The sequence below is a fragment of the Phaenicophaeus curvirostris genome, chromosome Z, assembly GCF_032191515.1.
Source record: "Phaenicophaeus curvirostris isolate KB17595 chromosome Z, BPBGC_Pcur_1.0, whole genome shotgun sequence".
NCBI classification, from domain to species: domain Eukaryota; kingdom Metazoa; phylum Chordata; class Aves; order Cuculiformes; family Cuculidae; genus Phaenicophaeus; species Phaenicophaeus curvirostris.
This window is the reverse complement of record NC_091431.1, coordinates 52,040,178-52,184,356: the sequence shown is the minus strand read 5'-3', so window position 1 is coordinate 52,184,356 and position 144,179 is coordinate 52,040,178. Positions and strand designations below refer to the sequence as shown.

The window sequence follows — 144,179 nt, the reverse complement described above, 5'->3', positions numbered from 1 at the left end:
TAATTGATAGTAAGATGGCAGAATCTGACCTCCTGAGGAATTCCTGCATCTTCTTATTAATAGAGTCTCTTGACTACTCCAACACTTTCTCAATTTTAGTACAAAAGTTTTTATAGCATAATTTAAGTACAAAGAAGTTCCTTTTCCCTTATCTTTCTGATATATTCTGCAGATATAACAAATATGAAATGCTGAAAATTTCCTGTTTCTCAGTCCTTCCACTTCCCCTTAAAAATCCATTCAAACTACCTCAATGAAAATTTAGACCAGTTGCTGTAGAAGACAAAACCCCATATATCTTTCAGGCCTAGAATAACTTCCTCCTTCTCTATTTGCCTAGATGTATCTTTTTTCCAATACTTTCTCATCCTCTTTCTCTGATGGCTTATAAATCCAGGCCATTGATTTCTCCTACATTCATAACTTCTGTGTGGTATAGAGATAGCTAAGACCCTAGCATATTACATTTTCAAGGTGTATTGCCAGATGAGATGCAATATGGTAAGAAGCAAAGGGCAAAGGAGCTAATTCCAAGCAGCAACTGGTTAGTGGGTGAGGGAAAATAATATTGCTGTGGGGAACAAACTAATAGATGGCACAGAGTTTAAGCTTGCTGTAACATTCTTAAAGAGAAAGACTTGGTCAAAATGCTCTCAAACAGTGGAATAAAAAAGGTTGAAATCTAGACTGAATACACTTGTGTCTGTCCTAAATGGACAACAAATACAAGATGCTGATCTTGACACTTCTAGGTGTGCTCAACTCTCATACAAATTCTAGATAGTGTGAGTCTGGTCTGGTGACCTTTCCATAGTACAAAGGTTTGCAGGAACTTCTAGTTTTCAGGCTCATATTTTCCCCTTCTTGTGCTCAAGAAACAGCTTCCCAGCAGACCACGATACCTGCTGGTCACGACAGAGAGGAGATGAGGAGAAGAGCAGGTCACCATTTTGAACATTTTGGCTCCATTAGCCTGGTGCCAGAAGCAAGAGATAATCCAGCCAGATACTTATTGCTGATGTTTGAAAACGGGAATGGAAATCCTCCTTTCTTCTTAGTTGAAAATTATGGCCAAGGTATTTTCCTATCTTGGATGGTGAACTGGAGTTAAAACCCCCACAACAACCCCTTAGATCAAGCAGATGGGTAGGAGCTAAAAGCTGGTTTGGCAGAAAATGTCTGCATGATCCCATTCCTTTATTCTCTCTTTTGCATGGCATAGGTGGATGTGACAGAGTAAGGGCAAACCACATCAGGATCCAGAGCAGAAGGGGGTTTGCAGCAGGAAAGAATCTTTCTCGGCACAAATCAGAGCCAAGAAAAGACAAAATAATAATAATAAAAAAATAAGTAGAGCTCTTAAAGGGATGCACTTTTTCAGAAGTAGGAAAGAGATGTGAGAAAGCTCCTTGTACTCCATGTGTGCAAAGTGAGGTTCATACTCAGAGAAGCCCTGTTGCTTACAAACCTCTACGTGAACACAGAGGCAAAAAGATGAGCCATTCTAGGATTTAGCAAGGATATTGAGACAGTCCAATACAACAACAATACAAAGAGTGAATTAAAACAGAGTACTCATGAGCTAATCAGACCAGGCACTTTGGGCTAAGCATGCTTACTATAGCATTCTCTCACTTCCTCACTGACCCCCCATCAGGCAGTTTCTCCTTGTTCATTTCCTGCAGCGTCTCCAATGTGTCTTCCCATGTGATCACACTGAGACATATTGGTTCTGGGCTCAGCTCTACATTGCTTGGCATGGGATTCAGAAGCATTGATATATTGCAACTGATTTCCAAAAGCAAGAGCAAGAGCTTTTGGAAATACACATTGTGCTGTCATGTATATGTAAATGCTTATCTAGTCATATCAAATACAGTTTAGCCATCCAGGTTATTTATGTCTAGATTTCAAAGACTGCTCTACTGGGCAGGGGATATCCAGTGGTCTCTAAAACTAGATTTAAGTGTTTTCTTTTGATTATTCTCATTTGTCTACTTTAAAACTACAATCTCTCTTGAGAGAGCGGTTTGAGGCTGCTACATCCCCATGCTGCTATAGAGGATCAGCCTTCCCAGCATGAATTCCTAGCCTCTAGTGACTTGTACATTATGAAGGTCAGTCATTTGGGAACACATGCAAAGAGGAAATTCTTTGTAGCTTTCTGCAGGCCTGTGAGCGTTACCAGACTATGAACATCAGATTTCTCCCCTAATGTACAGACCTCCAGGCTGATGGCTCATGGGAAGCCTCAGGTGTTACTTTGGCAAGTACTGGCTTCCAAGAAAAAAAATCGGAGATCTTTTCTGCAATGGCTCAATAATGAAGAACATAAGAAAATACTTGGTAAACACATTATTCATGTGGAGGAAAGAGCTCTTATGCAGTTCTGGGAAAAGAAATTATTTAGTCTAATTTTGATATTGGAGTCTGCAGACAATCACTCTAACAGAGTTCCTTTTATCATCATAATAACATGTTTTCCTTTCCTAGTGCTTATTTTTCTCCCTGGTAGATATGACGTATTATGCTCTTGGGTTTCTTTAAGAGTTCTTTTTTTCTCTCTCAGTACTGGTTTCTAAAACCATTCATTTTTATCCTGTCCTCACTCTACCGCTTAAGCATTTGTAATGTTTTAGCATTCCATCTATTTTAATTGAAAGCTTAGCCAATCCAATAAAGGCTGTTTTCTCCCTGTTTAGACTGATGATGTGGCAGGATTAGAATCTGATCCAGGCTGCTATGGGGTAGCTGGCTTATCTTTGTGGGAGAGCTGGAACTCAGTGTTAAAACACTGCAAGAATAAATTGTTCCAAAGCCGCACAGATTCCTCAGAATGCTTTCTACTCCAAACATCCTCACTCCCACTGGAAAGGAAAACAACCCACAAAGGTGGCAGTGCTCATAAGTTTTGCAGCTAGGACAGGTTATTCTCAGAGGAGCAATCTCTGAGTGGCCTCTGGCTCCACTGACTGGCCTATGATACCCTCAATAAAAGTGAAGATATGAGTGGACCCAGGCTGACATGGGATGAGAACCTTCTCCCTCGATCAAATGTAACTGGTATAAAATCTCCAGTTTAGTGACTCAGCAGTCATAACAGGTGCCCTATGCACACAAGATGAGCTTTTCTGACTTTTTGGGTGTTGAGGCAAGCTGGACAGCTAGCATCTGAGGAACAGAGAGCAAGAATCCCTAAGACCTGCAGCACAGTCAGGAATGGGAGATGAACAAAAGCCACAGGTGGCTGGTGTTCTCATTCAGCCCTACCCAACTAAGCAGTATTCTTTGCTAGAAATAGCACCAATGTCAAGGGTCTGCCCTTGGTTAGTAAGTGCCCAGCCTGGGCAATATTCATGTAAAAAAACTCATCTTAGTGTGATTTAAACTGGAGAACAATAAATAAACAAATAAGTACAACAGAAAGCAAGAAAAGTATTCCTCTAGAACAGCAACTTTGTGAAAAAGATCTTTTCTTAAAGAACTTGTGTTGAAAGGGAGGAGCAGTTAGCTCCTTTACTGTGTTACCACTTGAGTTAGTGCCCCTAGGAAGATGGATATATCAGCAATTTAATTGAAATGCTGTGTGGCCAGATGGGATCCACCTAAGAGTACTGAGGGAGCTGGTGGGTGTGCTTTCCAAACCCCTTTCCATGATCTCCCAGCAGTCCTGGCTGACTGGGGAAGTTCCACTGGACTGGAGGCTGGCTGATGTTGTGCCCGTCTACAAGAAGGGTCACAGGGAGGACCCAGGGAACTACAGGCCTGTCAGTCTGACCTCAGTGCTGAGAAAACGGCATGGAGCAGGTGATCTTGAGTGCTATCATGAAGCACATGCAAGAGAACCGGGTGATCAGGCCCAGTCAACACGGGTTCATGAAAGGCAGGTCTTGCCAAACTAACCTGATCGCCTTCTATAACAAAGTGACTCGACTACTGGACAAGGGAAAGGCTGTGGATGTATCTTCCTGGGTTCAGTAAAGCCTTTGACACAGTTTCTCACAGCATTCTGCTTAGGAAACTGTCAGCCTCTGGCTTGGACAGGCGAAAGCTCTCTGGTGTGGAAAACAGGTTGGATGGCCGGGCTGAGAGAGTGGTGGTAAATGGAGTTAACTCCAGCTGGAGGCCAGTTACAAGTGGTGTCCCCAGTGCTCAGTGCTGGATCCAGCCCTGTTCAATGTCTTTATCAATGACCTGGATGAAGGCATCGAGTGCACCCTTAGCAAGTTTGTGGATGACACTAAGCTGGGTGGAAGTGTTGATCTGCTGGAGTGCAGGGAGGCTCCAAAGGGATCTGAACAGGCTGGACCGCTGGGCTGAATCCAATGGCATGAGGTTTAACAAGGCCAAATGCCGGGTCCTGCACTTGGGGCGCAACAACCCTGTGCAGTGCTACAGACTAGGAGAAGTCTGTCTAGAAAGCTGCCTGGAAGAGAGGGACCTGGGGGTGTTGGTTGACAGTGACTGAACATGAGCCAGCAGTGTGCCCTGGTGACCCAAGGAGGCCAATGGCATCTTGGCTTGTATTCAGAAACAGCATGACCAGCAGGTCCAGGGAGGTTATTCTCCCTCTGTACTTGGCACTGGTGAGACTGCACCTCGAGTACTGTGTTCCGTTCTGGGCCCCTCACCAAAAGAAGGATGTTGAGGCTCTGGAGCGAGTCCAGAGAAGGGGAATGAAGCTGGTGAAGGGGCTGGAGAACAAGTCTTACAAAGAGTGGCTGAGAGAGCTGGGGCTGTTTAGCCTTGAAGTGGCTGAGAGAAGATCTTATTGCTCTTTACAACTACCTGAAAGGAGGTTGTAGAGAGGAGGGAGCTGGTCTCTTCTCCCAAGTGAGAGGTCATAGGACAAGGGGAAATGGCCTCAAGCTCCACCAAGGCAGGTTCAGGCTGGACATCAGGAAGAAAAATTTCATGGAAAGGGTCATTGGGCACTGGCAGAGGCTGCCCAAGGAGGTGGCTGAGTCGGGTTGATGAGGTGCTCAGGGACATGTTTTAGTGGCAGATAGGAATGGTTAGACTCAATCCAAGAGTTCTTTTCCAACCTAGTGATTCTATAATTCTATGATTAAGCACAACAGCTTGGGGAGATCTCAGCATTTGGAAAAGGAAGGTTATTCAAATGCTGATGCGTTCTAGCTGCAGATGCAATCCCTGTCTGAGACTGTAGTGTGAAGATATTCAGACAGGAACTGTACTGAGGTTTTTCAAATGTCATGATGCTCTAGCAAGGTTCTGATCCCAAAAGCACCCACTGTTCCCACTTGGAGGCTTAGCTCAGATCTCTGTTATTGTTTATTCTGCTCTTTTGAATTGCCTAATATCCCAAGACTTTAACCCAGTGAATAAAATGAAAGAAAATATTTCTTCTTCAAGTATTCGCATATAATTGTAGCTTAAGTCCAGTGAGGTAATGGGTAACTGCAGTACCCAGCCTCAGATATCCTGCATACTGATGTAGTAAAGAGTATCTCTTTTCTCCAATTGAGTTCCCAGGTGATCAAATATCCTGCACATTGTGGACTTGAATTCCTTGAAGCCAATCTTCTGTTTTAAAGAGGGATATGAATCATTATCTTAGGTCTTAAGACACACTCCTTGCATAATGAGCTTTATCCTGCAGAACAGAGTTAAAACATATGTCAAGCCAGATACTCATGGACAACAGGTTTGCACTTCGCCTCTTCCAGATGAAGGCTGCTAAGGAGAGACAAGGCATTAATTCAATACATTACTTCGTTAACTTGATTGTACCTTAGATTCTTATGTCACTCTTTCCTTTTTTTTTCCCCCGCTAAGGAGTGCCTTTTTTCTGCTCAATCTTTTTTAGGATCTTTACTTGTCTTCATGTTGAGGTGCAACTTTCTTAAATTATTCTGGGTACCTGCACTCCCCCAAGTCTTGAGATGTCCCATCTTGAACAGAAAATCAATGCTTTCAGCAAAGAAAATCTTTTTGCCTTCTGGGCAAAATAAAAAAATACCAGCATTTTATTATTCCTTCTTAATATTTTTTTCAAAAGAAAACCCCAGTAAGGTTCCAGGTCCACATCTGTCAAGCATATACACAGACCAAAACTGTGCCATTGAAGAGTGAGCTGTTGAAAAAACTTGCTTTTGAAATTTTCTTCATGCGGTAAGGCATTAGTAATTAATTACACCCTCAGTAAAAACGAACATAGTTTCTAGTCAAACATAATGAGTTAAGGCAAGTCCCCTAATTTCTGCTTAATAAATTGTTTTGCAAGTATACTGTTTCTGTCTTAAATCCTATCAGTGCAAACCAAGCAGAAACCCATTAGCAATTTATTAGTGTGTTAAGGTGTTAGTAATTCTCATTATATAATGAACAATATTTCTGCTTTAGCCTTCGGTCACTGAATAAGCAACACACTTAAACACAGTCTTAACTCCAATTATGGGAACAGTCCTCTGAGTTCAGTCATGTATTCAAGCGTGTAAATTATAAGGCAAGCCATACATGTAACACTTATAAAACCAAAAGCACTCTGAAGAAAGGAGAAGTTCAAGTTGACATGTCTCGTGCTGTTGGAACTTTTCAGAAGGTACGGATACTTCCATTTGTGTTTCTGTTTCCACTACCTTGTTATGACTTAATGGTAAGTCAATCCAGAATTGCCTTGTGGGGAGAGCAGAAAGATGAGGTTGTTAGGTAGCAGTGCAAAGCACACAGTGTAGCAGTGGGACAAGAGACATGCTGAGGCCTCACATCTACTTGGATCCCCTTGCATTACCATGGTGGCTCTGTGTCATCTATGTATCTGAGTAAGCTGATCAAGGAGTTTCCTAAGCCTATAGTATGGAAAGGCATGAAGTGCATACTCTGCAGAGGGCTCTGTCTGAATTCAGACATGAGCAGTATATACTTCTCACTGGTGTTTCAGGGCTACAGCCCATGACGAAGACAAGCAGTTCCTGCAGAGCAATTATGACTCTGGTCAATGCCAGGCTAAGCCAGGTACTTTCAAGCTGACCTAGTGGAGTTCAACACCATCTACAGCAGGGTCTGCAGTCTGCTCAGTCCTGACACAGGCAGCATGATTGCCTGCAGGGTTTCTGCATTATCACGCTAGCAGCCTGCTGGTATTCCTCCCTGCAAAGCTGGGATGCAGGCAGCAACTGGCCTTTGAGAACAACAGTACTACCTTGCATATGTCTTTTACTAGTGAAAAATGGCTGAAGCCGGCAAGGGTTAAATTTTTTTTTTCTTTTTTATTTTCTTTTTTGCCAGAAAAAGAGAACCAAAAGATTTCATCTTCTCCCTGAAGTGATTCATCCCGGCAAGTTTCATCCTAAATAGCAGACATTTAAAGATAGGTAACATTTGCTGTATCAGAGAGTTTTATTGCCTGTTTTATAGCACTGCCATTCCTTGCGGCTGTCCTTTATTGTACCAATCAGTGACCTTCTAAATGAAGTACAGTAAATTCAATGCTTCAAAAGCCCTGAACTTGACAGAAATCCTCATGTGAGAAGAATAATGCATTTTGAATCAAATAACTCATTTTAAACATGTTTTTCTTATGTCAGTGAAAGGTGTACCTGATAGAGAAAAAAAAAGTACAACTCTTATCCAGTTCTTCCTCTTCTCCATGTCTGTGTTGTTGGCTGTATTTCCTCACTTTGGTACTTTTTGTGTGGGACAATTTAACTCCACTACTGCAGCCAGGGGAGAATTTGTGACCTAAAAAATGTTCTTACCAAGCGGTAAACATGGGATGGCTGACATCAAAAGTGATGTCCTCTGTGTTACTGTTGAAAGCACCCTTCATTGTCTCACACGTTTTCAGAAGACGAAGGAGAGAAAGAAAGCTTCCTTGTCCCTGTAAATATGTGGACAGTGTTTTATCCACTTAACCAGCAAAACACAATATAGAAGACCACTGAATTAATCATGTGTTACCCCCTCACTGAACTGTGAATCTCCTGAAGGCGCTCAAACACAATGCTGCTATCCATGGAGACTAACCAGTTGAAGCATGCAGATGTTTGTGCCCCTCAGACCCCTAGAGTCTGGCCCTTTGCCATGCTTTTGATGTTTCTGCGCTTCTTCCACTTGGGTTATGTGAGGGGAAGCGCAATGCCTGCAGTGCCACTGTGTATTGGTGGCACAGGAAAACCTGTCACTTTCTTTCCTCATTACCAGACTAAAGTTATCAGAGTTATCTGGTATGTAGATTCTTTCCAGACGATTGTTTTTCTTTCACAGGCTCAAATCAATTTCTTCTTTGACAAAGTTGAGAGGCATTGCCATTTTGGGGTCCTGCAGCATAGTCTTTTACTCTGTGGCTGTAGTCACCTCATGATACTCTTTCCCAGTCAGCAGTCAGAATATCATCTCCAGAGGCCTACTTTGGTGCCTTGGGGATAAAATAACTTCCTCCATTTTATGAGATATGATTTTCTCAGGAACTGGTCTGAGACCTGGAAGTTGGTCTTCAGCCATGCCAGGATCTAGGGAGCGTCTCAAAACTCAATGGTATTTACTCAAAATGTGAAGTGTTTTATAAGGTTTACCCTCTCTGATGTGAATACACAGCAAAACCAAAGCAAAACAACTCCCTCTGAACAAGCCTCAAGAGCTCACCAGACCATAAACCACAACCACAAAGTCTCACCCTTCGGGAGAGAGAGTGATATTATGAAGAGTATACCAGAACTGTTGATTTTATTTTTAATCAGGTCTCTGAAGTGTTTGTGTGTCAGAGAAGTACACAGAAGCTTGGGTACAATGTTAAGTCAATTTCAGCTTCCTGGAGGAATGAGGTGGAATTAATTTTTATGCAAACATTTACATCGTAGTTCCTTGTAACTTGTTTTCGCATACAAGTAATCCATGTAGTCTTGGAGGAACTTGCAGAGCCTCATTTGAATATTTATCTTAGTGCCTGAATTGGGGATGCGGGCTTGGGCTCATACCCTCCTATCTTTAACCAACTGGTTGAGGTGATAAAGTTGAGAATATAACTGGTTTTTGATTCACTAAAGGGACTGGGGAGAACCTGCAGAGGACAAGATGGCCTGGCTGAAAGCTGAACCATTTTCTCTGCTGCCTCTCTCTACTCGGCTGCTGGATGAGGGAAAGGCTGTGGATGTATCTTTCTGGACTTCAGTAAAGCCTTTGACACAGTTTCTCACAGCATTCTGCTAGGAAACTGTCAGCCTCTGGCCTGGACAGGCGAACACTCTCCTGGGTGGAAAACTGGTTGGCTGGCCGGGCCCAGAGAGTGGTGGGAAATGGAGTTAAATCCAGCTGGAGGCCAGTGACAAGTGGGGTTCCCCAGGGCTCAGTGCTGGGTCCAGCCCTGTTCAATGTCTTTATCAATGACCTGGATGAAGGCATCGAGTGCACCCTTAGCAAGTTTGCGGATGACACTAAGCTGGGTGGAAGTGTTGATCTGCTGGAGGGTCGGGAGGCTCTGCAAAGGGATCTGAACAGGCTGGACTGTTGGGCTGAATCCAATGGCATGAGGTTTAACAAGGCCAAATGCCGGGTCCTGCACATGGGGCACAACAACCCTGTGCAGTGCTACAGACTAGGAGAAGTCTGTCTAGAAAGCTGCCTGGAGGAGAGAGACCTGGGGGTGTTGGTTGACAGCGACTGAACATGAGCCAGCAGTGTGCCCAGGGGGCCAAGGAGGCCAATGGCATCTTGGCTTGTATCAGAAACAGTGTGACCAGCAGGTCCAGGGAGGTTATCCTCCCTCTGTACTCGGCACTGGTGAGACCGCTCCTCGAATCCTGTGTTCAGTTTTGGGCCCCTCACCACAAGAAGGATGTTGAGGCTCTGGAGTGAGTCCAGAGAAGAGCAACAAAGCTGGTGAAGGGGCTGGAGAACAAGTCTTACAAGGAGCAGCTGAGAGAGCTGGGGTTGTTTAGCCTGGAGAAGAGGAGGCTGAGGGGAGACCTCATTGCTCTCTACAACTACCTGAAAGGAGGTGGTGAAGAGGAGGGTGCTGGCCTCTTCTCCCAAGTGACGGGGGACAGGACAAGAGGGAATGGCCTCAAGCTCCTCCAGGGGAGGTTTAGGCTGGACATTAGGAAAAAATTCTTCACAGAAAGGGTCATTGGGCACTGGAACAGGCTGCCCAGGGAGGTGGTTGAGTCACATTCCCTGGAGGTGTTTAAGGCACGGGTGGACGAGGTGCTAAGGGGAATGGTTTAGTGTTTGATAGGAATGGTTGGACTCGATGATCCGGTGGGTCTCTTCCAACCTGGTTATTCTATGATTCTATGATTCTATCCCACACATATGTCCAGACAAACACACTTCTAACTTAGGCATCTGGGTCATGTGGGCCTTGCATCATCCATATAGCTCTGTACAGACAGCAGTGATGCATCCAGGGACATACCTCTAAGTGCTTGCTCTCAAGCTTTGGTAACAATGTCACAAATCGGTGTCTAAATCTTAACCATTACTGTGTATTAAATCTGTCAGATACAAGTCAATATACTATCTTGCTAACGATCTCCTTCTGTCTTGTTGACAAGTCTTCCTTATGGCCTCCTTAAACTAGCACAGGTTAAATATATACAAACTATTTTAAAATAAGATGTTTTAGAGAAGAAGGAAATTAGAGCCTATATTACTGTGGCAGAAGGAATATTCAGTAATGCTGAATGCAAGCAGATAGTTCACTGCTGTGGGTGGCACAGCACCACAGCAGCTACTTGCCTTTTGTATAAACAAAGTGCAAGGAGGGAAGATTTCTGCACAAGACTTGAGACAAGACATTCTTCAGCATGCCAAGTCTCTGCCCTGCGCTCAAGTATGCCCAGTAGCTGTGGCACCGAACCTGAGATTGAGGAGAACAGCAGCATGAGGACTGAGGAGGCTTAGGGCACTTTTTTTAAGTGGTAGAGTGACTAAAGCTTGCAGAAATGTCCCACAGGTTGATTCTGAACATCCAGATACAGGACAACAAACTCAAAGGAGAAGCCTGGCTTACATTTGGTGGATGTGCTTCCCAACATATTCACTATGTCTGGAGTGCTCATTTCTCCCATTTCTCATACAAACATTATTCTTTTTTTGTATCTCATGTTCTTTGCTCTGTAAAGGGTAGAAAGACCTTGACTGTAGGGCCCCACTTCAGCTATTTCTTCCGTGTGGATATGTATGGTATGATATCTGTAGCTTGAAACTTTTATGTATATGCTTGCGTGGATGGGAAGTCAGTGCTAGGCTGGGAAACACCTGGAAGCATGCCCCTACATTGAGAGCATTTTCTGCCTACACCCCTTTTCCTTTTTGGCTCTCCCGTAATGTTTTAATTCCAATACTGTTTGGGGGTTTTAATGTCTTTTCTCCTCTTCCATCCACTTCTTGCCTTTCATTCACCTCCATTTCTTTTCTAAGCTACCTGAACACCTTCGTTTCCTACACAGATGTGGCAGCATAGGGGTTGCTTGTCTATTTTAATTTCCCTTTTGATCCCCCCCCCGCCCACCTCCAGTATGTGTTTTTCTTCTTTTAGTTCCCCCTTCTGAATCACTTTTCTGTTTTGGTCTTTGCAGAACCATTACCCTCTGAATCGTCTTTGCTCTTGACTATTCAACACCCTCTGGGCTGACTCAGCCCAGGCTGTGTGGGAACTGATTGGGAGTGAATCAGCAGCTCAGTGCTCAGAAGGGAATTAACAATCTATTTACTCTCAAATGATTCCTGTCTCTCCACCTCCATCTCCAGTAACCATTTTCCAAATAAAACTATTTATAACCCCCAGATATGTGAACAGGCAGAGTGCTAGAGAGGGGCTGGAAAAGTTGTGTTAAGGCAGTAGGTGGCTGAAACCATTAAAAGTTTCAAGAGGTAATACCTAAAATTAGCCCAAGTGGAGAGAAGATTATTAGCTAGGAGACTTCAAGGGTCCTACGCAGCAGGTGGTCTGTTTCCAGAAGTCAAAGTGTTCTAAAAAACAGCAAATATGTTTCACATTCAAGTGTTATTTTTATTCAACTCTAGTCACAAAAATGGTCTTTCCTCATGCAGAAGTATCACAAAGCGGTAACATATGTATACAGGATGGGATCTTTTGTAGTATACAGAAACTTTTTGTGATAATGTTTTGAAGTGCCATTTCTGAACACTTACTTTCCAGCACAAAGTCCCTTTTAAGATATGTACTTGGAGGTGCTAAAGGATGAAAACCGCAGAACATGCAGAAGCTATTCTTCAATAAAACCAGATACCTCTACTTCTGTCTCTGGGGAAATGCTCTTGTTAATATGATGTTTACTCATTCTTATTCATAGTTTAATATTATTGTACTACCTCCTGTTCTCACTACATTGGATGAATGAACATGTAAGAACATACTGTCTACTGTTGACAAGGGGATGAACCAGGAGCTACTCTATTAAACTCAAGGTCTTAGAATAGTATAAGGGGGATAAAGGTGATAAGAACATTGATTCTGCAGAGGAGGGGGAACAGTTTCTGAATGGCTATTTCTGTAATGGCTGCAGCCTAAATTTGACAAATGCCCCTCTAGGTGAAACTGTGAGTTCTTCTCTTGTTTGTAATGAGATTGGAATGCGCTTGTTTTCTTCCCCTCTAAAAATGACTGTGATCAGTGGCTCAGAAACAATTAGAAAAAGCAGAGCCATTTTATTTCCCTGAGTTTTCAGGCTTACAGAACAGGATGATCATCCATGAAAAGTACTTCTTGAAAATTCAACAAGACTCTTGTGCTCCACTTTTTGTGCTCTGCCTTAGTCAAACCCATGTCCATGGCTGGCCTGTAGTTAGAGTAGTGCCAAATGAAACAAATTGAAAGGATAGTACAAAACATAACACCAAGGCTGGAACAGAAAACATTGAGGAAGCTCCCTTTCATTTGCAAGATGGAGGGTCCAAACTGTTATTTAGGAGGAAATGCCTCAAAAATATTCTCCCTTTGGCATCTGGTAAATATTAAGTTTTTAACCAGTTCAGTCTGAAACAGACTTTGAACATCAGTTCTTAGAACGACCTCTCCACTGTCATAGTCCTGCCATCGAAGAGACTGAGGCAGCATAATTCACCAGTAACCTGATTACTTGTAGTAAAAATGTACCACTGGAAAACCACTTGCTTGCCTTCCACTTTAAAAGTGATTCTCAGGTGCTTGGAAAGATCCTAAAAAGAGCTGTCAATACAGCATTAAAATAAGACAAGATGGTTTGTGGTTTTGACAAATTTTGTGATGCCCACCAAGGCAGGTAACACACTGACTTCAAGAAAAGTTTTGCAGAGAGCTGAAGAAATTACTGGTCCTTCAACTACCACTTGTGAATCATTAGAGGGGAAGAAAGAGACATATTAGTTTTTTGAAGCAGATAAATAATTTCTTACAGGTCAAACCTATTTCAATGAGTTTTACATTCCTGAGGCTAAGGTTTTAGTTAACAACATATGAGCTTTACAGAGCAATTTCTGGAGAAGAACAATTCAGCTGTTCAGAAGCACACTGGCCTGGCTAAGCAAATGTCTGGAGGGCTGGAAATAGAATATATTCTAGGGTCAAGAAAAGACAAAAACTTACTATTTGCCTTTTCTTCTTCACTACATTACTCAAGGAACAAAACATAATTACAAAAAAATGTCTAGCTTTTGTACCAATAGATTATTAATGAAAATGTATTATAACAAGGACAGCTAAGGTTTCCAACTGACAATGTGTTTCAGTGCCACATAATGTGAGTTTTATTGCACACTGGTTACTCAGAAAAAAATGAAAGGAAGGAACTCTGAATTGAAAAAAGAGCTGTTTTCTCTTCAGACAGAACCACTAGGGGATGGACATTTCCATTCAACAGAATAATCAACTGCATTAGCCTTTCAGCTGCTCATAGTTCCAGTGCAGTGGGAGCACAGTGCAGACTCATTCTAGGCTCCTTCCTTCTGCCTGAATTTTTTTTTGGAGGACCATCTGTTCTTATCAAGTTCATATGAGAAAAATCTTTTCAATTTTAGAATTTTAAATCACTTTATCTCCCTCTTCTGTTTTCTTAGTCTTTTTGCTAATTCTAAATTTAAAGATATATTTTATATTAAAAATCAGGGAGTGTGTTTAAGTGAGGAGTTGTGTGGCCAGTTAGGGAGACTGCATACACTTGAGAGTTTAAGGATATACCTTTGCACATGATCCTTTATCGACCATTCTGTTTTGGCTTGCTTCAGACATACCAGAGGCAGTGTGATGGCAGCAGTTCACAAAACCCCACACAGAGCCCAGCTTGTTTTTTCTGAGGCGTGTAACAAGTGGCATAAGAGAAAAGTCCAATGGAGAAACAAACCAGATCTCCACTGGTAGTGGCTGCTGCTGCCTGGAAAGGAAGAGGAACAGAAAAGAAAAAGAGGTTTAGGCTGAGCAGGGGGGAAGGAACACCACCACGGAGACCTGCAGCATTGGGGTATAAAAGACTCAACTGCTGGATAACCTATCCTAAGCCTCAAAAGATATGCCATGGCCCACACTAAGATCCCTAGCCCTGTGGATTGGCAGAGTGATTGTGAGGTCACTTTACTCTCCAGCTATTTTTCACTAAAGGAATGGATTTTTTTTCCCAAAGAGATGATCAGTAGTGACTCAGGCTGCCTGGTATTTGAATGATATTGGGAAACAGGCTTCTGTAGAAGCTAACGACTTTAGTCATTAGCATAGTGAAGGTACTTTTTCTGCTGTTCCTGGCATGCATTCAGAAACATTACCATGCCACCAAAATGCTTAAATAGTACAATTTGCTCAAAGTGGACTTTCAAATGACAGCAGCTGGAACCAACCAAAAGCTATTAGAGCCTTGCTTAACAGGTGCAATTCCTGGCCTCCAGTCACAGTCACTGCCCAGAGCTAAGTGGATCTGGATACTGACTTATTCCTCAGATACTTCTGTCTGCCTAACAAAAGACAGTGAGACTGCTGGTGTCTACTCTGCATGCTTTTCCTTCTGGATTGATCACACAATGTCTTTTCTTGCATATCACATACAAGATGCTTTTCAGAACAAGGAATGATCTCTGCTGCCATGTGAGAGGGAACGATGTAAATGAATTTTGCAAGTGCACATAGGACACACAGGACCACACCACCGCTTTGGCACCACGAAAAAAAGATAAGCCATGTCTAGTACAGGCACACAGCCTGGCTGCTGCATACAGAGGAGTACGATAGGCAGTGCACTGCTTTGTCCCGTTCCAAGGCTGCGGCACAGGTAAAGGAAATAGATATGGCTGGCGCATCATCTTCTGGCTCGTCCTAGTTACTGGGTATTGATGGCACCTGGCTGCAAGGCTTTTTTCTCTATTTTACGTGAAAGATCAGGCTGGTCCAAGAATGGCAAAGTCACATATGAGCTGGAAAATTATCTTTCTCTCTCCAAGTTCCATACAGAACACTGTTATGAAAGCATAAAGGTGGGTGAGCCACAAGTGAGCTGGTCTAGATTTCCCTTTAAGTACTACTAAGAGGTTCTTATTAATTTCTTTTTTTCCAAAATTGTATCATTCCACCTGAACAATATTTTTGTAGTGTTCTTGATATGGCATACCAGAAAGGAAAAAATGTTGCCTTGTTTTCCTATGTATTTTTTTTCAGCATCTAGAAGAATGCCAGAGAACAATACAGCACAACTATCCTAATCAAAGGCCCTATTTGTGCAAAATTAAATGAGCTTCTCAACAGCCATCAGACATAATACTGCTTTTGAAAACAATAACACCTTAGGGTTGGGATCTTTCATATTCCTTCTGAGATGAAGAAAATCAGATACCCCAATGGGAAAAGCAAAGACACACCTAATCTTGGGTCCTGATGGCATTTTCTGTGCAGTTCAACAGTTCTGTTCCTCTTGCCGTATATTGCCCCCTTATGGACAATAGGTGACCAGAAACAGCAATAAAAGATATTCTCGAGAAAACTCTATTATTCATAAATTATTTATTGGAAAATATATCTTTCTTATCACCAAAATACCCAGATGGAATAAGGATTACTGTAAGAGGTAAAAAGTGGAGAGCAGGAGAGTTGTTTTGAGTCCACTGCTATTCCACAGCAACTTCAATCGTTTTAGTTGTTGGAACAGGAGCTTATGCAAGAGTCTGATGACAGTCACAGTGACACAAGGCTAGAAGACAGAAGCAGAGCCCCAAATGACCATGAAAAAAGGAAGGGGTGAAAATTCTGAAGAATAAGAACAAACAGTATTTTAGGAATGGCTCTGTAGGTTTCACAGGATCATAAGCTGAATAGCATTGTGCTATTGGAAAAAAAGGCAAATATTTTATAGGAGTACATGAAATAAGTAAGATGTAAGGAAAAAACTCTTCTTAACTCAGTACTAGATGGCCTCAATTTCTTATTGTATGTAGTAGATGTCAAGAAAAAAAAAACAACACAAAAAAGAGCAGGCCAGTTGGAGAGGAGAAGGAAAAGTCACTGTTCAGAGATGTGGAAAAGAGAAATTCTGAGAAAACAGAAAAAAAATTGGATTTAAGCGAAGAAAAGACTGAGCAGAGACACAATAATGTAAAAAAAAGTATCTGCATACCGGAAGAAAATAGATCTTTCTTCATGTCACTTCTGAGAAAGGTCACTGCTTATGTCATAGCAAGGAACATTTACATTTGGCACAAGGAAAAATTCTGGAGCCACAAGGAACATCAAGTACCAGATTGCTTGTTGGAGAGGTTATAGAATTTAAAATCTTGTTGGACAGGAGAACCTCCTGGAGCAAAGCGATGATGAATTCTGCACACCAGCCTTCAAGACAGTGGCCCTAAAAATAGCTCTGAAATGTTGCCACAGAGACTGTATAAGATGCTGGTTAAAACAGCCTTAATATTTATAGTAGGAATGCTAAGGCAATTTCTTAATATTTACAGGAAGGACCCTAAGAAGTGGCAGAGCAATGCAGATCACACATCAGAGTGGACCTATTAAAGCACAATGAAAATGACAGAAAGACTGAGAAGTGTGAGGTAAGTTAACTCGGATGCTATCAGAGATTTTAGTGTCAGTTTTCAACATGGAGGACAGTTGAAACAGCTGAGAAGCACATTTTTCCTTTTGTCTCCTCTTTGTATGCAGTGCCTTTTTTTTCATGGCAGGGAAAGATGCAATAAGAGGGAAAGAGAAAGAGCAGAAGAGGTGCAAAGTATCAGTGGGAGTCCAAGTTCAGACGATACTGATAACCCAGGATAAACACCTCTTTGACAGGGATCCTGTAGCTGGAGCGTGCTCTGAATGGACTGAGCCAGACATCTCTGAACATGCTTATTACTCACTAAAAAATAACCGTGCTCCCCGTCTGGCTCAGGAATTGCTCCTTTCCTTCATTTTTCTGTCTGGAAGGCCAGTTCTAGAGCTCTGGAAGAAGATCAGTAGATACTGCATTTCATGAAGCTAGTCTCCAGTGGTAATTTTACAAGTGAATGGACAGATCCCAGATACACCAAACAAGCCCTAAGCCTCATCTGGTCCCAGCTTTCCACTAGGTGCATAAGCAATGTTTCTCAAGGCTGGGCTAATGCCACCTGGACTGAGAAAATGAATAAACTTCATTGAAGTGTATGAAAGAGGATGGACTTTCAGAACAGCCTGGACTCTGGGGAAGTCTGCAAAGCTCTGCTGGCTCTGAGCTGTGCTTAGTTCAGATAGTGACAGATATTGTGGTGTGAGGAAAAAAAAGCCATTGGTATCTTCTTGGAGATGAACGTGCTGAAAGCCATTCACTTTGCAGTTTCTGCTCTCCTCCTCCTTCCTGGATGGAAGTCACAGCAACTAGCTCCCAAGCTGCAAAGGATTTGCTGTTTCCTGAAGAAGCTCTTCGTTGCTAAGCAGTAACTATGTGGGCATTAGGCCTCCACAAAATCTTGGGGATCTGCCTCACTAGAATGTCATGGTGAAGCTCAAACATCCCACTGAGGTGTGATTACATGCAAAGTTTCCATTATATAGTGCTAATTTTACTGCAGCAGCTTAAAATGTTTTTTTGAAAGGGGTTAGACAAGAGGCTTTTATTGAGAACTTGAGCAGGTGGATTCAGCATGGTGATCAACAATACGAAGTCTTGTTGGAAGCTGGTAACTAACAGTGTAACCGAAGCCTCAATAATGGGTTCAATACTGTTCAGCATTTTTGTTAAGGAATTGGAAGACGAAGCTGTGTGTACCTTCAGCAAGCCTGCTGATGACACAAAGCTGTGAGGAGTGACTGATATACTAGAGGTCGGGTTGCCATCTAGAAGGACCTTGATGAACTGGAGAAATGGAGTGAAAGAGACATCATCAACTTCTAGAAGAGGAATTGCAAAGTCCTGCTTCTGGTGAGGAAAAAGCACCATTACATGCTGGGGGCTAACTGACTGGAAAGTAGCTGTACAGAAAAGGACCTGCTGCAGATCACGCACAGCAGCTGTGCAATGGCTGTGGGCAGCACTGAAGACTCCTAGCCACTTCCTCCTCCTTCCCTGACTGCCATCTTCAGATACCCAGTGCTAGCTACAGTCATGCTGTTTGTCCCTGGCAGGGACCTGAGGGGGACTAGCAGGTGTGATGTTGTGGGTCAGACCTTTGGGCTGGCAGTCCCATGGGGCTAAACCTAACTAACCTAGTGTTAGTAAACCTAACACTACCAAGCCGACCACTAAACCATACCCCTAAGCACTGCTTCTACAGATCTTTTAAGTACCTGCAGGATAGTGACTCCACCACTTCCCTGGGCAGCCTGGTCCAGTACTTGACAACCCTTTTGGTATACAATTATTTTCATGATCTCCAATCCAAATCTCCCCTAGTGCAACTTGAGGCCATTTCCCTTTATCCTATCACTTGTTACCTGGGAGAAGAAAACAACACTCATCTTGTGACAACCTCCTTTCAGACAGTTGGAGAGAGTGTCAAGGTCTCCCCTTGACCTCCTCTTCTCCAGATTAAACAACCTCAGCTCCCTCAACCACTCCTCATAAGGCTTCTGCTCCAGACCCTTCATCAGCTTTGTTGCCCTTCTCTGGACATGCTCAGCACCAAAAAGGCTTTCTTTAGCGTGGGGCCCAAAACAGTATTTGAGGTGTGGCCTCACCAGTACTGAGTAAAGGGGGACAATCTCTTCCCTAGTTCTGCTGGCCACACTACTTCTGATACAGGCCAGAATGCTGTTGGCCATCTTAGCCACCTGCAGGTTCATGCTCAGCCAGCTGTTGACCAACATCCCAGGTCCTTTTCCTCTGGGCTGCTTTCCAGCCACTCTTCCCCAAGCCTATAGAATTGCATGGGGTTGTTGTGATCCAAGTGCAGGACCCAACACCCAGTCTTGTTGAAGCCCAAACAACTGGCCTGAGCCCATCCAGCCCATTGATCCAGCCTGTTCAGATTCCTCTTAGAGTCTTCCTGCTCTCAAGCATAACAGCCCTCCTGCACAACCTAATGTCATCTGAAAACTTACTCATCCCACCCCCCTCAAGTTAATTGATAAAGATATTAAACAGAACTGGCCCCAACACTGAACCCTGGGCACTACCACCTGTGACTGGTCACCAACTATGTTTAACTCCACTCACCACAACTCTTCAGGCCTGGCCATCCAGCCAATTTTTTACCCAGCAAATAGTGTACCTGTTCAAGCCATGAGCAACCAGCTTCCATAGAAGAATGCTATGGGAAAGGGTGTCAAACACTTTACTAGAGTCTAGGTAGACACCCACACTCTTTCCCCCATCCACTAAATGGGTCACCTTGTCATATAAACAGATTAGGTTAGTCAAGCAACATATGCCTTTCCTACATTGATGCTGGCTGACCCTGATCACCTGTTGTTCTGTACCTGCTGCATGATAGCACTCAAGATGATCTGCTATTTCACCTTCCCCAGCACCAAGGCCAGAGTGACAGGCCTGTTGTTCCCCAGATCCTCCTTCTGGCTATTCTTGTAGATGTGCATCACATTTGCTAACCTCCAGTCAACTAGGCCCCCCACAGTTAGCCAGGACTGAAGATAAATGATGGAAAGTGGCTTGATGAGCACTTCTGCCAGTACCATTCCTAGTTCCGGGAAAGATCTGAAGGTCCCCCTGCTCTCTTTGCAGGACATGGTGTTGGCTGATGAGGATGCTCTCGAGCAGAGTGGCTCTGCCATGATGGCCACCACCAGCCAGCTGCAGTAGGCACGGTGATGGGAGGCAGCAGCAGACAACTTGTGTTTCATCTGCCTGAGTGAGATTGACAATGCAGCCTGTGTTGATGGATGCTTCCACTCCTGCTTCAGCTGCATCCAGTAGTGGGCTGTCTCTAGAGCTGTGTGTCCGGTCTGCAGGTGGCCTTCTGACTGTGTCCTGCACATGGTGAGGATGGACAATGACTACAAGGAGCATGTGGTCATCTCGTCTGCCCACCAGCAGAGGACCACAGCCAGGGAGCGGGTGTGCAGCATACCCTCACAGCAGCTCGACAACTTACACCCATGGCCAACCAACAATGAGCCTACATCTGGGAGAAGGGGACGTACAGGAAGGCGCCCAGAAGCACAGGGTGACACATCTCCAGAGCACTCCAACGCCTCTGCCTCGCAGGCTGCACAGCAGCGCCAGGCCAGGCTGATGGATGGAACCACTCTCCACTAAAACCTGCTGGTGTTGCAGCCATGGCAGGCTGTTTTCATGGAAATCCAATAAAGATCCAGAAGCTTTTGAGTGTGTTTCTTTCAAAACTCAAAGCACAAAACATTGCAGGGAATGTTTTTCAACCTCCCCAACTCCTGCTTCCACCCACTGGAGCAGAACTGTCTAAGCCCCTTGAGCATCTGCTAGGCCACCTTTCCTGAAGACCTGTAAAGGCCAGGTGCCAGGGACAGAGGCCTTGCTGACAGTCCTGTCCCTGTTGGGGCCTCCTGCCAGCTCCTCCGCACCAAAATGACCCATCATGCTCCAGCGGCAGCCCTCTGAGCCTTTCTCTGACACTTCTCCACAATAGCAGCCCAATTTCTCCACTGCCAAAATTGGTGGCTGTGACTGAGAGGCAGGAAACATCAGGAAACACTTTTTCACCTTGAGGGTGTTGGAGAAATGGCACAGGTTGCTCAGAGAACTGATGGAGTCTCCATCCTTGGAGATACTCAAAAGTCACCTGGACATTGTCCTAGGCAACCAGCTGTTGGTGGCTCTGCTTGAGAAGTGGGGTTGGCCAAGATGACCTCCAGAAGTCCTTTCCAAGTTCAACCATTCTATGGTTCTGTGATTCAGGTGATGGAGCTTTTAGATTGGTAGATCTTTGGGATTCAAGAAGAAATGGTGCTGTTTTCCAAAACAGATATATAGTGAAAGATATTCTCGTATTTCAACTTGTTCAAATAACTGAGTAGCCTGGAGTTGTGTGGCTCAAAAATGTCACCTTGTCTTCTTCTGTTCTTCCTGGAAGCTGCACACAGCTAATTTTTCTGAAAATGAAATATTCAATGTCAGTTACAAGAACTGTTGTTCTGGCATAAAATTGCCCAAATAATCACAGGGGCCATGAGGGTCATTCCAGGAGTGAGAGCAGGGAAAATAGTGTTTTAGAAATCTGTCAGTCCTTCTTGTGAAAGCGTTCTTGCAAGATGCACTCCCACACATGCATACTTTGACTCTGTAGACTAAGCAGGAGAAAGTGAGAGTGCTTCTCACACTGCTGCAGTCACTGAATTAGACATTTGGGAAAATAGAAATCAGTGCTGTCACTACAGGCTGCAGGAGAAATGAAAGAGAAAAATATGATGCTATCATGTTTACTTTGCTTACTTGTAGATGTTAGTTTTGGTGGGTGCAAGGACACTGTAAGAACAATACAAATATGTTAAAATTAAAAAGCAATCATGTACTGGCTAATCCATGAAAGACAGGCAGGATTGAACAAGCTATTGAGTGATTTTTAGCATGCTTACCAAACTGTTGAGCCAATCAAAGTCTTTGCTAGACATCCAGGCATCATTCAGGAGTGATGATATACTGGATACTACGATGCCATACCAGAGCTGGCCTGTATTCATGGTACAAGCACCTTCCCTGCCTTGGAGAAAATGGGGAAGCTTATTGATGAGATTACAGAGTGCTAGTTGCGCACAGCAAGTCAAGAATTCCTTCATGAAGAAGTATTTAATTCTTAAAACGATGCCTATTTATCAAAGCTGCACTGTGCAAATTTCAGTAAGACTTGCAGAACAGTAATTGCATACTTTCAAAATTCCAGGAAGAGACACATAGCTATGAAATTGCTGTAAGTTGAGTGCATGTCACACTTTGCTAGCATTTTCAGCTGCGGGTAGGAGCTGCTTTCTGTAGACTAGGTTCTTGGCATGTCAGCACATTCTGTACTCTTTCTGCCACCTGATTTGAAAGTTGCTATTCTGTCATTCTTGCTGTTTTGTTCCCCTAAGTTGTTCCCCTAAGTTGTTCCTCTGCTGCACCTCTGCAGGGCTAAGAAAGTGCAAATGCCCTCCAGCATCACTGTGCTTTTCAACGTCCAGCTTGGTTCCAGTCCTGAGGAAGCTGGCCTTGTTCGAAGCATCTATCTTTCTTTTCACTGTTAGTGTCTTTGCAGTAGTTTTATTCTCCTTTTTCTACAAACCACACTGAAAGCCTCTGCTGAACCTGGCCATGAATTGAGGATGGCTGTTCCACAGCTCTCAGCTATGAGGGGTATCCAAGGAACCAGACTACGTCAAGCTGTAGTGTGGGTGCTGTCACTCTGGATTGATTTCAGTGCCATGAGTCTGACATAATGTTTGCTTTTCCAACACATATGTATGCAATTCATCACGTCCATATACCATGTGATTAACTGTACATTAAAAAGTGAAGTGAAATGTCCTGTTACATGCCTGTTACAGGTTGACAAAGATAAGCTCCTGGTCCTAACATCCAGCATATCCCTCTTGCCTGTTTGCTCCTTTCTTTGTGCAGTGAAGGTCAGCATTCACATATTTGCTGAGATACAGCTCTGTAACATCTCCAAGTTTTGCTTCCTCTATGCTAGCATCCTGCTGGCTACACATGGGTGGTGCCAGTCATGGATTTGCTGTTTTGTTAGCATTCTCTTGAGGGTTATAGTCAACATCTTTTCCCTTAACCCATTAATTCAATGTTCATCATAAGCACTATACTGCAGGTAATAGAGCTGCCTTGCAGTTTCAAGATGGTATTTGAGCAGCGCGTGTATACTACCTAAAACCACAGAAAACTATCTGTAAAAAGCAGATAATTATTTTAGGTTTGGAAAGTTAAAGCCAACCTGTTTATCTCAAGATTAAAACTATACTAATTAAGGGAAGAGTTTCACTAGAGTGAAAATCTTGAATTATCTCTAGTCTTGTTTGAAAAACAACAGTGTAAAAATGACAACAAAGACAGAGCTCTGGATAACTACTTGCAGTTTCTTTTTTTTTTTCCCCCTAGAAATGAAGAATACACTATGATGCAGTTGGAAAGCAACCTTTCAGTAGCAGAACAACAAATGCTTCCTCATGGTGGACTGGGGAAGAGGTCTTCCTCCCCCAGTAAATTGAGTGTGACCTACTTATCTTTATCCTATTAACTCAAATAGAAGATGTGCCTCAGGCACATGATCAAGGCCCAAAGTAAGCCCTTCCAACATCAATGTTTCTTGCAGCAGAAGTACTGTTCAGGTGCAGTGTAACTGCTGTGTTCCTTCTGTGGGGATTTCCAGGGTAGAAGACATGGAAGAATAACTGGAAGAAAAGCTGATGGCATTGATAGGCAGGTATCCCAGGAATCCCACACTTCAATGAGTATTCTAATTTATTGCTCTTTAATTACATGTGATCAGCAAGGCCAACCTAATTAGGTTCTAATGAACTTATGAAATGTCTGCAAAAGTAAATACAATGCCATGCAGCAAAGCTGAGTCTCCTTGCTTTGCAGTCACAGAATGTAGTATCCATTTCTGCTGGAGAAGCATATAATAGAAATATATGGCCTTCAGCGAAACAATCCAATTTTTAGATTGGGCTCAGTGATGCAAAAGGATTTTTTTGTTTTGGGTTGGGTTTTGGTTTTTTGTTTTGTTTGTTTGTTTGTTTGTTTGTTTTTAACCACAAAGAAACACCCTGGTTTAATTTTCAAAATCTCTTTTTATACTCTAGAGAGTGATGCCTTTTCTGTACCTGAGCAGGCTATTAGTATGTGTTGTGTGTTTCTGCTGTGACTGAACCACAGAAAACTCTTTACTTATCTCAACATTCTTTGCTTTGAGAGGAAAGCACTGACATGGTATAATAAATACTGATGCAGATTACTTCCTAAGCAGTAACAGCCACTTAATAGTTATTTACACTGCTAGTTGCAGTGCAAATGCCCTATAATATATTTTTTTAATGTGTGTTTCAAACAAAAAAAACACCTAACCCTTCAAGGATAAAAAGAAAGATACTGATAAACAGTGTAGGACACCAAACCCAATGGATGTGTTAGAGTGGCATGTGAAGCTCCCTCCTTTATTACAATATATTCAGGTTTCATTTGTATTTGTGGACAATATGAAAATAAGAGCTGTGGGACAACATGTGCTCCATGCCTTCTGAGCAGGGCTAATCAAGCAATGCAAGAAAGATGTTTACAACCTCAGAAGGCTGGGAGGTATTGAGACATGCTCAGATAAAAGTGTCATTTTGCCAGCCACGGCATTAGAAACCACACTGGCTTCTTGCCTGCTCAGTAGAATCTAGTTCTTTTCTCTTCCTGTTGTGGCTGGGGTCCAGCTCTCCATTCCTCACTCTTCAGTAGTATGGTAACAGTCTGGCAGGCTGAAGTTCAGTTAACCACTGCATTAATGGTATATGACAAGCTATGGGTGGCTTCCAATTCTGCTTGCAGCACGGTTTCTTCAGGGTTGAGGAGAGTAGGGTTTAATAATGTAGTGTCTCTATAATACAAGTCCTGAAAAGAATGATGTCATTTCTGTGCAAAATTTTTCCAGAGTGGAACTGCATTTGGAATGGTGTGCTTTCTAACATGACAAATTATTGTGACTCTGGGGTGGACATTTGTTCCATTTTGTTTCAGGTTATATTCATGTAGGAACTGCACTGTGGAATGATCTCTGGTTAGCAAATGTTACTTTCCACTGTGGTAGAAAACTGAACCAATTTAACATGAAAAATGAAGGTACTTTTCTAGTTTAATTTCCCTTCCACAGCATATGGCTAGAAGCGGAAGAGATGCTCTGAATTCTTTTCTGGTTGTGCAATTGTCTGAGCATTATGAGCTTCTTTACAGTTAGTATATCCATCAGCAAAAAAACCAGTAAATGCAATCACAATTCTACCACCGAACATAATTTTTCAAATCCAGTTTAAATCTCAACTTGGCAGGGGTCTTATTTATTATTCTGAAATAAAGGTGATTCAAAAAGATCAGAATTTCATGCTATTTTAAACCCATCTTTGTGTACCTATTTAAAACGTGCAGTGCTAATAGGAATCATATTTTATATGTCTGTCACAGACAAGATCACAGTACTGTTGGTTTAGCAACAGTTTACTGCTAATGTGCCGTACTGAGTTCTATGTCTTACAGCAGGCTCAGTGACCACATGTAGTTAAGTTCTACAAGAGTAGTGGAGAGGTGTTTAATATACTATTTCTAAAATTTAGTGTCACCGAACCAGTTTCAGTCAAATTTCAGCGCCATTTCCCCTTTTAAAAAAGAGCTAAGGCAAGAGCACAGCTGTGCCAGCATGCATGAGCTGCAGTTTGCAGATGCATTGCCAAGTTCCTCCTCTTGACGTCGCATGGAAACGTTAAACTCATTCTGGTGGAGGAAGACCTAGGTGAGGTGTTTGGATCAATTCTACTGACACTGGCAATATTCCAGTTCAGCACTATTTAGACAGTAGAAATTAATGCTTCTCTTCTTACAATCAGGCCCATATTGTCACCTCAATGCTCAAGTGTTTACAAGCCTAATCTAAAACCTGCTGAAGTGAAAAAAAAAATCGTTCCTTTTAATGCAGAATCACAGAATCACTAAGTTAGAAAAGACCCACAGGATCATTGAGTCCAATCATTCCTACCAACCACAAATCCATGTCCCTGAGCACCTCATCCACTCATCTCTTAAACACCTCCAGGGATGACAACACAATCACCTCCCTGGGCAGCTTGTTCCAGTGCCCAATGACCCTTTCCATGAAAAACCTTTTCCTGATGTCCAGCCAGAACCTCCCTTGGTGGAGCCTGAGGCCATTTCCCCTTGTCCTATGACCTCTCACTTGGGAGAAGAGGCCAGCACCCTCCTCTCTACAACCTCTACAAGTAGTTGTAGAGAGCAATAAAGTCACTCCTCAGCCTCCTCTTCTCTAGGTTAAACAACCCCAGTTCCCTCAGCTGCCCCTCGTAAGACTTGTTCTCCAGCCCCTTCACCAGCTTTGTTGCTCTTCTCTGGACTCGCTCCAGAGCCTCAACATCCTTCTTTTGGTGAGGGGCCCAAAACTGAACACAGGATTCGAGGAGCGGTCTCACCAGTGCTGAGTACAGAGGGAGAATAACCTCCCTGGACCTGCTGGTCACACTGTTTCTGATCCAAGCCAAGATGCCATTGGCCTTCCTGGCCACCTGGGCACACTGCTGGCTTATGTTCAGTCGCTGTCAACCAACACCCCCAGGTCCCTCTCCTCCAGGCAGCTTTCTAGACAGACTTCTCCTAGTCTGTAGCACTGCATAGGGTTGTTGCGCCCCAAGTGCAGGACCCGGCATTTGGCCTTGTTAAACCTCATGCCATTGGATTCAGCCCAGCGGTCCAGCCTGTTCAGATCCCTTTGGAGCCTCCCTGCACTCCAGCAGATCAACACTTCCACCCAGCTTAGTGTCATCCACAAACTTGCTAAGGGTGCACTCGATGCCTTCATCCAGGTCATTGATAAAGACATTGAACAGGACTGGATCCAGCACTGAGCACTGGGGACACCACTTGTAACTGGCCTCCAGCTGGAGTTAACTCCATTTACCACCACTCTCTCAGCCCGGCCATCCAACCTGTTTTCCACACCAGAGAGCTTTCGCCTGTCCAAGCCAGAGGCTGACAGTTTCCTAAGCAGAATGCTGTGAGAAACTGTGTCAAAGGCTTTACTGAACCCAGGAAGATACATCCACAGCCTTTCCCTTGTCCAGTAGTCGAGTCACTTTGTCGTAGAAGGCAATCAGGTTAGTTTGGCAAGACCTGCCTTTCATGAACCCGTGTTGACTGGGCCTGATCACCCGGTTCTCTTGCATGTGCTTCATGATAGCACTCAAGATCACCTGCTCCATGCCGTTTTCTCAGCACTGAGGTCAGACTGACAGGCCTGTAGTTCCCTGGGTCCTCCCTGCAACCCTTCTTGTAGACGGGCACAACATCAGCCAGCCTCCAGTCCAGTGGAACTTCCCCAGTCAGCCAGGACTGCTGGGAGATCATGGAAAGGGGTTTGGAAAGCACACCCACCAGCTCCCTCAGTACTCTTAGGTGGATCCCATCTGGCCACACAGCATTTCAATTAAATTGCTGATATATCCATCTTCCTAGGGGCACTAACTCAAGTGGTAACACAGTAAAGGAGCTAACTGCTCCTCCCTTTCAACACAAGTTCTTTAAGAAAAGATCTTTTTCACAAAGTTGCTGTTCTAGAGGAATACTTTTCTTGCTTTCTGTTGTACTTATTTGTTTATTTATTGTTCTCCAGTTTAAATCACACTAAGATGAGTTTTTTTACATGAATATTGCCCAGGCTGGGCACTTACTAACCAAGGGCAGACCCTTGACATTGGTGCTATTTCTTGTTATAGAAGGTGATCAGGTTAATTTGGCAAGACTTGCCTTTCATGAACGCATGTCAACTAGGCCTGATCATCCAGTTCTCTTGCATGTACTGTTTGATAGCGCTCAAGATGACCTGCTCCATGACCTTCCCCTGTACTGAGGTCAGACTGACAGGTCTGTAGTTCCCTGGGTCCTCCCTGCGACCCTTCTTGTAGATGGGCACAACATCAGCCAGCCTCCAGTCCAGTGGAACTTCCCCAGTCAGCCAGGACTGTTAGAAGATGATGGAAAGGGGTTTGGCCAGCACATCTGCCAGCTCCCTCAGTACTCATGGGTGGATCCCATCTGGCTCCATAGACTTGTGGGTGTCTAGCTGGGCAAGCAAGTCTCTAACCACCTCCTCTTGGGTCATGGGAGCTTTGTTTTGCTCCTCTAACTCCTGGGTGCGTACACACAGGGAACAACTTCCCTTACTATTAAAGACTGAGGCAAACAAGGCATTAAGTATCTCAGCCTTGTCCTCATCCTTTGTCACAGTTGTTCCATTTGTATCCAATAGGGACTGAATATTCTCCCTGCTCCTCCTTTTATTGTTATGTATTTTACATATTCATAGAAAGGTTTTTCATTATCTTTCACAGACTTGGCCATTCTGAGGTCTAGTTGGGCTTTAGCCCTCCTGATTTTTCCTCTGCACAATCTCACTTCCTCCTTGTAGTCCACCCAAGACGCCTGTCCCTTCTTCGAAAGTTCACAGACATTCCTCTTCTTTTTGATGTCCCCCCATATCTCCCTGTTCAACCAAGCTGTTTTTTTCCCCACCAGCTCATTTTCCTGCACATGGGAATGGCTTGCTCCTGAGCTGCTAGGATTTCCTTTTTGCAGAGCACCCAGCCCTCATGGGCTCCCTTGCCCTTAAGGACTGTCTCCCATGGGATTTTATCAACCAGCCTTCTGAACAGTCCAAAGTCTGCCCTCTGGAAGTTTAATTTGGTTGTTCTGCTAACTCACCTCCTCATCTCACCTAGAACTGAAAATTCTACCATCTCATGCTCACTTTGCCCCAGGCGTCCTCTAACCATCACATTCCCCACAAGGCCTTCTCTGTTCACAAACAGCAGGTCCAGGAGGGCGCCTCCCCTTGTCAATTCGCTCAGCAGTTGTGTGAGGGAGTTGTCTTCCACGTGCTCCAGGAACCTCCTAGACTGCTTCCTTTCTGCTGTATTGTACTTCCAGCTGACATCCGGAAGACTGAAGTCTCCCACAAGGACAAGAGCTGGTGACCTTGAGACTACTCCCAGTTGTTTATATGTTCTAATGCAATGTGTTACGGATCAGTCCAAATATTTAGTAGCAAAACCTAGAGTGCTAGGCATCAGGTTTTGTACTTTTAGGATGAAAATAAGCCCCAAGTACACTTACAGTGTACTGTAAGTCCAAGCTGCTTAATTGAGAATTTCAGTACCTGCTTTCCTCACTGGTATGAATTTTCTATCTATACTGAATCTGAACTCTTGTATATTGTTTTTTGTGTACCATGCACTTTGTTACACGTCTCTGAAATGCTTCTCTAGGCATTTCCTCATCTGACGTATGTTAATGCAGACCAGTTTTAGGTATTCAAATTCGTACTGTTTAGGCTCCTTGAGTAACAGTTTCAATTTAATATAATTTATTCATCTTTCACATAAACAGTAAATACGCTTTTTGATAATATGCAGTGTAGAAGCTGAATCTTATAAAAAAATTAGCAAGAAAATGGAGTTAGGAAGTTTTTCAAAATGAATCATATATTTTTAAGAATGAGGTGCCACTAATAAAAACATTTTGACAAGCTCAAATATTGCAGTAGTACCTGAGTAACAATGTGTGGCAACAGATAAGGCTTACGCTTCACATATTGAAACTGGTATTTACTAATATGTAGTTGCCTTTGACAAGGCAATTGCTTCTTGACTTCATTGAAAAGCAAGCTAAATAATTTCATGTCATTTTGCTCTCCTTCTTGTTGGCTCTACCCTTGCCCATACATCACACTGGTATCCACAAAGCAATCCTACATTTGGGCTGACAGCAACCATGGTGAAGAGAATGCAGGTAAAATTACCCCAGTGCTGGGATTTTTCAGGTTTAGTTCTAAGCACCACATTATGCTCTGGAGACAGCCAAACCTCCAGCGAGCTCACTGGCTGCAGGAACCTGAGATATGCACCCTTCCGACACCACTGACCTCCCTCTTAGTTTATCACCATCTGCTCTATGTGAATTTCCAGCATGCCTTCAGGCTCCTCATCCTCAACCTTCATGATAACACTAACTCAAACACTCTCCCTGTCTTTCTTTCCTAGTTAATCCTGGACCTTTTTCTCACTTTCATCCAGATCTCTCTAAAACACTCACTTGACCCAACAGGGCACTGCCCTGCTTTTTCATCTCCCTCTTTTCCTGGCAGGAACTCGGAACTAGTGCTGTAATTGAAATGACTAAAAGAGCTCTGGCTTAAAATAAATGCTCATAGGATCTTATTTGTCTTCCCTCAACCATCTCACCTGAGTCTGCTATGACATTGTGGAGTGTGGCTCCCCTGGGACACCAATCATCCAGCAGGTTTAAGCAGGAAGTGCATGTCTTGCTGATGTTAAATCATAAATAAAACAGCAGCAGCAGGCACCTCCTCTGAGCATAAAATGCAGAAGCTTCCCTGTAACTCATTTAAGACCTTCCTTCAGAGGCAAACACTCTGTGCTAGATTCCTGAAATCTGCTTTACTTCAGGGAGTACAGCTCTTCAGCTGAGCTAAGAAATTAGTCCGGCACCACAGTCACCTTTGGCAGAAATCCCAAGAGCAGGCACAGCATGAAAAACATTGCCTGCCTGCCTAATGATTTATTTTTCCTCAGCATTCACTGGAGTTTGGCACTACTAGCATTTGTGTATTCAGCCCCTGGGGCAGGTGAGAAGACAGTTGTACCACTGCTGTGTGAAGAATTTGGAAAAATTATTCGAAAAAGCCAAGGCGGAAAATTAGCATCCTACTTCTCTGCTGACATCAACCATTTTTAACTTACCTGTTTTGATGACCCTGAAAAAACAGCACCTCACTGCTGTGATGCTGGTGCTTATTGTAGATGACAGGAGAGAGAAAAGCAAATGTAGGAAAATGTCCACAAGCCTGAAATTAGGATCATCAAATCTGTAAGTGCAAAGGTAAAAAGTGGCAAAGGAATAAGGGTGATTTGCAAGAAGGTCGCTGGCAATTTCGGTGTTCTCCAAGGTCCCAGGTAGCAACATTCCTTCCACCTTCAAAATGAGGGTGAAAAACATAGGGGAAGACTCTTGCCACTACTGTCAAAGTTCCTTATACATGTGTTTTGTGAGCAGCTATTCACAGGCATAGATATTCATTGACGCAGTCAGGTAGTTGTCTGTTAGCCTGCTGTGAGCAGGTTAGTTAAGTGTTGCCTACTTAAATGTTATGTGGCTGGTATGAAGACTAGTCTGGGACTCACTCATTTTGCAAATGCACAGAATTCTAGATTTCCAGGTTTTCTTAATTTGTGTATTTAAAGAGTTGGCAAAAAATAACACAAGATACATTAACCAGCAGAATGTTGCTGTTGTTGAAATTCTTGCACATTTTTCAAATATATCATCTTGGATTCAGGCTTTGACTGTCCTGGCTAATGATGAAAAGATGACTTACACTTTTTGCAGTGAGAAATGCATTTATTTCATACACAGGCTCATCCTCATCTTTAAAAAGACAGCTAGCACTATCATTATTTTCACAGGGAAAGTACAATTCCACTCCCTCCCTGTTAATGCTCATATCTAACAAAAATTTTATCCCCTTGAAAGTACTCCTGTGCATATCATTAGGTGCATGATCTCTGAAGGAGATGGTTTTCTCTCCAGGCTCAGGGTGATTCCGTGTTTGAGCAGTGACTACAATTACTGATATGTAGGGGAGAGCTGTGTGTGTAGCATTCATCAGTGAAGACTAGACATCCCTCCCTGGCACCCTTCTTCCCCTCTCTGTCTCCTGATGCTGTAATTGTTTTCCTGAGAGTGTGAAGCAGGGCATTAGCTGTGCTTCACGAACTCTGGCAGCTCCATTCCCATGTGCAGGGTAAGCACTCCGGCCATCTCCAGGGCAAAGGCTGGGTGAGCAGCATCAGTGAATTTGTGCCTGATGGTGAACAGCACCAGTCCTCTCTCTGCATTGAAGAACAGCAGTCTGCCGCCACTGTAATCCAAAAGGATGCCAATTCTGGTTGGGAGTTCTGTCACATGGACATCGCTCATCACACCGGTGTGAAGAAATCTGTAAAGGAAGCTGCGGGAAAAAGGAAACCAGAATACAATGAGTCTCCTCATGGTGATCTACCAGAAATAACATATGGCTTAATTCCCACCTGTGAACAGGTGGCTGCATACAGAAAGATATCAGGTGGCAACACCATTTTGGTCAGTTTGTAAGGAAAATTAATGTTGCATCACTTCAAAGCCCTGCTTGGCATGCTGATGACCCATTTCACTTGGCATCTTTGGTTTCTCAGGATAAAAGCAGACTTGCTGTATCCGTATTCATCTACATCTTTCTTATTGTATGTCTTTGTGGGGATTTAAGCGTGAGCTTTGCTTTGAGAAAATCCTTCACATCTCAGATGTTTCATTTAGCTAGTTATAGTCATACATCTATATGATTTCACACTAAAACACTTGTTTGGATCAAGAGCACCTTTACACAGGGTTATGCCTTGCAAACACTGACCTGCTGCAGACAGTGCCCTGCAGTCCTGCCATGAGGGCAGGTCAATGCCTATCACTGTGAAGGACAAGGCAGGGGAAGGCATTCCCTATAGAGGTTTGAGATCTGCAGATGGAAACAGATTCTAAAAAGACTACATTTACAGAAATAAATAGTGGGATTTTGTGAAGCAGTTCAGGATATAAGCCTGGAATAACAAAGCCGTGGTAAATTAGTTTTTAAAGTTTTATTCACTGGCTGGCTGAAGGGTGATAAACTGGTCTGACATTAGTTACATTTTTTAAGGTGATTTATAAGATTTTTTAAAATAAGATCAGGTCTAAAGCTCCTTTGTAGTTGTGTTTTCCTTATTACTCAAATTTGCAGAAAGAAAGCCACAAGAATCTTGTGATTCTTGAAGCTGGCTAGCTTCATTTACTTGAAGGACAAGGAACCTCCCAAGCAACAAGACTAACTCATATTCACCTGGTTTGTGTAGGACAACACCGCATGCACCAGGAGGTATCACTCAGCCCCAGGACACTACTCTGTGATATTGCCTCGTAGCAAATCCCAATCCTGTAACTTCTGCAGGCAGAGACAACAATTTCCCAGTAATGATGTCCCCGAGCAGGCAGCAGCTCACCCAGGACTGAAGGAGACCTGTTTGTGGAAGAGGCATATAGTAAAGTGAATGTGGTGCTGGACCAACCATATTGTGATATTTCTTACAGTCATGTCATGCAGCAACATCTATAATTACTAATGGATAGCACTCTATTCTTCTAGCTGCAGGGTTTTCTATAAGACTTGAATATTGTCATTGAGAGTTATTTCATCTTTGCACTGAGATAGACACACATTAAGGAGTGAAAACCATGCAACTTTACCCAAAATTATATTAAGCTAGCAAAAGCAGGAAAAAGTGACCTTGTAGGCAAAAAACAGACCTCAAATTTAGAAGTCTTGTTCAAACTAGAAAGTATAGCTAATTTAAGTAGACATACTGACAAATATCTTGCGTGCATTCAGCTGCAACAGTGCTTAATTCAACATTAAAGTGCTTAAACCAGCAATACCTCATTACCCCTCAAGAAGCCATATCAGTATGGCAGAAATTAATCAAGTGGACCTGTGCTTCTGATGTGACTGATATCAGTATGTCAAGAAAGAGAAAAACATTTTTAATGGATGGAGCTAGCGTGGTACAACCATTCTAAACATATTCCAGGAGCACCACTTCCTCCAAAGCCACAGATGCTTTGGAAAACATTACAAATAATGCCCTTGGTAGACTAGTAAAGTATGTAAAATAGATTACATTTAGCCACAATATATTAAAAAATCAGCCTACAAATCTGGACTTTTTGAGGCAGCAACAAATGAGCTTGAGACTGAAGTGTTTTGAAAGGTTAATAGTGACCATGGACTAATGTAAACCCAGCAGTCCCAGTAGGTACCACTGCCTAACACTTTGTGGTGGTTCCTCGATGTGACACTCAACTCCTCACTGCTGCTACTGGCTTTATTGAGATAGCACAGTGCTTGAAATGTGGGGGTCTATCACGCAAAGTCCAGGGGCCGCATGAGTCAAATGATCTAGTTCCACAAGATTAGCTAGGACAATATGAAAGCTACCTTTGGCAAAAACAAAAGTGAGGGCCGCAGGGTTATGCTGCTACTCACCCAGTGAATTTGGTTTTCTCAGGAAGGCAGATCACTGTTGCATTGGAGGAGATTTGCAAAGCAGGATGGGCTGTGTCACTCAGCAGGCGAAATCGAGTTCCTGGTACAATTCATGATAGAGAAACAACAGTTCTGAGAGACTGGCAATGTTACACAAGAAGAATCATAAAATGTTAATGAACAATTACTGCCATTGTAGCTGGACAGAGTTGTGTCTGCTGGCAGATCAGGGAGACATAAAATAGGGTGTGAATGCACAAGCTCTGCCTGATTGGGGTGGCAGTCTAACATTCAGAAATGTAGCTAAGTGATAAAGAAATCTTCACTATTTAAGAAAGTTGAATAATTTTCAATTAGTTATTTTTTCAAAATAGCAAATCTGCATTTTGAAGCTAGTTTGAAAGAACCATACGTGGTTTAACACTACTTATCTGGAAAACTTAAAATTTAAAATCATTCATTTTAAAACTGCTCTGTATGTTTCCTCATCCCTGAAACATAGAGTCCGTAATGTTTCAATGGTGAGGGAGTTTTTTGGTGTCACGGCATCTTTTATCAGAATGTGCTTTGCTGCACCAAAGCAAACTGAGATCCCTGAAGAATACTTAATTGTTTCATATCCCTGACAGAATTGAATGCTTTTGCTTCTCAAGTCACATCTGTTTTACATTGACATAAATACACAAACTTCAAGTGAAGTCCTTGATTGTGCCAATTTTAAGCAGGTAAAATCAGGTCCCTTTTATTTCAACAACTTGCTCATTCCCAGATTGGAAAGTTCAGTTATGATTTCCAGAGGAAAATGCCATCTTTGTCTGCTTTGCACCTCTATCCCATTGTTTTGACATCAGAAAACAGGGATTTACCTTTAGTTGAGATGAGAGTTGCTTCACTTTGTTCACTTGTCCCAAATGAGTTGACAGCCCGCAAGTAGAAGAAATAGTTCACATTGGGCTCCAGGGATACTTCTAGTTCAGGTCTCCTTATACCAGCAAAAGATCTGCAAATTTTGAAGATTTTTGTACATTAGAATTCATGCAGATATTCAAACCAGGTAAGTCTAATTTACACAAACAGCTAAGCCACCCAACAGTATTGTTGACTACTGAAACAACAGGCACCATAGAGAAATTCCAAATCAGAAGGCCCAACATTGTTTTCACAAAAAGCTGGGTTAGGCAGGGGCTTCAGCATTTCACTTGAAAGATCTTTCTTCCTTTGTCTGATAAATTTTTGAGCCTTTGCTTCTGTACCACCCTCTCACTCAGGGGAGTCATTTGGTGCAATACTCTCCTTATTTTCATTCTGCAGCATAAATCATCACAGAAAATGCTAGCAACACAGAATCAAATTGTCATCTGCCTCCTGCGAAAGGTCTGCTTTACAAAATGAACAACCTTCTGAAGAAAAAAATCCTTTCTATTCATCTTCATGACAGTGAATGCACTTGTTACATTTGTACTGTCTGGACACATGCTCCAGATCCAAAAGAACGGATACCCTTATCTGAGACTGCATGTAACGCATGCACTTTGTATTACAAGCTCCTTGCTCACGAATTCTTCATCAGCAAAGTCTTGGCTCTGTCTCCGTCACCATGATGTGCACTCTAACGGGCTGATTTTGCAGGGAATTGCCTTTGCATAGTGCCTTGCTTTGAGTAAGTCTCCCCTTTGTGGTACCTCAAAAGCTCCAGCCCCCACATCCTCAACAGCTGATATCTTGACACACTGCCAGAAAGTGAGAGTCAGCACCCACTCAATGTATTTCACAAGCACTTTGAAGTGCCAGCAAAACTACTTTGGATGGCTAGAAAGATGCCAATTTTATTTTCTCTATTGTCAGGAGTATGAAAGTTTGGCTTTATAAATTCTCATGCACTGGGTCCTTATATTCCTCATTTTTGCCTTATATGATAAGGGCAAACTCAGTATATACACACTGTATTGTATGCCTGTTGGTAAATATTTATCTGTACAGAGTAGATAATATCCTCCCAGAAATGCTTATAGGAATCTTCAAGTCAAGTATTTAAATTCAGGAACAGCAGACATACCTTTGGGGAGTGCAAGGCACTTTCCCTTCCACCTCAGTTTTGATAGTGGAGACTAGGATGGTCTCTTTCCTGCAGGTACTATCTCCATGGGAAGTTTGATTAAACAAATTACGTTTTCCAGCACTAACTACTGTGATCCCAGAGGAAGTAAGGCAGGCAAGTCAGCAGTCAGGTCATTTTGTTGCTATACATTTGTAGTGACTGTTTTTCCACAAAGAGCCCACCAGAGAGCAGTACAATCTGAAGAATAATCAATGCTCTTCCATCAGGATTTTTCACGTGCCTGTCTCTGCCGCATTCATTCCGTTAAGATAAAATCCCACAGCCCTGCACACATCAAATTCCTGCTAACATCACATAAAGGTCTGTGTCTAGGGCGGTGGCATCCTAGGGGAGTATTTGTCCATCATTCTTATTAGTCTGTAACAGGTATTTTGTACTGAGAGCTGTCAATAAAAGTGATTGAAAGCATTAAGAAAAAGCACTAGGTGCTCCTGTTATCTGTTTTCTCAGTCTGAAAGAATTTCAGAGCATTTGGGGCTCTTGTGTGATCAATGAAGGACTCTGTTGCCCTTGGGGGTATGTTACATTCATACTGGAACTGATGAAATGGCAGTAAGTGGTTTGCCCAAACATGTTAGCAATTGTATAGTTTGCTTCACCCCCTTGACTAACCGAAGCCCCAACCACGAGAAAACTTCGGGAGAGCAGTGGGAATTTGGCAAGCTGGTGGGTTCTTACTGAAAGGTTCAGGGAAGATATGCATCCTGATGAATTCTGTGACAAGAACCTGAGCTCTTTAGGCTTGAAAGAGAAAAAAGTGTTACCTGAGTACAGGGGACAAGAGAAAAAGGAAGGATGAATCGGATTAAAAAAAAACAAAACAAGGTAGGATCTGAGCAAGGAGACAAATCCAGATGAAGTGAGAGGAAAGAAAACTGGGATGGAAGTAGAGGCAGGGGGAAAGTGGGCACCTAAGCTTTGGAGAAATTTGTCCGTGCTTCCTAGATAAGTCTCACCCAATCTGTTCCTTAAAAGCACTATCCTGACATCTTTGACATGCATCTGAAGCACAGACCAACAGAAAGGAGTTTTGAGCAAGTATTTACAGGTGATATGAAGGGAAGATACACTAAGCTATTTGTCATAAGCTGTTTGTGGCAACATGTAGATCAACATGTTTTAAGCACAGTGGTGCCTCCTTTGTATGGTTACTTATGTCTTCTGGAAAATGCCATGTAGGTGAGAATCCTTCCAAAGAAATTAGTAGATCTTCTTTTTCACTATGTGCCACTTAACCAATGATTCATTAATAAAACACAAAATCTTTTCTAAATCCAAGTAGACAGGAACATTCTGGTAATGAGCAGACCTGGGGTATTAATATTTTGGAGTCTGGATGCCAGACCCTGAGTATTCAGAGAAGATTTTTGGGTCCAGCTGATTGCAGAACAGGGTCAGCCACCAAAGTTCAGACTTGAGTCTCTTTCAAACTTGAAATTCTCCAGACCAGAATTTGCTTGCATGTTTAAGTCTGAGACTGATAGCATGTTGTAATAATGAGACAGAAAAGTCTGGACTTTAAGCAGATCTGGTCAGTAAAACAGTGATTGGATTTTTGAATAGCATTGTCTGCTTGGTAATCTGTTTTAGCCAGCTTTAACCCATCTAAGAATAAAAGCCCATCAATTTTAGCTACAATTGAGGCTTAAAGAACAGTTCTGCTGATGCCAACTAATGAAATAGGATATGCCAACAAGAAAGAATCTCATTTGCAACACCCTGAACCAGGTCCAAGCTCACAAGAGGCAGCGTGCAAAGAAGAAATAGGTCTTGTTACATATATCTCTTCTTCTGCTCAGAGAATCAGGTGAAGGAGGAAAGTGAATACTGAGGGCTCCCTAGAAATCAGTCTAGCTTGTCATGGTTCAGGTTGACCCCACAATCAGTGACAAAAAAGCACTTATGAAGAGAAGGTATGATGACTGCTTACCTTGCAGCCTGCAGGTCATGTGTAGGGAGGGATAAAGGAAGGGAAAATGCGTATGGACTGTGTTGGGGGAAGCTTATTTCATATCTGAGTTCTTGTAACAAGCATTGCAGCTAGGTCTTCCTCGAGCTCAGCTTAAGTACTGGATGTGAAAGAAAGAGAAATCCACCTACAACAATTTTAATGTCAGCTATTTCTTATATTAAGTACAACTGCCCACTTTATAGATGACTTGAAACATAATGTTATTATCAAAGCATGAGGCATCCTGACCTGTGCCTAAATATTATTATATTTGCACTGTCTCCACAATGTCTGGGTATCATGATACAAAAATCGCTTCAGCCTGCGTCAGGGGAAGTTTAGATTGGACATCAAGAAACATTTCTTCACAGGAAAGGTAATCAAGTGCTGGAACAGGCTGCCCAGGGAGGTAGTTGAGTCACCATCCCTGGAGGCGTTTAAAAGGCAGGTAGATGAGCTGCTCAAGCACATGATTTAGTAGTAGACAGGTACGGTTGTAGTTGATGGTCTCTAAGGTCTTTTCCAACCTAATGACTCTATGATTCTATGAAAATTCGGTGCATAGAAATTCAAGAAACATTTGAAGTTAAATATTTTAAGCATCATCTCCCTGTCTTTATAAGAGAAATTTTAAAGTTTCAAAATCCAGTCTCTAAATTTTATGTAGGTGCTACTCAAAGAACAGGAAGGAGTTACATGTTTCTTCACATTTAAATTGCCAAGGAATATTATAGTAGCAGTCCTCTGTTGAATTTGTGACTTCCCTGGCTTTAGAGAAATCTGATGTTTCTCTCATCAGCATCTTCATTTATTTCAAGGAAACAAAATCTAGAGGATTTTTTTAACATTACAAAAGATATGCCTCACAGTGATTCAGAATGTCCTCTGTCTTGTCACTGTCATTTCCATCTCCAGTGGAACAGTACCTCCAGGCCTGTGCTGGTACCACTGGTGTGGAATTAGATCTGAAAGTAGGTGAACTTCACAAGATATGTGTAGAAGCACAGAGAAGGTGTGTGGCATGAGAAGAAAAATCTCTCAAAGCTAAAAATAAAGAACAAATAGCTCTGAGTTTATTCCCATCCAAGCCACATGATTTGTTTCTTCTCTGTCCCAGCTCTGGCTGTTCTGGGATTAGATCACCAAAGCACCACCTACAATGGTCCGCACTGCTATCTGAGATGGCCAGCCCAGAACAGTCAGAGAGCAGGAAGAGTTGCTATTTTCCATACTTTTTTTGCTAAGCTGGAAGAACAGTTATGTAGGCAACACAACAGGAGGGAAGCTTCCTCTCCTCTTTCCAGCATTTGACTTTCTTAATAAGTAGACAGAAAATTTCGGTCACTAGCAGTGTTGGTCTCGCATTGGTGGAGAGGATGGCACTCAGTCACTTCCACTTTTATGAACTCACTTCATACTATACTAATTTCTGCCTCCCTGGGTCTTACAGATTTCTTATGATGTGATACAAGGCTTCCATCTGAACAGCCCACACACTTAATCCATGGACTACATCTCTCACAGTTTTCCATTTTCCACCCACAGCTCCATTGACTTCTCAACACAAAGAGGCTGAACGGCGAGAAAATAACAGAGCTTTGGAAACTGAAAGAAACATTTTAAAGCCTCACAAAGATCCTGGAAAAAGAATCAACAATGGAAGGAGCTTTGAAAACCACAGCAGTAGGCCAGGGACTCATTGCTGCAGAAGATTTAAGATGGTTTTATATGAAACTGTGTCCCTCAGGTGGCAAGCTGAGAGACAACCCAGGTGGGAAAACAGATTTTTTTTTAATCATATTTAGAAGGAAACCGTTAATGAGCAGTTATTTCCATATGTGCTTCAAATTCTGTCCTTGGGGAGCTAGGAGTGCTTCAGGACAGCTCCAAAACCTCCGGAGAGATATTCAAGAGTTGCTTAGGCAACTGGCTCTAGGTGGCCCTGCTTGAACAGCAGTGTTGGACAACCAGACAACCTCCAAAGATCCCTTCCAACTTCAACCACCCTGTGATTCTGTGACATGCCAGAGGCTACGAGGGGCTGGCCCAGACTAGGGGCTTCACACTAGTCTCTGGCTTCCGATGTGGGCATTTCTCCCTGCCTGCTCCCTTGGTAGTATCTCTTGCCTTGGGTTCCCAGAATGCCATCTGTGAAAGCAGGGATGTGGGATGGGACCATGGTGCCCTCTCCAGCATTTCTCTTGGGCATCCTTCCCCAGCCTCTGCTTTCATGATCTGCCCCCACCAGCAGCTGTATGAACTTTCTAAGGTTGCTGAGAAGTGTGTGTGAACTCACACCTAGCAACTGGGAAATAACTCAGCTACAAGACTGCCGCAAGCATGAGAGGTACAAGTTCTCTGTCAAAGAGATTTTGTCAATGTCAAAGAGACATTTGGCTGGTCCCCAAGATTAATATTGCTCAGGAAATGTGTAAAGGACAAACTTTTGAGGAAAGCAACCAGACGAAACTACAGCATTTCCAGGCCCAAGGGCTAAGTGTGCATGAAGACACAGTTTTATTCTGCCTGGTATAGGTACTTGACACAGGAATTCTTGCCTCTATATCACCTAAACAAGAAATTGTTTTCTAGTTGTAACTTGCATCTTGAAGTTCTTGGATGGGTGCAATACAAGCAGTATGCTTCATTTACCAGAGGGTCTTTTTTTCCTTTGGCTTTATGCAAAAAATTACATAGAAAATGTAAAATAAAAAAACCTCTTCATCATTGGATGTGCCATTGCTGTAGTTTTCCAGGTTAATCTCAGGGAGTTGCTTTTGGGAAAGGAAAGAGAGACATCGACTTGAGGGAAAATTAGTGGTAAAAGATGGTCTTTGACACTGTAAAAGGAGGTCAGAGCTATTCTATAAATACAGAAATTTTAACCACAGAAATTCTGAGAAAATTTGTGATTTTGTCCTGTGGGAGTTTTTCACACTTGTCACAGTAAAAGGTCAGCTTCTGCCTACAGGGAGGCCAAAAAGTCAAATGTGACTCAGCAGAATTATAAACACATCAGATTTTGCACAAGGTCACTTGAGAAAGGGAATGGGCCATTTCTGGCAGCTTTTTGCTACAATTATAAGCACTCAACCAAACTGCTTGGTATTATTGATACCTCATTCATGGATTGCAGAAACTGGCACAATTTCTGGTTCAGGTTTGAGAAAAAGAGTCAATTCCACTCAGTAGTGAAGAAACTCAAGGGCAAACACACAGCACAGCTTTTTGGGAACAGCTACATTATCCCTCTGAACAACAGTGACTTTGACAGATGAACAGGGTCTTGGTGGCCTTATGAAATACACATGAAACACAGCAGGCTGTGGCTGCTCTTCAAGAATCAGGAGGCCTGAGCAAGATCTCTCCTTGACTGCATTAAAGCAGCACACTTATAGTGCATGATAAAAAGGTCTCCCAATCCTGCAGAAGTTTTCTATTTCAATTTTTAGCCTTCTTGTGTAAGGAGCAAGGCATGCAAAATTTAACTGTTGTACTTGTCTACAGAAACATGTAAGCCCTTTAGTCCACTTTATTAATTTTGACTGTAGGGGGTGGAGCTCTTTCCTCTCTGCCACATCTCCATGAGGTCCACATGAACTAGCCCCCAGGTGAAGATCCTAAGCAGGCTCCCCAGGAGATGAAGATGACAAAATCAGCTGGTCCATTTAGAGAAGAGAGGAAACTGGGTGAGGTTCCTTCATCTTGCTTTTTCCTGCGGACCTCAGCTGACCTTCCCTTCCCTGCCCTGCCTGCAGCTGTGGGACAGTGACTGCTTTCCCAACCAGCCCAACCCTGCAACTTCTGGTTAATTGCAGATAGCACATCTCCAGAGTTTTGGCCCCAAATGAAAAGCAATGCTCGGTCAAGCAGAATAAAAAGAAATTATTTTTACATCTCAGCCTAATCTCATAGATTAGCATCTGTGCTGTAAACTCCTCAGCACGCAGAAGCAGATTTATTCCTTGCATAGTTGAAGGCAGGATAACCTCTTGCACAATGACCCGTGGTCTGGGGATGCTTATTAGCAACTACCTAGCCCGGCCGAGCAGTGAGCGCAGCACTGACACTGACCTGAGACCCTCTCCTTCTGGTGAGTGCTGTCGGCAGTACTCCAGGGTGAAGGACTCTGTTGATGCTGAGCTGGCACACCAGCGGACAGTTGCCGTGTCCCAACACACTGTGCAGTCCTCAGCCTTGATTGTGGGGATGGCGGGTGCTGTGAACACAGGGACATGTTAGTTGTGCTGCAGGGAGGGCATCAGCCAATGGACGAGGATGCTCACAAAGGAAAGAAAGATTTACCTGCCCAAAAAAAGCAGTTTTACCCATCCCTTTGTAAACTTCTGCTGGTTTGTGTTTCAATGGCAAAGGGCTATGTTATTGGGGAAAAAAACCCAAAACCCAAATGTGCTGGGAAAGTCACTGTGAATATATGTGCATTTCTGCACATCCTTAAAATGCCAGTGTAGATTTTTATGCCTTTCCTCAAGCAACATTTTGTCATATCTGCCAATCTTCAAGAAGCAGAGCACCAAGGCAGCACTGCCCACAACTCTCTCTGCATCATCTCAATCCTGTCCTCAGCAGCCCCTGCATGAATGGCATCAAAAACAAATATGCTGCTGCAGAACCAATGGGGAGATGCTGACTTTCTGCTTATATATGTCCTGTTTATTTCTGCAATGCTAAAATTTGGCTCTGTAATTTCTCTTTTTTAGAGCCTCAGTTTAAGAACTACAGGCTCAACTGCAAGACAGAAAACGGAATGTAAAATAGAGCACTGAATGCAAGTAATCAAAAGCTATTGTGTGAAATTGCATATCTGACATTGTAGGCTGAAAATGGATTAGTTGTATTCACTTACTCTTTCATTTCCAAGGAACAGCAACATAAACGAGCTTCACAACCTGGTTGAAACTAATGTAAACAGTCTGAATACCAATCCTTACAAGAAAGGTTATTAATTAAAAAAAAAAAAAAAAGGTATAGGAAGTTATTTTGCTTTTAAGGAGATCAGGTTCCAAATAGGAGGCCTAAGACAAAAGTAGAAATTTGATGACTTTATGACATGATAATCTTATAGAACTGCAATAAGCATCGATTCTATTTTGTAAGAGGAATAATTTGTCAGAAGTAGGAAAGGAAAGAAAAACACCCACAAGTATATATTGATTTCCTAGTTTAGTGAAAATCAGGAGGTTAGTCAGGTTAAGCTCTACTTGAAGTTTTACTGCAGGAATAGCTAATCTAGATATTCAGCAAAACAATGGATTGGTGGGTTAGATTGTCATTTGGTAATACATCTGTGTAGCTCCCTTAGCAATAATCCTTTAATTATCTTCTGACATATTTGATTATTGTCTGTTTTTAAATGCATCTGTTCCTGAAGAATGAAAAATTAATAGCTGAATCTTCTGATACCTGCATTCAGCGACTGACACACATGAATGTATGTGCAAACAGTATGTCAATAGACATCAGGCTTTTTTTTTTCTTATTTGAGATTATCTGTCTAAAAAGTAGATGGAGTGAGCATACCAAAAGTAATGTTGTTACTGTGCTTCTGAGATTTTCTTAAACAAATTGCAGTTAGAATACATTTCTCATTTCCTAGTAATAATGTAGCACTCATATAAGTGATCATATAAGAGGCTAGGAGCCCAAAAGGGTAAGTTCTTACTCTGCCCCTCAGACACAAGGTGAGAATCATATAGATTGAGAACAACAGAAGAAGGTACATTCACTACTTAGTCTTTAGGATTGCAAGAAGCCTTCATCCAGAGATCGGTTTTTGATGAACAGGGAGGAGGGGAGCTAGAGGGATACTGGCTGCTTTCAGCGTCATTCCCTCAGAGAAAAATCTGCTTGGTAACAGTGTGTTCCCCAGGGGAGGGGAAGGCAAGCTGTGAGTTTGGGAGATGGAGGAGCAGGAGATGGCAGGTGCAGAGGGGGCACCGCAGCAGCACCCACATGAGTTCTGCGCAACTCCCCAGGCCCACTACCACCTCTACAAGTGCAATCCCAAAACAGGAACCTCGTGGAGCTTCCCAGCACCTGGAACAGGCACAGCTTTGATCCACTATTAATACACATGTTCCTATAACTGCATACACCAGCTAATTATGTTATTGTACATGGCAACTTTTAATCTGAATTACTAAAACTAAACCTTAAATTCTTGTTTCTAAGTTCATTGGGCTACTTGAAGGAAGTAGCTTTATAACAAAATAGCCAGGCTCACACTGAATAACTCTTTTCTATTATCTGTGCTCATCTTTCCTGCTTTGGTGTTAAGGGCATGCAGTGGTTTTGCATCACTGTCCCCACAAGTCCATCTGGAGCTCAGTGCACTCTAGAGGGTATTCACCTCAGCTTGAGGAAAGGTCTTTAATGAGCCCTCATTTGATCTAGTTTGTTTGTTTTCTTAAAGAAATAAGCCAAAGGAGGGCATCAAAGACTTGAATAAAGTCTTTTGGGAAAAGTCAGTTTGGGAAAAAGAATGGTGAGTCTGACACCAAAAGACAAAGACTGTTCTTGAAAATAACTGCTTCAGAGTGGTGAGAGTCCCCTTTTAATAGATTATTTCTTAGTAAGAACTCATTATCATTCGACCATTTGGAAGGAATTCTGCACCATACTCACAATTACATTATTAAGGTTATAAAATTTGAATTTCTACGTTGTAGTCTCTAGAAAATAATCTTTGATAAAAATATGAGTGCAAATTGAATATCAAGGAGAACTATCCACAAATTTGAAGTCTGGTGGTTTAAGCAAAAGGCTTGAAGCTGTGATTGCTGCCAAGTGTTTTCAATAATACATCAGTGTTGTACAGAGTTATTTCATTATGGAACTGTCAAATACCCTTGTCTCTATTTTGTGACTGTAAGAACAGAATGATTGCTTTTATCCCGTAGCACTAAAAAAATTATCTGGCAAGAGGACCTTAGACACAAAATACTTCACCTTGTTCATAATTCAAGAAGTGATAGTGTTGTCAATACAAATTATTAAAGAAATTAAGGCTCAGAAAAATTAATCAGTCAAATGAAGCTCATAAACAATACTCATCTAATTACTCTTCTTAATTTATACCACTTAAACAGCAGCAGAGCTTCTCAGCAACATGTGAAATTTGTGTCCCACTGAGCTAGACACAGCATGTAACCTCAGTTAAGCAGGCCTTTGCTTGAGAAGAACATAATTTAAATCAGTGCAATGTAGATGTATTCGGGAGGATGGCAGAGAGGCAAAAAAATGCGGCTGTCACCTCCATTTTCCACAGAAGAAGCAACAGCAGCAAGAAACAGCTGGGTGGCTTTTCCAGAGCTTCCCTGGAGCATTGCAGTGTGCCTATAAGAGAAATTAATCATGTGCTGCCCCAATGCCCTAGTCATGAGGCCCGAGACTGGGAGCATCTTTGAATCTGAATATCTTTAATTTTCCTCCCAGGAACAATTATTCTGCTATCTCTGTAAAAAGGGAAACAGCTGTGAGTTACCTGCTATCTGCCAGACAGACTAAATGAAGCATTTTCTTCTGTTTCAGTAATGCTATGGACTAGAATGTTTCTAAGGACCTGAAGCCTATAATAATCAAATGCCCAAATAATAATAAAATGCCAAAGCATATACATACCTGTCTTAAAAATGACTTTTTCACTGGGTAAGCTACAGCCTGTGCCATTGACAGCCATGACCCACACACTGTAGCAGCGATCTGGCTCCAGGTCCTCCAAAATACAGTGGCTCTCCTTCACTGTCACTCTGTATTCTTCCACCAAAGCTAGGAGGAACACATACATGCACAGGATGTCACATTCACATGTCGCACTGGTAGGGCCTATGATCACAGCTTTCAAATAATACATAAAATCCAGTCAATTGAAAAAAAATCCAGGAAGCATTACTATCAAAGATCTCCATATTTTACTCCAACTCAGTTTGGACAGAAAGTTTCTGATGTCCGCTGGAGTTGAGTACACTCATACTTCATTGATGGCAAGGGGAGATTATGGCCCTCATTCCTAATGAGGACTAGACTGCAATTTTGGACATAAAATCAGCAGTTATCAACCCTGATTTCACCATTCCACAACACTTAGTTATAATTTAGCTATTATAAAAATCCCCTAGCATACTTGAGCATGCATACACATACACACAGGGATTTCTGCAGAGCCCAGTTGCTTAAAGCGACTTTATGATCAGCCCAAGCTTTTTAATGAACAAGCAATTCAATCCTCTTTTCTCAATTTCATATTTAAAATTTGACGTATTTTAGTTTCATTTTCTAAAAAAACCCTTTTCTACATATGGAAATACTGTGGAAATACCGATTATCTTTTCCTGCCATTTCTTCTTATTAGGAGGTATTTTTCCAAGTGTATTCAGGGGCCTAAAAACCTAACGAAACCCATCCTTCTGGGAGCTCTATCTGCAATCCTCATGAGAACCCATGGAGTGGCGTGGACACATCTCTGTGGTCTAAAGGTCAGGACACTTCATAAAAGGGCACTTCAACAGGGATTTTGCTGCTTCTCTGCAAACAACTGCCCCACGCTTCACAGATCTTGACTTGTCTTGCATTTTGGGTAGTAGAAGGAACAGCATCTACCTCATGCTCTCCTCCACTGCTACCCTTAGTCCTATGCATGATGTCTTCACGGTCCCTCTTCTTTTGGCATCCTAAGCCCTTCCTTGCAGTGTGGTCTCCCCTCTGCAGACCTCAGACCAGAGCAAGAGGGACTCCTGCTGTCATGAAGGTAAGACCTTACACACCCCCTGCATCTTTGCTGGCCTGCAGCTCCTCCATACAGTAGACCTGGAAGCAGTCAATGGCATCCCCATCATTCACGGTCCAGTAGATGGCAATGGAGGTGCTGGTGGCCGAGTTTGGTTCCTGAGGTATGACAGTAGGTGTCTGTGGGACTGAGAAGAAAGTTTCTCATTGTTATTCACATTCCTGTATTTTCAGTCAAATTACTCACCAGTTTGTGAGGCAACCTGGTTGCTTATTTTCACTCAGGTTGCTTATTTCCACAGAAGAAGCAGAGCAATTACATGAAATAGGAAACTGGTGCAGTTTAAGACCAATAGGTCTTCCTAACCAGGAACAGAAAAATTACTTGCTTGTTGTTGGAATCCAGCCATTTCCCCCACAGTGTGCACAAAATAAGATCTAATCCTAGCCCTGGGACCACCTGAACCCAGCACAAGGCATTGTGCCTACACCCTGCCCAGCTCTTGCGATCCTTCCCCATGGGGCAGGACTACCACGTAGGTGAGTTGTGGCACAGCTGTTCATTTCTGACCTACAGCAGGGAGTGTTAGGGCTGTGGCAACCCTGGACAGGCAGAGCTGTCACATAGCTCCAGTGATCCTTCTCCTTTCCCCAAGAAACCTGCTCCTTTCTGTCACAGGGAGAGGTCTCCAGATCTGCGCTCCACTTTGAGGTACATGTGCTAATGAAACCCCAAGGGACACCTGATAACTTCAAGCCGCCTCCTCGGAAAGGCCAGAAAACCCTGCAGGCTCCTTTGGGTGACTAACTTCTGCATTACCTGACCTTGCCTTGCAGCACAGGCACCAGAGGGGAGGACACCCTATGAAGAGGATGCCCTTGAAAGCAGAGACTTCTTTGCAGCAAACAGCACAGCATAGGTCACTGATAGGAAGAGGGAGAAGAAAGCCTCCTCCAGAGGCAGACACATGTAGCTGATCCTCAAAAGTTGGGCAGGGGAAAAGATCTGCCACACCAGGAAGGGATTTATGCAATGTGCCAAATTAACTCACATGGGTAGCAATGAGGATGTGCTTTAGGCAAAGGAAGGCTCCAACCGCAGAGAGGACTACGAGGCCTTTCATCTACTGCTGCCCAGAGGTGGATTCCTACTGCAGGTGCACAACTAGGTGGTCCTACCTGACATGGTTGTTTTACCCACAGACCCAGTGGACAGAGAATCCCGGGTACCCAGGTGAACGCAGCCTCTGCCAAAGCACCTGAACTTCATGGGACAAGCAAGATCAACCCTCACAAAGAGTGCTTCAAAGACCTCCAAGGTTCCCCAGATTTCGTATAAACTTTGCATACTGATTGGCACAGCTCCACCCCTGATGATATATTGTTCCCTCCCTACAATTATGGCTTTAAAGAGAGAGGGGAAAGAAAGAAGCAAAAAAGTCCTGAAAGATGTTCATTGTTAAAGTGATTGCAGGGAATGAAAATACATGATTCTATTTCTTCACCCAGTACATTTCCATATTGCATGAATTCTCTTAGAATCTTAGCAGAAAGCTTTTGCTTCTTTCAGTTATCTTCATAGTAATGAAGATGATACCCCGTGGCATGAATAAGGCAAATGCAGATGCTGGCTGTTTCCTTATGATTTAGACAGAGTTACTACTAGAGCAGGATTACATCTGCTTCCCATTGAAAAAAAATATCCTTCTCACTGCTAAAAACAATCTGCATTTTGTCTTTGGACTACATCTACAGTCGGTCAATTTAAAAATGGATCGCATTTAGGAAAAGAGTTCCGTTCAGTGGATCCAGTGGGGAAACTAGCTTTATTTTTTTTTCTTTTCCCCTGTGAAGTTCCCTAGAAACTGCTATTTATGACCACAGAAACCCCAAAACTGCAAGATGTATTATTACTCTGAATCTGAATTGAAATCATTTTAATGAATGGAACTTCTGAAAAAAAAAGTTACAGATCAAAATTCAGCTTTATAACACTGAGAAACATCTGATTCCTAATTTCCTTTTGCACAATATGAAACAAACTTTTGAAAGGAAGTAATTTCAAAGCAAGAAGTTGAACTGTTCTCTTCAGAAACAGAACATCTATGTGCTGTCAAAGTGCTGGTCCCTTTTGAAATGAGTTTTACTCAAAGAAATGAGATAATTGCAATGTAAGTTTAATTAAACTATATTTTTCAACAGAGAGGTGTGACATTTTCTCATTAGTTCAATTTTCATTGAAGGGCTGCAGTGTAAGGTATTTTTTTCTTCATGCTACCAAAAATCCATATCCCCCAGCAGAAAAAAAATAATAATCCCAAATGTTTTATGGATATTTACTGCTTTCCAAATGTAATGAGATTTAACATTTCCTTGGCTTTGCAAACTTGAAGAAGGAGAGCAGTTACATTCCTCTGTGACTCTAATGGGAGATTATTACAATCATCAAAGGTCTTTGCCTTCTGATATAAAAAGGCAGGACTCACAGCAAGCTTTGGAAAACTCTTTTTTACTTTTTAAATTATTCCCACTCTCCTTGTGACAAAGTCTCAGTTCCAATATGCTCAATGGTATATCAAAAGAGATTTTTAATGCTTATTTGTTAATAGGAGTGGCTTACATGAAAGGAAGAAGAATTTGAGAATTTCATTAGCGGTTATAGAAAATTTGGAAATTGAGGCAGTTTTGAAGTAAAGATGTTTCTGTAGTAGTAGAATAAAGTTCTATGAAATTTATCAGTAAAAGATTATACTTTCTGAAGGAAAAGTATGTGGACTGGAGAAATATGGCAAACTCACATGTATTTCCTCAAAAGGCTTCAGTAAAAAAATAATTCTGAGGGTCTAACATTTGCCTCCAGTATGTGATAAATTATGTACTCAAGATGTTCAATTCCACATAAAGCTTTGTGAGTTTTGTGTAGGGATTTACCTCTGTTTTCTTTCAGGAATGGTGCAATCTTGGAAAAAAAAAGATGTATTTTGTCTATAGCCCACCAAAGTAAAAATCACAATAGCAATAGTTGGTAATGGAAGTTAAGAATGAAAATCAGATATGTTAGAAAGAGAAAGAGATGAAAGTGTAAAGGATGAGGAGATTTGAAGGTCACTTTTTACTGGTCATTCATTTCAATTGGTCAAAGCAAACTGTTCTGGAGTCATTTGGTGTTCAGCAAACAGAGTAGCTAATGCAACCAAACTGGAAAACAGATATCAACAGTTTAGGGGAAAACATGTTGGAGCAACTTGTGGGAAAAGGAAATACAGTATGACAAAGTGGGTCTGTCTCTGTGGATGATCTTGCCAGCAGGTAGTAGTCCAGATGGAAAAAATGATTGCACCCATGGAACTGTAAAAGAGAGGAACTAAGCCAAGATACATAGCATATTTGCACCACTAAGTTAACTGGAGCTGCAAAAGAGAGTAACTACTAAACTAGCTCTGACTGAGTGTGGGTTACAATAAAGGTCTTTTTATCTGGCTTCCTAAAAAGATGACACTGAGATAACACTGCATGCACAAATGCCCGTCCAGCTTCACCTGAGAAGCTTTGAATGCCGCAGGCAAGTCCATAGAAATTTGACAAGGAAGTTAAGGTCTCAGAGTTATTAAATTCCTCTAGGTGCAGTTCCTTTAGTTCTCTAGGTCTATTTCCTCTAGGTCTTCTTCTAGGAAGCAGGGATAGGTAACCTGGAAAGAATATAGGGGCACTGCCTGATTGTGTAGGGATGTGGTCAGCAAGGCCAAGGCACAGCTGGAGCTGAACTTGGCAAAGGGTGCAAAGAGTAATAATAAGGGCTTCTGTAGGTGTGTGAGCCAGAAAACAAAGTCAGAAAGCCAGAAAGCTTGTCCACAATCTGGTGCTGACAAACTCTTCATTGGCTGCTATCCAGATCCAGGTAATTTCTATAAGTGTATGTCCAAGCAGAACAGAAAGCCCAGGCAGGCAGATTTCTTACAAGACATGAAATATCATATAGAAATGAATAAATCCATTTATCATGTGCAATTTTCACTACTGCCCTCTGAAACAAAGGATGTTTCCAGCTACAGCTAATCACTTTTCCTTCACATCCTGTGAAGGTTTTAGGTGCCTCTGTTCACTTGGCACTGACCGATGGATCTCAGCTGTCAGCCAGCCCTGTGTTCTCCTCACACCAGTGATGCTGGGGCTGCCCCGCTCAGGGGAAGAGAGCTCAGGAGACCCTTTGACTGCCTCTTCTGTTTCTGCCTGCAAGTGAACAGCAACTTCTTTATCTCTGGGAGGTTTACTGGTGGAGACCTTCTGCTACTCTGAGAGACAGATATCTGAAATGATGCAAGAATCCCCACCTTTACCACTTTTCCTTCTTTTGCTCATCTTAGTGTCCTACTATAAGCCAAACACTCTTGCACAATTAGACTTCATTTTACATTCAACTCTGATTGCTAATTACATGGTTTATGCTTCTCAAATAGATTCTGGTTTTAGCTTCCTAACATTTTCAAAGCTTTGCCAAAATGGTAGCTTTTGTAAGGACAATATTCAGAGATTCTTACCAGCCACATGTTTTACAGATTGCTCATTGCTTTGTCCTGGGCTGTCTGCGTAGTGCTCGAAGAGTGAGAAAGCACTGGGTACCTTTTCTAAAGAGAGGGTAGTATCCATTGCAGTAAGTAACCTATTTGGGAAAAAGACATAGCTATCTGTATAAATCCCTTGTGACATCTCATAGTTTTCCAAAGGTCAGACACAAAAACCATGTAAACATACACTTCTCTAAATTTTCCCATGAACTTGAGGAAAACGTACAAGGATAAGTTGTTTCCCCGATTGTGAATATTTGGAGAACAGTGCAATTTCAGATCAGGAGCACAGTGAAAGTGCACAGGGACTGTATACACTTGACCCGTGAGAACGTGAGGATTTGAAGTTCACAGCAAGACTCCCAAGAGCACAGCGGTTTGGACTTACTGACACCCTGCCTTTAAAGGTTACAAACCTCAGAGAGAAACTGCAGCAGCTGATGCCATAGACATAATGTAAAGCAGCTGCTTTTGGCAAGCAAGAAAAACATGAGAAGGAAGATAGATTCTACTTAATTAGTCCATATTTGCTGAGTTCATTAAAGTAAAAACCCCAACATATTGTTAATTCTGGGGCAGAAGCAGCTTCAAGGAAATGAAAGATTTTTTTTTTCCAGGCAACTGAATTTTGCACTTCTCCCCTTCTTTCTTTTTAGTCACTGAAGTAGTTAATTACATATAATCTTAACAAAGTCAAACAACAAAAAAAAAGTTTTCTTTAGAAAAACATGCATTATTATAGAGTTTTGTTCTTAAATGTCTTCAGCAAGTCAGATATTATTAGAGCAAAGTAATAAATGAACCCATGCACAAAACAGAAAAAGCTTCCAGTTGAGTGTGTAAGTAAACAAGTTAAGACCAAGAATACAGAAAGTCATGGAAAACTATTTTGTCTGATTACACTGGCTCTATTCTTACACAATAAACTACTTGCAGATATGTGCCCAGAGCCTCACACTTTGACTTACAACAGTGAGTCGAAATTTATAGACCTAATTCAGCAGATTACTAGAAACCATGAAGGGGTGTTTGGCATATTGTTTCTGGCTGCTTTCCTGGGACAGTAATTTGAGCACAAACTGGAATCCTTGTGTTGTTATCACGCCCCAGTCCATACCAGCATGCCTATCCCTGTGATGGCTGAGGCAGCACTGACAAGGGTATATTTGATATGAACTGCATAACTTTGGGGAAAGCCAGCAGTGGTGGTACAGGCAAAGCATGTTTGGGGGCTTGCACAGGAGGAGCCTGCAACCAGACTCTCTGAATATTTGTAGTTCAACTTGCAAAATTTATCAGGGGAATAAAAGCCTATAATTAAACACTTCTCTCATAAAGGATGGGTCTCACAGAAAACAACTCCCTTGAGGAAGCCACACATTGCAGAGAACCATTTGCAATTCTGTGTGCTTACTGGTATGTGCAAGTGGAGCATGATGCAGCTTTGATTATGCACCAGCCCTCTGACACATCCTGAATCAGGCAGTGCCAATGAAGGGTCATGGGAAAATATCAGTCCATAGTCTTCAGTTAAGCCTTTGAAAGCTACTTAATGTCACTTTCTTTTCTGGAGTTGTCTTCAGAAACACGACCCAACAAACCCAGTCATGTGAATTTCACTTTGCATCCTAACCTCACAGAGACCAGGTAATACAGAACAAGACTAGTAAAAAAAAAGAGCATACCAACGATGTCTAAGCGATGGCAGCATGATCAAAATTCTTCTTGTCATATATGGGTGAATAATAATAACTACAAGGTATATCTGTTTCAAAATGTCTGCATAGGGTTTTATGATTGAACTGACACTTTAAAATGCCACTTCTTTAATTGATGTATTACAAAATATGTGCAAAACTTCAAATCCAGTTAGGTACAGCAACAAGTATAAAACCTCTTCTCTTAATTTCATTATTTACAAGGTTTATAAAATACAGCAGACAGCATGCTGGGCCTAATACTCACTTCTGTGCACTTTACACATGCTTCACATACCTTTTATTTAATTCTTTAGATGACTAGAAGAAAAAAAAAAAACAGAAATGTATTAACAGTTTTCAAAATGCTGAAAATGTTGAAGAGCCACTCAGCTAGTGGTATTGCTACTCCCCACAGACATAAAATACATAAGGCAGACATAAAATACATAAGGCTTTATTTTCCTTGATGTTGTCTGGGATTCTGCTCATCCACACTAGCAGAGAATTTAGTTCCTTAAGTATACTCCACTTCAAAGCTCTGGCTTAGCAGCCTATTAGCGTCTAAATCTGTGGTTTAAGCTCCTAAAGGGTGAATATTCAATGTCCAGTTTTAAAAATTGGAGCATAGTCAATTACTTACTTAAACCAAGGTTTTTACAGAAAGAAATCACAGGCAATTTAAGAACATTTAAATCCAAATTCTGGCTCAAATCTCCTTCCTAACTTCTTTTTGCTAGAAGCTGGTGAGATTTGTACTTGTAGAGCAAGTTTCTCCCATGCTATGTGAATCTTCAGCTAATGTTTCCTGGCTCATGGACAGTAAAGTTCCTGTTCTTTATCACTAACAGAAAGGAGTAGGGAATCTAATAGTTTTCACACCTCAAGAAAGAATTTCAGATTAAAAAGTAATCTGTTTGCCAAAACACTGACCCACCTCACAAAGTTTAGGAAAATAAGGCGTATTTTTCACACATCCCAAAACAGTCAATCTACTACAGCAATCACTTCATTACAGGATACTAAGACATTGCATAGCTTGGAGCAGGGAAGAAAGACAACTTGCTCCACCATTTCTTAGCTGCTAGTATGTGGACTGGTAGCTTGTACTTGGAAAGATCTTATTTTGCCTGATCAGTGATTAAACAGTAACTGAACTTTTCATTTCTTGCATCTCAGGATAGTTTCTCTGCAATTTCCAGACCATTCTGTGCTACTCTCCTCCTAAAGGGAGAAGATTAATGTCCCAGAAATCCCATCGCCTTCAAGGGTGTTGATATAGTTCTATAGAGGAGAAAGTGCCACAGCTTATTTACAGACAAAGCTTGCGACACAAGAACAGTCTTGGAGGACCCAATGACTAACTTGAAGACCCTCTGAAGCTAGTTTACAGCTAGGGATTGTGTATGAGCTTGGTAACTCCAGTCATATAGAATCACAAGGGATGGTTTTTACATCCAGAAAGAACTGTTACAGGCGTGCACTTCACATGCACATTCCTAAACCTAGCCCATTGTCATGGCTGGAAACTAAGCAGTACAGAGCCATTCACTATTTTTTTCAGCAGTAAACATTTATCACAGCCTCAGTAATTCAAGTGCATAGCTACTGTCTATGTCTGCTAATTTTAAAAAGATTCAAACACCCATAACCCAGCAACAATCCTGCTTCACATGGTTGATGAGGAGCTCGACATGAGCCAACAATGTGCACTCGCAGCCCAGAAAGCCAACCGTATCCTGGGCTGCACCCAAAGAAGCATGGCCAGCAGGTCGAGGGAGGCAGTTCTGCCCCTCTGTTCCTCTCTTGTGAGACCTCATCTGGAGCACTGTGTGCAGTTTCGAAATCCTCAACGTAAGAAGGATATGGAGCTGTTGGAATGGGTCCAGGGGAGGGCTGCAAAGATGATCCGAGGGCTGGAGCACCTCCCATACAAGGACAGGCTGAGAGAATTGGGCTTGTTCAGACTGGACAGGAGAAGACTCCGAGGAGACCTTCTAGTGACCTTCCAGTACTTGAAAGGGGCTACAAGAAAGCTGGAGAGGGACTGTCCATAAAGGTTTGTAATGATAGGATGAGGGGGAATGGTTATAAACTGGAGAGGGGCAGATTTAAACTGGACATTAGGGAGAATTTCTTCACCATGAGAGCAGTGAGGCCCTGGCACAGGTTGCCCAGGGAAGCTGTGGCTGCCCCATCCCTGGAAGTGTTCAAGGCCAGGTTGGATGGGGCCTTGGGCAGCCTTGTCTAGTGGGATGTCCCTGCCCATGACAGACAGGTTGGAACTGGATGATCTTTAAGGTCCCTTCCAACCCTAATTCTTCTATGATTCTGGGATTCACATAGTTTTCAACTACATTTTCTTGTTTCACCTTTACTTTTCATATAGTAAAGTACTTTCTACTCTGCCATTTCTTACTCTTCAATAGATAATTAATTTTAGACAAACTGTCTCTCAGCCTTCTCTTCAGAAAACAAACCAGAACCATTTTGATGATGTAAGTCACGTTTTCATCCTATGCATCATCTTTGCAATTCCCTCTGAGCATTCACATAAGAAAAGAAAATGATATAGCAGTTTCAGAGTGGAATACCTGAGCTTGCAGGATTTAGCGATTTTGGGAAAAAAAGGAAGGTAAATAACTCATTCTCAGCCTAGGTACCATATAAGTGCTTTCCTAACTAGTATCGTAAAAGCTACAGTACAAAAGTCATTTTTACTTACATTTAGGAAAACAAATCCATCGAGGTCTTCCATTTCTTTTACTGCTGTCTCCAAAGTTTCCTTTGCTGAATCAACAGTTTGCTGGAAGTTAACCATCTGCTCATACAGGTACTCCATTTTCATCTTCTTCACTTCCTCAAAGTTCTCTGATTTCTCATCATATTGTGCTACTGCTTTCTTAAGCATCTCTTCATTCTGCTTTTCCAATAAGCTTGCCTTTCTCTTACAGTTTTCCTGCAAAATAAAAACAGTTGTAAATTGATCTGCAGAATACAACCACAGCATTTAATGTACTCACAGAAATTCTCAAATGCCCATACATGAGACAGCCACCAGACTCCGTCTTGCATCCTGACAATAGGAAAACTTTATTTCTGCAAGCAAGTTCATCAGGGAGAAATAATGCTAGAGAAATACATTCAAAAGAATGGCTGTTTTTTAAAAAAATTTTTTTACTATTAATGTTTAAAATTAGACTTTGATATTTAAGCACTGAGACAGGAAGTCTGACAACAAAATAGCTAAAAAATCCATCCTTTCAACTGAAATTAATACAGTCCTGAAGATTTAAGAACTTGGGCATTAAGAACTTCAGACATTGGGCAACTTATTCAGATGCTGCACACAGGATTCTAAATATAGACATAAATGGTGTAAGCTTTTTATAAGCATAAATAAAATTAAGGGAACTTTTTCTTCCAGTGCTTGACAGTCACATATTCCACTTTGCAATAATGTGGAAAAAAAAAATCTTCTTTTCCTCTGCTAAAGTTAATAGCAGGAAAAGTCAATTTGAGGACTGGAGAAACTACCCATTTTAGTGGAATCAATGACACTACAAAACAAGACAACCATGTCTTAGAGGGAATTTTGTAGAGGGAAAGAGAACTAGTGTGATAAAACATTGGACTTACCTCAACAGAGTTAAATAGTAACTCGATATCACTCACGAACTGTTCAATCTTCATTGACTTTTCTTCCAGTGCTGCTGACAGTTCACTTAAATGATCCTGAAATTGAAAATCTTTCAGTAGCATAAGCTTGTTATTTTATAAAGTTTTTACATGCAACTTAGTTTAGACGAATACATTTGTTTTGCCATGAGCCACCATTGGAACAATTGCTAAATTAAGTTCAAGTATTACCGTGGCTACAAAGACAAGCACAGAAATAGCAACTGGAACAGTCACAAAACTGTTTCCAAAATAAAAAACCAAAGTGAGCTCAGTTAGATAAGATGCTAAGCATCTATAAGCTTGTTGAACCTTTTGAATTCTTGGTAGAGACTGAGAGTACTCAGAGCCTCATGAGGGTCCTTGAGGGATCACAGAAAAAAAGCACACAAAAAGGAAAATAATGCAGGTAATTATGAGTCTAACAGAAACAGGAGGATTTTTTAAAATTAGAATTTTAAAGGTATTTCCTACAAACCAGAATTCATCAAAATCACTATCTGAATTACATGTGGAAGCAAAAGCAGTTCAAGGGACAATAGACACCAGAGATGACTCAGAACTTTTCCTTAGGTCGTCTTGACCTTTTCTGAAAGCAAGATGGCCATCTGCTCAGGTGCAATTTATAACTTATGAACATACTTAGTTTTAATTAGCTGGCATAAACCTAACAGGAAGGTTAACTTCTTTTGGTAACAGCTTCCAATTATGGCAAACTTCTACAGCTATATCTGTTGAAAACTAGCATATGACTTTCCATTAATTATAAATGTCACTTTGGACTGTACAATTGAAAGCACACTTTAAAAACACTTAGGGCCAATCACCAAGATTTGGAGGCAAACTTTTGTTTGTCAAGATAACCTGTAAATTCTGACAGATGCCATCCACACCTCATTTCACTTGCTGTGAAACTGTGTTCCTACAGTTAAAATACACGTGACAAGCATTTTGTTATCTTAATATTTCTCAGTAATTATACAGAAGTAACAAGAAACATATAAACACCATCTCAGAGTAACCTGAGCCCCCAGTGCTAGAAATTATGTGAAGCCAAGCCAATGATATAGACAGATTTAATACTGGCTTCATGTCTGTGCTCCACAGCCAGGGAGTGATATCATGGGATGTTTATTTGTGGCTCAACTTGACGTGTCCCAGTGCAGGTACATTCAAGAGATAGCTGGGATTTGTGACTTTATTATTGACTTACTGGTGGCTAATTATCACTTGTAAGTCAAGCGTGAATAGCCATATTTAAGAAGAAACTGCTGTCATGCATCTGCACACCATGGAGATGGTTTATAAAAACTGATATTTGACACTACCATATCAATATCCTCCTAATTTTTATTTTTTTTTTGCATAGAAGTTAACATAAAGATAAAAGAAAATCAGTAATACTAGCCCTTCTAGAATTTTAGTGAAATTACACAAATTCTGTATTATCATCAACCAAACATGTGCCGTGAAAGAGACTTCACCATTTAGACACTGGGGTGAGATTAAATAGCTGGTAGCCAAGAAAGGAACATCTATATACTTACATATGAAAAATCTGATATAGGAAAAGTAAGATAGCACATGCATGCTGTTTTGAGAGGAAGAACTGCAATTTAAGGAGGAATAGCTTCCACAGAAACAAAAGCATTTTCACCAGCATTGATAGCTCAGGACTAGGGTATAGAAATAGAGGACATTTTTACCTGTCTGTTGGAGTAGCACATATTAAAGATAGTGGGAAGAAGCAGGACATGCTAAACTCTTACCTGGACTACAGTTAAAACTATTTGCACAGATGAACATGAACAGAAAAGGAATATGACATTTCAACAAAACTGTGTAATGTAAACTATGTGACTCTTCTAACATCTCTGAGCAACCAACACACGTAACTGGGACAGGGAACACTTTATCATGATACTAGTCCAAGCATATGGAAGCTTCTGTACCTTGTCAAGTGAAATGAGCTACTGTCACTAAAGTTTCCTTTTAATAGAAACAACAATCTTCCTATTTCTCCCCCTACGCGTACAAACTAGAACAAACTTATATGAATGAAGACGCTAAAAGATGGAAAGTCTGGTAACAGCTACTTATAAACAAGGTCATTCAAACTTCTGAACAAATAAAAATATCAGCTTAGCAAGCCTACAACTCTAGAGAATACCTTAATAAGATAGTGTGCCTTCAAGAATTCTATGAGGTGTTTAAGAATAGCTTTTATTTTGTAGACTTCCCTGACAGCACAGGAGGTCTGGAGAAATTAGCCACAGCAGCTCACCCAGATTAACTCTTACCTTCATCTTTGTTGCAGCATCATCTAGTGTTGTGACCTCATGGTCTTTATGTTCTCCAAAAAGCTTGTCAAAAGCAGATATTGGGCATTTACAGTGGTAACAATATGTGTCTGCTTGCACTTTCTTCAGTTCCCTTTGTGGGCTTTCAACTTGAGGAACGTTTCTTGCTGATTTTTCAGGATACATCACCACAAAGCCTGAATCTTCAATCTCAATGGGTGTTCTTTGCTCAGGGTCATCAATAAATTCATAACTATCACCAGCATGCTCAAAAGAGTCCCTATCTTCAAATAATAGCTCCTCATGTGTTAATTGAGATGATATTTCATCTTGCAAAAGTTCTTCATGTGTGATTACATCATAGTCTATTGACTCAGCAAAATCTTCATAAACATCAGGGTGCTGCTCCTCTCTTTGCGAGTCTGGCTTCTCTGTTTGCTGAATGGTAGGGACACAGGAAAGATTTTCCTGAGTATAATGATCATCTTCATTGTCTTCAGCAGGAGTCCTGGCATATGGGGCATATTTTTCCATTTGAGGAGCTGCTGTTATGTCATGCTGTTCTTCCTGATTATTGCCAGTTTCTTGATATTCAGCTCCTTGATAGTCCACTAGCTGACTGTGTGCTTGATGACTTGATTGCTGTGGCAGCTCCTCAGTTGTTTCTAAAGGTACATTTTCTTCTTCTCTTTGTTCAATGGTATCAGTACTTGCACCTGAAAGAATTACTGTGCTTCCAAAAGGAATGGCATGTATTGGTTTACAAATCGTTGCCTGAATGTCACTGTCAACCTGCATTTTCTCTCTCTCCACAACCCTTTCCGGCAGAACCTCCCTTCTGACACGTTGAACATCACCAGACCACTGCTTGTGTTTGTCCTCTGATCTCTGAACTGAAATACCTCCCCTAAAGGACTCATCCTCTGATATCTGATCCTTTTGAGGCCTTATGGTCTTACTTGGAATTTCATCTTTAAGGATGTATTTTTCAAAATATATTCCTGTTCCATCATCTGTGTCTGAATTTCTACTTGGGAAAGATGCATTAGAATTACCACTTTCCTCATCAGATGGAGTCTCTTCCTTTGTCTTTTCTCCCATTGCTTCTGCATAGAGGTCCTTGTATAAAAATGACAGAGCAGGTGGCTCTTCTAGAAGCTCTGGATTAACTGCAGCAACAGTGGTAGGGAACAACAGAGATCGTTCTAGTACTCCTTCTTCTGAATCAAAGAGTGGGGTCCCTGGCGATTTCCTTTCATCTTCTACATTTGTAACCTTTTTACTGCTAGTATCAGCTGATTTCTGCTGAGGTAAAGGTTTTGGAGCATCTGCATAGGTCTGCATTTTGCTTTCCCCTTTCACAGTACCGTAAAAGACTTCATCCAGATCCTCAAGTAAGGAAAACTCCTCTTCTAAAGTATCTACTTCAGTGCTTTCTTCAAAAGGTGTGGCTTCTTCCACAGGTTCATCAGGCTCTTCTGTCACAGAAAATAATGAACTTGGTCTTTCAAAATTTGGCTTAACTGGAGCTTTGTCATCAATCAGTGTATATTTTTCAAAATAATCCATATCAGCTATACCATTATTAGGATCCAACACTGGATTAGTTTTGTTTTCTGGCAACATGGGATTTTCTTGTTGTCTTTCCCCATTTCCCTCAACATCATAATTTTTGACCAGTTCCTTTAGTTCACGGTTTGCAGGTTTTCCCAAAACTGAGCTTTCTGAAACTTCTGTGGTTGTTCCAGAAGCCAGGGCTCTATGGCCATCATCAGTTAATTTTCTTTTAAATGAAGGATTTGTTTCCAAGTATTCTAGTTTATCTGGCATGTGTTTACTTTCTTCTTGATCAACAGTGGAAATATGTGTAGGAACATGAATATTGAGTATTTCATAACCTTCTGAAATTATATTAAAGAGATCTTTTTGTTCAGCAGTCCCTGGAGAACGTTGACTTCCTTCTACAGCACTAGCATGTTCCTTTTCTTCCTCTGCTTCTCTCAGGTAATGTTCAGGCACTTCAGACGTTTTGTCTACCTCTGCATGTTGCACTGCTTCTATTTTTGTAGGGATTCCAATGTTAGTTTCATGCTTTGGAACTTTGTCTGGGCCTGGATTATCTCCTACCAGTAAGTCATACTTCTGCATTCTGTGACTAGTGTCTGTGGACATTCTGTGTGACATTTCCCTTGACATTGAATCAGAAACACTAAACATATGCCTTTCATTTTTCACAGCACCGGGAACCTTAAGTTCTGTGCAACTTCCAGCTGGGAAGTGTTTTGATCTAAAGTCAGAGGCTTCATTTGGAGAAAGTTGAATTCCTTGCCTGTCTGCTTCTGCAGCCCTTATCATACTAACTGAGTGAGATTTCACCTCCTCTGTCAGCCAGCTAGCTAGCCCAAAGGATGGGATGTCTGGATTCTTCTTTTCATCAGAACTAGAGCCAACAGACTTCATCTCTGCTGAAGATAGGCTGCCCTGTTCACCAGAATTAAGCTGAGTTTTGTGTGCCACAGTTTCATAAACACGATCTGATGAAACAGCTCCAAGATCTTCTAAGTCTGTACACTTTTTACCTGCAAAATATTGCTGGATTTCACATCTATCCTCTCCTTTAGTATAAATGTCTGAAGCTTTGTTAGATTGCTTTCCAAGCATGCCTTCTACATCATATGAAGATGATGGAATATTTTGTTTCTCTTCATCACCAGTGAAAGCCACTGATACTGATACATTCTCAGGTAATGTATGAAAAGGTACAAATAAATTTGATGACACTGCCTGCTCATCTGCTACAGCAGTCACCTTTGACTCTGTGGTCTCCAGCCTCTGCACTGTTTGCACATCAGGTTGCATTTCTTCCTTTTCTGGCTCCGTAGTGAATTTGCGGGGACTTCTTAGCTGTCCTGATGGCAAATATTTTGTGTCCAACAAACGATCTTGAGATTCTTGTTCATCTTGGTCTTGTGTGTGCATTAGAGGCATACTCTCCAACTGCCCTGTCTTCAAGATTGTTGTTACAGTTGACCGGAGCTGATTTTTTTGCAATTCTGTTTGATCATGTGGTGGAATTACATGTTTACCCAATGATTGTGCAGAGTGGGGAATAACTGACTGCATGCTTAGCTTTTCTTGCTCAGCTACGGACCATGTGGGAACTAAACACTCAGAGGCTGGTTTTGAGTAAGGTGGAATGTCTTGCTGACATGTTTCATTAGCTGAATAGAATGGAACTGAAGGTTCAGACTCCATTTTTGAAGGTACAGTTAAATAGCCTTGACTTTCTAAAGCTTCTGCTTTGTCTGCAGGATATGATACGTTTAATAGTTCAGGTTCTAATTCCATAGCTGTGTGCAAGTAATGTAAAGTCTGTTCTCTTGCTGTTCCAGGTAAAGTTACATGTTCATCCTCTGACTGTGTAACCACAGACAAATGTAGATTATTTTTTCTATTCTCTGCTTCTTTTCTTGCAGAGAAGAAACCTGATTCAGGCTGGGCCATTTCTGAATGCTCTGTTTTAGTGTGGGTGTAAGATAAATCTAAGTGCTTGGGGGACAGGCCTCCTTTTGCAGGTGAAGACTTTGGTCTCCCTCTCCCTTCTGGTTTTACTTCAGAAACAGAATGTGCAGCATCTGAAGGTACAAACACTGTTTGTTCAATAAGAGATGAATACGGTTGAACTTTTTGGCTCTCTGATTCCTCAGTGGAAAAGGATAAACCTGGTTGTTCAGTTTCCAGCTGAGCAGTTAGAGATGAAGTAGCTGCAGTGTCTTGCTTCTCTGAATGTCCTGCTCTCGGCGGGGCCATTTCATGCTTTTCTGCTTTGACAGTAGGACTTAATGAATCTGAGTGTTCAAAGTCCATTTGTGCAGTTCCCTGATCCTTGTTCCTATCAAAGTTATATGATACAGAAGGTGCTTCTGGTTGCTCTGTTTCAACAACAGAGTACTGCAAGTTAATGCACTGCAATTCAGGTTGGGCCATTCCCTTTTCCTCTAGTTTACCAAAGGACTTCAAAAGCTCAGGCTGTTGCAGTACTACTTGGATAGGTTGTGAGTCCTCTGATTTGCCAGCGGTACAGGATAAATCAGTTTCTTCAGCCCCTGGTTGTTCAATTTCATGGTGCTCTTGTTGACTAATAGAACATGGCAAATCTGGATAGTTTGATAACTGATGTGTAGCTTCCCCTTCTATTTTTCTAACAGGAGAAGACAGCTGTGCATGTTGCAACTCTGGCAACACCATTTCTTCTCTTTTGCCAGAAGAATACAATGAACCTGTATGTTCCAGTTCACTTTGAACGGTTTGCATTTCATCTCTTTTACCAAGGGCATATGTTAGATCTTGTTGCTCTAAGTCCATTTGTATTTCTTCTTGTGAGAGTGTTTTGCAAATGGAATATGATATGCTGGGAATTTCCCTCTCTGGATGTGCCATTTCCTGTTGCTCTATTTTTCCAATGGGATGGGAGGGTACAGGCTGCTCTGATTTCCATAGAGTAGCTAGTAGATGATCTGCTTTGTCACTGGAATATGACAAATCTGGATGTTCAACCTCTGGTTGTGCTGTTTCTTGATATTCTGGTTTGCAAGTTAAATGAAACAAGTTCTGACTCTCTGCTTCCACTTGAACAGTTTGTCGTTGCTCTGCCTTCCCAGTGCAAGATGATAAACCTGGTTGTCCTAACCCAGGCTGTGTGGCTTCTTGTTGATGTGTTTTGTCAATGGAATGTGATAAATCTGAATGCTCCATCTCTTGTTTCTCCACTTCTTGTTGCACTTTTTTGCCAGAGGAAAACAAAAATTTTGGGAATTCCCCTTCAATTTGGGCTCTATTTGATTGCTCTGCTATGCCACAAGAACTTGAAAACATTGGCTGTTCCAATTTCAGTCGTACAGTTTCCTCTGGGTGTAATGTGTAGCTTCCCCTCTCCTGTTTGACCTCCGGTTGTGCACTTTGCTCTTCATTAACAGAAGAGGACAAACCAGGGTGTGATGCTTTGCCCATGACATCCGTCATGACAGACTCCAGTGGGGCAGCCCGTGATGGCTTTGTTTTGACAAAAGAATGCAACAAATCATGTCCTTCCAACTCTGGTTCTGTTGTTTTATGAGGTTCTGCTGTGCCAGCAGAGAATGACAAATCTCCATATTCTGATTTTGCTTGTGAATTTTGTTTTCCTTCTGTTTTCCCCATAGAGTAGTGCAGCTCAGTGTGTTCTGCCTGCAGTCCTGCAGCTTCCCATTGCTCTTTTTTGCTGAAAGATGATGCAAAATCACCTGGCTGTACCTGCTCTGGTTTAGTCTTCTCTTGTTGCTGCACTGTGCTAGAATACAGTAAATCCGTATCCTCCAAATCCGCTTCAGCAATTTGAGGTTGCTGCATTTCACCAATTGAACACGACAAATCCATTATTTCTGCCTCTGCTTGTATGATTTCATGGTGTTCTAATCTTCCAGCAGATAAATCTGAACGGTTTGTTTTCACATGTGCAGTTTCTTGTTCTGCCTCACTAACAGAATATGATAGCGGTGAATGTCCTAGTTCTGGCTGTGCTTTCTCATCTTGCGCAGCTTTTTTGAAAGAACACGCGAAGCCCAGCTGCTTCTCTTGAGCAGTTTGCGTTTGCTCTGTTTTGCCAGCCCAAGATGATAGATGTGGTTTTCCTAACACCTGATGTGTAGATTCTTCTGTTTGTGTTTTATCAATGGAATATGCTAAATCAGGATGCACTGGCTCTGGTTTGGATATTTGTCTTTGCTCCAATTTTCCACTATGAGATGATGCATCTGGAGCCCCTGGTTTCTCTTTTGTAGCTTGTGGATGTTCTGCTCTGCTGACAGATTGTCCCTCGTCAGGGTGTCCAAAGGCTGTGTGCTCCAATGCACACCGCTCCACTTTATTAGCAGGGGATGCCAAACTTGTTTGGCTAAGCTCCAGTTGGGCAGGTGGGAGTTGCTCTGTTTTGTCACGATTATCCAACACACCTGGCTGTTCCAGCCCCAGTGGGACAGTTTTCTGCACTTTGTCAAGGGAATATGCTAGACTAGGGTGTTTGGTTTTCAGCTGTGCAGTTTGCAGTCCTCCTGCTTCAAAAGCAGAACAAGGCAAGACAGAATGTCTCTGCTCTGGTTCTGCCATTTCTTCTTCTTCTGCTGCTGCTGCTGTACCCACAGAATGGATGAAATGTGGCATTTCCATTTCTGGCTGAACTGTTTTCTGTTCTGCTTTCCCAAAGGGGTAAGTTTGCTCTCTTTCTTGTTGTTCTCTTTGTCGCAGCTCTGCATTGTCCAGAGGATATGTCTCACCAGCATGCTCTGCCTCTGATGGGGCCATTTCAACATCTGGCCTGTCAATGGAAAGTGATAAATCTGGCTGTTCCAAGTTCTCACAGGCATGTTTTAATTGCTCTGTTTTACTAGGAGAATGTGATAACTTTTCTTGCTCTAACTCCTGTTTTGTGGTTTGCTGCTGTTTTTCTCTGCCAACAGAAATTTTTCTGTGTTTCTGATCCAACGGTACTACTTCTTGTTGGTTTGTCTCATCAGTGGAATGTGACAAATCAGGATGCTTGATTTCCCATGTTGCAAATTCTGGCTCGTTTTCTTTGCCAGGGGAATATGTAAAATCTGGATGTTTTGACCCTATTTGTGCAGTTCCTGGAGAAGTTCTTTTTCTGGACATTTTAGGCAATTCTTGACTTTTAGAGTCAGATTCTTGAGTTGCTTGTTCTTTTACTTTACTAGAGGAAAGTGATAAATCTGCATATTTTGAACCCAGAGGTGAAGTTTCTTGTTGGTTTCTGTGGCCATCAGAATATGACAAATTTGGGTATTTAGACTCCAATTCCACACTTTCATCTTGTATTGCTGCACCCAGGATTTCTGGTGATTCCAAATGTTCTGACTGTAGTTGCATTTCTTCTGCGGAGTATGAAAGTTGCGGTTGTCCTGGCTCCTGCTCGATGACATTGTCTGGTTTTACTTCACCACTGTTGTGTGAAAAACCTGGATGTTCCATCACCATTGGTGCAGTTTCTTCTTGCTTCAAACAAAATGGTAAGGTTGGATGTTGCAATTTCTTTTGTTGTTTAGCTTCATGAAAGAAATCTGTATAATCTGAACTCACTTCCATTTCCAGTTGAGCTTCTTTTCCACTGGAAGATGGCAAAAATGTTTGCTCCAGCTCTGGATGTACTGTTTCTTGTTGCTCTGTTTTGCTAGTAAAATGTGAAAGAAATGGTTGCTCTGATTTGTGTTGTGTCATTTCCTCCTGCATTTCTGTACTTACTTTAAGTGTCTGTTCAGCATACGCTGGTTCTGATTCCATTTCTTCTTGCATTTGTTCACTCAAAGAATATGACAAAGATGGATGCACTAACTCTGGATGAGCTGTTTCTTGCTGTGTCAAATTAATTTGGTCTCTGACCTGTGGCTCTTCTTTCCCCCAGGTCTCTGACAAATCTGAACACTCCACTTCCATTTGCAGAGCTTTTTGTGGCATTGTTTCCTGCTGCTCCTGCTCTCTTTGCACTGTATCTTCTTCTTCCATTCTGCCAAAGGAAGATGATATATCTAGCTGGGCCATATCCTGTGGTGTTTCCTGTTGCTGACTACTAGAAGTGGAACAGGAGGGAATCAACTGGTCCTGCTCCATTTGTGCCATTTTCCAGGGCTTTGCTCCTTTAATGGAATATGAGGACCCCAAAGACCCTGTCTCCACTCTTTCTTGCATTACTTCTCCTGTTGTAAATGAGTAATCCTTGTTTTCTGGAGATCGTTGTACACTTTCATGTTGCTCTGCTTTACTGGTGAAACACAGTGGTTCTGGATCTTCTAAATCTCTTCGTGCAGCTTCTTGTGCTGTTTCTCCGTCAGAATATCGTGAATCTGCTTGTTTCAAGTTTGGCTTGAATATTTTCTGTTGTTCTGTTTTGACAGTGGAATGTGGCTGTTCTGCCCTCAGCTGTGAGGTTTTATGTCGCTGTTCTTTTCCAGCAGAATCTGACAAAACTGGATGCTCTGATTGCAGTTGAGTAGTTTCTCCTTGCATTTCCTTGGCATGGGAATGTAGTTTACCACCAGGTTGTGAATCCTGTTGCTCAGGCTGCAGCTCTTCTTTGCCACTAATACATGATGTAAGAGAATTTTCCAAATCTGCTCGCAATAATTCTTGTTGCTTTGTTTTATTAATGGGATATGGTAAATCTGAGCTTGCTCTTTCTAGATACCCGGTTTGCTGTGTCTCAGCTCTTCTGGTGGAATCAAATATTTCTGTATGTACTAATTGGAGTTCTGTAGTGTTTTCTTTCTCTGCTTCTTCCATCAAACATGATAAATCTGAAGGTACCAGTGCAAGCTCTGCTGTTTCTTCTTGCTCTGCTTCTGGCTTGTCTGGTCCAAATAGAACAGATTTTAGTTTTTCTCTTTCTTCCTTAAAAAATAAAATCTCCTGATGTTCCATTGCCAGCTGTGAACTTTGCAATTCTTCGATTTCTCCCCTGGAGAATGAAAAGCCTGGATATTCCATCTCCATCTGGGCACTCTCTGATTCTTCTGTTTGTTCCTTGGAAAAAAATTTTGAATGCTCTTTCTCCAGCTGTGAAGCGTCTGACTCCTCTGTTTCTTTGTTGGAACATGAGTGATCTAGATGTTTTGCCTCCAGCTGTGCACTTCTGGATTCCTCTGCTTCTTTCCTGGAAAAAGAAAAGTCTGGATGCGCCATCTCCAGCTGTGCCCCCTCTGAGTCTACCGTGTCTTCTCTGGAATACAAGAAATCTTGGTGTTCCATTTTCATTCGTACACCATAGGAGTCTTCAATTTCTTCCTTGGAATATGAGAAATCTGGATGTTCTGTCTCCAGCTGTGGACATTCCAACTCTTCCATTTCTTCCCTGGAGAAAGAGAAGTCTGGATGTTCCACCTCCAGCTGGGCACTCTCTGATTCTTCTGTTTCTTCCTTGGAAAAAAATTCTGGATGCTCTTTCTTCAGCTGTGAACTCTCTAATTGTTCTCTTTCTTCCACTGAATATGAGAAATCTGGCTGGTCTGTCTCCTGTTGGTCACTCTCCAATTCCTCTCTTTCTTTTGTGGAAAAAACCAATTCTGGATATTCTGTCTCCAGTTGCTCATTCTCCATTTCCTCTGTTTCTTCCCTGGAATACAAGAAATCTGGCCGGTCTGTCTCTGCTTGGTCACTCTCCAATTCCTCTCTTTCTTTTGTGGAAAAAACCAATTCTGGATATTCTGTCTCCAGTTGCTCATTCTCCATTTCCTCTGTTTCTTCCCTGGAATACAAGAAATCTGGCCGGTCTGTCTCTGCTTGGTCACTCTCCAATTCCTCTCTTTCTTTTGTGGAAAAAAGCATTTCTGGGTATTCTGTCTCCAGTTGCTCATTCTCCAATTCCTCTTTTTCTTCTCTAGGGTATGAGAAATCTGGATGCTTTGTCTCCTGTTGTGCACTTTCTGGTTTTGTCATTTCTCCCATGGAAAAAGAAAATTCTGGATGTTCCATTTCCACCTGCACACCCTCCAATTCCTCCATTTCCTCCTTGGATAAAGAAAAGTCCTGATGCTCTGTCTTCATCTTTATTCTCTCTGATTCCCCTAGTTCTTTCCTGAGATATGAGAAATCTTGATGCTCCATCTCCATTTGCATAATCTCTGCTTGTTTGTTGTTTTCAGAGCAAAAATCAGGGTGATCCAAATCTAGTGCTTTATTCATTGCTGAAGTTTTCTGACTTTCTTCTGTTTTCATGTGAATAGGATATGAAATGCCAAAATATTTAGAATCTATCTTTTCAGGAATAGGTGGATTTAGTTTAATTCCTTGCTCCTCTGTTTCCTGAAGGGAGGAAGTAGAGTCTTTTTTGGATTTTGTTGGCTTCTCTAAGTGAACATTTTGGGGTTCTGCTGGTGGGAACTTTTGACCCTCTTTTGTTTTAGCAGAGTACAATAGACCTGAAGGTTCAGTTTCTAACAGAGCAGTTGTTGATGAGTAATACTCAGTTTCCTGCTTCTCTGTTTCATTTACAGAATGTGGTAAAAGCATTTGTTTAAACTCAGATTGTGCAGTTTCTGATGATTCAGGAATAATATCTTCCTGTCTTGCTTCAGATAGAGTGGAATATTTGGATGGACCACTGGGCAAGTAAGACTGAACTTCTGACTTCTGTGCTTTACTCTCAGGATGTTCTGACATAGATGCTATAGGCAAAATAGGTTGGGTACTTTTTCTATCATCTATTTCATTCACAAAACCTGCTGAAGCAGACTGTAGTGCAGAACTAGGCTGAATTTTCTGCTCCTTCAGTTCATCCTGATGATCCAATGCTGTTGGCAGGTATTGGTCTGGTTTCTTATTCGCATTTTCAGCTGAGAGAAGTGGCATTTGTTTCTGTAAGTTATCATCACGCTCCAATGAAATGGAGGTTGTTTGCTCTGTTATTGACATTTTGGCTGCAGGTGAAAAACATGGCTGTGTCTTGGGTTCTTTGGGAAGGAAGGACTTCAGTGAATGTCCCGACACCTGATTTGGAGTCTCTGAAAGAGATCGTCTGTCTTTCCTTTCTTCTTGTTGGAGAGTAGTTTCTCTATTTGAGTCTGAAAGTCTGCTTGGTGTGACTTTCATCTTAGTGGGTTTAATATTTTCAGTTGAAATATCATCTTTATTAGTAAGATGTTTTTCAAGAAGCTTTGTAGGTGAAGAATAGCTTTGACTTGCTTGTGCTGTGGCTTGTTGTCTTTGCTTCCTTCTTCTCTCCGATGGTGTTTCAAGATTTTTACTTCTTGCTCTCTGGAAAGGCTTCGGATGCATTGCTTCTGAAAGAGAACTGAATTTCTGCAATCTTTCTTTAACTGATGTTTCAAGGAACTGTTCAGGATCTCCTGAAACTGAGCTACTTCTCTGAATTCTGGTTTTCTCCAATGTTTCTGGGGCTGGCCCAGTCCCTCCAAAAATTGAGTTGAACAGCTGGATTCTAGCTTGTACTGGTCCTCCAAGGATTGGCCCTACTTTTCTCAGTCTGCTCTCTCTAAATATTGATCGTATTGGAGCACGTTTTACCGGCTCTTCTGCGATGTTTTCGAGATCATCTTCGTCATCCAGCATTTCCTCATCTGTGTCTTGTGCTTCCACCTGTTCAACATTCAACATGGAGGCCTGTACATCTGCTAGAACAGTTCTTGGTTCTTGTCTCTGCATTCCAGAAGAGTCATGTTTTTTTTTGCTCTGGCTTCCCTTCAGGCTTGTAACCATTGGCACCCTATTTGAAGATTTGCGCTTCCTTTTCCGAACAATCTTACCTTCATCCATAATAAAGATAACTTTTCCTGGAGGAGAGCCTACCGGCGAACTTTCCATACTGTAAAGATCAGAAGTTGTACTAGTTTCTGAGGTCCAGGGAGTGGAACACCTGCTTGAGCTGGTTTCCCAGGTTATTCCACTGTCCTCGCTTTGAACTGTTACCATAGAAAAGGAAGGGTTAGTCATGATGTATTGCAGCTTTGGTTTCACATCTTCACTTTGGATAAGATCTTTTAAACTGAAAAAAAAAGAACAAAAGAATAAAAGGTGTAAAAGCATGCAACAAATTAAATTACTGCAGTAAATCTAAATTTTTGCATTAAAGCAAAAATATTTTTCAAAGTTGTAAAAATACTGCATGTGCATGCATTTTTGAAACACAAGCAAGAGCAAAGTCACATTTCATCTGACAAATGTATTTGAGATAGATTTTTGTATAGTTGCATGTTGCAAGGCCAGTTCAATGAAGGGGAGGTGTTTAAACATTCTTGAAAATGCGGGGGAAAAAAATAGACTTTGCCCTGACCTTTTTTGACAGGGTGAGATTGAGCTGATTCTGTGACTATTCTCCAGTGCGTGGTTATCTCACAGTATAATTTAAACCTTGCTCTAAAAACGTATACAATACTGTCAGTGCTTTAATAGCACCCGCACTTGCCTTGCCCAAGTGTAAATGATTATAAAATACCCAGAGGAGCAAAGAATCTTTCCTCTAGTTTGTTACTGTCTTCTCATGTTTCATCCTCTAAGTACTCTAAATATTTAACAAAGTAATTCAGAATACATTCAAAATAGAAATTTACTGAGCCCTCCCCAAATTAAATAACAATGTTTTACAAAGCTACTTTAAACTTTATGATACTTAATCAATACAAGAATATATTTCTCACTTGAAAAAAAGAGCTGGAGAGATGCATTCTGGGAAACATTCAGGGAAAAAGCAGTCATAGAAATAAGAGTGAAAACAGTAGCAAAAGCAATTAAAGGACATAATTTTTTTAAAAGTATTTTTAAGTTTGCAATAGTTACTCCAAAGAAGCATAGAAAAGGTAATCAAAACACTCAATCTCAATATCTCTTGGGTAGACAGTAGCTGATTTAGGAAAATCGTGTTAGTAGCTGATAGAAAGAAAGGCAGAGTATCTGCTGGCAAAGGCAGTGGCTTCAGTAAAGCAGAAGAAATGGTGATGTCTCCATCACTCCCATGGCAGAATGGAAACCTGCAGCCAGACAACATCCAACTCCCACTGAACAGAGGGAAGGGGCACTTTCCAGGTGATTAGGATAAATCACTTCTTCAGCAAGAGTGAAGAAATTTGGCTCCTGACCAGGAGAACCCCTCTGATGCTGCAGAGATGGGGAGGGACAACCCTGAGGGGCAGTTGTCACAGCTCTTGGAGGGCACCGACCACCTGACAGAAGGCAGAGGTCTTTGAAGGAACATAAAAGGTAACCTTGAAGAGAGCTATAATTGCTCCATCAAGCAAGCTTTCAGAACTGTAACGGGCACGTAGTAAAACTGCTCAGTACCTTCCAGAAACAAAAATGTAACCCTGATACTAGCAGTGCTGGCTTTGGCTTCCTGTGAATTTGCTCTCCCGAGCACAGAATCAGAATCACAGAATGGTTTTGGTTGGAAAAGATGTGTAAGATCATTGAGTCCAACCATTGGTCTAGCTCTGCTGAGTTTGCCTCTAGACCACATCCTCAAGTATGACATCTACTGTCTTTTAAACACCTTCAGGGATGGTGACTGAACCACCTCCCTGGGCAGCCTGTTCCAAAGCTCGACAAGTTTTCACTAAAGAAATTCCTCCTAGGGCTGGCCCATGCTGAGGTCTATGCAGTCTAATGCACAAACCTTCTCATCTCTCACACCCCCAATGCTAAGTGAAGATTGAAGTCACCCTGCGGACAACCAACTGACCAGACAGCATTTGGACATCATGGTATCAAAGTCCAGTGGTGGGGCTTTAAAGTCAGCTGCGGTGACTGGGCTGGCTGAGAGGCAGCGACTAGCAGGACAGCTTGGATTAAAACCCACAGTTCAAAGTGAGTCTGACAGCGCAATACGGAACAGCCACATCTTTACCAAAGAAGCCTCCCAAAAACCATCCTCAAACAGATACAAAAGCCAAGATGTACATCTGATTACCTGCCTTGGTGTAGTACTCTCCAGAAAGCAAAGGTTTTGGGGTGGAGGAAGAGGCAAAGCAAACAAGTCTATACCAGCTGTGCTGCGAGATTTTCCTTTGCCTGTTTCATTATTCGTTTGGCATTAGGTTAGCATTAGGGCAGAGTAAAATAAAATGAAATGAAATAAAATAAAATAAATCAATACCACTACTATCAAGGAAGCTTTCAGGTTTTACCTGAGACCACAATAACAGATGACTAATATTTATTTTGTATTTTTCAATTTCTAAATGATCCTGATATATTTTTAAACCTATTTTTCTATACTCCCCAGTGCTATTAAATAAAACCCCATGCAGAATGGAGCAGCACTCCCACTTCAGCTGATATTAGCAAATAAGAATGGGTTGCCCTGGTCCTGTCTATACAAAAAGCTTGAATTATTCACATCAATATCTCATTTCTAAGGCTGCGGTCACAGTCCATATTTCTCTATGGTACGATGACATGATGTTTTGTATTTTTACAGCCAGAGTGAAAGACACATAAATTAAGAATTTCTTTCCAATTCACTTTCAAATGCTGCCCTAGTTTTGTATACCATTTGCGTGCTGAAAAGTAGTAGCAGAAGGACCCCTCTTTAGTCAAAGGAAGCGTCTGCCATTGCAAGAAGACATCTGCAATGTTTCACTGCTTAAATGCAGATATGAAAACACCGATATTCAGGATCGAAAGCCAGCAATGCCTTTTTTTCCACACAGACATTTCACACTTAGTCCTATCAGTACATGTGCTGTCAATTTGATATTTCCTTGCTAGGAAATTGAGTCAAACCCTTTGTAACTCTTGAAGACACTGACAACTGGGTTTGTGCTCCCTGTCATAATAGCTCGAAACTAGATTTTTCTTATCATCTCCTTCTGCTTCTCACAGCCTTCTGCTTCTCAGTACGACTCCTGTGCTGTGTCCACTGGGACTCCAGGTTTCTTGTCCAGCCTCACAGGCTGGGCAGATGTTTCCTACTGTATCACACAAGGGAAGAACTTTCACCTGCCCAGTCCTGTTCTCGCACACTGAGTGATGTGCTATGACACCACCCTTGCAGAGAAGCACAATCAGGCCACTAGTTTTCTAAAATCCTCCAGAGCCTTCCTTCATCCTCTTCACATCAGACCTTGTCACTCGTGGTATCATCAAAATTTGTTCGTTTTTGCTGCATAACACCTTTAAAGCTGAAAACACTAGAGATAAAATGATGGAGATGTCAAGTTGTGGCACTGGCCTACACTGACAAGATCTCTCATTCCCTGAAGGCTCCTTCTTCAGCCCTGCAGGCACAGCGTGGGAAAGTGGAAATTGACATTGGCCAGCTTGTATTCCATGTTGCAGGAAATACTTAATTTTAATGTATCTGGGCTTTTATTGTGCACATTCCTGTAGTTTCTGCCTTTACCATGCTGCCCCTTTTCCCCCTACAGCAATCAGTATGCTCAGTGAGGTCTGTGCCTATTGCTCTGCATTTCTGAGTGTTTCGGCTCAACCATCTCCTTCGGGGTAAGAGAATTAGGAGCTACAGAAAGTCAGTATTTCAGACCCTGCCTTTCACTTGTTTAACCTTCTGCTAACTTCCTTCAGTGTTAATGGTGTTCTAGCAACACAGTGGCTCATACATCTGTCCAAATTCAAATGAATAGTTATTTAAAAGTGATAAGACGGCTGCTTGTTCTGCTATGAAGATGATTTCTATTAAGAGCAGCTGCAAGCCAGGAGCTGGGCCTGTGTCACACAATTTGTTCTGTCCTCAATGCTTGCAAATGTCTGAGAAGAGATATAACCTACCGTGGTTCTGGTCTCTGTTCCAGACGTTGGACTGTGGCACAGTCCGGTGGCATTACAATTACAGCTTCAGATGCTGCCTGAGAAGCAGCAGCACCACTGTCTCCCCCATGGTCTGCCTTGCTCCTGCATTCTGGATGCTTCACCATACAGGTCGTGGAGGGAGCACAGGTATCAAACAAACACTTCAGTCTGAGGGGAAGACCTCCTTTACACAGTGATTTAATTACTTTGTTGAGAACTAATGGGGAACTTCTTGAAGTCTGAGAGTTATTTTAGATACAAACTGCAATGTAGACCTTTATCGGGGTCACTTAATATTACCTGAAAGGCTGGAGAGAAATAAAATGCAGAATCTCTGGCTGCAGTTGCTAGCAGAGCCAGGATGTGCAGTGGGGTCATCAGCTGAATCACTCCCCGAAGCAATGTACTCACCTTGACATCTTGCCCTGTTCAGCTGCTCCCAGCTCCCTTCACTTGAGTCTGTGTCCCACCATGATGAAAATGGCTCATGTGGGCCAACAGAAAGCCCTTGCTTCCTGCTGCTCTCACCGTACCCATGTGTGCACCTGCAGCCCCTTCCACCCTGGCCAAGGCAGGTGCTGACACACCTGGGAAACTAAAATCATACAACCTTTCCCCACATTGTTCTCTGCTTTGACAAGAATGACAAACTTTTCATTGGACAAATCTCCAGCACTCCCCTTTCCACACATTCTTTCCTACAATCTCATTTACCATCATTCTGCTCCTTCACTCTCCTATGGGTGCTGCAGAGTTCCTCGCATAGCAGGCTGTCTCCTCCTCCACTGTGCTTCCCCTTTCATCCGTTCCACTAATCATTCCAAGACTGACTTAACTTAAAGCTTCCACACCTTTGATCTTCTTGTGGAAGAACTGTTTCATTAAAATAAATAAATAAAAAAAATTAACTCCAGGAATTTCTCCGCATTTATTGCTCTTAGGTCACTACTAAATGAATAGATAAAAGAAACCCTATACTCATTCCAGGCGATAACTCAGAACACGTTTAAATTGTCTGCAGAACAATTTTCATGTAAGCCCTGCACACAGACATATCCAGAGACCTTCCCACCACAAAAAGAAATCAGCCAGGAACAGTCCAAGAGACAAAACTGTGTCAGAGCAGCTCATCCGTCACGTAGTTGTTAGAGATATAGATATTCCAGTGGGTATTGTCCTGGTTCAAGCTAAAGCAGAACAAATTTTCTAACTTTTCAGCTAAGCCTCTTCTAAAAAACTTCATTTCTGAAAGTTAACAACATGTTTTTCAGACAGTGTCTGTCTCCAGAAGTGATAATGCTTAATATTTATAGTTATCACCAAAGTAACAGAACACTGGTGTGCAGAAAGGTCATTGCTTACATCTATCCCTATGGAAACCAAGGCCATCCTCCAGTTGGTGTAATGCTGTAAGTGAACAGGGTGAAAACAGGTCGCACCTGCAGGAAGGAGCAGACAGGACAGGTGACCCAAAACTGACTAACAGAGTATTCCATCTCATTTACATTATAGTCGGTATAAACCTGAGGAATCATGAGGGTCGAGCTGTCTTCTTCAATGGCCAGCATCTTTTACAGACTTCATCTGTCCTTCTGCCCCTGTTCCCGATTCATGTGTTCCTAAGTCCAGCTTACATCCACCACTGAGTCCAGCCTGGGACCTTTCTCCATGCTGCCCTGCAGCATCAGTGGTGACATATCAGCAGGTTCAATTTTGTGTATTTGTAATATTTTACCATTTTCTTACGAATAGCATTATTATAATTTTTATTATTATAGTTTCATTAAAACTGTTATAGTTTTAGTTTCCAACCACACGTCTCTCTTAATTTCCCTGTGTGGGGAGCAATTGTGCTACAACTGCCTGCATTTAGCTGCTCATCGGGCCGGGAGGGAGGTTAAACGATGACATGTGTGTAAACCAGTTAATTCTCATGGTTACCAGCACAGAACTTAAAACCTATTAACTTCATACTCACGTTTAACTTAAGACACAGTACACACTTTCAAAATATTTTCCGTGTTTAGATGTTTAATTGTACATGGAGTTAGGCAGAAAAGACATCTGCCACAATCTATCTCAGATAGCAAAACGCCCAAAGAGAAGAAAACATTGCATGAACCCTCTGAAGATTAGTCTTAGATTTATGCTGACAAGGATAGGATGCCTTATCCCATCTTCATAATATGTTCTGATGCTCTATGTTTTTCTCATTACTTGCATAAAAATCTGTCTTAAGAAACCAAATTATTGAAAGATTACATTAAAATGGATAATAAAGATGGGAAACCTGACCTTTTCTGCTTTTTTTTGTGCATGCATCGTAATTTTGGGGTGAGCCATAAGCTCTGCTGCAGCTTTTGGGATTTTATTCCCCACAGCTGCTGCAGAGGGACCAGTGTGGAAGCACAGCAGGTTGGTTGGGGCTCAGGGGTTGGTGTCCCGGAGGAACATTGGGCCTCTTCTGCTTCTTTCACACAGGCACTTGGTGACCCTGGGCCAGGCACCTTGCTGCATAACTCCCTTATAAAATGGGTATGAGTTTATTTAGCATACTGGAAAGGTGGAAATAGGAGCCAATGGGGAATTGTCCACTGACTGCAATGGTGCAAGACCAGGTGCTCTTGAACTGCATGCAGAGGAGGGAGACAAAAGCAGCAGAAAGCCTGAGCTGTTAAAAATAGATTGATGACAGCAGGGTCGAAGCCAGGCTGTCTTCAGCCAAGTTTGCATATTGGTTACACCTCTTCTAAGCTATGTTTTCAAAGAACACACAAAAAATACCTGTTCTGCAACAGGGGCTTGAAAACCTGTATGCCAACAAATTACTAGCTTACAGTCTGAGTATGTCCCAGGACTCGGTCCAGTTGCTCTTGCTTAGCCAGCACCTCCCAGGAGCTGTGCGCAGGCACTCGGCACAGTAGATGGCCTTAAGCTCCACAGTCATGCTGACATTTCCAACAATAAAATTTAAGCAGTTAAAGAGTTAATTTTGTTCAACTTTACTAAGCTGTAGCTTAGCACTTGGTGCAGTGACCACATCCGTGCCAAACCCAAAGTTTTACATCTCCTTTAACCTAATTAGCCTAATCAAATGGATTTGAATACACTCAGTTACCACTGAGCACAGCTGTTACAAGCCTCTCCGGTAGACTCTGACCCCTCTTATTAGTTAGATAGTTAAAGATAGACATAAACTCTGCAATGCACAATATAACTGAGTGCTAAAAGGAATAGTTGCTGTGATTTAATTAAGCAGTGAGATGAAACGCCCGAGTTTGCATTGTGGAGACTGCCAGCCAGAAGCAAGTCCCAGCTGCAGGGAGCTGCTAACAGGCACCTATGGAGAAACCATCCTCACAGTAAAAGCAGTGAATAACTGTGAGGCTACATGTATTACCCTCCCTTTAAGGGAAAAGTCAGCCATTCCCACTCATTTTTACAATTTGAGTTTTATTATTAGCCATTTAATTGCAGATTGAATTAAAAAAAATAGCCCATCAGTTGTGTTTCAGCTGTCTGCAGTGAGAAGCTGCACTCCATAAGTTATTCAGCTGGCTTTCTTGTAGGGCTACACCCACTGCACTCATGTGCAAGCCGTCTTTATCATCTTATGCAACCTCTCTCTGCCAGTCTGGGACCACAGTCAACATCTCCCTTGGCAGAAAGCATCATTACACACTGGGGGTGTCCCTCCACTTTGGAAAAATAGTTTTCTATTCCCTCTGCAAGGAGGTCTTCCTACAGTGTATGACCTGGATTTTGAAAAAAAATATTTTCTTGAAACACCATGTACTGTCAATACTCATGTCTTTTGTTCTTGCTACAGTATCCATCTGAAACTGAATTATTTTACTCAAGACAAGGTAGAAATCCAACTTGAAATGCAACTTGATACACGCCTGGAGACTCTCGGGTCTCACAGTCTCTTCTTGAAACCAGAGCCCTAGCACAGACAGAGGGATCCGTCCGCGTGGATCAGGTTGCAGATGCCTCCGCATCCTGCGCAGCACCAGTGCCATGTGCTGGGCACCACGCCACTGTCTCGCTTGTTATTTTCCTGACACTAGGAGTGCAATACTAGGAGAATAAACTTTCTGAGCAAGAGTTACTAAGAGGAAAAAGAAAACAACCAATAAAAACTCCCAAAGTTTCAAAATATTCTTCACTGCACCTCAAACATCAGCCACACAAGTTGTGGCTGGCAGCGGTGAGCACGTACAACAAGTTTATCCTTTTTTGGGGAAGAACAGATTGAAGAGGAAGGGAAAAGTAGTAAGGGAAAAAGAGGCATAAAAAGAAACACATTTCAATGTGTCATTATGATCTTTGACCATTTTCTCCCTTACACGCAAACCTGCAGAGCATTTAAGATCAATATGTGACAAAGAGTCAGCCAGAGAGGGAGAAGCAGAAGGAGGTGCCACTTGAACTGGCATGCCAGAGGATCTTTAAATAGAAAAGCTTTCAGGGAACTCAGGGCAGGGACTTAATGCACAAAACTTAACTACAGACATACCCATCCAAAATGCCCCCCATTGACAGCTGCTCCCCCCAACAAATTTTTATCTGTAGCAGTTTGGGAAGGGAAGGGCGAAGTGCACTAAAACCAGCACTGTGCCCCAATCCTGGCATTCACCCTGGCTGCCAGCTCCCTCCAAGACTATGAGTCCTAGGGAGGCACTACCTGTTAGACAGCTCCTCTGCCTCCTCAGCTGCCTCCTCCTCTTCTTCTTCTTCTTCCTCCTCCTCCTCCTCTTCTTCTTCCTCTTCTTCTTCATCTTCTACAAAGGACGAGGTCTCAGACGCCCTATCGCACTCAGCACCACGGTGCCCCTCCATGCCCTTCCCAGCTCAGGCCCTTGACGGTGATTTTTACCCCCGACCCTGTCCTCCCCAGGGTTGCCTGAAGCAACTGTCATCCCCAGCAGCTCTCACTTCTCCTGACTCAGGACAGCCTTTAAATAGAAGGCAGCAAAGTTACAGCGCCGAGTCGCTGCTGGTCCTACCCTGGGTCCTAGCACCAACCAGGTGCCAGGACACGTGGCCAAATCTGTCAGGCTGCTTGCCCGCTGCTGCCCACAACCTGTTTTTTAAAACAGCCAGGGGAGCTGGGCAGCAGCAGGGAGAAAAAGCCCTATCAGACCTTCCCAATTAAATCTGGGGTGGATGGCATAGGTGAAGTGCAAGGAGACTTTTCTTGTGGCTCCTCAAAAAAGGTATGTTTAGCATGTCCAAAAGCAAATTCCAGCACTGAGCACACCAAGAGTTCCTCAAATTTGAGCAGGAGAGGTCAAATACAATTGGCAGCAGGTGAACCCAGGACACGGCCGTTTAATAATGAATACTGTACTGCAAGAGTTATCATATGCACTGTAGTTTTTAACAACACACAGAGAATATATTTGAACCTCCAAATTTGTTGATGTGCTAAATGACAGGACATTTCAGATTCTCTCTTTGAGTGGCCTTGAATCAATTTTAATTTAAAGCAAAGACAAACTACCACATTACCACGTGGGGTTAACCCACATCTACCCTCTATTAGTCCGCATGCCACACAAAATGCAGTGTTTTTCACAGACAAAATGGAATTATTTCCAACCTATACTAGCCAAAATAATGATTTTTTTAAAAAAAAATAATTATTCACAACAGGGGGAGAAGCACCAAAACTCTGATTCTAAATAAAAATTCCAAGTTACTTCTGGTATAGACCTTGTATACACAGTATAACTCCATTTTTTCTCATTGTTTTCTTTTTTTGTTCTTCAAATAAATAGCTCGCTATAAATCTGTCAACTCTTCCTAGTGCCGTAAGTACAGGAACACACAAGCAGGTATTTCTGAGAACAAGCTGCCTTTTCAATGCTAAATTAAAATTCTACTGACAGATTGACTTGAAGTAAAATATTTCCAAAACAGTACATACTGATAAAATCCATCTGCTCTCTTGACCTACCCACTGAGGTACAAAATTTACAAGGTCAGAACATAATTTCTCGAAGAAGCACACTTGAAACCCATACTAAGTTCTCCAGATTTTATTATAAGCACAGAGACAGTGTACAGAGCATGAAGAAATTTAAGACAGAGAACTACACGTTCTTTAGACATGGAAGACTAAAGCATCACAATCTTCTAGAAATGCTTATATATAACGCGTACAAATATTGCACAAGTTTTGGTTCAGTCTTCAATACAGCAAGAAGAACTCCTTCATATTATTTCCAGACCTACTCCTCTTCCTTCCATACTTCTCACAAATTAATTTGACCTGCAAGTTAACCAAAACAGCATATTCTTTCATGCTCTTCCTACAAGAATCACACTCTCTAAAATCAGTGAGGCAAATACTTAAATCATAATACACAAGGATGAGAGAAAATAAGATAAACATAAAAAAGACAAACACTACCAAGTACACATGAAATAAACCAGTGCAAGAAGAGTCCATTAAATCAAGAATTACATTTTCTGATGTTCTTAAGTTTAACACCAAACATACTGTGAATTCAGTCCAGTCAACCAAGTTCAATAAGGCATTCTTTCAAATAAGTATTTGGTACGGTGTTAATGAACAGTAACCTGAAGTTATCTACAAATCATCTTACAACATTTTATCATGGCTGCCCATTTCTCCCAAATAACCATGTCATCCTTCAATCTAAGTCTTAAAATTGGTTTATATTGAATTCATTCCAAGGGATTTCCTGAACATAACCTCTCATACTGAGAGAACATCTTGAGGTACAGACAATACACTTACCTAGTAACATTGTAGGAGAAGTGAGAGCACGAGAGCTAGAAGAAAAACTTAAGTCTCACAGTATACAGCCTATCCGTGTTCTGGCACTACTGTTACTGAATGGGACACTCTTGCTAACATTTGGACCTCCTGTACACCTCTAAACCTGTTAATTAAAAGCACTACTAGAGGACTAAAGGGAGTTCCTAAAATCGTAAAGGAGACACTAGTCATTTCTGACATTATATAGGGTGAGAAATGACAGGGCAAACCCATGCCAGAACGAGCAGTCAAAACTAGTTCCAAAATTACAGAGCTTAACTAAAGCATTTGTATTTCAAGGCAGCAAGAAGCCTCAGAGACGTTAGTATCTTGCACACACACTGAAATCTTGGTCAGCCATGAAAATTATGTTTTAACAAAGGTCTCTCAGAAAAACTTCCTGCTAGGTTGTACACCAAGACTTAAGTGTGTGAAGGTTTTTATTTTGAAGCTGAGAAAGGAAAACTCCATGCTAACACTAAGATTTATTATAGCCATTAGTGGATTTCTCGCTCTGGATACCTGCCCAAAGTAGATGGAAATCCAGGGCTTCGATCTTCTCAATAACTTCAAACTATACAGAACTAAATCCAAAGTTAGTTAAAGCTCAGCTCCCACTCATCTTCCCCAAACCATTTATTTTATGGTATTTTATCTGTCTTGTGGTTTGACCTAAAGTAGAATCAGTTTTCTAACTTCAGCAAAGTCTCATCTAAATAACTTTATTTTCTGAAAGTTAGGTGCATGTCTTTCAGGCAGTGTTTCTCTTCAGAAGTGATAACATGGGGCACCAGTATACAGGAAGTCCAATCTTACATTTTTTTCCTATAGTAACCAAGGCCATCCTTGAGCTGGTGGAATGCCGCAAGCCAGAGATGAACAAGGGTCATATCTGCAGAGAGAGGTAGTCAGGACAGGTGATCCCAAACTGACCAACGGAGTACTCCATTCCATTCCATATATATCATAGTTGGTATAAAACTGAGACATCACAAGGGTCTCAGTCCCTACTCTGCTGACCAATGTCCAGAGGAGACCTTGTCTGTCTGTTTGCCTCATTCCGGATCCGTGCATTTCTGAACCCACTTCTTGTGTCCAGCTCTTCCCTGTAGCTGACCCCTTCCCTGACTTGCTCTGCAGCATGTGTGGGTGACTATAAATAGTAAATGAGGGGTGGGGGTGTGATTTCATAAATTTGTATATAGTTGATTATTTCCTTATTATTTCATTATTACTACTGTCTTATTTAAACTGTTCTAGTTTAGTTTCTAACCGACAAGTAACTTCCCTCTCATTTCTCTTTCCATAGAAGTGGGGAGCCCAATTGCTTGGTTTTAGGTGCTGAAATTGGCCAGGCTAGGGCTAAACCACGATAATCTCAATTTTTCTGATAGCTCTTGCATGGAGGGTGGTGCTGCTCATTTGCCTCGGCAGGAGAATAATATAATATGACATCTGGTGAAATTTGTTTTCCAAACTTCTTGGCTTATTTTTTAATATGTAAGAATACTGCCATTTTCCAAGCTCTTGCCCCATTACCCTGTAGCTTCTTTTACTATAAGATAAACCAAGTTACACCACCTTGCACATGCCTAACTAACACAGTAAATTACTGGCTAGTCTTTAGTTGTTAAGAGAGAGCGCAATCAACAGGCTTGTCCCCAGTTAGGGAAAACTGTAATCTAAATATTGTATTTCTTATTATAAATGTAGCTTATCAGTACTACATAACTAGAGGGAAAAAAAAACATAAAAAGAATCTTTTGAAAGACCCAGGTCACTGCATTTACAGATCTTGGCTTGCATGAAAAACTGAGTTGGTGGTTCAATTTTTACAGAGTTGCACAGAGGTACTACAACTTTAACGGTCTACTTTTAAACAGTTAGGAAGAAGTGTTTTAAAACATAAAGCAGTAATTTAAGGTGTGAGATATTTAACACCTTCGGTGATGTAATGCAAGCTTGTTAAAAGGTTAAGCCACGCATAGTTTTATGCCTCACATCCAGCTCACTTGACAAGTTTACCAAGTTTGAACACGTATGTCCCTTCTTAGTTACTCTACATTGGGCAAGTTTTAAATTTTCTAGACAAAGAGATACCCAGCACGTTTTTGATAAAAGGGCAGCTCTCCCCTCTACCCAAATTCCTCCAGGGCTTGTAGAGCATTTTTGAATCCAGACATCAACTTGTACTAAAAACTTGTGCTTTCATTTTATGCAATGCAGGTCAAGGTGGATGTTTGACTGAGACCAAGCCTACCACCTTAAAAGAGGGAGGGCAATGAGGGGAGCAAATGTATGGAGGGAGAACACATTAGTGGATTGCTGAACTTGGATTAAAATGGAAAGACTCTTCAAATTGCAGAAGGAAGCTGTTTTAAGTAGTAAGCCAAAATCTTTCATAGACTTGATAATGATGAAGCGTGTAGTAAGCAACCTCACAGCAGGCAAACACTTTACATTTTCTATAACTTCTAAGTTGTAAAACTTGATATAAATTAGAACTCAAGGAGAGATAATGTTTGCTATTTTACACTGTTTTAGGGGTTTTCACAATCTCATTAGAGACGGTTATAGAAGAAAGTTTCACCTCTACACAGACACAGCGCAGAAGACTCAAAGTTTATGATTCACAACAGGGGCCTTAACTTTACAGAACATTTCCTTTTCTACTTAATCACAGGAAATATTTTAAATATGCAGTACAAAATAACATAAACTGGAAAAATAAATTGTATTTTCCATATATAAACTTTATTCCACTAAAAAACCCAAAAAACCTGAAATTAGAAATTAAAATATGAATTTGTCATCAATGCTAAGTACAATTTTAATAATGAACTGGTCTTCAATAACAGGTAAATATGAGCAGCATAAATTGTGCTACAGCAGGTCTAAAACAGGGTTCACAATTGCTTTCTTAGAAAAGCTAAAACTGTCGACATTACTTATTTAAATTTGGTTTACAGTAGCCGGTCAAGTTACAAATATTTACAACAATATTGAAACAGAAGCCCAGGTTGTTTGTTTTTTGGTTTTGTTTTGCCTTTTGTTTTCCCCAAAGCAGATGTCACTACTACTTCATATATGTAAAAGGAAGCACTAAAAAGCACCTTGCCTACTCTGTGTGAATATGAAGTGTTTGTGTATATGTAACTTGCCCCTTTATTTCATTCTTTGTAGTAGATTTGTTGCTTGAATGTTCCAGTTTAGATTACAGTTCTTGGTATCCAGAACACCACCAACCATAATCCAGCTTAATTTCATAAATCATTGCTTGTTGTTCCATTTAAAAGGGAAATAAAACTGGAAAGTGCCAAGTTCAGCAGAAGTGCTTACTGCAATTAAGCAAATGGAATTCATGGGCTGTCTGTTCATCAAGAAGTGGGTATAGTGCACAATGCCTTAGGCATATAGTCAGACTTGCACACTGTTTAGCTCTGCATGTCTTTATTTCACGGTGTCTAAATTAATGATTACATAGATTATGGAAACCACATAAATCCCTTACAATGGATTCACTCTTGTGGTTTAATGTTTGAGTTTCTTCTAGAAGTCAGCTACACAAGCATTTTCAAAAAACATATCTTTGAACTAACAGCTGTATTAACAAATGTTGGTAATAAAATATGAAGTCTTTCCTACAAACATTTCCTTAACAAAAGTTTACAAAGAAAAACATGTCATAAAAAAAATGGGGTAACTGATTCTTGATTTTGATACTGTCTGTATTTCAGCAGGATCCAATAAGAAGAAAGTCAAAGAAGTTGGTTATCTTTTCTGCATGATTTTTCTTAAAGGTAATAAACAGTTCAGGTCTTTCTGGTCTCGTAATACCTGCCAAGACTGGGGAAAAAAAGGACAATGATTTAAAAAGTCTAAATATCTTTGCTGTTTATACTTAAATACCATTGAAGGCTGTAAGCCTCACGTATCTACAAAAATAAGGTTGATATTTTTCCCCTTCCTGAAATGGCAGGGGTTTTGGTTTTGTTTTAAGAAAAGAAAAAGTACAAAAGATACACAAAATACAACAGACTATTAAGGAAGGTACAGGCTTTCAAGAACAGAGTAGATTTGTGGAGGCTGAGATGTTAAACAATATTTAGGCATTACACTGATAATCTGACTGCAAAATAACTGTCTCGAATTCACGTGTCAAAGTTCTTGATACAAGATATTATACTCTGACCACTGCAGATATTAATCGTGTGTTTAAAATACATTATTTCAGTTTTCTTCTGTATTCTAGTGTGAATTCCCGGCCACATCTGTCAGGCTGTGAAACTGTAAAAAAGTGCAGTCACCCTCCTGCCTTTACACAGAATTCACTTAAACCACAATATGCAAGGAAAACCAGAGGAAGAATCATCTCTCAAAAGCAATGAGACAAATAGATTCCTTAGGCTTCTTAAAAGAAAGTGTAAGACATTTATAAGTACTTGCAGTTTTCAGCAACTGTCATTCTTTATGGTTTCTAGTAAAGAAGAAACTTTTTCAAGGCCTTAACACTCCAACAGGTAGGCTTTCAGACAGCTAGGACCAATTGACTGCTTTTTCATTTTTCACAAAACCATACAGATTTGAAACCAATTTTTTAACTGAAAACTCTAAAAAGAGAAGTTCATTCTGATTTCACTGAACAGCAAGAATCCAAACTAATTGTAAACCACTGCTTTAGCAGACTGATAAAATCAAATATTGTATGCAAAACCACGAGAGTAGTTCTGCGTTTTGTATGCTAACATGGTTAAATAGGAGAAGCCTGACATTTCTGAACAGAAACACAAAGCAAAGAAGTTATCCTTCTCTGACTAAGGCAGCATCTTATTACAAGTATCTGCCATTGACTTCCTTTTTGGTGGAGAAGTACTCAAGATATTTAAGGACTTGATTAACTGGAGTAAGCAGGAGCCTCCAATGATAATGTAACATAGAACTCTAGTTAAAGCTGGAAGACAGTTCTGCACAATAATCCCTAATCATAGCTATGTTATGAATAGTCAGAGATCTCAGAAAATTAGAATCTGAACTGCAATTTCAAATGCAGTGTCTATGATAGGAGCAAGCATAAGAGTTAGTAGCACAGATTTTTAGAAAAAAGGATGTTTAACCAAGGCCTAAATCTTTGCTTGCTTCAAAGTGTCCATGACTCCTCCATGGACTTCGAACAGTGAAGGCTCCAGTTTGAACTACTTGTGTTCTAAAATTATGACTGTCGTCTCTCTAAAGAAAAGCATCAACTCAATTCAGTTGCCAGAAACAGCAGAAAACCATTGGTGGTGATATTTATGACAAAGAGATAGTAAGATGTATAAAACATTGCTTTCTAACAGTCAATTTCATGTAGGAAGAAATAATGAATGAAGATAAAGTTGTAATTCTAAACACTGACTATCACTATAATTTCATAAACACAAGAAAATCTAAGACAAAGGGTTTACTATTTTACATACCCATTTCATTTTAAGCCTGCTGCTTCATGGTAGACATTAATAAATACTCTTACTACATAGTTTTCCACAAAATTTTTTAAAAATACACTTTGATTGCTTATTTAGTACAAAGCACAAAAAATATTCATAACAAACAAACAGGCAGATTCAATGACTAGCATCTGTAGAACTTCCTTGAAAACCAAAGTGACTGGTAAAATTAAATGAGATGTACTTTTTACCTTCAGAAATTCACTTTTGATAATATCAAACTTCTGCTTTTCATGTACAGCTCTAGCAGTGTTTGTCCTATCAAAGGGCTCTGCAAGATCAAACACAAACATTAAAAGTGTTAAACAAACCTAGAGCTAGGCTGTCTTCACCGTGCAAATAATCAGACAAAACCCAGAAGAGTCAACATATCATTGCTCCCCAAGAGTGTTTTCAGTGGCTGATTCTACTTTCTTTCTCAATCTTTATTTCTACATAACATTCACCCAAAAAAGTGCCCTAAAACTTGGATGGTATGTAATACATAAAGTCCGATTATTAAATCTATTGAAGCACACTATAATTGCACTGAATTTACACATCAGTAGCTATTTGTTACTGTTTAAGTCTGTGATGACATATCAGAATATGATTTTGCACATTGAAATGTTTTAAAATGCACTACATATATGCCTCAACTGTTCACTGTAGATTCATCTCATTCAACAGCTTCTCAGTGATATACAAGAAAATATTTACTCTAACTTTTTAGATAAGATGTATCACCTGCTTTAAAAACATATTTTCTCAGTTCATACCTATTCTACATTATCTATTAATAAGTGAAAAAGTTGGGGCCTCTACCTTCTATACCTTCTAACAGACTACAAAATTATGTGATGTTCCCCTCCTCCCTCTTTTTTTTTTTTTTTTTGCTAACATAATTAATATTTCGGAACTCTTCCCTCACACCCATCCCTTATTTTTAATTGAAGGATTAAAAAGTACTCCTTGCTACTTGTTTGGGTTGCCAACATTAAAGTAGTAGATACCAAAAAAATTATAATGCAGAGACTACATTACAAAGCACTAAAAGATAGATTTTAGTCTTTTTTTGGCTTACTAGAGAACTGCTTAAGTAAAATGCTATATTTCAGACTTGAAAAATGTATGAAAGTCCTTTATGTCCACAGAACTCCAGAAGTATTTGCTAGATCAGGTGCTTTGTTTAGTTGGTTATGAATTGCTTTCACTCAGATAGGGATTTAAAGTAAAATGAAGTGTTAAAGAGGCATCAGATCAGCTTACGCCATCATTATGGAGACTGGGACTTCAAATTTGGAATATGCTCCATGGCACTGGGATTTTATTTCTGCAAGCTATTTATATTCACAAAGAAATTGTTTCATGCAATAAATGTTGTATTTAGCAGGTTTTTAAAAGGTTTCTCTTCAAACTACCTATAAAGTTTTCGGTGGACATTCACAGGCAGATTAATTTTACTTTAGGATATATGATTCATTTAGATTGGAATAAAAAAACAGCTTTGAAATAAAAAGGTACATAGTCCTCTAAAGTCAGTCACATACCTTGACATAGTGACCTCCTGCAACTAAGAATTCCATGTCCCTTACCATATGAAGGAGAAGAGCATTTCTTTTGTGTGATTTAAGCATGTTAACAGTTTCTTGAATGCCAAGACCTTTATGTACTTCACGTTGAATCAAGATTAATTTTTTTGAAGCAACAAGAGCAAAGCTGTACAATCTTCTGAAACTGCCAGTAGGGAACAAAAGTACTCTACTCCAAAACCTGACTCACATCTTCCCTTTATTCTTCCTACATATTTACTGACTGTCAGAAGACAAACTCATTCCCTGGAGCACAGCAAGAAATATTTTGCAATCAGCTACTATTTACACCACTGCATTTTCTAACCATCACGACAGTGATAGTCCATCATAAGTTATTTTGTTCACACACAGATGAGAATATTCAAAGAAAAAGAGTAATACAATTTCAACAGAGATGCTTGACGGAAGTACTAAAGGGGATCATCTTTCCAAGTGAAAATACAAGAAATCATAAAACTTCAGAACTGCTGCAAAACAAACCTCAAGGAATTATTTGTAGAAACATTTCTAACATGAAAGGTTTAAAAGTAAAGGCATGAATCAGGTGCAGCTTAGATGGCTTCTCATCCAGTTTCCCTAAATGACTATCAATGTAATTGTCTCACAAAATTGTCATGTTTCTAGCTTTTTGAAACTGTGTCTTTTTCAAAAGCACAGTGTATGATATTATTGGATATAGACAAGATTTAATCTGAAACCAGAATAGTTGCTAGCAATTTAGAGTTTCTGACAATGAACGTTCACAAAGATTCAGAAACATTAGCTAACAGCAGTATTCTCTGTATCCCCATAATGGTAAATGGCCTGCCAGATTTTAAACTGCCCAGAAAGAGCATATCTACTATATCTATTTCTCTAACAGCAGAAATAAGTAAGAATCAGTCTTAAGGCAAACAAGACAAAATACAATTTTTCTTCGAGCAAGCCTAAACAGAGTGCTACATAGAACTATGGCAACTTTCAGGCACAGCATACAGTAACTTGTGTAATCGATCAACAGATATATTTAAATTATTAAAAAATATATGCAATAATACAAATTAGTGGAAGTCTAAGCCGTTAGCTGGAAAATCTGACAAAGACTTGGAAACCAGAATATGTTGACATGTTTAGCCAGTTTTTAAAAGCTTCTTGTCAAAGTACACAGAAGTTTATCTATGTTCTTTGTTAGAATACTTCAGCTTAACAGCGGCTGTAAACATGAAGCCTACTTTGAGTTACAATAGGAAATATAATTTCCCCCTTCCAATTCAGAAGTAAAAACTGGGTATGGCAGGCTAAGACTCGCTGTTCATAAAGTTGTGGAGAACAGGAAGGAATCAGATGTGTCACCTAAGATAATTCTGCTTTGTTTTAATAGCGCTAATGCAAGATGAAATCTTAAGGAAAAGTTGTATATAATCACGCCCACTTAATACAAATTCTAAAATGCCTCCTTTATACTAATATTCTGGTTTCCAATCTGACAGAAAGAAAACCTAATTATTCAACCACTTCGTAATATCATAAAAAAACCTGAGAGCTTGAAACAGCGCCCCCCCAACACAGTAGGATCAGCATCATGTGACAGCAGCAGACACAGCTGCCCTGCATTCCCATCTCCCACATTCAGACCAGAACCCTGGCAATATATGCACTGCACTATCCCAAATCACTTCAGCTGTGCGGATACTCCACTCTCACATTTCTCAAGTCTGACACTGCAGAGACAAGCATACATTAGCCTTTCAGTGTGTCTGCCCCTCCTCTATGACTGGTGGCTGATTTTTCCCCCACAAAATCAAATAACAGGAATCCCATAAAGTGGCTTCACACGGTCATCCATGTTATTATGGCCAAGTTGGTGAGCTCTGGGCCACAGAATTACTACCTTCACCAGTAGTAATGGTTCTCTGCATAGAGCAGCACAAACGGTTGGACTTGACGATCCAAGAGGTCTTTTCCAACCTAGTAATTCTATGACAAATGCAGGAAATCACGTATGCACACACACGGGTGCAGTCCCACACCTGGCAATCTTGAGAAATCCTGTCCAGCCACACGGCTTGTGTCTTATGCCCCTCCTCCCCCAGCAAGATTTCCCCACTCTCTAACAACCTTTTCAATAACATTTGGCTCCTGCTCAAGTTCTATTCCTCTTTTATCCTAAAGCTTTGGCCCTAGATATTCTAATAGCCTCCATTTATTCACAGCTGGGGCCGAGGCCACCTCTCCCATTTCAAACCTTCTCTCTTCAACCCTGTGCCCTAAACCTGATTAGGCTCCCATTCTACCTTGGTTCCTTATCCAGGCTCCCTTGCATAAACAATTCCCTTTCACTTGCTGCACTGATTCTCACTCCTCTTTCTTATCTCTTTACGTTGACCATTTCCAACTACACAGCACCTCTCAGTTCCCTCCCTGTTTCTCTTCTCATTCTCCCAACATTTCAGTCCTTCTCTTGGTCTGCTATCTTCTTTCCCTCATCCAAGCTTCATCTCTTGCACACTATCCGTTGGTCTTCTCCATGTGGATTCCCCAGGGCAGCTGAAAAGCATTTAAGTGCATACGAAGTAGGTTCCCTGTATAGTGCTACTTCCCAGTTCAGCTTGCAGCAAGAAGGCTGAGACCTGCAACTCCAAAAGCTAGCCTGTGTTTAACCTCCAGTTCTGGAGGGCATCATACTGTCTCTGCAGAAACCGTACATTCACAAATATAGCAGCCACAAGGGGAGTGGCACATACATAATCTAGTCATGGGTAGGACATGGGATGCCAGAGCACTTCTACAAAGAGTACTCTTCGAGAATAATCTGAATATGTGCCTGCTGTGTTTTTCAGAAGCCCAGTCTTGACAAAAATGAATATTTTTGCAGAGCAGGAAAACACACACTACTGCCATAAAGTTTGTTCCTTGTCGCTGTTCCAAAAGTAACAGGGCAATGACTGCTCTTGAAGAAAAGGTCAGGAGAACTATTTTTAAACACTACAGAACTTAAAGCTTCCTTCTCAAATGTTTTTGGCAAGATGGTTTCCAGAACTACTTACATTGGTTAAACTTAACTTTCTACATAAATATATTACACCTGTGCATTATTAAAACAAAACCAAGGCAAAGTCTAATTGACAGATTTATGTCTCTAGTTCCTTAATACTTAAAAATGAAAATGCAGCTTTACATTTTACCTTCTACACAAATAAATTTGTTCCTCCATTCAATGCCATCAGGTCTTGGAATAGCTTTGGCCTCACGAACTGAAATCATTTGATGGCTCCAACTGGGGAAAAGGAAAACAATTTGCAGAACTTTTAACTCTTCACTCTAAATTAATAGTTTCAGTTTACATTAAAAACTGTCAAATTGCTATATCATTAGCCTGGATAACACTTTATAATAATGAGTAATTGAGTTTAGCAGTCTAATCTTCATAATCCATTATACAAAAGTAAGGAATGATGGGGTAGGAAACAAGAAAAATCTTCCACAAACAGAAGTTTATTTACAAAAACATCTGCAAAACAGAACATCACAGGTATCTGTGAATAACATAAGACCATAATTCTGTAACAACAGAATTATTTAAAAAAACAATGTCAACTTGAATATGGACACCTACATATGACCAGTAGGTCGAGGGAGGTGGTTCTGTCCCTCTACTCTGCTCTTGTGAGGCCTCACGTGGAGTATTACATTAAATTTTGGGGCCTCCAACACAAAGACATGGACCTGTTGCGAGTGAGTCCAGAGCAGAGCCACAAAAATCAGGGACTGGAGCACTTCCCCTGTGAGGACCAGCTGAGAGAGCTGGGCTTGTTTAGCATAGAGAAGAGAAGGCTCTGAGACCTTTCAGTAGCCTTTCACTACATAAAGGGGGACTAAAGAAAAGATGGGGAGAGACCCTTAATCAGGGAGCGCAGTGACAGGATGAATCGGAATGGTTTTAAACTGAAAGAGGGGAGATTTAGATATTAGGAAGAACTTTTTTACTATGAGGGTGGGGAGGCACTGGGACACGTGGCCCAGAGAAGTTGTGGATGCCCCGTCTCTGGAGATGTTCAAGGCCAGGCTGGATAAGGCTTAGAGCAACCTAATTGAGTGGAAGGTGTCTCTGCCCACGGCAGAAGGGTTAGAAGTAGACTATCTTTAAAGTCGTTCTAAACCATTCTATGATTCTACAATTTATTTCTAAGTTTAAGAGGAATTACAGCCTCAGATCTATCTATCTTTCCGATTTTTTTTGTGGGGAGAAAAGGAACGTAAGGAGTTTAAGTACAGGTGAAGCCACATACTACATTTCATTAAAAAGAATACTAGACAGTATGAAGACATATGAAAACAGCTTGCTTAGAACCCAGCATTACTGGTGCAAGGAATCAATAATGAGAAAGCACTAACACTTTGTATATGCTGAATTTTAGATCTCCTACACGCGTAACAACAGAGCAACAACTCAAATATGCATTTGAAGATATTCTACCATTTTCTACACAGAATTAACAATAATAAAACCACAAGAAACAATCACACAGAAACAGCAACAGCAGGCAGTTTACAGGGAAATTATTACAATGTGCCAAGCATCTTTATGATCTTTATGACACTTGGCACAACAATATGCCAAGCATAATGGAAGTGAAAGCAACCACTTGCAGTTTTATGCGCTTATCAACCCAGCCAGCTTTCAGCTGTTCTTAACTAAACCAGGGAACTACCATTCAACTACCACCAACAATTCACCATCATATCCCCTGGTTAAATGGGGCTTAGAAACAGCTGGGTGGCATGCTGCTAGCTGTACTGGTGGTATGCACACCTGGTGTGATCTCCTGACTGAATGAATCTTTTGACAAAATGCAAAGAAAGAGGAGTTTGGCTGGGTGCAACGACCTGCAGTAAAGTCAGTGAGTATCTGTAAGTATCAACTGTAAATCAAAACAGTCTATAATTCATCAGCTAAATTTGGAAGAACTCTTGTGCTCCCCAGTCCATAGATCTGCTGCCATGACTTCATTGAGTCAGTGGTAATAAGATGGTTTACACCAGCTAAAAATCTGTGCCTGTAATTCTACAAATTACCTTGGATACAATTCATGATTAAAACTACTTACCAAAGTGAGGTGTTAGAATAACTGTACTTCATAGAACAGGGCCTGCTTCAAAAAAGGTGCAGGACATAGCACATGAAGCATAGTTTAAGATACCTCTGATTACTTATTCTCCCACTGCTGAGTATATTTAGAGTTCTCTTGATGCATTCTTTAAAAAGATATTACAGGTGATGATGATTTCTAACATTCAACACAGACTAAAGCTTTTATTCTAACCCATCACCCTCCCTCTCCTTAATTCCTAGACCACTTTAGCAAGCATTAGAGAGATTATGAAGCACCAAATACTTTCCTACCAAGCCTTTTTAATAAACTACCATCAACACAACCTTAAGAATTCAGACTAATTGTCAAAAACGCAAACCACAAAAAGGGCAGAGAAAAACCATGCAAAAGATCAAAGAAGCTGAGACTGCAAGATTGCAGCTCCAGAACACTGGTCATAAGTAGAAGAACTTGACAGTTCAACTTTTCTGCTTTTTCTCAAGCCTTATTGAAAAATCAGAGATCTAGAACAGCGGCGTAGGGGGAGGAGAGTCAGAAAACAAAGAATTTTATCTGTTTCTTTAAACTACACAACACTGTTTCATTTCAAACATGCAGTTCTTCTCTCCACCTCTTTTTCTCTGGGCTATACTTGACTTGATTCCTCAGCAAAAAATAAATGCATTTCTAATACACCAGTTTATCAAAAAAGCAACAAAAAGGTGACATTTCTAGCTATTTAAGCAGCTTTTTTTTTAAACTTAAAAAAAACTTACTTTATGTAATAGTCTCACTAAACCTTCACTAACCCTGCCTTGGTACCATAATCAAACCGAATTAGAATTGAATTACTAGTAGCAAGCGACTTGTGTATCAATTTTAAGGACTGGCTTGCACACAAAAACCTTCATTACTACCAACAGGAAGCAAATATTCACCACATACACATCTTCAATCCATATGCTAACAATAATCAGTTAAGCAGCTATTTTAATTATCAGTTATTTCTAGTGTCACTGCCCACATTAGGTATGTGCTCCTCATGAAGGCAGCAAGAATTTGAAAGAAAAAGACTAACATTTCCAGGTGTGTGTATGAATTCACTACAAATAGATTAAAAAGCTTATCTTCCCCAGACCACTCTTAAAAGTCAAAGCCAGGTTCATAGACACTAAGATGGGTACAAGTTGCAAACATATTGAATTAAATACGCTATTAAAAAGTTATCCCCTTATTACCTAATCAATTCTACCCTGAATAAATCCATGAGCAACTGTATTTCTTTTTCTTCTTGTCACAATAATATCACCAATATTTTATCATGTCCACCAAATAAAATTTAATCAGTGAATGATTTTAAAAAACTGCTATTTAATTTGAAACAATAAATTTAGCAGAAGTACAATCCCAAAGGACAGTCTTGTAAGTTCCCTAGTAGTAACTTCAGGGTCATAAGGCCTTGCTTCAAGGTTTCACTATGTAAACAGGCAGCCAACTGAAAACCTGCTGCCTTCACTCACAACTGCAGAAATGAAATCAGACACTCTGTCTCCAGAGGGCCTGCTAAACACAGACCAGTTTCCAAAATACTTTCTTTTAAGAACACCTCCATACATTTTGTACTTGGTCACACTCACTGCATGTTCAACAGACCTTTGATAGCTTGAAAAATTTAAAGATAAAATGGAATTATAAGCATAATTTTAGCTATCTAGTAAAATTATGCAGACTTGAACATTTATGGCAACCTATATTAATTTATACAATCTTCTTATACAATTTATTTATACAAGTATGTCAGCAAATAAAGCTTTGCCATATGCAGTATGTACATTCAATATATACAGGGATTTTCAAATCACATTTCTGTTAAGTTATGAAAGGAGGTTAAAAATTACTGCTTAGAGACACACCAGAAATCCCAGAGTAGGAATGTGGAACATGTGCTTTATGTATACATGATAATCAGCAATTTTCTGAAAGAGCTGATAAGCTAAACAAACAAAGCAGGTTAAAAGCATAAGGCAAAGCCCCACAGCACACAGAAATAAACTTACTCATGGCTGCATGGCATGCAAGGTTCCTATCTCTTCCTGTGTGTTTGCTACTGTTTCTTCCTTCGTGCCCTACTCTTTGGGCCCTTCCTGCCCATAAATATTACTCACTACATCAAGTAAAATAAAACACAAATTTTAACTGAAATACCTACTGGCCTTTGCTAGACTGAGGGGAAAGTTTAAAACAATGTACCTCCATCTTCCCTTCATCTTACTGACCAAGTCATGCAAAATAGTGCATCAGTTAAGCATTACAGGCAGGTGGCGTCAACAACTTATTCCGTCCAAAATTATCTTCACACATGACCTGATTATTTTTGACTGCATGCTGTTCTTTCAGCAAAACAGATCCTGTGTATTAAACCTGGTAGTGTTGTGTCCTACTCCACAGACAGGAATCTAAAATTTTTTTATGAAAATTGTGCTAGCATTCTCTTTGGTAATCTTTTCATCAAACATATTACAGTACAACAGTGAAAGTTCACTGGCACAGTACAGGTAATTTAAATGTGACCTAACTAAATAGTCACCACATCTGAAATGTAATCTCAAAATTTCTGTACATAAAAACACGCACATGTGTTTTACAGGGAAACCAACTCTGAAAAAAAATACTAATTACAGCAATGAAAATATTCAACACATTCAAAAATAAAATACTATTTCTTCCAAGAAAGGGAAGCCTAACAGAGCCCTGTGTTGTGTGTATTTAACTCTTATCCTCATTCCCACCCATTATATTGTTTCCACCAGTAACCTCAAAACAAAGATAACAGATGCTGTGGATAGCATGACGTACTTGTTCTCATCAGCTGGCTATCACACACACAAAAATGTTTAAACACTATGCTCACCTTGTACCCAGCATGGGTATTAAATTGTGTTTCTCTTCAACAGCTTATCACTAGTTTCCACAAAACTATACAGAATTTTAGTATGATCAAGACAAATTTCCCGCTCCTTTTGAAGAGGATATACGGCTGTCAGGGATACGTAAATCAAGTAAACGACACACCTGACTAAGTTTTATTTCTGTAGCAGAAAGAGTTAATACAGTTGGCTGCAGTAGGTGCATCGCTTCTTGATACCACTTCTCAGCTATGTAGCATTTTCAACATACGAATTCTAATGAAAACCTTTTACAAGTTTGTTTTGGTTTGGGATTTTTTTTGAACACAATATCACCAGTCAGCTGTTTAAATACTTAACAAGTACTTAACACTGGAAAAATAAGATAGATATTCTGGGTTTGTTTATTTTTAAATCAATTCTTCTCTTGACATCAATAACTATCCTATCTCAGTTGTCCACTTTTTCCGGCTTTGCTTTTGCAATAAGCTTCCCTGTGTCTCTAATTAAATTTAGGTAACATTTCTTCCTCATTTCTGATCATAACAAAAATTAATATTCAGGGATTACCACCAATTCAAGTACTGGTATTGTAGCATTGTCAGTCTTCATACTTATTATATCCTGCATATCTAACAGGAAGGGAAAAAAAAAGCCTTCCTGGACCATCCACTGACTTATGTGGAAATCCACCCTTGAATACGTTCACTAACACTCTAACTAGAAAAGTCAAATTAGGTATTTTTCCTGCATTTAGAAAATACCGTCTCTGCTAGTTTGCACGGCAAACCAGAAACTTCATCCTTACTGGAAAAGGTATTTACTTTCATATATTAGAAGATTAACACCTTATTATACAGACAAGTAATAAAGGATGCATCCAGTGTCCCACAGAAATTAGGAACTTGCGGATATTCTCCAGCAGTGTCTTCTAATTTACCTGTTTAGCAAACAGCACCTTGCTAGCTGAAAAGACAGGTTCTCAGGAGAAACATTTATGACAAAAGACTGTTCCCTTATCTGCACGGATCACTGAAGGAAAATCGTTCATGTGAGAATTACTCAGAATCAGGCTCAAGCATGCAAAAAGTTCAATTAGTTCATTAACTGCCACAGGCCAGATGGATATAGCTGACGTATTCCACATGTGGTGCACACCCCAGTGATGTTTTCTTATAAGGACTTAATGATTCTTCATTTCTTACATTGAAATAAAATAAAAACACTTCAAAAATCCTAATGGTTACATATTTTGCTCTCCATCCATTTCCTAGAAGCTGGAAGTGATGCACACATACAAAACATAAAGACTTATGAACCAAGTGCCTCAGAAAAAAGTTATTATTGAAATACAACTGTCTGATATTTTATACAGACAAGCACTTTTTCTAAGAAATTCCTGAGTGACAATTTGGCAAAATGTTTGCAATCTACAGATTTCTTAGATGCCCTCACAACTTCAGCTTCTCCTCTTCTACAAGAAAGTCCAGGTGCCAAAATTACACTTTGATTCTAACAAACCAACAAGGTTAGTGGACTGGCTACATATGGGAGAATTCTTTACTAGGTGCGGCCAGTATTGATGAATATTATAGTCAAAGTACAGAATCAGCTGGTCAGTTATTCCCACTGACTCGGCATGACAGAAGAAAAGCACAGCTATTGAGGTCCAAATAATTCATATCACAATCCATTCCTTAAACTACAACTAAAAATAATACATTTTTCTCACACATGGATAGGCAGTTTTAGAATAGTGTAATTTAACAAAACCAAGCTATTTTTACAGGGCAAAGTTCTCTAACTTCTCGCAGCTACCTTACAGGACACGATGCTTAGCTAAGCAAAAGATGTCAGAAGCTTTTTCAGAATTCCTACTGTCATTTGGTCTTTTAACCTATTCCTCTGTTAGTTACAACTCCTGCATTACTGCTATACTTTCCCTTCAAGGATTATGAAGTGCTGACATACTGCATAGAAGGAATCAAAGTTTTGTTCTAAAACACTGATATGAACTTATTACTTACTCAAATTCAGTGGCATAATATTTGAAGAAGCCTATTAACAAATCCCCAAGGCTTGATCCATTTTTTGAGAGGTAAGGAGGAATGGTACGTGGAGCTTGATGAACAAGATGCAACTGCATGGTAGGATCAAAAGATTCCTGTCAAAACAAAATCAGAGAGCATGTATACACACACACAGAGAGCCTTCATCTAAGTGCACAGATCTTTCACCACAAAAAAGCTGCCTATCATTTGCTTATTAGAAGTTGAAGGACAACTTACAAGCTTGTGCTCCTTGTTTGGATACTAGTTATACACCCTGAACACAAGTAAAATCACCTTGCACCCCAGTGACCGAGACCATCCCTTGCCTTCTACTTGCCAAAGAATTCTAACATGGGAAGATCTCTGAACTGGACCTGAATTTACATGGTAGGAAAACCACATAAGCAGAAGCTGAGTAAGGGGAACTGCACTGAGCTGGCTGCAGTTGAATGTACTAGGAAGGTGAAGCTAATGCACTTACGACGAAGTTCCTATAACTGCTGTACACAAGCAATCCAAAAAAAAAGGTCTGACTTGTTTTTTCCACAGCAGAGTTGCAACTGCACGTGAGACCCTCTGGCTCTAATATGAACCTGCATCCTCCCATATAATGAGTTCAAAGACTGCAGCAGCACCTCTTCTAACCAACTTAACTGAAATTAAAAAAAAAAAAAAAAAAGAAGTTATATAAAATCTGTGAATACACAGAACAGTGTTAACAGTGTTTAAGCTGAAGTATGATATTGTTTGAAGCCAGGGGTTGGACGAGGAAGTCAGTTTTGCTATAAACAAAAGTCACTACTGCCTACTCCCAGCTTAACATGGTTTTAGATTTGCTATTCTGTTTTCCTGTTTGGGCATCCACCACATCCTTTACATTCTTCTGAGTGACTGAGATTCATGGAGAAGAACAGACCTTGTCTTGCCAAAGAAACAATTATTAAAACATGGTGATACCAGGACACTACATTTTACAGGAATGTTGTTTACTTTAAGGAAAATGAACCCAAGATACACAAGAGCAAGCTTTATGCTCATATAAAGAAATGTATCTACGTACATTTATGAACCTTTTCAGTATCTTCAGAAACTCTGTATCTCTCCTCCCACTCCTTTGTTATTTTAAAGCGTAGTATCAGGCATGACTGAAATTTAAGGTTCTAGAATACCACTGGATCTACAACACACTGTAATAACACTTCCATGCTCACAGCTGGCAGTGCTTCCTCTGAGAAAAGCATGGTTAGCAATCAAATCAGCAGGACTGGAAATTTACAACTCTCATCCTCTTTTAACCAGTTCCAGCAAAACTTCCTGGAATCTTATATAAAACATTCTGGGAAAACAGACCATTCTTCCAGCTATGAAAAATGTTGAGTCTTGTTCTCTCAAGATATAACTTTGCTTATAAAATACTATTATAGTTAGCAAAGCTCAAAATTTAACAGCTTAGAATCCAACAGAACACATCAAAGACGTGGAGACAGACCCAAAAACCAAATATGCAGTATATAAAGACCCAAGAGGATAACACTTGTTCCTCTGTTACACAGTACACACAGTTTTAATCCTAAAAGCAATCAGACAGGTACTACAGTACAAGTCACTCCTTGTCCCTTCCCAAAGTTGTAGAAAAGTCACAATAAATTGATTTAGGATTAGCAGTATAACATGTCATTAGGCAATGAACACAGCAGAATAAAAAGGACTAAGAACAAGGGCTGCTGGCCTCCAAACAACACAAAAAAGAAATGCAATGAAATTACTACAACAGATGTGTACTATGACATCTCTACACGCCTGGAGGCAGCAGACATTTTCGAAACAGATTAAGATTTTTTTTTTAAGCTTTGAATGTACAAACGCACAGGAACTTCTCAACTGCAAGAAAAATCTGCCATTAGAGTGAGGCTGGCATACTAAGCAGCAAGCAAGTTAGAATCTGGGATATTATTTTTCAGAATAATAAACAAGCTGTTTTCTTCAGTACTATTACAGTCTTAGAGAGGGTGTTCTTCTTTCCTATCAGTCTTGACTTTGAGCAGATTTTATTTAATTTTCCTATATTGATCACAATTTTTATTAGTGTGTCTACGCCCCCTTGAGTAAGAAATATAAGTCATTATATTAGTAACAAAACAACAAATGTAATTGTAACTTTATCCAAAGATATTTTTTCAATAAGATTTCTTAGCAATTAATGAAATAGAAAGTTACAAAACCTTGCAGAGTTTTAAAATTACAAATTTATATTTCAGAAAGGGTAATTGTGATAGAAGCATAGTCTGCATAAAAGCATTTTTCTGGATATTTAGTTTTTCTGTTTCTTCACTGAGTTTGCAACTGATCAAAAGTCATGTTATGACTAACAACAGTGGTAAAACTGAAAGCCTCCTTTTTTCAGGTGCACAGAACGTACCATATTCCAAAGACTCCCACCCATAGCTGAAGATATGAAGTTCCTAAACTGCATTAGAAGACAATTTTCCAAATCTTCATCTATTTTTTTGGATTAAAACTGTTCAATTCTGCAATCTAAAATTATGATGATTAATTTGTCATTTGGTTTTGTGGTTTTTTTTTCAGAAGCAAGCTCAATTTCATGAAACCTGCAGCTCCATGTTTTATCATTTATACTAAATACACTTGCCTCACACAAATGTCAGGCAAATATAAATTTCCTTACTCAGAAAGGCATTTGCCTTGAAAAAATAAACATATATGATTCTATACAAGTGCACCAGTAAAATACAAGTTACAGTCTATAGGTTTTTAAATTATTAACTGCTAATCATCCAGTTTAAGAGACATACATATAAATAATTCCTGTCTTGACTTGTTTTAGTTGTTATAATACAATGAAAGTGATTCTTAGAAAACCAACAAAGCATAATTGAAACTATTTCTCTGAAAGAAAATACATTTTTTACACTAACTAAAGCAAAGTGTTAATCGTATGTTTCTGATTGTTAGTCAACTTATTTCTTTTTTTAAACACTGCGAGTTGCTGATCACCAGATGCAGAAGAAACAAAAGGTGCTTTGTCCTTCTGAAATACAGAACACTTGTTATGGGAGAAGTTGCTATTATGAATTTGGAAAGTTTTACACACAAAACCAGATTATTACTTCAAATTTAGTACAGGGTAGATTTAATGAGAAATTCTGTCAAGATAGACCAATATTCAGTGTATCAATAACCAACAATGGCGTTTAAGTCCATTTCTTAACAAAGCAAAACAAAGTGAGCAAGAGGTCAGACCAGCCTCAGGATATCTAGGATCATTTTTCTCCTTTGTCATGGACAACCCATGAAAATCCAACAGCAGCCATTTACCTGTCGTTGAGAATGGATAACAGTGCTTTCCTACTACCATAGGGACTCTGGGAATAACTAGATAAACAGAACAAGTTACAGCTTATAGGTTCTGTACATAAGGGAGGCTAGTAAAAAAGCAGAATTACAAAGTATACTTGTAACTTCCTTATTCTCAAGTAGGCATTCCCTGTATTCTTCCCCTTCTTAACTTGCTCTAGAAGGCAAAAAATTAAACTTCTTTGAAAACTAATCCTTAATTTGCTTAGTGCCTCTTAGCCTCATAGAATCATAGAATTACTAGGTTGGAAAAGGCCTTTAAGATCAAGTCTAACCATACCTTTCCACTACCAAATCATAACCCTAAGCACTTCATCTAGGCGTCTTTTATATACCTCCAGGGATGGTGACTTAACCGCTTCCAAGGGCAGCCCATTCCAGTACCCAGTAACTCCTTCAGTGAAGAAACATTTCCTAAAGCCCACTCTGAACCTCCACTGGCACAGCTTAAGGCCATTCTCTCTCATCCTATCACCTATCACCTGGGAGAAGAGACCAACACCCGCCTCTCTACAACCTCCTTCCAGGTTGTTATAGATGTTGAAAAAGGTCTCCCCTCAGCCTCCTTTCCTCTAGGCTAAACAACCCCAGTTCCCACAGCCACTCCTCATAAGACTTGGTTCTCCAGCCAGGCCCTTCACCAGCTTCGTGGCTCTTCTCTGGACGCACTCTGGGACCTCAATGTCTTTCTTATAGCAAGGGGCCCAAAACTGAAAAGCAGTGCCGAGTACAGGGGAACAATCACTTCCCTGGTCCTGCTGGTCACACCATTTCTGATGCAAGCCAATATGCTATTGGCCTTACTGGCCACCTGGGCACGCTGCTGGCTCATGTTCAGTCGGCTGTCCGCCAACACCCCCAGGTCCTTCTCTCACAGGCAGCTTTCCATCCACTCTTTCTGAAGCCTGTAATGTAGGTAACACCAGCATAATATCTTGCCACCTCTGAGAGGTATCTGTATTTGCACAAGCCTCCCACAGTCTAACAAATGAACAGTTAACTTGTGGTTATAGTTTAAAAAAGTGCAGCTCAAACAGTGAAGCATATTGCGTCTGCTCAAGGTCTGATTCTCATTCATGAAGCAGCTACAGTAAGCACCATCCCATCTTCTGCCCCTCCCTTTGTGAGATATGGCTGCTCAGGAAGCTGAGGCAGCAGAAACAAAAATTTGTTCGTGGTAGAGTCCATGAAATTCATAATTCAGGACTCCTCATCCTTCACATCAGCAATGAGGAGATACTAAGGCACAGCATCTGCCTTTTGTTTCTCTCTCAGAGTAACCATGTCCCTTCTACACAGCACCTACAGTTTAAAACAAGCAGTTGCCTTGTGGTTTGTTTCAGGAGGGAACAAGCAGTACTCAGCAACATTAGAATAGAGACAATCCTTGACAAGCTATCCCTACAAGAAAAATGTATCTTTGGATACTGACATTTACCCATGCTTTGTAATAATTACTGCAAGCTACAAAACCAGAATTGTTTTGGTGTATTTCTCACTTTGATTTTAAATTTCTTCATACGAGCAGTATTCAGAAATTGTAACTTTCACAATTTTTAAGCAATTAATTAGGTTCCTAATGGAGACAGCAGACCAAAAACACAATTGCAAATTTCTAGCATAATTTTTAAAAAAACTTAATACATACTTTTGATTTGGCTTTATAATATGCATGTATAAAATATTCTATTTTACTAGCAATCCTAGAATATTTAGTCCATCCTCCAAAGGCAAGGTAACTAATAACAAAAAAATCTACATTGAAAGAGGGCAAAAAAATTGTTATTCTTACAGCAATCTTTCAGAAACACAGGAAACTGCAAATGATATACCACTTCCACATGACACAAGATAAAACCTCATATTTAGTTCAAATTCATTAGGTTTTTCAGCATATGGTATTGTATACTTTTTGCTCTAACCATTTAAGCCATTAATATTTGGACAGTGCTCTGAAGGCCTTTATGCAGTTCAAATGCTATAAAGGAAATAGTCCCGGAGGTTCCTGGAGTGTGTGGAAGACAACTTCCTCACACAGCTGGTGAGCGAACCGACAAGGAACAGCGCCCTCCTGGACCTGCTGTTTGTGAACAGAGAAGGCCTTGTGGGGGATGTGAGGGTTGGAGGACGCCTGGGGCAAAGCGATTATGAGATGATAGAGTTCTCAGTGCAGGGTGAGATGAAGAACGAGGTTAGCAGAACAGTCGCACTCAACTTTCAGAAAGCAGACTTTGGACTGTTCAGAAGGCTGGTCGGAAAAGTCCCATGGGAGGTGCGCCTTAAGGGCAAGGGAGTCCATGAGGGCTGGGCACTCTTCAAAATGGAAATCCTAGCAGCTCAGGAGAAAGCCGTCCCCATGTTCCGGAAAAGTAACCGGCGGGGTAAGAAATCAGCATGGTTGAATAGGGAGGTCCTGAGAGACATCAATAAGAGAAAGGTCTATGAGCTTTGGACGAAGGGGCAGGCGTCCTGGGTGGACTATAGGGAGGAAGCGAGAACGTGCAAGGAAAAAATCAGGAGGGCTAAGGCCCAATTAGAAATCAGATTGGCCAAGTCTGTGAAAGACAATAAAAAATCTTTCTACAAATATATCAACAGTAAAAGGAGGACTAGGGAGAATCTCCAGTCCCTACTAGATGCAGAGGGAACAACAGTAACATGGGATGAAGACAAGGCTGAAGTACTCAATGCCTACTTTGCTTCAGTCTTTAATAGTAAGGAAAGTTATTCCCTCTGTGCACAACCCCAGGGGTTGGAGGAGCAGAACGAGGTTCCCACGATCCAAGAGGAGGTGGTTAGAGACTTGCTTGCCTGGCTAGATGTCTACAAGTCTATGGGGCCGGATGGAGTCCACCCAAGAGTTTTGAGGGAACTGGCAGATGTGCTTGCCAAACCCCTTTCCATCATCTTCCAGTGGTCCTGGATTACCGGGGAGGTACCACTGGACTGGAGGCTGGCTGATGTCGTGCCCATCTACAAGAAGGGGCAAAAGGTGGATCCAGGGAACTACAGGCCTGTCAGTCTGACCTCAGTACCAGGGAAAGTCATGAACACGTGATTTTGAGTGCTATCATGAAGCACATGCAAGAGAACCGGGTGATCAGGCCCAGTCAACATGGGTTCACAAAAGACAGGTCTTGCCAAACTAACCTGATCTCCTTCTATGACAAAGTGACTCGACTACTGGACAAGGGAAAGGCTGTGGATGAATCTTCTCGGACTTCAGTAAAGCCTTTGATACAGTTTCTCATAGCATTCTGCTTCGGAAAACTGACAGCCTCTGGACTGGACAAGTGCACACTCTCCTGGGTGGAAAACTGGTTGCACAACCGGGCTCAGAGAGTGGTGGGAAATGGAGTTAACTCCAGCTGGAGGCCAGTGACAAGTGGGGTTCCCCAGGGCTCAGTGCTGGGTACAGCCCTGTTCAATGTCTTTATCAATGACCTGGATGAAGGCATTGAGTGCACCCTTAGCAAGTTTGCGGATGACACAAAGCTGGGTGGAAGTGTTGATCTGCTGAAGGGTAGGGAGGCTCTGCAAAGGGATCTGAACAGGCTGGACCGCTGGGCAGAGTCCAATGGCATGAGGTTTAACAAGGCCAAAGGCCGTGTCCTGCACTTGGGGCACAACAACCCTGTGCAGTGCTACAGACTGGGAGAAGCCTGGCTGGAAAGCTGCCAGGAGGAGAAGGACCTGGGGGTGTTGGTCGACAGCGACTGAACAGGAGCCAGCAGTGTGCCCAGGTGGCCAAGAAGGCCAATGGCATCTTAGCTTGGATCAGAAACGGCATGACCAGCAGGTCCAGGGAGGTTATTCTCCCTTTGTACTCGGCACTGGTGAGACCGCTCCTCGAATCCTGTGTTCAATTCTGGGCCCCTCACCACAAGAAGGATGTTGAGGCTTTGGAGTGAGTCCAGAGAAGAGCAACAAAGCTGGTGAAGTGGCTGGAGAACAAGTCTTACAAGGAGCGACTGAGGGAACTGGGGTTGTTTAGCCTGGAGAAGAGGAGGCTGAGGCGAGACCTTATTGGTCTCTATAACTACCTGAAGGGAGGTTGTGGAGAGGAGGGTGCTCGCCTCTTCTCCCAAGTGACACGGGACAGGACAAGAGGGAATGGCCTCAAGCTCTGCCAGGGGAGGTTCAGGCTCAACATAAGGAAAAAATTCTTCACTGAAAGGGTCATTAGGCAATGGAACGGTCTGCCCAGGGAGGTGGTTGAATCACCTTCCCTGGAGGTGTTTAAGGTGCGGGTGGATGAGGTACTGAGGGGCATGGTTTAGAGATTGGTGGGAATGGTTGGACTCGATGATCCCATGGGTCTCTTCCAACCTGGTGATTCTATGAAATATAAATGTTGCATTATTATTACAAAGGAGCCAAAAGTTACCAGTTGTTACATGCTTACATGTTTTCTTTAAATTACATACTACACAAAACTTAAATACCACAACATACAAGCTTCAAGCAAACATAATTGCCAAACTTAGCAATCAGAAAAAAACATCAGATAAAGCTAAGTGTACAAGAAATGAAAAACTGTTTCAACTGCATTTCAGCACCAACAATAAAGAAAGGTATATATTACAGTAAAAAAAAAAGAATCCTCCCATAAAAAGTTAGCATAGGTATGCTACAAAATAGAGAAATATACTACAAATAGAAATAAAATTGCAGTGTAGTACAGCTCAAAGCTTTTTTCTGCGTCTCAGTTATCCTAATTATCCAACATGGCTGACACCACAGTATTTTCTCTCTGCGATGTGCAGTGTTATCAGCTATTCCCATTTCACCATTTTGAGAAACATATGCAGAAGAAAGAATTACTTTCTCATACTACCTCAACATTAAAAAGCAACATTAAAAACACATACATAGACAGGGACACCAAACTATGGCAACTATGAATAAAGAAAAATTTAAGAAGTGACAGATGAAGGAAAGTGAAGGAGGAAGGAATTGAGGAATTTCTATAAATAAGTTATAGCACAGAACTATTCAGCAATAGCTCTTTTGTCCCCAGACAAATATTTAACAGCCTTGCTCTTATTACTAGGCAATCTTCCTTAGATTAAGGCTCACTAATTACAGTCCTAATTCTACAGAGGATCAAAACACCCTGATTCACAGAGGCCTCTGGAAATAAGAGTATGATGTAACATAACAGCAGAATCCTAAAAAGGTGCTTTCTCATTGGACTGAGGCTCAATTTTGAGAGGTCTCAAAAGGCTCCTTGGTAAACACATTTCATTCGCTCTCTGCACCCAGTAACATCAGGCAACCCAACAACTGTGGAAAGGCACGGAAGTCTGAAACACCACAGCTGGACAGAAAAAAAACCACTACTTAACATATTAAGAAATAAGAACTGGAAGGGGATATTTTCATACCAGCATAAAGAAAATCATGTCAGTAGCTCTCATTAGCACTCATTTCCACCTGTGTGTGAAATAATCTCACATTTAACAGACAGTTTTCACTAAAGAAATGATCAAAAGCAGCAAATAACCTTTCACACATTCATGTTTAGTGTATAAATGACCAGGCTTACAGACTGTGTTTAACTTAATCCATTAGAGATACTTAAAAACGCATATATTTTAGATAAGCAGCTTCACACATATATATGATGTAATAAATTCATAAGAAACACTTACTGGGTGATTTTTTTGGAGGGAAGGAAGGATGGGTTCAGGTAGGGCTAAAAAAAAAAAAAAAGTTCAAAGTTGCTGTGATTTATGTAATTAACAGGAAACAATATCAACTACGCCAAAGGGTTGGACTGAAATTCCATCTAAAAAACACCCATCAAGAACTTTAACTTTTATTTCACAAAACACATGATCCAGCACATCTTTCTATTACTATATTTTGTATATAGTAATATAAGGAGTTAATTAGGCTAAGGGAAGCTGTTGCTAAGATACTACTATTTGTAGGAGACATGAAAAATTCTACAGTAGCTGGGTATGACTTCACTTTTAAAATTCATATTAATTCATGGCTATAAGAAACTTATCTGGCTTTCCTAAAGGAAAAATCAGAGCTTCACTGTCTTCTCCCACCCCCCCATCTAAAACGATACAATTCTATCACAACACAGGAAGTCTCCAGATACTGCAAAAGTACATTCTTCAGCTGCAAAGTATTACATACTGGGTCCCCAAAAGTAACCTAAAGAGAGAACACCCAACAGACTTAGTAGGCATTACTAGCAAAATCTCCATAAAATACATAAATACAGTCTAACGCTGTTAGATGGTCTACTAAATGGCAAATAGGTAATAAAGATTATGAAGACATTAGAAATACTAATGAATGCAAAATGAATTAAACAAGCGAAATTTTTATGAAAATCATGGATGGGGAGAGCACTTATTGCACAATACAAATCATAGGAGAAAAAAAATTATCTCCCAGGTTACATGGTCCTACAGATAAGATAGAAAAAAAATCCTGATTATTCACATCCCACTCAAGCCTTAGAGCACCTACAGAACTATTAGAGCTCTCTTCATACTAAAGCTTTAACATCATGCCTTCAGCATGTTGTTGTTTTTTTAAAAAAATTGGTCTACATAATTTACTAGGAGGAACAGTAATTAAGTTCAGCACACAAGACTTTGACTTGGGACTCAATTTATCCTTCAGTCTCACGGGATGCGATGTTACAGAACCCTTTTTACATGGGGACAAATACTCAGAACAGCAAATCTCTCAGAATATGTTTAGGATATCTTAAATGAGTATACTGAATTAACCACCAGGATTGCCATGAATATGATCACAGCTGTTTTAATAAAATTTTTATTTTGTCTATAGGAATTTAGAAATATGCAAGAACATCTTATTTCTGCAGCACCCTGGATAATTTCCAGTCCTCTGACAAACCAAAATGCAACAAAATCTGAGCAATACAATCAATCAAAATATTTTAACAGGGTCTCTATGCTATACTAAAAGGATGGAGTTAAGGGGACAAGTCACCACTTACCACTAGCATTCGCCATGTGATTTTTGTTTTTCTTACTGTACAAAACAGTTGGACCTCTTACATGGAGGAAAGTTCATGTACAAAACAATGATGTATCTACAAAATAAACTCAAGCCATATTAAGCGTAAAGGAAAGAAATTTGCCTAGTGAAGACAGGGCAAATACTACTTAGTGCTAAAGAAAGCTTTCATTTTTACCTTTCTCCTCTCCCCAGTAACATCAACAAAAGCTCTATTAGGAATTCTATGACTAGGACACAAACTATTTTCAGTAGCATCACATGCATGTAGCAGAAGTGAAAAAAGAAAAAAAAAGTTAAAATATGCATGAATAAAACATTAGGATCTAAACGGCTAGTGCTGGATACATGTCCAGAGCCACACTTCAGCCTTTTTCAGCAAAAAGGCCCATGAAGCATAGGTATCAAGCTTCTTTGGTCTGCAGACTGCTGATCCATCCCAGGCAGCTGACTGATCAGTTTTGCCTGAAAAGGATTATTTGAACCCTTTTCCCCCTGCTTCCTTAGATAGCTGTGGCACCTGCCACAAATGGCTAAAGCAAATGCCCTCGTGCTTGCAGGGTTGTTAGCATTCTGGCAAGACTACGCTTCCTTGTAACTCCTACTCTCTTCCCTTTCATGCGTTACTTTTACGTACCGCTCAGTAACTGGCGACCCAGGACTGTACACAGCACCAAATGCACATCTCCAGAGTAACTTCAATACAATAAAAATAGTTTTGGAGAATAAATTTCCAAGTGAAAAGGCCTATTTTCATTAAAAGCGTAACATGCTTATCAAGTCACTGCTAAAGACAGTCACTAACTGCTAGCTCCTATAAGATACTTTTTTTTCCCTCTGGCTTATGCTTCACCTTTGCACAGCACTTTTCACATCCCAGTAGTTGTATCTAACAACCATTGTGGCATTAAATTCACTGTCATTTCATCTCCTCCTTCCTCGTGTACATGAAGATCTACATCGAAGTACTCTGGTTTCAGAGGTGTGACATCAGCTTCATTTTATTTTCATAGAAACAAAGAAACATATGCAATTCCATGATAGTAGATAAAAAGGGAAAAAAACCTCACATAGTCACTGGATAGACAACGTTATATCTTACTATCCTCATGATTAGTACATTAACAAGAGCACAGTATGGGAATCAAAGGACTCAGAAGTAACCCAGCCAAATGGATCCCAAATACACAGAACACCCTCCTAGGTCCTCTACTACAAATACTGTTCAACTGAAAGCAAGCCACCAGCTTGAGTCAACTATCATAAAAAGCCACCTACTACAGAGTGGGTGTAGCATGATCTTCAAACAAAAAAATAGTTGGCTACCCACTACACCAAGTATCTACATTCCAGGCCAAACAATCTGTCAGGAGCTAAACATTCTTTCTACCTTATTAAAAAAAATCAAAAAAAATAAAACCCACAGAAAATGACAAAGGGGAAAAGTCTAAAATGACAGTCTACACAGTTTGTCCACAAATATGATCATAAAATGTTAAGAACCAGGTGTCGTTATTATAACAAGAATAACCAGTACAATTAAAAAAAAACCAAAACAAAGGTGTACAATAAAAATAAGCAGCAAAACATAAAATCTCTACGTGAACTGACAGGAATTAAGAAAATAACTTCTACAGGCATACTGTTCCACCCAGCACTTCATGGGTTCCTTTTCTTCCTTTCTGAAGCCACTTCTCTCCCAGTAATCAAGGAACTCACACTGAGCTAAACAATTTCTTAGATGACAATCCTTCTCCTTCAAAAAAACCCCAAACTACAAAAAAAATAAGCAAACCACAACCCACTGAAATTGTTATCTTTAGGTTTTCCCCCATGTTAAACCACAGAATCTGTTAACTAGTGCTTGAGTTTATTTTACAGTTACAGTGACCTACAAATACATGGAGGGTTTTTTTTGATTTTTTTTTTACTTTCTTAAAGCTCGTAACTGCCTCCAGAGAAGAGGTCCACTTGTTAAAGAAAGATGCAGCACTAAGGAAATGGAGTAAATCTGCCTTATTTTCAGATTTTTTTGTGAAAGATGACTCCTGCTGATGTTTAGATTTATTAAAGAGGAAAACTACACAAATATGAATTTGAAAGGGACAGTTTCAACAAGTGAAAAAAATACTTACTCTGTAAATAGTGCAAAACCATCAACACAAGACTGTAGCTGCTCAAAGTACCACGGCTGGCATCATTTATGCCATGAAAACTCGCCCACTTCTTAACAACAAGTACTAATGGACGAACTCTATTCTCAACTGTAAGTAAAATAAATACGTCTCAAAAAAAGCACATTTAACTAGACAAGACTCAATCAACAATTGCTTCTTCTGGATCAACATGATACTCTTGTATTCTAAAGTAACCTTTTGCAACCATTTTATAGAATTTACTTAGGTATTCTACAACTACTACCCATCTTACAAAGAAAAAATGCATTTGAAAACAGTCTTTTGAGCAGTAAGATCCACAGACATATCACAAGGGGTGTGCCAGGCAACTTGCAGATAAGGCAAAACTGGATGCATCAGCCGATGCAGCAGTGTCACATTCTACTTTAAGTTCTCCACAGTTCATTGTATCAATTATCCCTGAATTCACCTGCTGCAAGGACAGACCATACCTATTTCTTTTCTTATTTTGTTTAGTTTATATAAAATTCGAGGGCAGGGAAAAGAATCTAATCTCCTGATTAGAGGGCACAGAACTAATTCTTAAATTTTCCTCAAAATCCATGAAAGCAGTAACCCCTGCATACAACCATTAATTTTGAAATTGCCTTGTCCTCAATAGATTTTTATGTAGATGAGATGTTAGATACAATAACCTATTAAGTCACGACACATTGTTTTCATGAGGAAAGACAAAGCCAGTCATATTCCAGGTGTGATCTTCAGAATTTCTGAGGAAAATAGATAGCTTTTCACTTAAGGTACTAACATACTGCAGGGAGATGTCACTCACCACCACCTCCCAGGGACCTTGCAGCATACTTAATTATTACTTGCAGATATGTGGAAGTAGATCATCAGCTCAGTCAAGTGCCTTATAAATGGCTTTACAATACCTTATAAGCTCTGGAGTATCTTTTCTAACCCAACAAGAAAGTTTTGTATTCTGCACATCAGGACAGGAGTATGTCAACAGACAATTACTTCACCCAGGACAACAGATATCCTACAACGGCACCAGCTGGGGTACTCTCCGTTATTCCAAAAACCCCATTTCCTCACAACCTGTTTACAGCAGTTCAGCACACATGCCCCTCTAAGCGGTACTCATTTTCTCAGCAGCCATGTCCTAGATCTAGAAGGCCCCTTAGAAACAACAAAACTCCTTAGCAGCAGTCTCCATTCCCAGAATTACTGACCAGTGGCTGAACTAAAATAATTATGACCATTAGTACAGTAACTGTCAGATGCAGAATTACTGTACAGACATCATATGAACATGCATTAACTGAAATAGGATTTTTCCATGACAGCAGAATGTAAACGGGCTCAAATTCCAAATGGAACTCTGTGCACGTCATAGTAGAAAAGACCTCTCTTCAGTTCACCTCGTTCTAAGATAAGGCTTCATCTGCTAGTGCCTGTAATAGCTATGTAACAAAGTTAGTCCATAACATAACCAGCAAACTTTTCCTGATAATTTTTCACCAGTCAACAAGACAACTCCTCAAGAAAATGCTCAGTAATTTGCTCAAAGGTCCAGCTTTCACTAATTGAAAAATACCTGCCATCAATTGCTGACTTAATTGCAGACATGCCATCTTTGGCAAATAACTGGTAACACAAGAGCATATAATTCAGATTCTAGCTCTCCTTAATCTACCTACACTTTTTGTGGACATTCTGCTTCCCTTTGCCATATTATTTTTGATGTTTACTACAGCACCTATGCACCAACATAATTAAAAAAAAAAACAAACAAAAAACAAACCACAAAGAGCATTCACAAGTATTTATATTTTTTTTTATATTCACTGAGATAATCAGTCTCTGTTTGCCTGAGCATTTTATTTATTCTAATAGAACACAGAGACCCATACAACTTCCACATGGGAGGTATATTTGCTGGGTTTTTTACCTCTCATGCAGGGCAAAGCCCTTCAGCCACAAATTCAAGTGAGCAGGCTAATACTCTTAATGCTATCCATCCTGGTTTTTATGACTTCTAGAAGTATGCGAAGAGACAGATCAATAAAACTTTCCACTTTGGTCTGCCTTATATCACCTTTTGGTTCATACAACTAGACAGATCATGCTTGATACAGTTTGCATATTGAGAAAGTCTCACACATTGAGGAGATAATATTTTCAACTACAAGTTTCCCTTAAATACTAACTCACTCTTTGACCTCAAGAAAATAATATTTGTCCTGCATCGGGAGACAAAGTTTATTCTAATGGCCTTATGAATGTGAGCACCAAGGCAGATTGGAAGAAAAGACGGGACACTAGGACCACGTCCACTGCTTTTTTCACATCTAGACTCTTGTCTGCCCTACAGCAACTTACTGAAGGGAATAAGGGAAGTCTGTTGCAGATGCCAGGAACAACTACATCAACATTAGACTTGGTGAAGTGACTCCTCACCTACAGTGGTGAATGACAGAGTATTTCCCTAACCTTTTTAAGCTCGGAGGAAAATTCTTCCCAAGGTATACATATTCTTGGATGTGTGAAGAAATTATAGTTAATTAGCTGATCCAGGACAAGGTGTAGACTCTCCTGGAAACATGAATATGGAACACTGAAACTATTCTGACTAAAATATTGGTAAAAATTAACTAGTAAAGGTAACTTCTACTGATAACTTCCTACCCTAAATAGAAAGGAATTCCTGTATGCAAGAACTAAGGATGGTACTAAAGGAGGAACCACAAAGGAAGGATCAGCCTGAATTAGAAGAATTAGCCTGAGGTCCACTCCTTACATATTTATCTGCAAAACGACATTGTGATGTCAAGTAAGAAAACCTTAGTTAAGCACTAAGACTGCAGTTCTTATTACTTTCCCTTCAGAAGTCTGTTTCACAGTCTCTCCCTAAAATGCAAAATTCCTGAGTCAATTCAAGAACTGCAGCAGTATTTTGCATTTTCCATTGAAAAAATAACAGCGTATGGGCATAGCTAGCCATACTTGCCCATCAGTGGCTGCAAGGAAAATAAAGGAAAATAAACCAGAGATTGTACCACTAGAAAAGAAGTTGTATAACGACGTCATTATCTGCAGAATATTGAAGCAGTCCTTCTAGCAGATGTATGGACATCAATAAGCATCTTCTGAATATTATAATATTCAACACCCAGCTGATATATCAGTTTTCTCCATATATTTAGAGTAAAAAGTTATCTTAAAGTTATCCAGAATAGCTCATTAGGCAATTATATATATAGTAACTTAATATATTCAACTGAATGTTAACAGTATATCAATATCAAAATACAACCTCCAAAACCAAAGTCTATATAAATAAGAAAATACATTAAAAACTTACCGTACGCATAGGTTCTCAGAAGGAATGTGTTTCTTATTCCTACAACATTGTTTACATTCAAGTCAAACTCCACACAGCTGTTGGGGAGGAGAAAAGAAAAAGAATTAACCATGATGGTATTCCACTTCAGAATATTTATTTAGTGACAGACCGAGGTAGAGAAACATAACTTCAAGTCTAGCAACTTTGTTCAAACAGAGTTTTGACACTGTGATTTCTGCTCTGGTTTTGTTTATAGTACTCAAATTGCTCATAGATTTGAATTCCGTTGTTATAAAGAAGTAATTGCTGTTCTACATAGAAAATAAATGTAGATCCAAATTTAGACCTTAGGACAACAATATATCAAATATGGTTTGGATTTTTAACTAATATTTCTCCCAGAGAGACTTGCACTATATGATATGCTATAGACAGCTTTTGAGGACAGAAGTATTCTCTGAGGTATCAGTTTAGGAAATCATGCCAATAAACTGAAGAGAACTGGAAAAGGTCAAAATGTAAGTCTCTCTTCTACAATGGTGGTCAGAAATAATCAACAAGCTCTTTGAAATGAAAACCATTTATTAGTAAATATTGCATGTTTTGTGATAAGATAGTTTTAATAACTTGTTTCATGCTGTTAACAGCAAACAAGAATAAGGCAAAAAAGTACTACTTGCTTTATTTGTGTCAGACCCCACTCCTAAGTTTGAATTACATACCACATACAGAGCTTAACTATTCCCAGTAGTGAAGAAATGACATTAAATTAATAAGTAATAAGCTATACAAACACTGTAACTTGCAACAAGAAGACCCTTTTATTCACAAAGAAGTAGCTATCCACTATGTACAGCTATTTCCATTTTACATAGTAAAGTCTCAGTTACACAGCATTTCTTTTCCTAAATATTTCTTTGGATTTTCTTTAGTTCTTGCAAGGGAACGTGGACCTGGAATTTATTAAACTGGATAAAACACATTAATTTGATGCCTACAAAAGGTTTTTGACATAATTAACTATACTAAAACATGCTTTGCATCAAAAATTTTACATAATTTTAAACCTGAACTAAAACTGAGCATGATTTACTAGATGATTTAAAAGCATAGTATATAGTAGTACAGTCTAAGAATAGTACAGTCTTTCTAGTCTAAGAAAATTATAGTTTTATTTAGTAGGAAATACAGAATTCTTTAAATGCTGTCTGTAAGGTATAGGAATACCATGACTATTACTGTTTTTCACAAGTGACCGTCATATGGACTATAAATGCTTAACAAAAAGACTTCAACCTTCTGACATAATCACTTCCATACATCAGGTTTCTTTTTATTTTCTGATTTTAATTTAGAAAATAATATTCTTCCTGTAATGCTATGATTTATTCAATGTGCAGTTAGAGAATAACATTACTAGGCAGAAATTATTCTAGTTTTTAAGAGACAGGCAAGAATACATAGTAAATATGGGATATGGTGTAAATGAAATAAAAGCATAGAGCAAAAACCATCACAAGTGTTATATAATCTCAAACGCAAGAAAAGCTTAAATAGATGCCACTTAATAGTTGAAATTGTAAACATGTCAGTTTTACCACAGCAGAGGCCCTGACAAAGGTATACTGTGATAAAAGCACATTGTGATACATTTTATAAAGAGAGGCCAGAGAAGTGTGCTTGTGTTTTTAAAAGACAGACAGGTTTGCAAAACTTTAGAATCATCTAGGAAGGATAAGATCGATATAACATAGTTGTTAAAAGTTCTATTTACAAAAATAATCAAGCCATATTATCACATGAAGATGATACATGGAAATATTACAAAATCTAAGCAGGAAGATAATAGAGGAAGATTTGAACACTGCCCAGACTTCTGACCACTTTGAGTGCTTTGCAGTGTTTTTTCCTCTGTCAGACACTTATCAGAGGCAGTACATCATTCTCAGTCCTAATATATCTCTTGATTATTCACTTTCACATCTTAATAATGAAGATACAATGAATAGAGCAACACACATTATATCCACTTCTCTCCAGTTACTTTCTCTTCTAAAAAAAAGGTCACAGAATAGTACCTAACACTGTGAATAGAAGATGGAATATGTCCCTAGAAGACAGCACAATATACTCATGTAAAACGAACAAAAAAATTTTTAATGAAGAAAATGTCATCACAAAAACTGGTTTGTTTCAGTGTTGTTTGTACAGTGCAAATGCTGTGAATTAGTCCTTCAATAGTTAGGTTTACACCGCAAGCAAAATTATCTTTCACAACAGTTTTCTTCTGACCATTGTTTTTCTGTCATGAACCACTTGTCAGCTGGAAATAACCCACAGAAATAAATGCTGCTACTAATGCACATCACAGAAACTAAACAGCATCTCCACCACATGAGTTGTTCCATGCCATCAAGAAAGTCAGCTGACTGCCACTGCACACCACCTGTACAAAACTGCAAAACAGCTATAGTACAACACAAATATATAAAGCATGACTTCAGTGGGATTGCTCACACGGACAGAACCAACGTATAGGCTACATTCCCCTATCAGAGTCTAAAAGTTATGTTGAATACAATACTTGCCTGACTTTATCCCTGAACTTCACTATTGGCACTTTTGCTCGAATCAGATGAGGTCGCTCAATGTAGCTCGCTGAAAGAGAGAAAAATTTGCCATTAAGTTTCATGTAAGATGCTGACCTTAAAACAAGAACCTAAAGTGGAGTCATATTGACAGATTTATAGCAAATCGCACTTAGCAAAACATATTCTCAGAAGGGTTGTGCTAAACTGAGTAACCTTTAGCAAACTTCATCAAAAATGCAATCTAGGAAACTGTGGAAAAAACATGCACCAAACATCAGAGAAAAACATGTGTGCATTATTTTTCTGTGGGAAATATAATCAAGAATTTTCAGCATAAGGAAGGCAGTTCTACAACGTTTTCACTGAGCAGTACCTGTGATAGAAATCCTGAATAGTAATAACTAGGGTTCAAAAGAAGAAGCAAGAAAAAGTCCATCTAGGATGGCCAGATACTTCAGACCAGCACTACATTGTAGGAATGGGCACATGATCAGCTCCATATTTTTTAATCATGTCCAGTTTGCTTACAGTTGAAATTACGCACTTTACTGACCAAAAATATTAACATAACCCACTATGCACTGATTGTGCTTAAAAATTCCTTTAAAAACTGTTTATTTGTCTGCTAAAGTACATATCAAGAAATGCATTTCCTATCAAACTGTTACTGAAAACAATGCATCTTTTTCTATCAAAGATGGGTTAAGCTTTTTTTGCCTTTTGATTTAATGTTGGTAGGACATGCAATAAATATACAACCACAGGACTGCACCTCATATGATTATCCACACAGCACAGACAAATAGGCTCAATGCCAGACCTTCCGAACCGAGGCACACTAAGCTCTGCCAGACTCAGTGTCACCCAATCCAGCTTTGCACTCAGCTCCCCAAAACTGTTGTGTCAGTCATTATCTGTGCTTTCCTTATTCTTGGTGATATCTCGGGCTACATTTAGTAGTTGCTCATAATCCTGAATGAGAAGCACGCACAAGAAAGTAATGGAAAAGACACAGAAAAGTAGAGCCAATAGGTTGCATTATATGAATTCAGGCAAAAACAGCATTTCAGTAATTTCTTCTATTCCAAAATCTAGGACCTCTAGAATTTGCTTATATGTCATATTCTACTTTACCCCCTTGCTTCTCTACATTAACTTCAAATTACCATAAATAAGTATGAAAATGCTAGAAGTAATACAGACTAAATAAACCCTTAAATAAAAGTTTCACTTCTGCAGGGAGAAAGAGAGGATTTTCTATCAGTTTGGATAGCAGCCTCTATTAAACAGTGTTATCTTCATTGCATTTGGAAGACAACCTCAGCTCTGGTAAAACTCTACTGTGCAAAATTTAATTAAACTATACTCTGGGGGTTTTTTTTAGGCTTTCTGAAAGTATTTTATGGATACATACATTTAGATAGATTTAATCTAGGTACTCCTTTGCCTCCATTTGAATATGTTGTATGATCCTAAGCAACACACAGATTGGCACTCAAAACCAAAAACAATCATCTTACTAAATTATAAATTTTCAAGGAAGAATGTTGCAGAACTCCAACCCACACTGACTGAACATGCCATCTAGTACAACCTACGTAAGTGTCCCCTCTTCCTAGCTGCACCTGCAGACACATCCAAGCAATCCTCCTCCAACATCCCAGAATATTCTTTAAGCAAAGCCATAAGCATGTAGAGCTCTGCCTCTTTTCACTTCACTACTAAATTTAAGACAAAGATGCCCAACACCTCAGCACGTGGTAGACAACGGTGGGTATCTGTCTGTGTGCCATAACAATTCAACTTTATTCTCTGTGGCCCTTCTCAATTGCCCTTCAGAAGATAACTGAACTCATTCTAGTGGCAATCCACTTCCAAACACATCCTCGTCTGTAAAGGCCTCCCAACACTTGATAGAGACTTGTGCCAAGTTAGTTCACTAAGAGAAAAAACAAATCCCAAAACATAATCCAAATCTGTTTCCCAGAGTGAAACACGCAAAGAACATGTCAGAAGGCAGTAACTTGCTGCTGGTACCCTCTTTCTTGGCTCATACTGATGACACGGCTAATAGAATCTCTAGTGTACACTAGATCGTCATACATACAAGGGAAGAAACAGTCACAAACACAGGACGTGGAATTCTGAAATACACACAGGTTGAGAGCTTTAGGAAACTGACTGTCTGACCTTGAAGGGAAGACCAGAGGGGCTACACCAAAATACACGTAAAGAATTCCACAGAGCTGCTCCACAGTTTTGGGCATATCTATGAAAAAGTCACAAATGCTATTTCAGCTGTAGTGAAACTAAACATCCATAAACTAGTGAAAAACACAACCTACAACTACTTCAAAGAAGACTAAGCACCTTTCTATAAATAACACATTCATGCAGAACTTCAGATCAAACAGCTTAAATCTCTCTTTTCTTCTACATAATACAAGAGTAAGAAATTTTACAAAATACTAATCCCAAACATGGTATATGCCAGAAAGATCTTTGGCATCCTGCACATGTGGCCTGCTCTCACTGGCAGGGTTATACTATAGTAAGAGAAACTGAGTGACACAGAAGTCTGAATCCAGGGTTATGAAGAATCTAGGAGGGTACAACCCACCACAGGATGAATTAATTGTTCATGCTTGGAATTCATTCACCCACTCGCATTGCCCTTCAAGGTCATTCACTCGAGTTCAAGTTCAGTTTCTTGTCCTAGCTGTTGCACATTCCCCACTAGACGATCATCAAGCAGATTCCACACTGATATCCTAGTCTCAACATTACTCCACCTCTTTGTACAACTAAGCAAAAACGAGCTTCATTATTTACTCAGACAGTAAGCACCAGTAAACTAGTACTGCTAAGCTGTTTCTCAAATGAATACTGCCTAGAAGAATCTGAAGGAAGCATACAGTTTGACTTTAATTTCAATGGTTTGGATTACACTCATTTCAATATGCTGCAGCAGTTATCACCCCAAATTCACATTTCATATTTTACATTTCTGAAAGACACTGACTTGAGTGTACAGTTCTGGGAATGTTAGCCAATACTGTAAAACATAGATATGTGCAGGTATATCAACAAATAAGTCAAAAAGTTAGATATACTCTGCTTGTTTTTGAAACAGAAGACGTATTTCTTCTATCCTTACATCACTGCTCCAGGAGAAACACATTGCATGCCTTTTAAGACTAACAGCCCACAAAAGCAGTGAATAAATACCAGAAGCTTTTTCCTACTTTACTCTGTGACTAGACTATTCAAAAAAAGAATACATCTTTATTTCAGTCAGTATTGTAGATGAGAATGACAACACAGAAAAGTCTTTGCCTTAAACTTCAAATCTGACAGGCTTAAATTCCTTACACTTTTGCAAGCTTGAAATGGAAATAAGCTGAAGCTTAAATTAATTTCATCCACTTCCCAAACCTCCTAGAATGAAACACTAATAAAACAATCACAGTTAACTGTACATAAAGGATAAAAGGGTTAGCACTTAAAGTTCTGAGAATCATTTACCTAAAAGAAAGACAAACTGAAAGAGACTGATGTAATTGGCACTTGGAATGCTTCCTAATTTATCAAAGAATCACGGAATTAAGATGAAATAAGCAGAGAATCATACTCTTCTTATAGCCCTTATTTTGGAATTATAACTTTGGAATCTTCAGAAGATTCATATCATTTAGGTTACTAAAAACCATATGCAAAAAAAATATAGAATCCTGTTGGAATGAAATTGCAATTCTTAAAAGATTCTTGGTACAGATGAACCTTAACACTTAACATTTTGACATTATGGATGACAGCAATTATATTTGCCTAAATAAGCTTTAATCAAAAAAAACCTGGGCAACTCCCTTGTTTCAGAAGTACTGAACTTCAGCATAGTTTTTCAACAGTCTGTAAACGAATTAAATCAAAATGGGAAGACACACATGGCAAAGCCTTTTCATTTCAAATCAGGTGAACACTATCAAACAACTTTGGTTTGTCAGCTCTATTCACAGAATATTCACACACAAGCACAAGGACAGATAGCTAGGTACAGGAGTTCATGCCCATTAAGTAATTTTTGAAATCATGTAGAGATGATCTAAGAAGTCTACATACCACAACTAACAGCCTGACAGAAGCAGTAATACCAATAGTGTTTTGTCCTGCCTCATCTTTCAAAGAACACTTTTATTAAATTAACCTGACCAAAGGAACTTGTGAGATAACCAAGAATTAGGAAAGCATCAAAAATGACCAATGGCACAGCCACCCACTTTCAGGGATTGCTTCAACATGACCATCATGTCTGATACTTGTATTCCCTGGCAAATAAACTTGATTTTGTTTGAAAGTGTCACAGAACATAACTCCTTAAAGAAAAAAAAAGAAAAGAGGGAGATAGCTCATTTAGATGCTTCCTTTTTGATCTCTGAAAACACAACTATTTTATCACTGTGCTTCTCAGAAGCACTGGAATGACATGTATCCCAGGCAAACCCAGACTAAGTTCTGGACTCTTTATGCAAGAATCAGTATACAATAGTTATAAGCCACTAAATATCTGATGCCCATTCTGTGATGGATCTATCAAGTCTCCCTTGAAGTGAACTGTTGAAATCTAGGTGTGCACACTTGGCAATGAAGAAATCTTCAAGTCTGCATTTAAATTTAAGGTTTGTTCCTTTTGTAGGATTGTTCAGAATAGCAATTTAAGGAGTGGCATAAAGGAACATATCACAAGCCTGAGGCAAGGGGACAGAGTCATTGATATAAATAAATAAGAGGGTCTTTTATAATTCAAAAGATGGTACAAAAGCCTCTCTGAAGTAGGAGGCTTTCATGTTTAAGTCAAGAAGTGCCCGCATGAATTCCTCATCTGAAGGGGGTCTAAACAACTTATAAGAATTATGAATTGACATTCTTCTCCTACATGTGTTGGTATTGTCAACACTTAATATCCTCTTCACTAGGCACCCAAGTTAATTATTTTACTGGTATAAAGACTCCCCCCCAAAATATCAATTTGACACAGTCCACTGAGTGACATATTTTACAAATGCTTGGAATCTTGTCCCTGTGAAGGCACTCCAACCTGAAATAGTAGTCAGGGTTCACTAACAGAAGTTTGCCTTAGAGAAAACTATGTTCCCCCTGCCCAACAGTGGTCCACAATTCAAAAATCATTTCAGATACTAATTCTTCTTTAAGTCCACTAGTTTGTAAGGTAACCGTCTTTTCTAACTAATATCCATTCACCCAAAGATAAGTAACATCACTAAATATTTACAGCTTTTTTTTTCCAAGCAACACTGTGATTAGAAGCTCAAAAAAATGCAATTACATAAATTTGTTACAACTGTGCATCAATACTTCTTCCAGAATTGTCAATAGTCTTACCACCTTACTGTAGCCATGAACTTACAAAGTTTAGTACTGAAGAGTTTTTGGACTAAGCTGAGTATATGTCTTGCTTCAGTCTTCTGATTTACCTGAAATATGGTATTAAAATTAAAGAAAAACGTTGATAACTCTCACTTAGATATTCCAGGTAAGCATGCTCTAGTTTTCAAATAGAATTAATTCTCAGAACACGATAACATATATACCAACACATTCTGCAACCTACTTATACATTCAGTGTAGCAAAAAACCAGAAAGACAGCACAATTCATATTCAATATGTAAAGTGACTACCAGACATTCACAAAATGAATTAAAGTTCTCTAAACAATTTTATTCACTATTCTAGGCAATCGACTTCTGTGTTCTGCTGTGCTTACTGAGTGAAGGCAATATTTACTTTTTGCATATTTTGTTGAGCTTAAGGGTTTATCGGATTAACGTTTGTAAGATTATCAGGCATACAGTTCATAGCTATGGCGAGTGCAAAAACATGTTATAAAGAAACAAGTGGCGAAATCCCTTCATTATAGAATTCAGCCTTATAAAAGAATATACCCTCTAAAAACAGACTTTAACTATATGTGTTTTAAATTACTTACTGGTTCTTCTTTAACTACGAGGCACAAGTCACCATCACTGCTACGAGTGCCAAACCCATTCAGTGAGGAACCAACCAAAAAAAGTCTGCTCTCTGTAACAGAAGAGCCACAGGATAGAAACTGACGTGATGTATTATAGTTTACTAGGAAGGAAAACCATGAACCTGAAGAACATTCAAACTGAGATTAAGTAATCAAATTCAAAACATACGTGGAAAAATTTGCTGAATTTCTCTCTGGAGTTCTGTTCTGCAGAGCTCTTTTCTGTTCAAATCACAGGTCTGTTGCTGACATGCACGAAACATCTCCAAAACCTGCTTACTTAACTTGACACACACATTCAAAGAATAAAGATACAGAGAAGTGAACATCCTTTCCCATCAGAGATGCAATACATGAAACAGAAGACTGCATTAAAAAAAAAATCCAAGCAAGTCATGCATCATTTCACACAACCTATTCCCACAGTCTTGAGTTTTACTGCACTTGAATTCATGTTGTATAACTCTGAAATAAATTTCTGCAAAGTTTTTAAATTTATTCAATCTGTTATAATAGAATATATAATTCCATCTATTTCTGTCTATCCACAGAGAATAATTTTGCCTCATCAGTATCTGCTGGGAAAGACCAGAGATATATTCTGCTGGTTTTAACATCAACAGTTTGCCAACCAGTAATAGGGAAAAAAAAAAAAAAATTATTTAAGTTAGCTATTCGTGTTTTTATCCCACAAGAACTATTAAATAAGTAGTCAGATCTTTTGGTGGAAGAACGTACTAACTGTTTTACTTTCACAATACTGTTACACGGTATAATCAACAAGCTAAAAAACCGAAAAATCTTCTTTCATGTTGGTGCAGATTAAGTATGAACTCTGATTTGCCACATGCTTTTTTTTTTTTTTCTAAATTAAAACAGTAAAAAATCCACAGTTCTAACTCCACTGTCTAACTACACCCTCTTCTATATTCCAGAACAGTTAGGGCAGTAGCTTTTACGCCATTCAAAGAGAGGCAGGGGACACTTGTAGCAGTCCAACGCTGTATTGATTCAGAATGAGTTTCTCTGACATTACAAGGGTGGCTTTATTTCATCAGGATTCACTAAACCTCATAATTATGTGACAAGAGGTCCATCCCTTCAATTTCTATTTGCTGGAGCAGACATGTACGTTTCCTAGCATTAGTACAGAAACAAAATACCACAAGTAAATCCCTGCCCCCTCAAAAAAGCTCCAAACCCAAAAACACACAAGGAAGCTATACAGGACCACAGTGGTGGCTACATTTATTGATATTCCTTCTAACAGCAGCTCAGCGATGGAGATCCCGTGACACTGTCAAACAACCTTGCAGAAATTTCTATGGTCTCCCACAGCACTGTTCGACCCTGTCTACTGAAACAGCAGACGCAATGCACAGGTGTAGAAAGATATTACCTTATCTTTGGCCACAGGGAGACTGGTTTCTATAGGGTCTGGAAACGAAGTATCTTGCAATGGAGGCACACAGCCGGTTAGATCTGCTCTGCAATGCGCATGAGGCTGTGGAGATTGAATTGATCCCGGGAAGGAGAATCTACGTTCTTCTTGTAAAGGCACTGCTTGGTTAACTACAGTTGTTTCAGAATGTTGGGAATGAAACCGTTGCCGTTTGGCATCATGTGGAACTCTATGTTCCCCTACCCTCCTAAAAATTAGTAAAAAAGTTAAAAAAAAAAAAGAGAGAAAAAGAGAGAGAGAGAAGAGGGAAGAGAGAGAGTAATTCCTCTAGTTAACAAGGTCCTGTGATCAAAAGACAATCGCTACAAATTACAAATTCCAATACTTAGTTAGTGACTACTACACTAAAAGCAAGTTTTGTACACAACAAACAGCATGCCCATCCTGGATATTGGGTGAAATAAACCTGGAATGGGAAAACAGAACACACAACTGCAAGAGTACATCTACCCTTGAAGTGAATTGATGCAACTACTTTACAAGAGTGTCTATGTTAACCAAATGAAACCTGACTGGCAAGTTCAGTTAACCAGGACAGCTCAGAAAGTTGGTCATATTATTCTGGCAACTACAGACTACAAAAGGGTATTTTTCTTTTAAATCAACGTAAGTACAGTGAGAAGTTTTCTGAGTTCTGAAAGCCCAGTGATGAATAAAATAAATTCAGTAGAGGGAAGGGCAGAAAAAAACCCAACTCATCACAGCAGCCATTCAAATGTTGCATTTGTCTGTGTCTTAGATTATATACAGTAAACCGTGTAATCTGGGCAAAAAAGAAACAGTATTCATTTAAGAAATCAAACTAACACTTGCATTAAGCTACATAGGTCATAAAACTAGCATTTCATTTCCAAACACTAGTCTGTATCTCCTCATTAAGTCATTTATCACAGGAATTTAAGTATATTTGAAGAGGTATAGTGATCTTACAGACAGACTATCAGCATCTAAACTCTTCTTTAAGAAATGTCATACTGAAAGCTGTCCATTCACAGTAAAGAATAAGGAGAGGACATTCATGTTTTGTTTGTACATCAAGTGTTCCATAAAGTTAGATGGTATAGGATACTCACATATTTTTTTAATTAAAAAGCATGAAACCAAATGTTCACATGTATCAATGAATTAACTATTAATAAAACCACAGTCATTTCTTGTAGTTAGAAAATCTGGTGTCAAAGTAGTTTGGGGACCTGGACAGTCCTATCGATAATAAAAATGAACTGAAGAGACCTTCAGTCATCACTTCAGTTTGCAAGTCTGAGAGAAGCTCTGATATATCACCTACCCAAAATCTCAGAAACACATAATGTAAGGTTAAAATAAAACATCATGCTGTTTCAGCCTATTTTGACTGAGAAAATCTTGCATAAGCTCATGTTCAGAAAAATACCCTAAGAAGAGCCAACTGGGGACCTAAGGATTAACTAGTTGACTGCAATCTTGTAACAGAGCATAGTTGGTCAATATAAAACAAGCAAGTCATATGAAACCAGGAACTTCTTTAGTTGACATTATAGCTATATACTCAACTGTAACTTAATACCATATGCTTAATCGTGCCTATTTTCTTGTCTGTTAAATCTGGAAGAGAAATAGCACATAAAGCTTCCCTTCTATCAGCTGATTCACATAATTATTACAAACACACATAAACTAATATTCCTGAACTGATAAGCAGTGGTTTTATTCTAGAATGTTAAAAGAAAATAAAACCATATATTCATCTGAAATCCCTCGTTTTGTTGCATCTGAAGTAATAAAGGAAGTTAAGTAAATTGAAGTACGTTCATTTATTTGAAAAGCAGAAAAAATATGTTTTCATTAAATTCCTCTTAAAAATAATAACTTGCATATGCTTGAAGATAACATGTTGTATTTGAAAAATAAAATATCGCATAATTAATAAAATCAGGAGAAACATCTACTGTATCAACAGAAAACCATCACTGTTCCCATAAAACATCGAGGGTGCAAGTCTTACTCTTAACTTGACAAATTGACAGGAAGAGAATACTCAGTCAATTGACATAAACCCTCTTACAATCAGGCACATACCAACTACAATCTATTACAATCCTAAAACAAAACACATAAGTCACAGTTCGGAAAGCCATAGCTGTTAGAAGAGTCATTCAAGAGTACTATAATTGTCAAAAGCAGGTACATGAATGCTTTAAAAAGCCATGCAATGACCCGTTTAATCAAAAAATACTTTGTTCAGTATTCCTGCAATTCCTAACAAAATTCAAGTTGCACAAGAAACTGATATTAAGACCAGCTTCACTATGGCTACTCTACAACCATAATTGATTATATGTACACATAGAACTTACTTTCTTCCTCGGAATGGTATGGAGGCATCGGACGTTTGTGCTAGACTGTCATTTCTATAAGTCATTGTCTGCAGTTTAACAGCTGGAATAGTTGCAAGATCCCCACTCAAGCGAGCCCTGGAAAGACTACAGTCCATAACTGTTATTCATATGACAACTAAGATGTTTTTTAAGTTGGTAGTTTTTATTAAGTGAACATGAAGCTCAGCAAGTCCTGTCATTCTTTTCATAAAGCAATACATCTCTCTTTTCAATCCAAAATGGACAGATATTTCCACATTTAATAACAATTTTCATTTAAAAATAGAAGATGACCATTCTTCACAGCACAAGTGTAGTAACAGGGTATCAAATAAATTAACTTAAGCTGCTGTTATACTTAAAAGCATAAAGAACTCTACGGCATCTCCAAATCTAGTCCCAGGAATAAATGTTTCTTCCCTTTCTCAGCTCCTCCCTATCTTCCTCAGTAAAGGAGTACAACTGAAGATCTTTAAAAATGAGCTGTGCATTAACTCTAACCAGTACAATGACACCTCATGCATTATGCACAATGCAGGAGAGCATTAAGACCAGATCTGCAGATCAGCAACAGAAACTATACAGTGGCTTCACATGTGACACCTTCCTATTTTGTAAAGTTTAATACAGTTTAATGTAAACGGTGAAAAACATCCTTCATAAACAGAAATACCTCTCTCAAGACTATGAATTCTCTTTTTCAACCTAATCCCCTCTATCAAATCTTACTGTACTTACGCTGCATTTTGAAAACTAAGCTGAGCGTCAATAATTTGCTGGTGAGAGAGAAAAGTAGGTGGTATATTAAGAGGAGACTTATTGAAGAAATTATTCTGTTGTTGATGTTTTGGCGGGAAGGGCGGACAACCCATGTTGGATGAATTGGGGAACATGCTCCTTTCTACTTGATGTGAACATGTATCCTTTTGCCTACATTAAAAAAAAAAAGCAAGTTATATTAGGCAACAAGAAATACTAGTTATCTTTTAAACTCTTGGTTTAAAAATTCAAATTATCTAGAAAATATTTCCTGAAATAATTAAAGGAATTCTGATTGTGAGGTAGTTTTATCTCCTTTCAGGGCAAGGCACTAAAAAAAAAAAACCTATATAATATTTAAGTTTCACAATTATTATTAATTTATATGCAAAAATGAATTTCTATTTGCTCCCCTCCATTTTAATTTTAGAAAAATTATATGACACAGGACATAGCAGTCTTCGTCTCAAGAAAAAGTAATAAGTTATTACAGTGAAGTATGTTTCTTATTTCAAACATTCCACAATGAGGTCCACAATACAGGGTAAAAACCTCTTGAGTACATCATAAGAACATGTAGATGCAGCTGATCACGAGCTGTAAGTAAACAGCTTTTTTCCCATGACATGATATACAAAGAAGCAGCCAAATGACAGATGACAATCATCAATACTCTGCATCTCAACATTTATCTAATAAGTGCAATACAGGGATTCAAATATTTGAGAAAGTTTTTTGGAACAACTTTAACTGAAACATTTAGAAGTCGTAAGAGCACACGGCATGGAAATATTATGTATTAGTGGAGTTACATTGGGGGTGCTTACTTTCAATTCTGCTGAACAAAACGAAACCGCACAACACGAGAGTCACCTGACATTTAATCTGACTGATATTTATGTGCAGCTCAAGCTCTCCCATTCCTGGGCCAGACAGGTGATGCAGCAGCTGTTAACACACCTCACTCATGTCAGGCACCCTCAGCATCAAACACTGTACGTGCAAGCACTTCATGGAGATAAAACACAGGATCACAGAACGTCCCGAGTTGGAAAAGACCCACAGGGATCATCGAGTCTAACCCCTGTGCACACATAGGACAAACCTAACATTCACACGTGTCTGAGGATACCGTCCAAATGCTTCTGGAATGCAGAACCATAGAATGGTTTGGGTTGGAAGGGACCTTAAAGCCCATCCAGTTCCAACCCCCCTGCCACGGGCAGGGACATGTTCCACTAGATCAGGCTGTCCAAGGCCCCATCCAGTCTGGCCTCGGACACCTCCAGGGATGGGGCAGCTTGTGCCAGTGCCTCGCCACCCTCTGGGTGAAGAGCATTCTCCCAACACCCAACATAACCCTCCCCCGGCGCATCGTTCTGCCGTTCCCTCGGATCCCGTCATTGGTCGCCAGCGAGTACAGCTCAGCGCCAGCTCCTCCTTCTCCCCCTGTGAGGAAGCAGCGAACCGCGATTAGCTCTGCCCTCGGCCTCCTCTTCTCCAGGCGGAACCGACCGAGCGACTCCCGCCGCCCCTCAGACGCCTCGCCCTCCGCCCCACTCGATCATTCACCCGCAGCAGCACCGCGCTCGGGATGACGGGCTGAGCGGCAGGAGCCCCGCGGCCCCCGCGGCCTCTGGGCCGGCAGCAGCGCTCGGAGAGGCTGCGGGCCGGGCCTCCCCCGCGGAGCCGCGCGCGCGCGCGCCCACCGCCCCGCCCCGCGCACGGACCCCTCTCGCGCGCCGCCGGACTCACGCGGGGCCTGGCGGGACGGCGCGCGGCCCCGAGCGGCGCCCCTCGCGCGCGCGCCGGAAGCGGCTCCCGCTCCGGCCGGCACCGCCCTCTCACCCGGGCGCAGAGGCCCCGCCCCTCCCGGGCCCGTGCGCGTGCGCAGCGCTGCGCCGGAAGCCGAGGTGGTGGCCGCGCAGCCCGGGGCGGCGCCGTTGTTGACCGTAGGCTCGGAGGTGGTGTGTGTCAGAAATAGCGTGGCCAGAGGCAGTGGGCAGGGGTCACAGAATCACAGAACGGGTCGGGTTGGAAGGGATCCTAAAGCCCGTCCGGTCCCAGCCGCCCTGCCATGGGCAGGGACACCTCCCACCAGCCCAGGCTGCCCCAGGCCCCATCGAACCTGGCCTTGAACACCCCCAGGGATGGGGCAGCCACAGCTTCCTTGGGCAACCTGTGCCAGGGCCTCACCACTCTCATCATGAAGAACTGCATCCCTATGTCTAGTCTAAACCTGTCCTTATCCAGTTTATACCCATTGCCCCTTATTCTGTCACTACAAGCCTTTGTCAACAGTCCCTCCCCAGCTTGCGTGTAGCCTCTTCAGGTTCTGGAAGGTCGCTATAAGGTCTCCTCAGAGCCTTTTCCAGGCTGGATGACCCCAACTCTCTCAGCCAGTCCTCATATGGGAGGTGCTCCAGCCCTTGAATCATCTTTGTAGCCCTCCTCTGGACCCATTCCAACAGTTCCGTATCTTTATGTTGAGGATTCCAGAACTGGACACAGTGCTCCAGATGAGACCTCACAAGAGAGGAATAGGGCAGAATCACCTCCCTCAACCAGCTGGCCACACTGCTTTGGATGCAGCACGGGACATGGTTGGCCATGTGGGCTGTAAGTGCATATTGCCGGCTTATGTCAAGCTTTTCATCAACCAGCACCCCCAAGTCCTTCTCTACAGGGCCACTCTCAATCACATCATCCCCCGTCATGTACTGAAACTGCAGATTGCCCTGATGCAGGACCTTGCACTTGGCCTTGTTGAACCTTATGAGGTTCACATAGGCCTACTTCTCCAGCCTGTCCAGATTCCCCTGGATGGCATCCCATCCTTCTGGTGGGGCAACTGCAGCACTCAGCTCAGCGTCATCTGCAAATTTGATGAGAGTGCACTCAATCTCACTATCTATACTATAGATGAAGATAAGAAACAGCACTGGTCCCAGTACGGACCCCTGAGGGACACCACTTGTCATGGATCTCCATCTGGACATCGAGCCATTGACCACTACTCTCATCCGCATGTACTCAGCATTGGTGAGGCCGCACCTCAATTCCTGTGTCCAGTTTTGGGTCCCTCCCTCCAAGAAAGTCATGGAGCTGCTAGAGTGTGTCCAGAGGAGGGCAATGAAGCTGGTGAAGGGTCTGGAGCACAAGTCTTATGAGAAGCTGCTGAGGAGACTGGGATTGTCTAGCCTGGAGAAAAGCAGTCCAAGGGGAGACCTTATTGCTTACTACAACTGCCTTAAAGGAGATTGTAGTAAGGTGGGTGTTGGTCTCTACTCCCGACTAACAAGTGATAGGACAGCAGGAAATGACCTGAAGCTGCACCGGGGAAGGTTTAGATTGGACATTAGATGAAAAAATATTCACCAAAAGAGTGGTGAAGCATTGGAACAGGCTGCCCAGGGAAGTGGTAGAGGCACCATCCCTATAAGTATCCAAAAAGCATGTAGATGTGGCACTTCTGGACATTATTTAGTAGGCACAGTGGTGTTCAACCGGTGGTTGGACTCAGTCTTAGATGTCTTTTCCAACCTTCATGATTCTATGATTCTGTAAGTGTCTTATCTGGCAGTGACAGCCTCCCCGTGCTGACAAAGGAGTTAAAGGCTCACAGTGCCCTTCCACTGACAGCTGGTTCTGGCCAGGGCCAAAAGGTAGAAAGAGCAGTGTGGGTATTTGGATTTCTGAAGTTACTAACTAATCGTAGCCAAACTGCTATTCACAAGACTGTCAAAAAGATAATATTTCAATAATTGAGTGAGGACTTGGCCACCAGAGATTGTAGGTGTGCTAGGATTTAATAGGCGTGTTGGTATTGTGTTGATGGTTGGATTTGATGCATAGAGATCCTTAATTAATTAAGGACCAACCTTTATTAATTAAGGACCAACCTTAAATTAATTACGTTTCCAACCTTAATTAATCTATGATTCTATGATTTTATAAATCTGAAATCAAGAGTGGGCTAAAATGCTTGCACCCTGATGGATAAGGATTTCAGAAGATATATGAGCCAAATCAAGCTTTAATTCCTTCCTCTAAAGAAGGACAATCACCCAAAGTGAACTCTTGGCATCGAGCAGATATCAATACAGTGAGTTTGCACACACACAGAAGCTTCCACTATTGAGCGGGAAGGGGCAAGCTGAGGGCTTGCTCTGCTGAGAGCTTCTTGCTTGAGTGTTTGATCAGCTGAGAGCTAGCCACAGCGGGAGTTGTCATTGCTTAAGGATCTGCCTACTCGTAGACAGACTTAATGGATGGGAAAGTGCAGGGGTCCAGGTGAAGTGGGTCTGTAAATGGTCTGGCAAGGGAAAGTTTGGGCTGCAAAAAGGATCCTTCCCTCAGGAATTTTTCATCTTAGTAATGGCTCATGGTCCATGTATAATGGTCAGCCTATGGCTATGGTTAGCATTACAACTATGAGAGAGAAACCCTAGAGGCGTATGTAGAGTGAAGCTGCAGAGGCGGTGCCAAAGGAAAGCTTAGCAGCAAAGAAACTTCCCTTAGCAATTTTTTGTTTTGGCCATTTTTCTTGCTGTTTTTTTGTTATTACTATTTGGTTTTACTTATTTGAGGTATGGGGATAAGGCTCAGTACGTGCCTGGGATTAAGGCTAGGGTCTGAGTTCTGAGTGAGATAGAGCAAAAGGGCCAGGGTGGACTGGGACTGCAGAGAAGCAGAGAAGCTGCCAAGGAACCGTTTGGGCAATTTTAGGATTAGAAGAGGGACCTAGGGCTCTAGTTGCGGATCTGCACAGGGCCTGCCTGAGGACAGTCTGGTGTGTAGAGGAATTGCCCTCAAAGACTTCTGTCAGGGCCATGTTGGGTTTTAGCTGGGTCCTTGGCGCATTTATGGTGAGGAGAGAGACAGTTCCTAGAGGTCTAGCTTGATTGAGGCTGCTGAGGAAGGCCTGAGCTGCAGAAAGAATTCTCTGGGGACTTTTTTATCTGGGCCATGTTTGGGGCTGTCTGGTGTTAAAGCTTTATGCACTTCTAGCCTATAAGGTTCAAGGAGGGACAAAGCCTAAGGATCTAGATGAAGTGGGGCTACAGACAGGCTGCCAAGGGAAGGTGTGGGCTGCCAAACAAGTTCTCTTCTGAGAACTTTTTCATCTGAGCCATGGGTTTGATTTTCTGGGTTTAAAGGCTACCTGGACACTTCCAGGGTTAGGATTAGAAAACAGATAAAGCTGAAGGGTCCTGTCACAGTGGGGCTGCAAAAAGGCTACCAGAGGCAGGTTTGTGCATCATAAAGAATTCCCCCTGAAAACTTTTCTGTCTTGGCCATGGTTTAGGGTCTTTGGCTAAGGTCAGCCCACAGCCGACAGGGCTAGAGTAAAGAATATAGCTTATAAATGTTAAAAAGTCTCCGTATGGGTTGTTGAGGGGGAGGGGCAAGTGCTGATAAGGATTTGAAATGAACAGTATGGGGGTGAAGAAAAAGTCCTCCCCTGTGAAGGAATTCAGTCCCTAGAGATCTTAAACAGAAGATGAATAGTATAATAGATCTTCAGTTTCACGAGAATCTCAGCAGTGTCCTGTTATGCATGACTGATTTTCATCTGGGACTCAGCCCTCTTTATATGCTATTCATTTGGAATCAAAACCTAACTTTCCAGCTTCTGCATAAGGCAGAAGCTTTGTGTCTTAACAGCTGCAGTCAGTGATACAACTCTTGATATCTGGACTTCCCCACTTCATAGAATCACAAAATCATAAAATTATTTGGTTGGAAAAGGCCTTTGAGATCATTGAGTCCAACTATACCTGTCCATATCCCTGAGAACCTTGTCTACCCATCTTTTAAATACCTCCAGGTGACTGAGACAGCTACCTGGGCAGCCTGTTCCAGTGTCTGATAACCCATTCAGTGAAAGGGTCACTTGGCCCATTCAGAGAGTGTTTTCAGACCATGTGATCACTCTTCTCAACATTATCTATCCGTTAACCAATAACGTATCATTCTTCAGAGCTTCTCACATTTGCCATGTATTTATTTATAATAAATATAATATGATACATTTGAGATGCCTGGTAACAGGCAGTGTTTGTGGCATTGTATTAAGCATCAACATTTTTTATACAGTGAACAGGAAAAAACAAGATTTAGAAGGGCATTTACCTGGGTAAAGTACCTTGTGTTGCTATGTTTCACCTTGTCTCCTTTTCCTCTGCTCCTTGGCACAAGACACCCTGGTATTTTGTATTTGCTTTAATACAGATAGTAAATCTAACCCTTTTTTTGGAACAGAGTGTTCTCTTGTAAAGATTTTTCCTCATGTCTTACCTGCATTCACTTGTCAAAATAGCTGCACATTTCAGTGAGGCACCCAAAATAACTAAATGTTTTACAAATAGCCAGCAACCTTCTGAGACAAATCTCTGTGCTTTGACATGCTGAGAGCAGCTCTATTTTTTTTCAATATGTGCCTTCTTCCTCCTTGACCCTGACTGTAACCTCAGAAAGCTAATGGGTTAGATTCTTTTCTGTCAGAAAACACCTACAAAGCCTTGCTTCTGGTTTTAGTCATTCAAGCAAAGAATTAGACTGTCGGTCAAGAGATACTCAGATGAATAGCTGCACGACAAGGAATTTGTGAACTAGCACTAGAGATGCCACCAGATATCCCAGAATACAGTAGGATTAGGACCAAAGAGAAATATTGCTTTAGAATAAAAAAGGCCTATTTATTGTAGTAGAACAGTTTGTAGAACTGATTTATTGGAAGGGTAACAACAAAGAAACCGAATTACCAATGAAAGAAAATTAAGATCTGTAACAGAAGCATAGGCTACATTCAGCCTCTAAAAACTACAAAGAATATTTAGTTCTGATGGATGGAAGGATAGAAGAGAGTGGTTTTCAGAAGTCATTAGCAAAGACGTCTCTGATAAACCAGCTGCAATCTGTCTTAAAGAATATAAACAATTATGCAACATTAACGTTCCTGTTGGTGCTATTTGTAGCTTTCTGAAACTTAAAAGAGTTGAAGTGCTTCAGGTATAGTTACCATCTGAAGGTAAGTAGCGCTTGGAAGTTTCATCAAAGCAGCTCAACGCTGGAAAGTTCAGGGGAAAAAAAGTAGTACTCCCTACCCCTGTTCCTCTGTGGAAACCTTTATCTAGTCTTTAAAAGTCTATGGGCTCTTTTCACTGTCTTTTGGCACCAGAGAAGACCTATGGGAACTGAGACAGATGTACATTTAGAATGTGCCTTACCATAGCAAACAGCCTTATGAGAGAGTGTTTGATACTACTGCTTAGAATCATCATAGAATTCTAGAATGACCTGAGTTGGAAGGCACCCAGAGGAATCATCACGTCCAACTCCTATCCTGGCATAGGACAAACCCAACATTCACACCACGTGTGTGAGTGCGTTGTCCAAATGCTTCTTGAATATTGTCAGGCTTGGCACCATGACTACTTCCCTGAAGAACCTGTTCCAGTGCTCCCCTACCGTCTGTGTGGATGAGCCTTTTCCAAATATTCAGCCTAAACCTCCCTTGGCACATCTTCCTGCTGGTTCACTCTGGTCCTACCATCAGTCACCAGAGAGCAGAGATCAGCCCCTGCTCCTTCTCCTTCGCTTGTGAGGAAGCAGTAAATTGCCATGAGGTCTCCCCTCAGTCTCCTCCAGGTTGAACAGTCCACTTGACTTCAGCTGCTTCTTATACAACTTCCTCTCTAAACCTTTCACCAACTTAATGGCCCTCCTCTGGACACCCTCCAGTGGCATGATAGCCTTTTTGTACTGTGGTGTCCAAAACTGCACATCGTACTCAAGGTGAGGTCTTACCAGTGCGGAGGAGAGCAGGACAATCACCTCCCTTGACCAGCTACAAATACAGTGCTTGATACACCCTAGGACACTCTTGGCTGCTAGGGCACACTGTTGGTTCATGTTCAATTTGCTAAGAACCAGAATCCCCAGATCCCGTTCCACAGGGCTGCTCTCCCACCTCTCACTCCCCAGTCTTTATGTGTATTCAGGGTTGCTGCGTCCCAGGTGTAAAACCCAGCAGTTGCCCTTATTGAACTTCATGTAGCTGGCAACTGCCCAGTTCTCCAATTTGTATAGATCCCTCTGCAGCGTCTCTTTGCCCGATTCTGTGTCATCAGAAAACTTGGTTAGTAAATCTTCAAGGGCTTCATTCAGGTTATTTATGAAGATAGTAAAGAATACTGGCCCTCAGATGGATCCTTGTGGAAACCTGCTAGTGACTGATTGCTGGTCCAATGTAACCTCATTTACTATGACCCTTTGAGCCTGATCCGTCAGCCAACTGTTCACCCATTACATTATGTATTTATCCAGCTGTATGTTGGACATTTTGTTTTTAGAAGGATACTGGGAGAAACAATATCAAAGGCCTTGCTGAAATCCAGAAAGATTACATCATCTGGCTTCCCTTGGTCAAATAAGTTGGTACTTTGTCATAGAAGGAAATCCAGTTTGTCAGACAGGACCTTCCCCTTATAAAACTGTGCTGGCTGGGACTAATGAGTATGTTGTCTTTTAGATGTTTTTCAGTATCTCCCAGAATAGTGTTCTCCATAGTCTTACCAGGCACTGAAGTGAGACCGACTGGCCTGCAGTTACCAGGGTCATCCCTGCTGCCCTTCTTGAAGAGTAGGACATTTGCCATCTTGCAGTTAACTAGTGCCTCTCCAGTTTCCCAAGAAGACTGAAAAATCATTGAGAGAGGTCTCACTATGACATCAGCCAGCTCTTTAAGTACCCATGGATGAATCCCATCAGGCCCCATCAACTTACACGAATCCCTTGAGCAGCAAATCCCACACAAGTTCAGGACTGATGGTGAGTTTATCATTTGCACAGTCTTTGTCCTCTAGCCCAGGGCTCTGAGTGTGCCTGAGCCCATCATCAGTGTCGAAGACAGAGGTGAAAAAAGCATTAAATGTCTCTGCTTTGTCTAAATCCCTGTTTATGAGGTGTCCACGCTCACCAAGTAATGGGCCAATGTTATTTCTGGCCTGCCTTTTGATATTAACATATTTTAAAAAGCTTTTTTTATTATCCTTCACAGTGCTGGCCAGCTTCCACAAATGTGCAGCTTTGGCTGCACAAATTTCTGCCGTACAGTGGCGAGCAGCCTGTGGACCCTGTGGTCCTCTCATGTCAACTTTTTGTTTCCACTGGCCATACACCTTCCCTTTATGCTGCAGTTCCAGTAGAAGTTCTCGGCTCAGCCAGGCTGGCCTTATGCCTTGCCTGCATGATTTCCAGCATTTTGGAACTGCTTGGTCCTGTGCTGTTAGGAGGTGACTTAAAAAGTGACCAGCACAAATGGACCCCAGTACCTTCAAAAGCTTTTACCCAGGGGACATTACTAAGCAGTTTCCTACTCTTAAAAGTGTTACCTGATTAAGGGTGATTAAAAACATGTACTTATGTATGCATTCTTTCCCTACTGGGAAATTAATCAAGTTACTTGAAACATTTTTCAGTTTCAAAACCAGCTGTGATATGTGATCATTTATGATGTTATTAGTCTCCAGAACCAGGTCTGAAATAATGAAACTTGTATCAACACAGTGCTTCATTTTAAGTATGCCATTTTCATATTTTGTACTGAGACCAAGCATGGCAAGTATATTAAAGTAAGAAATATAACTCTGATTAAATAAATGGAGCTATAACAGGGATTAATATAGTACAGGATCCACAATGAAGACTGCAGCTTTTTAAGCACAATACCCATATGATATGCTTTGCAGTTTGTTTAGCAACTAGGATATTCTGGGATTGAAGCCAAACCAGAGACTTAAGTCTAAAATAAATTTTAAGAACCACGCAAAAAGCAGCTTTCCTCAGGAAAACAATACAAGGTTTTAATAATAATACAAAATAATGAATTAGGTGTACATTAAGAAATAATATTCAAAAGGCACAAATCAATTGCCAAAGCTTGGCAGGTGTCCATGTAAATATCCACTGCATTAAAAGCAATATTCAAAAGTTTAGCAAGTAAATACTGAAGGAAAAATTAATAATTCTCTTAATTAAACAAGTGCAGTATGTTTTTTTCCTGCTGTGCAGCACTATAGTTCTGGTGTTCAACATTCAGTAAGGTTTAATGATGTTAATATATGCCTTCATATGCTTTCTTTAGTGCTTTTTAAGTGAGAGATCAGTTGATACATTTATTAAATATGTGTAAGTATACTTAGTGTATCACAGGCATCAATATGAAAATGTTAAGCAGCTATGCAAACGTGTGTTTTACCTATGAATTCCAATTTAAAATTGTAAAATACAGATTTTACAAAAGTACTGTGCTTAGTTATAGCAAAATATATATTTACAGTTATCTTCATTGGGGATGATCTGAAAAATGTGTCTGCATATGAATGACCCCTGTATCTTTTTCAGATGAGTTGTTTGTACTATGCCATTTTAGATTATTTGGTTTGGTTTTTTTAATGAGAATTAAGGCTGTTGTGATAACTGCTGTGCCCTAGATAGTTTAATAAGCATATTTTTGAGAAATGTCATTACTTCAGTGCTTTGGTTTTGTAAATTTTGTAATTAAACTCTTTTAAAGACAACTTTTTGGGGGGGTCTTCCTAAATTTTAATATTTTCTCTTTTGTGTGAATAAAGACAAGTTTTAGAATAAATAAACAGGGTTCTAAATTTTAACTGAAAACAGTGAATTATGTCTATTAATTCTGCACAGCTCTACAACCCCCTTTTTTTTTCACTTACTTTTGTTTCAATACCTCATAATCTTGGGATGATATTAATTTCCCCAAGTCAGTAAAGTTTTTGAAGGGTTTGTCCAGTAAGTCAGATCCTGAGGGTTGGATATTTAAAATGGACTTGGATTATTGTTACAAAGGTCTAGTAAATAAATACTTCACAGTGGCCTACTTTTTACCAGTGGCTGAGAAAAATTGATTTAGGGTTAGTGGATCTGGAGTCAGTACCTATGTATTAACTTAACCTTGTGCATATATTAAAATCCTCAAGCAGGAGGACAGAGAAATATAAGGTATTTTTCTGTCTTGAACTAAGCATTTTATAGAGCAGTAAGTATTGCCTCTACTTTAAATGTGACTTTACTAAATAAAGCATGCACTTAGAAGTTAGGAGGTCTCAGCAAGCATATTGAGATCTGAACAAGTCAAGAAGGCCCTTTTATGTGTTAATAAATATAATAAAACTTGCTACCTGATGTCTTTTTTCCTAACATTTCCTACATGCACTGACAGAGGTTGAATAGGGTGCCAGAGCTAGCTTTTTGGTGATCAAATTCAATTCCATTCTATTAGATTTCTTCACTGTCTATTTCTGGTTTTCTTATGTGGTTTTGATTGCATACTCATTTGTGTAAAATGCATCTGAACACCTAGTTTATTTGATTTGGGAGTTTTCTGCTGGTTAAGAATTAAATTTTTCAGTTGGATGTAAATAATTACAGTATTTTATGGAAAAAACCTTTACGTAGTAGCTTTGCTGGCAAAAATGTGTCCCTGTTAACTAAGGAATTTGTTAATCTTACCCTGCCAGAGCAGATTACTAAAGATATTATTATTATGGGTACTACAAGTCTCCTTACACAAAACCTATTTTAAAGTTTGCCAAATTTCAAATAAATTTGGCAGAATGAGAAACGTTTTTATGTATCATAAAGACTTTGAAATAAAATCTACTAGTGTTAAGAGGTTTTACTCAAGTAACCAGAACATTTTTCTTAACAGGTTTAAAGGTTACCTTAAACTTTACAATATATGTATATGGGTTTTCTTCAGGGCTTTTCTGTGAAGCCTTAAAACAGGAATAACTAAAGACATAGGTTTCACTTAGCATTTAAGTAAAGTAGCCTATAAAAAGTTGGAACTACATACTTTGGCTCTGAAAACCTAGGTCCCCGTCTCTCAAGCTGCTAGCCTTTATGTTACTAGTCATCTATAAATGAGACTTTAAGATGTAGGCATCCAAGAGATGGACATGTATCTGTGTGCCCATAGACACTCTTGCTGAAGTCAGCTACAGAAATCTAATCAGAAGTTATAGGTTCAAAATCGAACAATTCTATTTAATGCAGCAGCAATCCACAGCATGGCGTTTATTCACAACCAGCAATCTTCCAGGTGCACTTGCTATATGTTCTGCAATGAACTGTAATTTAAATAAAGTCATTTTTCCCATTTTACATTTGCAGATGTGTTCCTTCCTGCCTTCAGTTTTAATTTAGTGTTTGTCAGGCCAGACAGCTTTTCAGCCAGTGTCACAGAGGAGATGAAAAAGGACTCCAAAGGGAACCTACCAGCACCTTATCTATGAAGAGGCTACCACATATCCATAATACATTGCACCAGCTTGAGGCAAGTTCAGTCTTTGTTGTGAGCTGTGTATCAGCACAGTTTCTTCTGAATAATTTATAATGTGCTGTGCAAACTGGGTTAGTATTAGGGGCCCTAGAAATGTCAGGTTTCAAAATAATCCATGTATTGGTAAAAGTATTCATTGTGAAATACTATATTAGAGCAACACTGAAAGCGGGCTCTTGAAACCACAAAAGGCAGGAAATGCAGAGTTAAGGTTGCCATGGAAACCTTAACTCTACACCTTTAGGTAGATAGGTAGGTAGTATGATATTGTTTTCAATACCTTCTCTTTATACAACTCTGTAAAGGTGTTCTCCTTTTATTATGTGAATTCTAATTATATTGGATGCTATTTATAATACATATTAATTACATTGGTTATTCAGTAAACATTAGAAATCAGGCATTAGCTGTGGCTGACTGTATCTTGCACTTTAATATTAGGGTGACTGTATGATGTGTATCTAGAAAAGAATATTATGGCTAGTTTATTGGCCAAGGTATTAAAAAGTGGTTTTGCTGAGTTAAAATTGCACAATATGGCCATCACATTACAGAGTAATATCACAAAAAGAGCAAAATCTTAGAAAACAATGGCAATTTATAGGAGGTAAACTGAAAACAATACTTCATGGAAGTTTAACCAGGACGAGAGAAGGCTTTTGCAGGAAAGTGAGAAAATATAGTATTAGTGCTTTGGAAATGTGCGTTGTTCCCTCTAGTGCATCATCTTGTACTTCACAGGACACAACTCTTGCTCCTTCTCTTACAGTTTCCTTCCCAACGGCTTGATGAACATGAAGCCTTGGCAAAGTTTGCATTAGGCTGAAAACCTGTATCCAGCCCAATTCAGAATTCTTGTATCTGCCTTGAAGGGGCAGACTTATCTGAAGCTTTGCCTTCTTTTAATTAGCCATTGGCTCAACTGATGTGCAAGGAATGTCCAGATGTTGAACATTAGGAACCTCAAGTTGGGAGACCTGGCAGCAAGCTAACATTTCTGGTATGGTATCTTGAAAGCGTGGCAAATTGTATGGTACTTTGGTGAGAAAAAGTCCTCTGTTCATGAAAGGAATTCATATGATATTGATGCCATTAAAAACCAAACTCAATAATCAATGCCAGTTTGATTATTAAGCAGGTATTCTTCTAATGAACAGTGCTGGGGTTCACATGGGGTAATCCACCTAATGTGTCCCACTATTGAGACTGGTTATATGACTTCCATACTAGTTAAATGACTTTTATACTAGTTAAACATACATATCCATATAGATTCCTGGAAACATGTTACATGTCTGTTGTTTTTCACCCACTCTTGTGAGCACATCACAGTTTCTCTGTCTTCAGAAGCCTCTGATGGTCTTTATCTACCTCCTTCCTCACTGCATCCTCTTGGTGAGCTCAGGTCTGTTCTTTGTTCCTGCTGTGGGATGGTCCTTTCAATACTTGATTTGTTCCTTGTTTCAGCTAGTAAATGAGCTAAACTCCTATTACAGTCACATTCTTCCTAACTGCAAGCTGGCCAAGATTTGATTATTATTATTCTTATTATCTTCTTATTATTCTTGTTATTGCTCAAGCCAATTCATTCCCTTAACGTAATGATTTATTCCTTCCTTTTGTGTCTGGGAGAATGTTTCAGTGAAGGGCACACTTTCAACTAAAATTTCTAGTACGTTCATTGAAGTTTGGAAGATTGTAATCAGAATAGTATAAATAAAAGGATACACTGCGAGAGAGATGTTGATAGCCAACCGTATCCTGGGCTGCATCAAAAGAAATGTGGCCACCAGATCAAGGGAGGTGATTCTGCCCCTCTCCTCCTCTCTTGTGAGACCTCATCTGGAGCACTGTGTCCAGTTCTGGAATCCTCAACAGAAGAAGGATATGCAGCTGTTGGAGCGGGTCCAGAGGAGGGCTACAAGGATGGTCCGAGGGCTGGAGCACCTTCCACACGAGGACAGGCTGAGAGAGTTGGGGTTGTTCAGCCAGGAGAAGAGAAGGCTCCGTGGAGACCTTGTAGTGACCTTCTAGTACCTGAAGGGGCTACAAGAAAGCTGAGGAGGGACTATTCACAATGGCTTGTGGTGATAGGATGAGGGGCAATGGTTATGAATTGGAAAGGAGCAAATTTAGACTGGACATTAGACAGAATTTCTTCACTCTGAGGGTGGTGAGGCCCTGGCACAGGTTGCCCAGGGAAGCTGTGACTGCCCCATCCCTGGGGGTGTTCAAGGCCAGGTAGGATGGGCCCTTGGGCAGCCTGGGCTGGTGGGAAGTGTCCCTGCCCATGGCAGGGGGTTGGAACTAGGTGATCTTTAAAGTCCCTTCCAACCCGAACTATTCTATGATGCTATGATTCTATGACGCGAGTGCAATTAATTTCGAATTTTGTCTCTCAAACCTCTGGCAGCGCTCCGCCTCGCCCCTCTCTGGGCAGCGCCGCGCGCCCCTCGGGCCGGGCCTCTCCCAGCGGGCGGCGGCGGCGCGGGGCGGGGCTCGGGGAAGGGCGCGAAGCCGCGATGGGAGCGGGAGGGAGGGGGAGGCGGGGCCTGGCGGGAGCGGGCGGGAAGGAGCGGCAGGGCCTGGCGGGAGCGGCTCCTCTCACACGGGGCCGGCGTCATCGCAGGGTGTGTACCGAAATCGTTCCACGGATGTATGGTTCTGTGGTGAGGCACTGGCACAGGTTGCCCTGGGAAGCTGTGGCTGCCCCATCCCTGGCGGGGCTCGAAGCCAGGGTAGATGCGGCTTTGATCACCCTGATCCAGTGGGAGGCGTCCCTGCCCATGGCAGAGGGATAGGAACTGGATGGTCTCTAAGGCCCCTTCCAACCCAAACCATTCTATGATTCTGTGGTTCAAGTTTTAGCTTTCCTGCTGTGAAAAGCACGTGGATCTGGGTGCTGTTAATTAACACGCCGGTTCTGAAAATCAGATTTCTCCTTCCAGCTCAGATTTTAGGCCAGTTCTGACAATCACATTTTTCCTCCCAGCTCAGATTTTTTTTCCCCTTTAATTTCTCAAAGTGCTTTTCCTGGTGTTCCCCGAAAGGCAAAGACAACATTTACACAGGAGTGCTTCCTGAGGCTCGTGCTCTTCCTGTGAGGTAAGTGAGCTTGCTGTCCAAATGCAAAGAGCCAACTACAGTGGAAAGCAATCTGGGAATGAGAGGGAGTCTTGGGCCACAGCGTTTTCTAACTGCCAGACTTCTTTAGCTTTTAGACCACATGATCAGCCGATGTGTAATGGAGTGTCTATGTTTATATGGCTAAAATTCATGTCAAGCAGCACCCAATGAGATTTAAGGCTGAAAGGTAAAGGTGCTTCTGCCTGCTCTGACCTGCTCTGCTACTGAGCGCTTCTCTCTGAGATGGTGGACAAACCAGGGCCTAAATGTCTGGCTGTAAATGTCACGGACAGGAAAGTGCTCACAGCCTTTAGGGCTGCATCTGGCAAATGGCCTCCAGCAGCGTTCCTCTGGGCTCAGTTCTAGGACCAGTTCTTGGACCAGTTCTTTTCAATGCATCATCTGGATGCAGGAGTTGAATGCACCAACAGCAAGTTTGCTGATGACACCAAACTGGGAAGTGCTGCTGACTCACTTGAGAGATAAGCTTGGAAATTAATCTAGATTAGAACTGAGCCAACATCTTGGAGCTTTTAAGTCAGGCAGGCAGTGCGCAGATGCAAGATGACACAAGGGGCATCCAAGAAGTTGCTAGGATTGACACCTGCTTCAGGAGCCCTTCAGGTTGGGGAGGCATCTAACAGCCATCACATGAGCAGAACAAGGGAGGAGACTACTGTTATCTGTAGCCTCAAGAGTCCAAGTACAAGGGATCCTCTATGATATACCAATGAATGTAGTCCTTCTCTAAGTTAATTTATGAGTGAGGGAAGGATACCAAGTTGATATCTGATCGCAAGCTACAAAACTGTCTTTGAATCTGTTTTGCATTTCAAGTGTCATAGTGATTAATATGGAATTGCGAAAAAATCACAACCAGGATCCCCTGATGTTGAAAGACAGCATGCGGTCAAACTGAAAAATGGGGAATTTAGAGCATTAGTTGAGCAGTAGCAATATTTGAATCCCAGTATTCCTAAGCAGAGTAAATTACCTGTAGTAGAATTTTAGGGCAGCATGAAGAAACTATCACCTAAAAACAAGTACCTGCTGGGTTCCATTATTCCCTGCTGAGAATTTAAGGATCTTGTTTTCACTTTCTTGCTAGGAAACTTTTAGGTTAGAGGTTGACA

General features: G+C 40.7%; 2 protein-coding genes across 6 annotated transcripts; both read right to left on the bottom strand.

Annotated features, from left to right (window-relative positions):
- Positions 1-31,487: 31,487 nt before the first annotated feature.
- On the bottom strand, positions 31,488-79,465 carry CMYA5 (cardiomyopathy associated 5). The gene is made up of 13 exons (XM_069880702.1): positions 79,264-79,465; positions 59,274-70,818; positions 56,935-57,030; positions 56,021-56,254; positions 53,594-53,616; positions 51,572-51,693; positions 47,072-47,221; positions 45,930-46,076; positions 42,363-42,507; positions 35,085-35,218; positions 34,219-34,318; positions 33,019-33,195; positions 31,488-32,118 (listed from the first exon to the last, which is right to left on the bottom strand). Exons 1-13 carry the CDS (start codon positions 79,416-79,418, stop codon positions 31,866-31,868), a joined length of 13,281 nt encoding a protein of 4,426 aa, XP_069736803.1. The 5' UTR covers positions 79,419-79,465; the 3' UTR covers positions 31,488-31,865.
- Positions 79,466-80,215: 750 nt separating this feature from the next.
- TENT2 (terminal nucleotidyltransferase 2) lies at positions 80,216-129,408 on the bottom strand. Of its 5 annotated transcripts, none has more exons than XM_069880732.1 (15): positions 129,303-129,408; positions 127,527-127,718; positions 126,768-126,893; positions 124,369-124,618; positions 123,139-123,253; positions 122,928-123,019; positions 122,348-122,414; positions 116,920-116,989; positions 114,350-114,426; positions 110,977-111,105; positions 107,485-107,528; positions 98,432-98,568; positions 91,591-91,682; positions 87,044-87,123; positions 80,216-80,853 (listed from the first exon to the last, which is right to left on the bottom strand). In XM_069880732.1, the coding sequence occupies exons 2-15, from the start codon at positions 127,679-127,681 to the stop codon at positions 80,773-80,775; spliced, it is 1,515 nt and encodes a 504-aa protein (XP_069736833.1). In that variant the 5' UTR covers positions 127,682-127,718; positions 129,303-129,408; the 3' UTR covers positions 80,216-80,772. The 5 variants fall into 5 exon arrangements, 4 of the variants coding, with proteins under 4 accessions (XP_069736833.1, XP_069736835.1, XP_069736834.1 ...); XM_069880734.1 differs by having other exon boundaries at positions 126,768-126,884; XM_069880733.1 differs by lacking the exon at positions 80,216-80,853 and adding an exon at positions 83,227-85,212.
- Positions 129,409-144,179: the final 14,771 nt, after the last annotated feature.

Excerpts from the sequence above, each read along its gene's own strand:
- CMYA5 (XM_069880702.1), bottom strand. The coding sequence starts at position 79,418 with ATGGAGGGGCACCGTGGTGCTGAGTGCGATAGGGCGTCTGAGACCTCG. Across the intron at positions 56,255-56,934 it reads TACTATTTAACTCTGTTGAG|GAAAACTGTAAGAGAAAGGC; the intron begins GTAAGTCCAATG and ends TTTATTTTGCAG. Across the intron at positions 53,617-56,020 it reads ATGGATTTGTTTTCCTAAAT|TCATCTAAAGAATTAAATAA; the intron begins GTAAGTAAAAAT and ends TTTTTCTTCTAG.
- TENT2 (XM_069880732.1), bottom strand. The coding sequence starts at position 127,681 with ATGTTCCCCAATTCATCCAACATGGGTTGTCCGCCCTTCCCGCCAAAA. Across the intron at positions 111,106-114,349 it reads TCTGAGAACCTATGCGTACG|TTGAGAATAGAGTTCGTCCA; the intron begins GTAAGTTTTTAA and ends TTTTACTTACAG. Across the intron at positions 80,854-87,043 it reads TCAAAAGTGAATTTCTGAAG|GTCAAATTAATTTGTGAGAA; the intron begins GTAAAAAGTACA and ends GTTAACTTGCAG.